The sequence below is a fragment of the Ovis canadensis genome, chromosome 23, assembly GCF_042477335.2.
Source record: "Ovis canadensis isolate MfBH-ARS-UI-01 breed Bighorn chromosome 23, ARS-UI_OviCan_v2, whole genome shotgun sequence".
Taxonomy (NCBI): Eukaryota; Metazoa; Chordata; class Mammalia; order Artiodactyla; family Bovidae; genus Ovis; species Ovis canadensis.
This window is the reverse complement of record NC_091267.1, coordinates 67,030,022-67,158,277: the sequence shown is the minus strand read 5'-3', so window position 1 is coordinate 67,158,277 and position 128,256 is coordinate 67,030,022. Positions and strand designations below refer to the sequence as shown.

At 44.3% G+C, this 128,256-nt stretch overlaps 1 protein-coding gene across 1 annotated transcript; it reads left to right on the top strand.

Moving 5' to 3' along the window:
- Nucleotides 1-14,962: 14,962 nt before the first annotated feature.
- Nucleotides 14,963-118,506, top strand: LOC138929810 (uncharacterized). Its single transcript, XM_070289465.1, is given in 7 exon segments — nt 14,963-15,070; nt 20,413-20,485; nt 112,482-112,615; nt 112,792-113,462; nt 113,550-113,973; nt 113,975-114,418; nt 114,420-118,506. Coding segments are annotated over 7 exon segments (4,206 nt in total). The 3' UTR covers nt 116,772-118,506.
- Nucleotides 118,507-128,256: the final 9,750 nt, after the last annotated feature.

Below are 128,256 nucleotides of genomic sequence, written 5' to 3'. Positions count from 1 at the left end.
GTAACAAGTACTTTTGTTACTTCTATAAAAATAAGGCATTTTCTTCCCTCGGGCATGAGTTAGGTACACACGTGCCCTTCAGATGTTACTGGAAGTCCGTGACTGTTTTTTGAGAACATTTTGTATTTTTGAGTGTCTACTGGCTTACAGAGTTAACAGGTGCAGGTGAGACCCTTTGCCACAGAGAGAGGCAGCATTCTGGGCAGACTCGCTAAATGAACCAGAGTGTACCGCTTTGCTAGTTACTACCCAGCCTCTAAAGTCTTGATATTTTTTTTTCCTGTTGAAACTCAGAAGCATTAACTTATTACTTCTTAAATTCCTTGATATCTAATTGCTCAAACTGGCACAGCATTAAGAAATGAGTTTTAAAAAACAAAACAGGGTAATCTGATGCCAAGAAATGGAACTAAGCAAATTTTAGTATATTTTGAGAAAAAAAGAAGAAACATAATATCTTTCTATAGGAAGGGCTTATGCACTTCTTAACTCTGAGTTCTTTTAAAATTAGATGCAAAATGATGTGATCAAGGATGTGGCCAATTCCCTATAAGTATCACCTGTGTGTGTGTGTGTATATTTTTTTAAATTAGTATTTCCAGCACCCTTCCAGTTCCTGAGGAAAGAAAAGAAAATAGTGAAAGCAATGCGACTGGCTAGGTTTGAGCTGCTGTTTCTGTGGACCTTATGCCAAACTGCATAGACAATACCTTCTTGGAATTCCTGATTCACATTCAATTTTGATCTTTGGGCCTGAGGCCACCAATTTCCTCAGAGTAATTCTGCTGGCAAATAAGCAAAGATGATTGTAGACTCTGAGAAGACAAGAGGCAGCGGCTCCCTGCCCTAGGCCCTTCTGACTGTCCCCAGTTGGGGCGACAGTGGGAAGTTAGCACTGATTCTTTTTGAAAGCTCTCATGACTAGTTAGACTGAATGCCCGAAGGCTTTTCTGAGACTCCTCTAAGTCCACGAGTCTTCATCCGTCATTAAGCTTGGGGTAACGTCACCTTGGCCACATGCGTTCATTTCACAAAGCAGCCCAACCAAGACATACCTGCTTTTATAAGCAACTTTTGTATTCAAAGGAAGACCACAATGTAGCCACATACAAAATTTTGATTTTTGTTATTCTGTGCGTTGCTCAGGTAGAGAACAAGGTTCGAAAGCCATTACATGGTGTCCAGCTGAGAACCATAAGTCCAGGTGTTGGAAGTGTGCCACAGGACATGTCCAAAAGCACATTCATCATCTTATCCCCCCAGCCTTCCCCCATCTTGCATTCCCTAACTCAGGGGATGGCAGATCATCTGATCCCGCTGCCCGCGGCAGACGCCCAGGAGTGATCCCAGAGGCCACTCTTGTCCTTGCCGCCAACATCCCATCAGTCCTGTTAGCATTACTAACCACCTTTCTCACATCTGTTTATCAATGAATAGATAAACATGTCAACCCGCGTGTCTTCCCCATTCCCACAACCGCCGCCTTCACGCAGCCTCCTCTCCTCTCCTCTGCACTCGGCACCTTCTGCTTTTCACCTGTCCCCTTGCCCTCCATCTGTCCTTTCCCTCCTTCATGGAGGCATCAGTAATGGTCCTGGACGCATCTGTGATCTCGCCGTTTCCCTGCTCAAAATTCCTCCCTTGTCTTGTGTGGATGGTTTAGAATCCCACTTAGTGAGCACTTTGAAATGGAGAGCACCTGGGTTTGAACCCTACTTTTGCCATTTGTGTGACTTGTCAGGTTTACCCAATGTCTTTGAGCCTGTTCCTCCTCAGTGAAATAGAAGTAATAATACCTACCTCATAGAGTCGTCGTCAGGACTAAACGAGTTGCTGTTTGTCACGTGTTAGCACAGTTCCTGGTGTGTCGTGACGGGCTCTGCAGGTGTCATTTTGTCACTTCCAAGAGTCCTTTGCTGATAACCCTAACTACCCTCCACTTTATAAATACCCCCAATATGCTTTATTTTCTGCCTTGGCACTCTGTTCATTTCCTTTGTAGAAATCTTCTAAACCTGTATTTTACTTATTTGTTGACTCTTTTTTGGTCTGTCTTAGAATGTAAGCTCTCTGAGAGCCAGGATGTGTCTCCCTTGTTCCCTGTTATAATCCCAGCGCTTAGCCTAGTGCCTGGCACATAGTAAGCACTCCATACGGGTGCATTGAACAGACGGACGAATGATGGAAAGGCTCTTCAGGATCTGATAGCCGCCTGCTTGTCTAGCTCATCCTGCCACTGTCTCCGCCGCACCTTCAGCTCAAGGAAAACCGCATCACCCGCTCCTTCGAAGTGCTGCTTGGGCCTCTGTGTCTTTGCCCCTGTCGTCCCCTCTGCCTACCTGCCTGCACGGCCGGTTCTCGAGCACTGGTCGCGTCGCAGCTCGGTGTCTACCTCCTCTGTGAAGCTGTCCTTCATCCCCTCCAGGCAGATGTGCTTTTCCTCTCTTCCAGATTCCTACTGCACTTTGTAAATACCTCCACGGAAGCACTTTATTGTAAATTTGTTTGCATGTCTGTTTCTACTTTTAGACTGTAAGCACCGTGAAAGCAGAGACTGCATCTTTCCATGCTTGTGTCCCCAGAGCCCAGCTCAGTGCCTGGCACAGAACAGTGTGTCAGTAAATACTTGTTGAATGAATCTGTGAACACCAAGTCTTGCAGTTGGAAAAGTCCTGCAAGACGTCTGTGTTACCTTGGGAAGGAATGCCCCTGCTGGCTTCCGGAGTAGTTTTTTTTTTTTTTTTGTCCTAGAGAGGAGATCAAGAAAGCATTATGTAATCTCTTTGAATACAAGATGACTTGTTTGAATTTCTGAAGTTGAACTATGTAGATCTTCGTAAATTATTGCGAAAGATGTCAAAAAGCTTGTGATCCCTCAAATGCTATAAAGTCCAAAATGAATATTTGCACTATTAGTATTTCCATAGTCAATGCTATGCGAAAATGTACAGCAATAAATTTCGAAGCTTTAAAAATGTTTGTGTAAGTCATCGTCAGTGACTTCACCTACGGAGGAACCTCGGACCTGTGTTTCCTGGACACGAGGCGGGCCTGCGGACTGGGGTTAGGGCCCCAAAGCTTTCAAGCTTATCCAGTGACGCTGCTTGCCGTTGTTACTGAGACGCTGGCTCAGCATTCGGCCGGCGTGTCTAGTGAGCAGAAAGAGCTGGAAGGGTTCTCAGAATCGGGTGGTGGCCAGGCTGGACCTTGCGAGGCCATAGCCTCCGGTCCTCCGCTAGGACTGTCACAACTCCCTTGTCCTGCCCGCCTTCATGGCTGGGACGCATACACGACCCCAGTGTGAAACCTGCCTCAGTGGCTTCTGAGGTGGAGCCATCACATCCGTCAGAACAGGATTAGCTACGGGATTACAAATTGCAGCAATGGCTTATCAAACCTGCCTGTCTGAAAGGTCTGGGGTGCACTTTATTTTTTTTAAGGAGGTTTTTTTGTTCGTTTGTTTTTCTATTTATTTTTTTATTTGGCTGTCTTGGGTCTTCACTGCTGTGTGTGGGCTTTCTCTAGCTGCGGTGAGCAGGGGCTACTCTGCGTTGCGGTGCTCAGCCTTCTCGCTGCAGTGACTCCCCTTGTTGCAGAGCACAGGCTCTGGGGTGCCTGGCCTTCAGGAGTGGTGGCATGTGGGCTTAGCTGCCCCGAGGCTAGTGGAATCCTCCAGGGCCAGGGATCGAACCCGTGTCCCCTGCATTGGCAGGCAGATTCTCCACCGCTGGACATGCCAGGGAAGTCCCTGGGGTGGACTTGAAAATTTCAAGTTGCATACTGATTTTTCTAGAAGGGCCCATGTAAGTGAAAAAGTGTTAGTTGCTGTGTGTCTGAGTCTGCAAATCCCATGGACTGCCAGGTTCCTCTGTCCATGGAATTCTCCAGGCAAGAATACTGGAGTGGGTAGTCATTTCCTTCTCCAGGGGATCTTCCTGCCGCAGAGACTGAACCTGGGTCTCCTACATTGCAGGCAGATTCCCATCTGAGCCATTCCAGAAAATCCATGTAAGTGACTCTGTTAATTATTTGGCTTTGTTTGTATGGCAGGAGGACGCAAGTTTTTGTTCCCTTTCATTTATAGAGCAGTTTATGATTGGAACAGGTTTACCTCCATTAATGTCATGTTTGAATTGCAAACCACGAGTAAACCACGTCATATACACATGCTACTATCCCCAGTTTAGGAGTCAAGGAGTCTTAAGAAGCGGACTGGTTAAACGACCTACTCAAGCTGGTAAGGCGCAGGGAGGGAGCAGCTGAATAAAGAGATCTGCTTTTAGGACGCCACGCAGCCTTTCAACACTCTTCCCCACTCATATCCGAAGGTGCCTTTCTCTTTGTGACAGAGAACAGAACAGTCTGGTTTATCAAGTACAGCATGACTGTGGCCTGAAAACTTACACAGGGCTGAGTGGCTCTTCAGGGGAAGCTTGGTTCTTTTCACACTGAACAGTCAAAGCTTTTCCGTTGAATTCTGCTGAGAAATCTTCGCTGTTGTTATTTATCTCTGTAAGAGGTGGAAAGAGCGCAGCTTCTTGGTCTCACAATGTTGGGAGTTATTTTTATCTGAGGGGACTAGCATTTCCCTTCTGCTGTAGCACTTTCAGTGTTTTGCTTCATGAGCTTGCTGCTGTGAAAAGTCTGGCATCGAGATGCAACTGGACTGCAGGGCCTAGGGAAGGGGCTGCAAAGTGGGGTGCCTGCCTCTAGGGCTTGTGTATAAGCGTTCACTGCGGGTGGGAATGTTACCGAGCCAACGTTCACACCCATGGGCAGTAAAGCCAGTCTGTTGACACTGGGTTGTGGTGAAGCAAAGTGCAGCATTTATTGCAGGCTCCAAGCAAGTTGTCCAGAAGAGCTAGTGTTCAAAACACCCAAACTCGTGGGTTTCAGCAAAGCATTTTCAAAGGCAATGTCCCAGGATGCGTGATCAGCTTGTGCGCAGTTCTCTGGTTGGCGGTGAGCTAACAGGACTGTGTCACAGGGGTTAGTATTATCAGTCCTTAGACTCCGGTAGATCTGGGCTCTATGTGCTCATGACCATTAAGTAGTTAATTTCTTCCACTGGGTGGTGGTTTTAGCATCTGAACAACTCAGGAAATATGCATCAGATAGTATTATCTAGATCCTTCAGAGAGGAGCTGCAGCAGGGGAGGGGGTCTTTTCCAGGAAGGCTCCATAGGGTCCCACACGGCTGTTTCCATCTGATCTTTTTGAGATTTTGATTTTTGAGTAATTAAAGACATATTATCAGAGTAGAGACATGAGTTTGAGCAAGCTCCAGGAGTTGGGTGATGGACAGGGAAGCCTGGTGTGCAGCAGTTCATGTGGTCACAAAGAGTCGGACACGACTGAACGAATGAATATGATCAGAGTAGTACATGTATATAATTTGTAAGTAAACGTCTATAAATTGAGAGCTTATGCTTTTGTTTTTTTAAAGGGCTTGAAACAGGAGGGAAGAGGGCAGGCCACAACCTCTGAAAGAATGACATATAGCCCTTGAGGATACCACATAAACTGGTTAGGACCAACTATGTCCAAGATGACAGAAGATTTGACTTCCAGAGGACTTTGAACCTCATTATATGCTCATTGTAATACATCAGCGTCTAGATGACACACCCACCTGCTCCATGACCGTTCTGAGGCTGGTCATAAAAGGCCAAAAAGTGGACCGTGGCCCAATTCCTGAAAATCCCTGCCCCTCCCCTGGAATAGTTGGAATAGTCCTCCCGCTCATTAGCCTGTGAAATTACGCAGCTCAGAAAAACTAACCAGCCCATGTTCTGGGAACTTGCCTTCTGATATGGCCCACGCACTGTGGATGGAGTGTGTTTCTCCCAAGGCCATGCTCACCTGTTGAGAAAAACCACACTATCTGTAGAACGTGGACCTCTCTAAAAATTCCACTTCTTACCTATCACTTTGTCTCACACTGAATTCTTTCTGCCATGAGACTTAAAGAACCTGAGCTTAAGTCCTGAAATCAGGTGTGTGATCTCATTCAGAAGACAGTGGCTTCGAATCCCAGTCTGGGTTTTGGCTGGGTTCGAGTCCCGGCCCGTGGGTTCGAGTCCCAATCTGAGTTGCAAGGCTTCAGGCTTATGAAAAGGGTTTATTATTAAATTATTCTTATTAAAAGAGGTTTGAGACCAGTACTCCTGGTCTGGGGTTCACATTCCCTGGAGTCAAGGAGCCTGGCAATCTCTTGCCATCAAATACATAAAGCTTTGGGACAATGTACTCCTGGGCTAGTATCCACAGCTTCTGTAAAACAATTCTCAGTAGGGAAATACATTTCACATGCCTGGTATATGGCCTGTATTTCATAGATGGTAACAATCCCTTTCCTCAAAACACACCCTGGGGATTTTTTTGAGATTGGAATCTGCTTTGGTCGGGGAGTTATCTAGAATTTTGCTGACCAGACAGATAACTCTTGAACCTAAAGAGAACCAAGGTGAGGACTTGTGTGTGTCAGCAGGGGAGGTTGGGGGCCAGCTGTCAGAGTGCCTTGTTGCTCACAGCATGACTTATACTCAAGGGCCTTGGATTCAACAATAGCTAGTTGTGTGAAAATAGAAACATTTGGAAACTTAAAGATATGAATAGCAACATGGTAGAAAGTTCTATTTATGATGAGACTGAATGCCTTATTTTAAAGCCTTTCTTTGCTCTGTCTGCCCCCAAAATGTAGAGTCACTTGATAAAATACTGTAAATGAGAAAACCACAAGCTTACAGCTATGACTGTTATTTTTAAAAAATAACACTGTGACTCTTTGGAACAGGCCAGATTTGAGTTGATCAGAAGCTGCTGTAGGCTGGATTAGTCACCTAACCCTAAAAATACTTGACACTGGAGGGAAATTGCAGTATTACTCAGAGAGTCAAAAACATACTCAACTTTCCTGGAACTTTCAATTCATTCAGGAAATAGTCACTATCTTTGTTCTTCTTCTTCTTCTTTTTTTTTTTTGAATGAAATTCCACAGATGTAGAGAACAAACGCATGGGCACTAAGCAGGGACACGAGAGGGGTGGGATGAAGACTGGGATTGGCATATCTACACTACTGATACTATGTATAAAGTAGGCAATGAATGAGAATCTGCCGTGCAGCTCAGGGAACTCGACTCATTGCTCCGTGGTGACCTAAATGGGAAGGAAATCCAGAAAGGCGGGGAACTATCTGTACGTATATCTTCACTTTGCTGTACAGCAGAAACTAACACAACATTGTAAAGCAATTGTACTCCAATAAAGATTAATTTAAAAAAGTGAAATCTGGTAGGCTCCCTCACCATATCCTTAAAGACCAATAGAGAGAAAAGAGGAAATACGAGTGAGGGTTAAAGAATGGAGAATAACTGGGAACACTTGAGGACATTCCTGCCTGGCACAGAGACATCTCAGAGGACATTTGGGGAAGAAATAAATGTAACAAGGAAGAAACGTACACTCTCACAAACACGTCCACTTAGTACTCGTTTATTAATTCAAATGTCTATAGCAGTCTTGGCTCATATCCTCAAATGAAAAGGCAAAAACCTCTTTTTTATTTAACCAAGTGCTGTAGGGCAGACATAGAAGGTTGGCTAATCCAGTAGCCATTCACAGATGTACTGGAACCACCTTTGTGTTTCTAATTAGGCTCTGATACCTGGATCTTCAGCAGCCATTGCTGATAGGTACACACCCAAACTTTATTATTTTTTTCTTTTTCTTTTAATTGGAGGTTAATTACTTTACAATATTGTGGTGGTTTTGCCATACACTCACATGAATCAGCCATGGCACACCCAAACTTTAGACTCAGCTTTGAACACTAATATTCAGCTAATCGCTGGAAGCCCCCGCCAGCTTTCCATCTCATTCTCGTGGTTTCATATGCTGCCAGTCATATGTAGGCTTTTGTGAAGCCCTGTCTGCTTTCCTACAGAGACATCTGTCCGCTCTGTAGGCCTCTGGTTTTTCCAGTTCTGTTCCATTTTGCTGTTTCTGCCAAATCTTATATACCTCTTCAGTTCAGTTCAGTTCAGTCGCTCAGTCGTGTCCGACTCTTTGTGACCTCATGGACCAAAGCACGCCAGGCCTCCCTGTCCATCAGCAACTCCCGGAGTTCACTCAGACTCATGCCCATCGAGTCAGTGATGCCATCCAACTATCTCTTCCTCTGTCGTCCCCTTCTCCTCCCACCTTCAATCTTTCCCAGCATTGGGGGCTTTTCCAGTGAGTCAGCGCTTTGCATCAGGTGGCCAAAGTATTGGAGTTTCAGCTTCAGCATCAGTCCTTCGCATGAACACCCAGGACTGGTCTCCTTTAGGATGGACTGGTTATTCCTCTTAGATGATCTGATGTTCTTGGTCACATTTACTGTGGGCTTCTACTCTTTTGGACCACGTCTGACTCCTCAGATGACCTCTGGCCCTCAGTCTACACACCTTACCTGAGGATACTCCCAACTAAAAGCCTTCATGAGCTGACACTGTGTATTTGTTTCCTGCTCCTGGGGTAACAAATTACTGCAGTTGTAGAAATTTAAAACAGCGTCCCTTTATCATCTCCTGGTTCTGTGGATCAGAAATCCTGGCACAGTGTGACAAGCTGGTTCTCTGCTCAGAGTCTTACAGTTGAAATGGAGGTGCTGGTTGGCCTGAGATTTTGTCTGGAGGCTCTAGGGGAGATTTGCTCCCAGGTGCACTTGGCTGGTCAGCAGAATTCAGGTGCATGGAGTACAGGACTGAGGTCCCTCTTTCCTTGATGACTGTCAGCCAGGGATTATCCTCAACGTCCAGAGGCCATCCACATTCCCCGGCTCGTGGCTTCCTTCATCTTTAAAGATAACAAAAGGGACTTCCCGGGTGGTACAGTGGTTAATAATCCACCTGCCAATGCAGGGGCATGGATTTGATCCCCGGTCCAGGAAGATCCCACATGCCGTGGGACAGATAAACCCACGCACCACAACCGCCGAGCCTGCAAGCCATAGAGGCCGCGCTCCACAACCAGAGACGCCGCCGCAGTGAGCAGCCAGGCACCGCAGTAGAGAGGAGCCCCTGCTCGCCGCAACCAGAGAAAGGCTGTGCGCAGCAACAAAGACCCAGCGCAGCCAAAATTTTATGAATAACTATTCTTTAAAAGCCAACAAAAGCAGGTCAGATTCATTCTCTGCTGTGAATCTCTCTCATTTCCCTTTTTACCTCATGTCTCCAACTCCAGCCAGAGAAAGTTCTCTGCATTCATGATTTGATTAGAGTGAGTCCACCCAGATAATCGAGGATGATTTTTTTTTTTCTATTTTAAGTTCTGTGACTTTAATTGCATCTGCTAAGTCCCGTTTGCCATGGAACCTAATCTACTGATGCTCCTAAGAATGACAGCATGGGCATTTTGGAGGGGTCATTCTGTCACACACTGTTAGCTGCAAGGAACAGAAAAGTCAGTCTTAAGTGGCTTGAATAATAAAATATTATGTTAAAGGTATCTAAGAGACAGTCCTCGTGGAGGTCTGCCCAGGGCCGACCATCAGGGCTCCAGCTCTGCTTCTGTGTGGTCTTCTCACTCTGGTCTCCTCTCCTCGTGTTGGCTTCATCCTCATCCTCACCTTCACCCTCATCTCAGCAGCAGGATTGTTCCAGATGACATGTTTAGACCTGACGGTGGCCAGGGGAAGGAGGTAGATTATTGCTTCCTATGTGTGTGTTCTTTTTTTTTGTTTTAATATTTATTTATTTATTTGGCTACAACAGGTCTTTGTTGTAGCGTGCAGGTTCTTTAGTTGTGGCATACAACTTCTTGGTTGCAGCATGTGGAGTCCAGTCCCCTGACCAGGGATTGAACTCCAGCCTCCTGCATTGAGAGCATGGAGTCTCAGCCACTGGACCACCAGGGAAGTCCCGTATGTCTGTGTTTTAAAAGCCCCCCCAAACACTTTTCTCCATGCCTCACTGGCTAGATTTGGGTATATGCCCTTTCCTAGACCAGTCACTGAGAAAGTGAAAGTCGCTCAGTCGTGTCCGACTCTTTGCGACCTCATGGACTATACAGTCCATGGAATTCTCCAGGCCAGAATACTGGAGTTGGGTAGCCTTTGCCTTCTCCAGGGATCTTCCCAACCCAGGGATCAAACTGAGGTTTCCCACATTGCAGGTGGATTCTTTACTAGCTGAGCCACCAGGGAAGCCCAGTCACTGAGAAAAGGGGTTGGAATTACCCCAAGGGGCTTAGAGTAACCATATGGGACTAATGTGGCTCTTAGGGGTCAACCACAATATCTGCTTCAAATGGCTCTCTATTCTTCTGTGTCATGCTTTCCCCACTTTTATGCTTTCATTTTTACTTTTTTTTTGTAAAAACTAGCTTGTCTTTCTCACAGTCAGTCCAAGTCTTATATTTCCTTTAGCCCAAGAACATCACATTTCTTTTCGGAATGCTTGCCAAACGCTTCCCTCGCTCCAGTGTATCCCTTCTGGGTAACATGACTCTGTCTGACACATTGTACATGACTCCATATGGCTGGTTCCTCCAGTGTTTTTCATCTTAACCAAGTGATGTTTCTCCTGGATGTGACCAGTGAGTTTCACAAACTGAATTTGGGGGTGAGTTTGTCAATTTCATACCTGGCATTAATTGCACAGTTTGAGGGTGCAGTCCACGTAAGTCTACGCGCACTTCTGATACCAACCGCAAGTTCAGGGGCTCCTGAAACCATGCTCAGTTTTGATAATTTGATACAAGCATCCACGTGCTAAGTTGCTTCAGTCGTGTCTGACTCTTTGCTACCCTATGGACCATCGCCTACCGGGCTCCTCTGTCCACGGGATTTCCCTGGCAAGAATGTTGCAGTGGGCTGCCATTTCCTCCTCCAGGGAATCTGTCTGATCCAGGGATTGGACCCAAGTCTCCTGCATTGGCAGGCGGATTCCTTACCGCTGTACCACCCACTTTTATGACACGGGAATACTGCCTTGAACTCCAAATGCAAAATAAGCAGGAGTATCTCTGTTGTTTTTCTCCACAAGTTATAAGGTAATTAAGATGTAATTGCTTTCTTTTTTCTTAATCTGGAGCAAATAAATGGCACAAGAATAAACAAGAAGGCCACAGTCTGAGTAATCTTGCAAACACTTTACCTCCTGGAAAGAAAAAGCAGTAATCTCCATTAAACTTTAGCAACAATGCTTAATTATTGGAGCAATTACCAAGTTATCCATATTTCCTACCTCTAACTTAATATTTTTAGACCTTTTACAAAATCTATCCTTTTATCTACGTCACATTAGTTAGTGCTTTGTTGATGCTAATCTTATGATGCTGGTCATAAAAATCTAGTAAAAGAGATAAACCAACTAAGTGAGGTTATAGGAAAGGAGAACAACTGTTGACACATAGTATTTCTACCACAGAGTCATAATCTCTGGGGGGATCCTGAGGTTCCAAAATATATAGTGTCAAGGGACTTGCCTGGTCCAGTGGCTAAGACTCCATGCTCCCAATGAAGGGGGCATAGGTTTGATTCCTGGTCAGGGAACATGATCACACAGGCAACTAATGATCTTATGCAAGGTAACAAATATCAAAGACCCCTCATGCCGCAATGAAGACCTGGTGCAGCCACATAAATAGATAAATAAATATAGAGAAAGAGAGATGGCGGGGTGGGGCGAGGGAGGGAGGGAGGGAGAGAGCGTCAAAATGTGGAGATATCTGAGCATTTTAGTTTGCTTTTCAAGTAAATGTCTCTCTCTAGACGTGAAAGGGGGTGGGTGGATGGGTGGGTGCGTAGAGAATTCTGAAGTGTTCCTGCTTGCCTGGAAGATTACATTATCGTTTTTTTTAAAATATTTATGTTAAAAATTATATACACCAAAATTCAGTCTTTTTGATGTGCAGGCCTATGAGAATTGGCATAGGACCCAAGTCATAGGCCTGCCACCAGAGCTGACACAGACACGAGCTGCCATCTTCGCCCTTCCGAATTCCTTGTGCTGTCCCTTTGCTCTTAGCCACATCCCTACCCCATACCTCCGTCAACCGCTGATCTGTGCCCCGTCTCCACAATCTTTTGCCTTTCCCAGAACGTCTTATAAATGGAATCATACAGCACGTAAGCTTACGGGACTGGCTTCTTCCACCTAGTACAATGCATTTGAGAATAAATATTGAAAGTCCATTCTTTCATCATTATGGGTGCTTATTTATCCTTGGTTATCCATTCATCTGTTGAAGGAATTTCCTTTTGATACTATGTTTTAGACTTCCCTGGTGGCTCCAACGGTAAAATGTCTGTCTACAATGCAGGAGACCTGGCTGGGGTCGAGCCCTGGGTTGGGAAGATCCCCTGGAGAAGGAAATGGCAATCCACTCTAGTACTATTGCCTGGAAAATCCCATGGACAGAAGGGAGCCTGGTAGGCTACAGTCGCAAAGAGTCGGATACGACTGTGCGACTTCACTTTAGTATCAAAACTTGATCATCTTAACACATCTTATGGTTGAGACAATTCCACAAAAGAGTAGCCTCCTACTCTCTGTAAGGTTCCACATTCAATGTAAGCCAAATACAAACAGGAGATAATTGCTCTGTTTTTAATCATTTTAGGTTTTGTTTCAGAGAGTTGCACTTTGTACGCTCAGGACTGTGCTGGATACAATAACGAAAATATGAAATACTCTCCAAATGCAACACGTGAGTTAGATGTCACCTTTGTTCTCAGGCCTAACCTGACGTAATGTGGGAATTTCACTAGCCACAGAAAGAAGGGAGATGAGCTTTGCAGGGACTGGGCCTCGTCTCAGGTGGTTGTGCTGGCACAGAGGGAAGTAACAGATTAGAAACTTCCAGGAGAAGCATTACTTTGTTTCATGTTACAATCCATTTTTCTTTCCATGAAAAAGGCTTATCAGTTCTTACTGAGCTGGAGAACCCTCAGAAAACAGCTTATGAAACAACACACAATAATGACAGAAGTAGGGACCTCCCTGGCAGTCCAGTGGTTATGACGCCACGCTGCCGATGCCAGGGGCAGGGGTTCGATCCCTAGTGGGAGAACTGGTATCCCACATCCCCCACGGGGAGGCCAGAAGATAAAAACAAATGTATACGTATACTCAGCCTTCCCTGGTGGCTCAGCTGGTAAAGAATCTGCCTGCAATGCGGGAGACCTGGGTTCAATTCCTGGGTTGGGAAGATCCCCTGGAGAAGGGAAAGGCTACCCACTCCAGTATTCTGGCCTGGAGAATTCCATGGACTGTATAATCTATGAGTTCACGAAGAGTGGGACACGACTGAACGGTTTTCATTCACTATTCATATACTCGTTTTAGGCTCATAGTACCCACTGTGAGAGAGACAATAGTGTCCCCATTCTGCAGATGGGGAAATGGAGTCCTAGAGGAGTCAGGAAGGCCACCCAGCTGGGGAGCGTCCCAACCAGAGCTTGGGCCGGGGCAGTCTTGTGCCAGAGTCCATGAGGTCACACCTTCACCCCTCCACTCTGTCTCTGTGGGTCCGGTTAGCCTATTCACAGAAAGAAGCATGAGGCAGCAACCCTATACTAGAGAGGGATGGCTTATGTTAAAGTGGGAGTTTGGCAACATTCTTGTGAAAATCCCTGAACTGAGAGCAATGGCGTGAACTCGGACGAGTGAAAGCTGGGAGATTTCCATGGAGTAGTGGACCTGGGAATGAGGGAAAAAAATGAGAAATTTGGAAAATATGTCTTGAAGTTAAAATATGTTTATACTTTGCTTTACCTTTTTCTGTGTTATTTTTTGTAAATTGTACAATTTTAAATGGGAGTATAGCAGATTAGCAATGTTGTCATAGACTCAGGTGGACAGCAGAGGGACTCAGCCATTCACAGACGCGTATTCTTTCTACCCCAAACTCCCGTCCCATCCAGGCTGCCACGAAACACTGAGCAGAGGTCCTCGTTGGTCATCCATGTTAAATACAGCAGTGTGGACATGTCCATCCCAAACTCCCTAACTTCCCTTCCCCCACGTCTCCCCCTCCAGCAACTGTAAGTTCATTCTCTGAGTCTGTAAATCTGTTTCTGTTTCATAAATAAGTTCATTTGTAGCATTTCTTTTTAGATTCCGCATATAAGGGATGTCTTATGATATTTCTCCTTCCCTGTCTGACTTTATGTATATGTTTTAAAACAGGGAATGGTAAAGAAAATTATAAAGAAAAAAGCCCGTGTCAAAATCTGGAAAAAAAAAGAGAGTCCCGTGTTGAAAGAAGCTGCATTTAGATACTTTAGAAAATGTTGCTTCTTCAGCGTTTTGCATCTTCGCTCAAATAGCCTGCTTTATTTCTTTAATGCTTCACTTTTCCTAGCCTTTGGTTGGAGAGGCAGCGTCATTACCTTCATTTTTTACTGGCTGTCGAGATAGCTCAGGTTCAGTTGGACCAAGCCGAGGTAATGACCCAGGCAGGGTAAATGGGAAGCTTTCTGTACTCTCGGCAATAAGTCTCCTCAATTTAAAACATTTCCTGAATGCTACATTCTTCCTAAAAATGATATACAAAACCTATGCAAGCTAGGTCCTGAATTGTTTTATTCAAGAAAATTGAAGAGCAGCATTGCCCACTTATGTATCAACATCTGAGAACCACCATGATATTGTAGTCTCCAATTATAATAAATTAACTAAAAAAAAACATTTACAATCAAATGTGCTCCAAGAGGCAGATGTTGACAAGTGCTGAGTTTCCAAGAGACCTCTTCTGAGATGCTATGGACCGGACACTTTCTGAATTTTGTCCTGAGTCCTCTCCGGAGCTGGTAGCAATTCTTGCCCAGGCTGGATTGAAGGGAAGCCATTCCATGATGGGGCTGCTCATCCTTCTTTGCTTTTTCTCTTTTCTGTCTCTTTCTCTTCCTTCTCATCGGTCATCACCACAACATGCAAAGTTTCATTTCAGGGCCTGTGTTAAAAGAGACAAAAATGGCCAGCGCTGGCTCACAGAATTGGGCTGTTACTTTCTCAGAAGCAGCATCTGGGGTGACTCCACGTCCTGTCTGCCTGCGGGAGCAGCCCTCCCGTGACCCTCAAGTATGTGTGGCCAGAGTTCAGCTATTCTGCAGGGAGACTCCATTTCTGCTCCCTGGTCAAACGTGATGAGTGTTTTGACAAAGGACAGCTACAGCGTTCCCCCACCAGGAATACCTATATCTACATCAGTCATGTTCACATGCACTTGCCTGCCTATGGAATCTTTTCCTCTTACTACATAATTAAATTCACCTGGACATGAAAGCTCTGAATTAACTGCTGGCTTATCAGGACACAGGGTCTCATAGGTCTCACATGATATGATAGATTAGGAATTCCAAAGGATGTGCTTCAAAACAGGATCTCAGCAGAATTCATAAGAGCAACTGTTTTTCTTTACCGTTTTTCTTTACCTTTTTTCAATATCCACACATCAAAATGTAAAGGAGGACTTCCCTGGTGGTCCATTGGTTAAGAATGCAGGGTGTACCGTTCGATCTCTGGTCAGGGAGCTAAGACCCCATGTGCCTTGGGGCCAAAAAACCCAAACATGAAACAGAAGCAATATTGTAACAAATTCAAGAAAGACTTTAAAAAGTTCTGTGTGTGTGTGCGCTCAGCTGTGTCTGACTCTTTGCAACCCTATGGATTGTGTTTATCCAGTACATGGATACATGCTGCTCTATCCATGGGATTTCCCAGGCAAGAACACTGGAGTGGGTTGCCATGTCCTTCTCCAGGGGATCTTCCCCATCCAGGGACTGAACCTGCATCTTCTGCATTGGTGGGCAGATTCTTTACCACTCTGCGCCACCTGGGAAGCCACATCAAAACAAAATCTTTTAAAAAAAATGTAGGAGAATAAGAGTTCTTCCTCTTTCTTTGCAGCCCCTTCAGCTTGCCAGTTTGGCACGCCCCAGTGCTCTCCCTGTTCCTGTTACCCTGTGTGTCAGTTAGCCAGGGCTGCACTCCACACTGGGCATGGGGAGGGTGGTTAAGCAACAGAATGTTGTTTTCCCCCCAGTCCTGGAGGTTAGATGTCCAAGATCAAGCCGTCAGCAGGTTGATTTCTCCTAAGACTTGCCTCCTTGACTTGTACCTGGCTACTGTCTCCTTGTGTCTTCCCATAATCTTCCCTCTCGACATGGCTGAGTTCCAGTTTCTTCTTATAATGACACCAGCTCACATCGGCTTAGGGTCCGCTCAAATGACCTCATTTTAAGTAATTTACTTCTTGAAAACTCTACCTCCAAATGAGTACATTCTGAGGTTACTAGAGGGTTGCGTCTACACATACAGACCAGTGAATTTTAGGGGAAAGGGACAGAGTCTGTGACTCCCTAAATCCTTGATAACACATCTTAGATTTTGAAATTAAAAAAAATAGGTTAATGTTCACTGTGCCAGTATGTTTTCAATGTAAACCTGGTTCCAGTTTAAGGCAAGGCTTCTTATCTAGAGCCCATGAACTACGTGGGGCTCATAAACAAGCTGAAATTGTAGGCCAGAACTTGTGTCCTATATTATGAGCATACTTCCATCAGACTCTTAATACATTTGTAGAGTGACAAATGTTATGATCTAATGGCTAACATATGGGTGTTGTTGCCAGAATCTTGACCCCCTGTCCTCCAATGCTGAATTTTAAAAAAATACAGAGACAGAGCTTAGAGGAAATAGAAAAATGGCTTTATCTTTGCCTGTCAAAGGGCAGTACACAGCAGGCTAGAACTGTCTCCCAGGGGACTAGGGAGAGGTTTCTTAATATATATTCTTAATATATCCTCAGGAAGGTGTTGTATGTTTTTTTTTTTCTGCAAGTTTACAGCCAAAAGCTGGCATCATGTGGCTCAGCAACCCGGTCCGGTATCCCTGAAGTTATTTGCTGTGAGCTTCTTTCCTTTGAGATGCAGAATCCTACCAGGGCGTGTAGGTGGAGAATGCCAGGTGCAAAGTATAGTCTATATGGAGTCAGAGAGTAAGTGGCTTTGTGAAGGACAAGCCCAGCTGCAAGTGTTGGTTAGTAGTAACAGCTAAAGAATAACCAAGAGTGTACAACACTTGGGAGCCTGTTTGGCTGGTCTGTGCCAAAGGCTGTTTGTTTTTGCTGCTATAATGTCGCCAGCAGAATACCTTTCCTTTAAGTAACAGGCTGGGCATGTTCTGTCTCCACATTCAACATGCACAGAGAGAACACAAAACAGCCCTGATGATGATAAAACACTTCACACTGTGAACTCAGTTAATCGTCGCAGGCACTCTGTGAGAAAGGTAATATTTATAGATGAAGAAATCAAGGCTCACAAAGGCTAAGTAACTTGGGTCATAAACCTAACAATCAGCAGAGCCAAGATTCAAACCCAGGTGATCTGGTTTGAGAGTACTAACTGCTACACTCCACTGACCCTCTGGTCTCATCTTGTGCATTGCGAGTTCCAAGCCATGTTATTTGCACTCATAAAACCAGTCAATTCAGTTCAGTTCAGTCGCTCAGTCGTGTCCGACTCTCTGTGACCCCATGAATCGCAGCACGCCAGGCCTCCCTGTCCATCACCAACTCCCGGAGTTCACTCAGACTCGCGTCCATCGAGTCAGTGATGCCATCCAACCATCTCATCCTTGGTCGTCCCCTTCTCCTCCTGCCCCCAATCCCTCCCAGCATCAAAGTCTTTTCCAATGAGTCAACTCTTCGCATGAGGTGGCCAGAGTATTGGAGTTTCAGCTTTAGCATCATTCCTTCCAAAGAAATCCCAGGGCTGATCTCCTTCAGAATGGACTGGTTGGATCTCCTTGCAGTCCAAGGGACTCTCAAGAGTCTTCTCCAGTGCCACAGTTCAAAAGCATCAGTTCTTAGTCCAACTCTCACATCCACACATGACTATTGGGAAAACCATAGCCTTGACTAGACGGACCTTAGTCGGCAAAGTAATATCTCTGCTTTTGAATATGCTATCTAGGTTGGTCATAATTTTTCTTCCAAGGAGTAAGCGTCTTTTAATTTCATGGCTGCAATCACCATCTGCAGTGATTTTCGAGCCCCCAAAAATAAAGTCTGACACTGTTTCCACTGTTTCCCCATCTATTTCCCGTAAAGTGATGGGACTGGATGCCATGATCTTCATTTTCTGAATGTTGAGCTTTAAGCCAACTTTTTCACTCTCCTCTTTCACTTTCATCAAGAGGATTTTAGTTCCTCTTCACTTTCTGCCATAAGGGTGGCGTCATCTGCGTATCTGAGATTATTGATATTTCTCCCGGCAATCTTGATTCCAGCTTGTGTTTCTTATCTTCACAATCCTCTGGGTAACTTACATTTTTACTCAGAACACACAGTGGGAAGGAGACTGAATATTATAGAAAAGGTGTTGCAGTGTATGCATGCCACTCTGGATAACCTTTAGCATTAATACCATTTAGTCAATAGTTCTTTGTGTGTTTCTGTAATTACGCATTCAAGCAATCCTCGTATCTTTTAAATTAAACTCTTTGGTTGGACTAGGATGTAGACAGTGATAACTGATTCTAAACAGACCAACAGTCAGCGATCGTGTTAATAATACAAATAATAATCTTGAAAATTCTACCAGGCTTTCTACTGTGTCATAATCATTTGGTATTCACCCAACTTTGTGAAGGGAAAGAAAGACATTTGCAATAGAATTCTTACTTTCCCGTAGGCTGTGGAAGAACAATAGTTTTGTCATTAGGCTTCTTTAAATACAATTGGAGGAGGTCAGAGAGAGGGTGTGCCCGCCAGTTAACCAAGACAAGCAGAGGCTCCTCATCCGTCCCCTGTCCCTGAAGGTATATGTTCCACCCACTGTTCTCATACTAACAGCCATTGCAAAAAATAAAAAAATAAGTCTTGAGAGAATAATGTCTTGTTGAGATCACCTGGACTTTGTATGTGACTGAACTGCGTCAAGGGCTCTATAAGAACTTTTAAGATTCTGGTGGGCAGTGCCGAGATAAGCCTCGTAGGTAAATTTCCTTGCTTATTTACGCCTGCCACCTACCAATCTGGAGTCACCTGGCTGTGGCCCCTCCTTGTGCTCTGCATTCAGGGGCTGGTTGTGAATTTCACCAGGGCAACTCCAGAAGGTGCAGATAAATGACATTCTATCACTTCTAGGCGAAAGATGAAATTAAAGGAGTAATTGGATCCTTGGGCTGGGATGGAAATAGGAGTTAGCCAGCCAACACTTGCTTTCCCTCACTGTTGGCAGCTTTATCTTCTACTTTCTTCAAACTTCCAAACCCAGGAAATGCCTTGTTCCCTTGGACAAAAGGCACTTAACTAATAAAACAAAATGGAAAAGGAAAGTAAGTATAAATTACCTCTTCTTGTAACTTGGGAAGACTGATATTCTCCCAGTTTTTTAAAACAATTATAGATATAGCAATGAAGCCTTACAAGTTGGTAGCAGGTGCTTGCTCTGATACTTTTTAAAAACTCAAAATACACATGGGGAAAAGGGATGTATTTGAAGGCACAATTAGTGCTATCAACCTTAGGGCTGATCATGTCAAGTTTCCTTGTAAATGAAAATGGGACTGGCGGAAACTCAGACTGGCGGGAAGGTGGATACATTTCACAAAGGCTCACATACTTATGTACTTCTTTGGCTTGGCTTCTTGACATACTTGCTGAGTGACAATGCGCTGGGGCACTGAATAATTACGGAGCTGTATGACTCTATTGAAGGAAATGCATGAGATCCTCGTGCGCAAAAGATGGTGTGTCATCTGTGGAAACTGTCAGTCCAGTAATTTCAGCTAGTCACCCATCAAATCAGATCACTGCCTGGTCAATTACTACGCTATCGGTAGTAAAGCCTGAAATTCCAAATGGCTAGTGTCAAGGACAGTGATCCAAACAGTTGTAATTTTCAGGAAATGAGCAGTTGGTTTAGCCAGAAAACAGGAATTGTTTAATTACATTCTATGTTACTATTTTTGGTGTCAAATCAAGTGTCTAGAAGAGAAGTCACCCCTTCCCCTTCGTAGGTACTCATTTTAGAAAATGTATTGGAGTATGGTTGCTTTATGACGCTGTATTAGTTTCTACTGTACAATAAAGTGAATCAGCTATGCTATACAGGTATTTCATTTTTCAAAAAAGAGAAAAAAGTCACCCAGGTAATTTGCTGGCTTAAAATTCCTTCTTCCACAATTCGTAGGGATAAAGAGACTTATCTGAGATTGTATTTCTTAGGCCCACCGTTTTTCAATAAATTCAGCCTCTTCCCTGGTGTATGCTCTGGAGAGGCTGGCTTTGCTCGAGATGCTAATGATTACCACCGCTGAGGAAAGGAGTCTCAGGGTAGTGATATTATAGATGAGGCTATTACTGCCCAGCAGAAACTCGATTAGAAACCTCATCCCAACTCTTGCCTTCTCAGACTCAGAAAATCGAGGACCGAGGCAAGGACACCATGCTGCGGCGTCTCCCACTGACAGCCGTGACCTGTCCAGGTTAGTCGGCAAGCCCTTTGGGGAGCATCCTCCACTTCCTATCAGGGGCCCTGAGCACCCAAGTACGCCCTGGTGCAAATAAATCTGCTTGAAAAACCCGGGATGTTCTGGAAGGGGAAGGCCCCTTTAGGTGGGTCTGCGCTGCTTCATGGAGAAGGCAATGGCAACCCACTCCAGTACTCTTGCCTGGAAGATCCCATGGACGGAGGAGCCTGGTAGACTACAGTCCATGTGGTAGGGAAGAGTCTGACACGACTGAGCGACTTCACTTTCACTTTTCACTTTCATGCATTGGAGAAGGCAATGGCAACCCACCCCAGTGTTCTTGCCTGGAGAATCCCAGGGACGGGGAGCCTGGTGGGCTGCCGTCTATGGGGTGGGACACTACTGAAGCGACTTAGCAGCAGCAGCAGTGCTGCTTCAAGGACTAAGAGGCTTTACAGGATGTTTAGAGAGTGATGCAACTACTGTTTCAGAACTGTTTCCAAACTTTCTTATATTTTTCCTTTGCTCCTATTTGCGTTGCTATGTAGATGTCTTGACCCTGGCACAGGATCATTTGAATGTTAGCATATGGTCCCATCCCCTTCTGGAAAGATGGGCGTGGGCCGTCTGCCCGTAGACGGGTTCATTCCTTTCTGCAACCTTCCAATCCACCCCCAGCTCTCCTGTCCCTCAGAGCTGCAGACTTGGGATCTCAGCTCCCTCAATATTCCATGTCCTTGCTTTCCTTCCTTCTCCCCATACGCGTGTTAGTCGCTCAGCGCACCTGCCTCTTTACGACCTCATAGACGGTAGACCACCAGGCTCCTCTGTCCATAGAATTTCTCAGGCAAGAATACTGGAGAAGGTTGCCATTCCCTTCTCCAGGAGATCTTCCCGACTCTGGTATCGAACCTGTGTCTCTTGCATCGGCAGGCATATTCTTTACTGCTGAGCCACCGGGGAAGCCGTTTTGCGTGTTAATAAAAATTCGAAAACTTCAGTTGGCAGAGTGTGTCATTAAGATCCTTAGGAGACTCTGACATGCCCCAGGCCTCCCTCCACCCCGTGGCGATGTCGCAGCTTGCATCACCTCGCAACCCCGCCCGGGGCCCCCTCCCGGGTTCGCAGCTCCCCTCCCTAAGTGGGGAGGGACTGGAGCGGCGGGCAGCCGGCCTGGGGTCTCAGCTGCCATTCGGGGGCAAGAAATCAAGGATACACTTGTAAAATGCAAGCGCTGGTTTCCAATCTGTCTGACGCATACAGCAGCAAGCCGAACTGCTGGTGCTCCGGGTAGGAGAAATACGCTGCAAAGTTTGCTCCTATTAAGGCGGTTTGAATTGATGGCTCTTAGCAGTGAGATGAAGGCAATGGCACCCCACTCCAGTACTCTTGCCTGGAAAATCCCATGGATGGAGGAGCCTGGAAGGCTGCAGTCCATGGGGTCGCTGAGGGTCTGACACGACTGGGCAACTTCACTTTCACTTTTCACTTTCATGCATTGGAGAAGGCAATGGCAACCCACTCCAGTGTTCTTGCCTGGAGAATCCCAGGGATGGGGGAGCCTGGTGGGCTACTGTCTATGGGGTTGCACAGAGTCGGACACGACTGAAGCAACTTAGCAGCAGCAGCAGCATTGAGATCCAGCTCTCTGCTTTACCACTCCTCTCTCCTCCATTTTTGATTTTAAGAAAGTAAAACAACCTTTCCCTCTTATTTTCTTTCTTTCTTTTCCCTGGGGCCAAATGCCCAGCATGTTCTGAAGCAAATGAAAAACCTCTAGGGGTCAGTGCAGCGTAAAAAATGGCCAAGCCTCGCAACTGAGCTGAACCTGGAGGTTTCAGTCACAACTTTATCCCTATTCCATCCTAACGAAGTCCTATTCCTTCCTGCCTAAACTGGCTCCAGAACAGTCCTCCTGATGGCCACTTTCCTTTAATGTAACTTTAAACATCTGCAATCAAAAGCAGCTCTGATTTGAAATTCAGGACTATTTGTGCTGTTTTTTAAAGACATCGTAGCTTTTCAGCTGTTCTGTTTGGACCCAGAAGGTTCTCTGTGCCCACTGTCCTTTGCAAGCTTCATCCCAGGATTGGCAGAAGCCTGCTGTCCTCTCACCTCACTTTGACTCCCCCTTTTGCCTTGTAGTAAAAGAACGCGTGTGTGCGTGTGTGTGTGTGTGTGTGTGTGAGTGTGTGAGAGAGAGAGCCTGTCCTTTTGCATCCTGTGCTGTGCTTAGTCGCTCAGTCGTGTCCAGCTCCTCGCTACTCCTTGGACTCCTCTGTCCATGGATTCTCCAGGCAAGAATACTGGAGTGGGTTGCCATGCCCTCCTCCAGGGGATCTTTCCGACCCAGGGATGGAACCCATGTCTCTTGCATTGCAGGTGGATCCTTCACTGTCTGAGTCACCAGGGAAGCCCACGAATACTGGAGTGGGTAGCCTATCCCTTCTCCAGGGGATCTTCCTGACCCAAGAATCGAACCAGGGTCTCCTGCTTTGCAGGAGGATTGTTTACCAGCTGAGCTACCAGGGAAGCCTTGTTCTTTTGTATACTTTTGTCAATTTTGGGCCGTTGCCTTTCAAAGTTGAAAAGTCCTAATTTCTTTTATCTTTTTATCGGAGGATATTTCAGTCTTCAGGCCTGGTGGGGGCGGTGTGGGGTATGGGGGAGAGAATGGTAGAAATGCACAAGACATCCTGGAATGGCCAGCAGGGATGGAGAGCTGAGATCCCTGGAGACCCTGCAGTGTGCAAAGGATTCTGGGAATTTCTTGAGCCATGGTCCCTGCTTATCGGGGTAGTTACGACTCCTTCCGTTTCCTCCTCAGCCTTCCTCAGTTCTGCCTCCACTGCATCACTGAGAGCTCTCAAGTCACAGGTGTCCGAACTCCAGCATCCCCTTTTCAGCCCTTGATTCTATTAGCACTCTCTTTTCAGCCCTTGATCCTACTAGCTCTCCCCGGGGGACTTGCTTATGTCGAACATTTCTTTCAGAAGGGCTTTCTCATTGGATTTCTGCACTGCTGTGTCTCACAGCCTCCTAAACCTGGGATGGTGGCCACGTGGTATTGGAGCCACCACTCACGGGCTTGTAAATCCACCCCAGCTCTTGTCTGTGGTCCGGGCACCCTCCTGTGGGGCTCGCAGGTGCCACAGCCATTGATCGAAGTTGACAGAACCACTGATACCTCCCATCCAGCCTGCCTGAGTCCTGCCTCTCCAACAGTCTTTGATTCCATTTCGATAGCCATCCTTTCCCTGGGTGACGCCGTCTCTTTCCACAGTTCCCATGAGTACTCATATGCTGAAGACACCCCAGTCTCTATCTCCAGAACACATCTTCCCCCATCACTAACACTGATATTTCTATAACCTATTAAATAGTCCCATCTGGAATGCCTACAAGTACTTCTCACCCAGTGTGTCCCAAGCCAAACACATCATCACACCTCCCCAAATCTGGGCCTACTACCTTCTCCAGCTTTGTTAAAAGCAGTGTAATCCACCTGGCAGCCCAAGCTGGAAGCTTCTCTGTTTCTTTCAATCCTCACCCCCCAACCTCTGCCCTATTCACTTCTGCTATCCTTTCAAAATCCACCCAGTAACACAGATTGTATGTGTGATAAATAACAAATTGGTATTTGGGTAATTATCAAGTGCATAATTACCTCATGGATAATTCTGTGGTGGGAAGGGCTTTAACTTCTCCACAGTCCTCCTTAAACCATCACTCCCATCCTGCCATCCCCTGAACATACACTCTAAGTGTACTTACTGGTATACTTCATATCCAACCTCTCCTTACAGGAAAGCAGCCCTTAGCAACCCCCCCCCCTTGTTTATGAATTTCTGAGTTTTCTACAAGAAAGCCTAAATCTAATCACATCTTTCCCCAATTAATAAACCTTTACTGGTTTCTCTTTGCCCATAAGATAAAGCCCAAAACTCTGAACATGTTTTCCTGGCTCCAGTCCACTTTTTCAGCCCTGTTTCCTCCCCTTTCCCCTTCCATATCCAGCCCTCACGCCTGGCATATTTATTATCCGCTCAGTTAGTTCCTGTTTCCAGGACATTGTTCTGGCAGTGTCTGCTGGTGTAGCTTTTCTTTCTAATCCTCTGTTTGGTTACTCAGCTCAAATGTCACTTCTGTGAAACCTTCTCCAACTCAGCCCAGCAGACCAAAATCAGAATTAGGTATTCTCTGCTCTGTGTCCCCCAGCACACAATACATTTCTCAACAGAACATGCCGTGCAGAATCCTGAGTGGGCGTCTTTCTGCTACCAGAATTCTAAGTTCCTACAGGGAAGGAGATCTGCTTATTTTCTTGAGTCCACAGCACCTTGCATGGTGCCTGGCACAGAGCTGATGCTCATGCATTGTTTTGCGAATGAACGAGGCAGTGTGTGCTCAGGTGCTTCAGTCCTGTCTGACTTTTTGTGACCCTATGGAAAGTAGCCCCTCAGGCCCCTCTGTCCATGGGATTCTCCAGGCAAGAATACTGAAATGGGTTGCCATGCCCTCCTCCAGGGGATCTTCCAGACCCAGGGATGGAACCCGCATCTCTTGTCTCCTGCATTGTCAGATGGGTTCTTTACCACTTAGCACCACCGCGGAAGCCCAAAGGAGGCAGTGGATGTGCTAAAAAAGAGAAACTGCACGTCATCAGTGACAAACTGTTAGGACTTGGTTTCAGACCAATCCCTAGTACAGACATTTAAAATCGAAACATTGTAGGTTTTGCTGGACTCATAGGAGCCCCGCCCATGTGGACTGAGGTGCAGCGTGAACACGGGTCTGCAGGTGAAGCTGGGACATGTACTCTGGTCGCACCGTGAGGGTGTGTGCCTGTGAGTGTGTGTGTGTGGCGATGAGTAGAGTAGGTAATTCCCCACAGAGTGATCTGTTGGGCAGGCCGTCTGTGACAAAATAGGCATTCCTGGCTTGCCCTTTGCCCAATTAGACCCTGATTTTCAAGGGCTGTTTAAGCTGCCACTTAGGGCAAAAGTGTAGCACCTACCTGCAGAGGGGTCAGTGAAAGTGAAAGTGAAGTTGCTCAGTCGTGTCTGACTCTTTGCGACCCCATGGACTGTAGCCTATCAGGCTCCTCTGTCCATGGGATTCTCCAGGCATGAATACTGGAGTGGGTTGCCATTTCCTTCTCTAGGGGGATCTTCTTGACCCAGGGATTGAACCCAGGTCTCCCGCATTATAGGCAGACACTTTACCATCTGAACTGCAGGGGCACATGATAAAATTCTCATGTCTGAGTCACTGACAGTCCTGCTCAGCGAGATTCTTGCGAAGGCAGGTTCGATAAGTAGGATTATCACATTTCATCATCTAGCTGGAGACTTTTTTTGAGCGTGAATGGGGGCAGCACTATAAAGTGAAATATTGAATACTTCACCAGGAATAAAGATGCAAACCACGAGCATCCCCCACATGCCAGGTCACACTCAGAAAGCCTGTCAGATATTTAATGTGGCCTGTAAATGTCATAGTTTCAGAGGAGGATGTAATCATAAGGAGGTTGGGGGTCTTGGATTCTCTGGAGAGGGTCCGTTTGTTTAGGCCTTGAAGCAGGAGGAGGCTTTGCTGAGGGGAGAGGAGGTGGGAGACAATGTTGAAGTGTGGAAGAGGGAGTGAGTGTGAATATGATGGTTCCAGATCCAGGGGTTTGTGTAAGGGAACCAAGAGCAGGTGCATCTGTCTGGATCAGAGGGTCCCCGGGAGGGGGTGATGCGTGGAGTGGAGTGGGGCTGCATAGAAACCGGAGGGGAAGGGGAAAACCGTGTTGGCGGGCTATCAGACTAGAATATCCGGGTTTCTTACTCAAGGTGGTGACAGTTTTGAGTGAAGTGCTTTGCTCAAATCAAATGTATACATTTAAATTAAGGTTAACTTTACAATTTTTTTTTTAGGATGTAGCAGGGCAATGGCACCCCACTCCAGTACTCTTGCCTGGAGAATCCCATGGACAGAGGAGCCTGGTGGGCTGAAGTCCACAGGGTCCCTAAGAGTCGGACATGACCGAGTGACTTCACTTTCACTTTTCACTTTCATGCATTGGAGAAGGCAATGGCAACCCACTCCGGTGTTCTTGCCTGGAGAATCCCGGGATGGGGGAGCCTGGTGGGCTGCTGTCTCTGGGGTCGCAGAGAGTCAGACACGACTGAAGCGACTTAGCCGCAGCAGGGTTAAGCTAGAGGTGAAACGAAGTTGCAACTGTCTAGACTAAGGTCATAAGGGTGTTACATGGCAGAGGAATGGAAAGATAGATGTTTGCAACAAACTTTGTGAGGAGAAAAAAAGATGAAATCTGAAGACTGTCTGCATAGGGGAGGCAAGCAATGGGGAGAATCCAGGAAAGGTCAAAGTTTGGGGAGGAGTGTTTTCTTGTGTTGTTTTTTGATGGTGCTGGGTCTCAGTTGCAGCATGCTGGACCTTTTGATGTTCGCTGTGGCCTGAGGGATCTTTAGTTGCTGCACGTAGGATCTAGTTCCCCAACCCTGAATCGAACCTGGGCCTCCTGCCCTGGGAGCAGGCAGTCTTAGCCACTGAACCATCAGGGAAGTCCCAAAGTCAAGGTTTCGACAATAAGTGACTGGGGGGGGCGGTGGTGGCACCAAGTTAACAGAGAATAAAAAAGGAGATGGAAATGGTTTTGGGGAAAAACAATTAAGCTTGGAGAACTGGGAATATTTTTGCTTTCAGTGTTCATAGTAGCTGCATGCTTACTTTCGAAAACTTGAGTGCAGGAGTTATGGAGGCAAATGTCAGCATTTTGAGATTTTGATGCTTCCCACTCCTGGAATATTCCTGATGGCCTCTTCATTCTAAAGAAACAGATGGGACAGTAGGAGGTAGGAGTGAAGGTGAAGTCTATTTCTGTGGGAGTTTTTCAAATGGTTTGCCTTCTGTGCCTTAAAAAATATTTCACTCATAAAAATAGGTTTGTTTAAAATGTATTGGTCCCTGACTCTGCACCAGGTACTGCAGAGGAAATGGCATTTAAAAGTAGCATGGAAGATTTACAGGTGGAAATGTGGGGGCCGGTATGGCAGGAATGGTGATCGAGTTTACAGAATCAGGTACCAGAGTGGAGAGTTCTATTGAAATGCGCTCACCAGACGTGAATCCCAGGGGTGGGAACAATTAAATACAAGGAAGATGCTGACAGGCTGCTTGTGTATTTGAGATTTAGACAACAGGAGATTCTCTAGGGTTTAGCTTCTGTGAAGCCTGAGTTATTCCATCCTTGACCAAACTAGTTTCTTCCAGCCTTCTGTTTCCTTCATTTTTAAAAAATAGAGGTTTAGTTTATTGTATTTATTTATTTTTAGCTGTGCCGGTCACTATTGCGGTGCACGGGCTCTCTGTTTCTACTCACGGGCTTTCTCTAGTTACAGGGACTTTTCTTGTTGCAGAGTGTGGGCTCTAGGGCATTCAGCTTCAGGAGTCATGGTACATGGGCTCTGGTGCCATAAAGTGTGTGGAATATCGGTTCCCAGACCAGGGATTTGAACTCATGTTCTCTGCATTAAGACTTCCCAGGTGGTTCAGACAGTAAAGCGTCTGCCTGCAATGTGGGAGACCTGGGTTCAATCCCTGGGTTGGGAAAATCTCCTGGAGAAAGACATGGCAACCCACTCCAGTATTCTTGCCTGGAGAATTCCATTCCATGGACAGAGGAGGCTGGTAGGCTACAGTCCATGGGGTCACAAAGAGTCAGACAAGACTGAGTGACTTCACTTGACTTTTCTGCATTGGCAGGCGAATTCTTAACTGCTGGACCACCAGAGAAGTCCCTGTCTTTTTCACTCTTAATCTAGGTTCGCTCATCAGAACTATTGCTGTTTTATCAGCAACAATATTTGTGCTGGCTACCAGTGAGTCGTGACAGGGCTGAATTCCATGACATCATCTAAAGGTTCTCAGTTGTGCACACGACTGATGTCACTTTATCAGGTCACAGCAGTTGGAGCTTAAAAAGATGCTGATGATAATAGTAAATACTACTCTTCTGGCTCTTTCCTAGCCTCCAATTTAAAAATCTCCCACAGCCAGTTATTCCAAGGGGTCTTCTGAGACTCTCACCTTGTTCATGAGTAGAATCCTTTTGGGGCGTCTCTGGTGGCTCAGCTGGTAAAGAATCCACCTGTAATGCAAGAGACCCTGGTTCAATTCCTGGGTCAGGAAGGTCCCCTGGAGAAGGGATAGGCTACTCACTCCAGGATTCTTGGGCTTCCCTGGTGGCTCAGTTGGTAAAGAATCCGCCTGCAATGCAGGAGACCCTGGTTCAATTCCTGGGTCAGGAAGGCCCCCTGGAGAAGGGATAGGCTACTCACTCCAGGATTCTTGGGCTTCCCTGGTGGCTCAGATGGTAAAGAATCCACCCGCAATGCGGGAGACCTGGGTTTGATCCCTGGGTTGGGAAGATCCCCTGGAGGAGGGCATGGTAACCCACTCTAGTATTCTGGCCTAGAGAATTCCATGGACAGAGGAGCCTGGCTATAGTCCAGAGGGTTGCAAAAAGTCAAACACAACAGAACAACTAAACCCAGCACAGCAGCAGAATCCTTTCAGCCCCTGCAGACACCCTCACGTCTCTTCTCTGAACACACACCCAGACGTTTTCTGCCCAGGCTTCGGGTGATGCTCTAGTTTCTAGTGTTGCTGCTGGCAGGGCTGCTCTGGGCACCAACACCTGCTGATGACTCTGGAGTTGTGCTCTGCCAGCCTCAAAGGGGCCTGCAGCATGGCCTTCTGCTAAAGCACGGACGCTACCGAAGCCATTTGCTGCCCAGGCCCCTCGAAGTGACGAGGCCTTGCTGCCTGGACAGGTGAGGCGAGAGGACCTTCCTCTAGCTCCCTGCCACATCCTCTTGGTTCCGAGGCAGTGCTACTTTCCGCTTCCCAAACAATATGGAGAATAGATCCTTCACTTTTTGTAAGCAACATGTTGCTTTCTAAGACCATAACTTAAGCCCGGAGCTCCCTGGTCCATAAGACCATCTGAGTGAAGGATCTCTGCTGAACTCAAAATTCTTCCTCCCGTCGGATGAGGACACCTCCATGTGACCAAGTGTAGGGCCTGCGAGCTTCCCACAGCATTCGCTGTTTCTCACGCAGGATTTTTCCATTTCTCATGTAACTCTATCTCCGCAGAGCTGACTCGATTATTCTGAAAGACGCCCCCAGCTGTGTCTTTGCCATCAACTCAGGATGGAATCACACTCTTCCACTGGCCCCATAAAGATGTCTCTCTTGCTGCAGGTGATTTCTGCTGCGGGATCTGGAAGAGTGGTGTCTGACGTGCTAAACCCACCTTTCCACCAGAGGGCAGGTGTGCCATAGCTATTGAAACTCAGGTGATGTTTTCCAATAAAGAAAGACCAGGTAAATACAAAATGTACCATAAAAATTATGTTCCTGTGTCTTTCTCGGACTACCTGGCAGGCTCAGTGGTAAAGAAGCCTCTTGCAATGCAGGAGACTTGGGTTTAATCCCTGGGTTGGAAAGATCCCCTAGAGAAGGGCTTGGCAACCCACTCCAGTATTCTTGCCTGGAGAATCCCATGGACAGAGGAGCCTGGCGGGCTATAGTCCATAGTATTGGAAAGAGTCAGACAGGACTGAAGCAACTTAGCACACACCCATGCACAGGGCATATTAATACATATAAAACTGATATCTACCCTAAGTGAATGTGGGTAGTTTTATGGTGATTTTACTTGTACTCTCACTGATAGCGGTGTTATGGATCTGGAAATAGTATTTAGGAATAGATAATGATTTGCGTTACCCAGATTTCCTTTGAAGCACAGAATATACATCCCACTGGAGATTTTAAGACAAGAATGTAGAACTAGCTGGTATGGCATGCCATTTTGCAAGAATATCAACTGTCCCATCCATACTTTTGCCTAATATATATTTGAAGCAACAGTTCTGATATACTGATTTATTTCTGCCTCAAGATTTTTGTGTGCAGTTTCTGTGTGGGAGTATTTTGATTTTGAGTGTCCTTTTCGCTAATTTACTTCTATGATCTGGGAAGTTAAATCCTGGGGAACGTTATAGCTGATTTTGTGGCTTTAGGAAATTCTCTAAACCATGCACACATGGAAACCTTATAATGGCAATGTGAAGCACATCTAATTGTGTAATTCTCTTACACAATTGAGGAAACCAAGGTGTAGAAATTATCCTGAGGCCCAGATGAGGGGAGGGTCTTTTCAGCCTTCATTTGGGCCAGGGCTTTGTCTCTTTATGTGTTGGCTGCGCTGGTATCTTCCTTGCTGCGCTCAGGTTCTCTCTGGTCGTGGTGAGCGGGTGCTACTCTTCACCATGGTGCGCGGGCTTCTCTTTGCAGAGTGCCGGCTCTCAGTGCAGAGGCTTCAGTAGCTGTGACACGCGAGCTCAGTAATTGTGGCACATGCGGGATCTTCCCCAACCAGGGATTGAACCCACATGCCCTGCACTGACACACGGATTCTTACCACTGCACCATCAGTGAAGTTCTGGGCCCGGGCTTTTAAAAAACTTGTGCAATAGCATACCTGCAATTTTTTTCAGTAAATATGTGTTTCTAAAAATATAGAGCTCTAGTCTCATCATTCATTTCAAAGCTGATGCTGTGTTTAGAGCCCAAAGGTGTTCTGGGGCTTACGTGTTCCCTTTGCCTTAGTTCAAAGGAAAAACTTTCCATGTACAGCACTATTGTTCCCAGAGACATCTCAGGAGAGGGAGAGAGCCAGAGTGAAAGACACTGCATTAATTTTGCTCAAAAAATGAGCATTGGATGTTTTAGAGAAATGATATTGTGTGAGATCAAAGCTAAAACCTTTGACCAGCTCCACTGTGCCCTGCCTTTTCGTGGCTGCTATGAAAAACCACGAAAACGCTGCTGAAAAATGTGATGGTAGCAGATTCCCTGCTCCAAATAAAGTCATCCCCAGACAAAGAGAGGGTGGGGGTGGGAGTGCAGCAGAGAAAAAACAAACCCCGAGGAACAGGAAATACTGTCGCAGCGAGTTCCTTTCTTCTCTTGATCTTTTTCCTTCACTAATATGGTTTGAAGACCTGGAAGTCATTTTGCCTGGAGGTTCAAGTTACTGATTCAAGTTGCAGGAGGTTCAGGCATGCTGCTGCTGCTGCTGCTAAGTCGCTTCAGTCGTGTCCGAGTCTGTGCGACTCCATAGACGGCAGCCCACCAGGCTCTGCCGTCCCTGGGATTTTCCAGGAGAGCACACTGGAGTGGGTTGCCATTTCCTTCTCCAATGCATGAAAGTGAAAAGTGAAAGTGAAGTCTCTCAGTCGTGTCCGACTCTTAGTGACCCTATGGACTGCAGCCTACCAGGCTCCTCCATCCCTGGGATTTTCTAGGCAAGAGTACTGGAGTGGGGTGCCATTGCCTTCTCCGAGGCATGCTTCTAACCATCTATTTTAGAGACTTCACTTACATCCTAGCTGCTTGACTTGTGGTTCATGGCAGCAGCAGCCTTGGCATCACCAGCAACTTGTTAGAAAGCAGAACCTCTGGGTCTCACCCTAGGCTCCCAAATCAGAATCTGCAAACTTCAGGTGACTCATATTTAAAAGCATAGACAGCAGATTCAAAAGCAGAGACATTACTTTGCCAACAAAGGTCCGTCTAGTCAAAGCTATGGTTTTTCCAGTAGTCATGTGTGGATGTGAGAGTTGGACTATAAAGAAAGCTGAACACCGAAGAATGCTTTTGAACTGTGGTGTTGGAGATGACTCTTGAGAGTCTCTTGGACTCTAAGGAGATCCAGCCAGTCCATCCTAAAGGAAATCAGCCCTGAATATTCATTGGCAGAACTGATGCTGAAGCTGAAATTCCAATACTTTGGCCACCTGATGCAAAGAACTGACTCATTGGAAAAGACCCTGGTGCTGGGAAAGATTGAAGGTGGGAGGAGAAGAGGATGACAGAGGATGAGATGGTTGGATGGCATCACTCAATGGACATAAGTTTGAGTAAACTCTGGGAATTGGTGATGGACAGGGAGGCCTGGTGTGCTGCAGTCCATGCGGTTGCAAAGAGTTGGCATGACTAAACGCCTGAACTGAAGTGAACTGAGGTAACTCATGTGTGCCTTAAATTTTAAGAAGTGATGAGCTAGATGGCCCCTTTTCCTTCCTCTGCCCCTGTTTCTCTGCCTTTCTTTCTCTGCCTTTCTTTCTTCCCTTCTTCTTTCCCTCCCTTCCTCCCCACCTCCCTCTCTTCTTCCCTTCTTCCTTCCTTCTCTCTCTCTCTTTCCAGGGTTGTCTGCACCCCAGTTTTCCCCTTCCTAGTCTGCCTCTGTCCTGAGATACTGGTCTACCTCGTGCAAGTTATTTAAAACTAGAACAGCTGACCTCACCAACTTAAAGACTAAAATGCATCTGGAGATAAAGTCGGCCGTGTGCTACCATTTCCTTCATAGTAATTATTTTTTTCTCATAAACTAGAAGGTGTAGATTGCCTTGCATTAGGTAGACTTGACAAAACTCCAACTTACAAGACATAAAATGAGGAAGTGATTATTCACATTGTAAAACAGTCTCTGCTTTAGGAGGAGATTTACTAAATTATTTCTTTAAATTGCCCGGGGGTACATCTGAAATAGAATTTGACTCAAACATTGATTCACAGTCCAATTTCTTAGATGGCATGTAATACATAAATTAAGGCATGATTGCACAGATAGTAGTTTGGGGACATCTTATTAATACATTCCTGAAAGAGCCCTTGACCACCCTTCTCATTTCTTTTCACCATTCCATTCTAATTTCTTTAAGTCTACAATATGGAATGACTTCTTTTTATTCATCTCCAACCTCATATAAATCTATCACTTCACATCCCTATGAAGTCAAAGACTTCACTGAGATTGAATTAGCAGGGAAGACACCTAAAAGATGACTCCAAGAAAAATGACCTTTTAGCCTGCTGAATAGTAATAGTGATATTATGGTTGGTTTGAGCCTGTAATCCTCTCTGGTAGTAAAATCTTGCACAGAGAAAGTGGATATGTTCCTGCAAAACAATGAGCAACAGCCCAGAACTGTTTATCAGACCCAAAAATGTTATCTATAATTGGGAAACCACATTGGAATAGCCGCTCAGATCACCAGCTTCTCCGTGTACTCATGTCTTTGTTCAGATCTCTATTGCGGTGTTAGTCACTCAGTCCTGTCTGACTCCTTGTGACCCCATGGACTGTAGCCTGCCAGGCTCCTCTGTCCATGGGATTCTCCAGGCAAGAAGACTGGAGTGGGTTGCATTCCCTTCTCCAGGGGATCTTCCTGACCTAGGAATTGAACTTGGGTCTCCTGGGCTGCAGGGAGATTCTTTACCGTCTGAACCACCAGGGAAACCCCTACTATGGTACTTATGCTTCTTTAGTGCATTCTGTGTTTTTGACACTTTTCCTTAAAAGTTTTGAACAATGGGGACTTTATTTTTCTCATCTTTATGCACCTAGTGCCTAGCACATGGTAGTAGTAGGCACAAGCTTATTGGATGAAGGATTTGGGAATCAACTTTACAGTTACTGATACCTTTAGAAAGGAGCCAGGATTGGACATCTGAGAGAGCCTCTACACCTGCGGGTGAAACAACGATAGGTTCTTTCTTTTCAGACAGGCAGGAGTAACATGGTTCCCCTAAAATATCAGATAGCAAACATTAGTATTTGGCTTAGAAATTGTGACTGTATTTGAATATGACTGACTGTGAAGCACTGTAAACACTAAAAGACAAGAAGGAGGAGGACGAGGAAGGGGAAGAAGGAAGCTATGGCTGTTTCATTGAAAAGGTTTGCCTGTTCAGTTACTCCTGGAGACTGTGTTTATCTCAGGGGCTGATCCCCTTTGTGAACTGAGTCATTTCTTAGTTCAGTACACAGAAGTCCACTTGCTGAAAACCTGTTCATATAGGCAGATCAGGTTTTAAAATAAAGAACTTTTTTTCTAGGCCTTGCTCAGAAAGAAGAATCAGAACCTCATCTTTGTCATCTAAGTACCAAACTAAATGCAGAGAGGATTCTTAAACTCCTGCTAAGGCAGCATATGGGCTTCCCTGGTAGCTCGGTTGGTAAAGAACCTGCCTGCAATGCAGGAAACCCCAGTTCAATACCTGGGTCTGGAAGACCCTGGAGAAGGGATAGGCTACCCACTGGACTGTTCTTGGGCTTCCCTGGTGGCTCAGGCAGTAAAGAATCCGCCTGCAATGCGGGAGACCTGGGTTCAGTTTCTGAGTTTGGAAGATCCCTGGAGAAGGGAACCACTACCCATTCCAGTATTCTGGCCTGAAGAATTCCATGGACAGAAGAGCCTGCGGAGCTACAGTCCACGGGATCACAAAGAGTTGGACACAACTGAGAGACTCTCACTATCACTTTCATGGTAACATTTTAGAAGGCATTGACATTCTAGAACATTATTCTTTATGTACTTGGTACCTTCCCCACCAGGTGCTAGAATCCTGACTTCTGTGGGTCCACCATATTCAAGATATTTCCTTTTCATGCCATCTGGAGGTAGTCTTAATTCATAAATATGTGAAGATATATTAATTAATAATTACTGAACTTATACTTTTGGATGAAAGCTATGCAAGTTTTCTAGACTTAAAAAATTATAGAGCAAATCAAAAGTGTATATATATATATGTATATATATACATATAGTAGTGTCTGCATGCTAAGTCACTTCAGTTTTGTCCAATTCTGTGCGACCCTATGGACGATAGCCCTCCAGACTCCTCTCTCCAGGGGATTCTCCAGGCAAGAATACTGGAGTGAGTTGCATGCCCTCTTCCAGGGGATCTTCCTGACCCAGGGATCGAACCCATGTCTCTTGCATCTCTTGCACTGACAGGTAGGTTCTTTACTGCTAGTGGTACCTGGGAAGCCTATATATATAGTAGGGTTGTAGCCTAATTCTTTCTCTAAAGGAAATGATAAGTGAGTGTGAAGAGAAGTGGCCCTGCTCTGGTCTAATCTGGACATCTCTCCCACTATGACATAAACTGTGGTCATCCTCTAATGTATTTTTTTATACTGTACTTTTCCCATATTGGTATATCCAGAGCTTTTGTTTTATCATGACTCTTGCTGGTGAAAAAATACTCTTTCTGTTTTTAAGAAGAGGTCCCAAATTATTTTACTTAGAGTATTTATCTACTATATTCCTAGTGAATATTACTTTCAGAAAACTGTTGGTTACTGATTATTATTATCCCAAGAATGAGATAATAGCTGTCTGTTCCTATAGTTTTCTCACTCTCTGCTCCAGCTGTTCTCAAGGCTTTGGCCATTTGCTCTTGTGTTTTCCATGAGCTTCACTTTAGTGCTTGGAAGAAGAATGTTTCATTACTGTTGACAGAAAAATTAGCTTTCTGATAAGAAGTAGAGCTGAAAGTGAATCTTCTATTGGGTAGAAATAGGGGTTCCCAAGTACTTCCCAGGCAGCATTGAATACCTTCCTCTCCCCAAGGTGGCAGCTAACTAGTGAGGTCAGGAAGCAGCAATTAGAATTGCACATGGAACAACAGACTGGTTCCAAATAGGAAAAGGAGTGCGTCAAGGCTGTATATTGTCACCCTGCTTATTTAACTTCTATGCAGAGTACATCATGAGAAACGCTGGACTGGAAGAAACACAAGCTGGAATCAAGATTGCCAGGAGAAATATCAGTCACCTCAGATATGCAGATGACACCACCCTTATGGCAGAAAGTGAAGAGGAACTAAAAAGCCTCTTGATGAAAGTGAAAGTGGAGAGTGAAAAAGTTGGCCTAAAGCTCAACATTCAGAAAATGAAGATCATGGCATCCAGTCCCATCACTTCACGGGAAATAGATGGGGAAACAGTGGAAACAGTGTCAGAATTTTTTTTGGGGGGGGCTCCAAAATCACTGTAGATGGTGATTGCAGCCATGAAATTAAAAGATGCTTACTCCTTGGAAGGAAGGTTATGACCAACCTAGACAGTATATTCAAAAGCAGAGACATTACTTTGCCGACTAAGGTCCGTCTAGTCAAGGCTATGGTTTTTCCAGTAGTCATGTATGGATGTGAGAGTTGGACTGTGAAGAAGGCTGAGCAGCAAAGAATTGATGCTTTTGAACTGTGGTGTTGGAGAAAACTCCTGAGAGTCCCTCGGGCTGCAAGGAGATCCAACCAGTCCATTCTAAAGGAGATCAGTCCTGGAATTTCGTTGGAAGGAATGATGCTAAAGCTGAAACTCCAGTACTTTGGCCACCTCATGGGAAGAGTTGACTCATTGGAAAAGACTCTGATGCTGGGAGGGATTAGGGGCAGGAGGAGAAGGGGACAACAGAGGATGAGATGGCTGGATGGCATCACTGACTCAATGGACATGAGTCTGAGTGAACTCTGGGAGTTGGTGATGGACAGGGAGGCCTGGCGTGCTGCGATTCATGGGGTCGCAGAGAGTAGGACACGACTGAGCGACTGAACTGAACTGAACTGAATCAGTAAAGAATCCACCTGCAAGGCAGGAGACACAGGATTTGATCCCTGGGTCTGGAAGATCCCCTAGAGGAGGAAATGGCAGCCAACTCCAGTACTCTTGCCTGGGGTTTTTGCCGCCTCTTCATTTTTCACTTTCCTGCATTGGAGAAGGAAATGGCAACCCACTCCAGTGCTCTTGCCTGGAGAATCCCAGAGATGGGGGAGCCTGGTGGGCTGCCATCTATGGGGTCGTACAGAGTCGGACACGACTGAAGCGACTTAGCAGCAGCAGCAGCTATACTGTGGACTGAGGATCCTGGTGGTCTACAGTCCATGGGGTCACAAAGGGTCAGAGACAACTGAGTGACTGAGCAAGCAAACAAGTAATATCCCATAGGGTTTCAAAATGGAGTCGGTGGCAAGAAGAATTAGGAATGACGGAATACAGAAGAAGATAAAATATAATAGGAGTAAATAAATAAGCAGAATAATAAGGTAAAGCTTCTTCATTAGTGATTCTTGGAATTACGTGACCTGCAGTCCTTTTCTTCCCCCTTGGGAAATCTGACACCTGAAGACGTGACAATGGGAATATTCACCTCACTCAGGTCTGGGTTTCTTTCGTCTTTTTTTGATTTTAAGAACCTTTAAGCCACCTTTAACTGAGCATTTCAGAAGTGAAACTAAACATACACTTGATAGATTCCCTGGAATGTCAGTCTCCTTTTCGCTTGGGTGACGTGTGGGTAAAGGATGAGAGCGTGTGCTCTAGGCTAAGACTTGGGAGGGACGGGGCACATCTGAGATGGGTGGCCTGGTCCTCAGCATCTTCTCACTCTGGTCTTTCCAAGCTGCTTGATTCCATGTACTTTAAAATAAGCTTGTGCATCTAGGGAACTTTTTTGGTGGCTGTCGGAGGACGACCCAAATTGTTATGAACTGTAGCTCAGGCAGCTGACCGGTGATAACACAGTCAATCTCTAATCTTTCAGGGGCTGTTTGAATACTCTCAGCACTCTCTTGAAGGAGGTAGGAAGCAGAGATATTGATTTTTGCTCCATCTGGGGGAGGTGAGACTGGACTTGTATTGACAGATACTTTTCCCATGGGAACTTGTCAGCAGGATATATACATCTCTGGATCTGACAGGCCCTTTCTCTAGAGGGTTCTAATTAAGAGCCAACATGGAAATATCCCTCAGACTTTGTGTTTTATACTACAAAGGATTGCCACCACTTCATTGAGAATGTTGGCTGTTACTATTTCCTTTGCTAAAACAGATTTAGAATCTTTGGGATTATCCAGTAATTTAGGGTCATCAATCTCAGTTATCCAAACAGCAGAACCTCTTGCCATTGGGTAAAATATTTGGAAGAGCTGTCTAATCATGCATCCAGGTTCTTTGGCAATCTGCCAGCCAATCTAGAATTACTACATTTGTCTATAATTGTTGGTCTCAATGTTCAAATTGTTTCCAGCTAGGAAGCTGTTTGGAGTACATGATGTATTTCCTGGAAATATTGATAAAAGAAAAATCAAGCTTTAGCATATTGGAAGGTGTATACAGCCAGGTCTGACTTATGAAAAAAGCAGAGAGGAGCACAAAGATCAACTTTAGCACCTTGGGTAGTCTCTTTGGGTGTTTATTTCCCTTTTTTATGTTCCCCATCTGGCCTGGCGATGCCTACCTTTTTTTAAACCTTAACGATAAATTGTCTCCATCTTTCCATTTCAATAAAATATAGGTATTCATCAACAATTGTAATGGCTGCTTATTATCCTGCTGGATACATGTTTTAACCAAAAACAGTGCCCTAACTGGTGGACATTTACATTACTTCTGATTTTCTTTTTCCTTACAATGCTTAGATGGGCATCTTCACATATAAAACATTGTATTGTTATCAATTTTTTTGAAAGGATGATTGTGTGAATCTGTTTCTGTTTCATATGTGAGTTCTTTTGCATAATATTTTAGATTCCACATACAAGTGATATCATACAGTATTTGTCCTTCTCTTTTTGACTTCAATCTGATAATCTCTAGATTCATGTACGTTGCTGCAAATGGCATTATTCCATTCTTTTTTATGGCCAAGTAGTATTCCATTGTGTGTGTGTGTGTGTGTGTGTGTGTGTGGTGTGTATATACATACACCACATCTTCTTTATTCATTCATCTAAAAATAGAAATTTCTTAATCTCTCTTGGTTTTGGAGAATGACATGATATGAGTTTATGATGTGGGACTTGGCACAGCACTTTGGGCATTATGCATCTTTTATTTACTGTTGTGTGAAGAACAATCTAGGTCAGGCAAAACTATGGACAGAGAAAATATTGGACTTTACTTACTATTGTGAGCAAAACCATCATAAGACAAATATGGCTTGAATTGAAAAGAAGCAGGCACCATCCTTAAAACACAGGCTCCTCAGTCAACTCGTGAGTGGCTTTCAAACAAGAGAGTGAAAGTATTCCAGGATGTGCAATAATCCATTAGTGTGTGGAAAAACAACATTAACGTTTATTTTTTAAACTAATTTCCTCTGGTTAAAAATATTTTTTCATATGGTTTAGAATATGTCAATGCAGTGATACATGTATACATGTTATAATAAAAATCCCTGTTAAAAGCTTATGCTAAAATACTTTCTTGATTGTGGTGAAAATAAAAAAAATTGGAGGCCACTGGTCTGATTTTGTTTTAGGCTGTCTCAGTTGGTCATTCTCATGCATTTCCCTAATTTGGGGGCACATCTCCATACTGATTTAATTTCCGTGTAACTTGAAGCCAGTTGCTTGGTCATCCAAGTTCACGTCTTTTTGGTTCGATGGGTCACGGTTGACAGCTGAACTTTCTGGCTCCTATAAATGAATGGTTGTTGGGAGCCCCTGAGTCCTGACTATAGGGGAAGGTAGTTTTGTTTGTGTGAGGTAGAACAAGTTGTAATATTGTTATATAACGGTAATATCTTGTTATAACATTTTATATAATGCACTTTTAGCTAATTATTGGCAACTACACACCTTTTCATTCATCACTGGGTAAGAGTAGCCCGCTTTTTAATGTTTGAATAAAAATTGATGAGCCCTATATTTTCCAAACTCAGAATGTGTATTATGGAGATCATATTCTTTTTTAAAAGTATTTATTTATTTATTTGCCTTGAGTCAGGTCTGAGTTGCAAGATGTGAGATCTTTGTTGCATCCTGCCGGAGCTTTGATTGCAGTGCCTGGACTTGCAGGCTCCAGAGCGTAGGCTTCAATAGTGTGGCTCTCGGGCTTAGCTGCTCTGAGATATTTGGGATCTTAGTTCCCTGATCCAGGATGGAACCCACGTCCCCTGCATTGTAAGGCAGATTCTTAGCCACTGGACCACCAGGAAAGTCCCATTGGAGACCATATCCTTTAATCCAGTAACTACATTCATAGAAATTTATCAGAGATTTTGAAACCCTCCAAAACACTAATAGTGGTTAGCATTCAGTTAGTGGGATATATTTTTATTGTTGTTTGTGTATATCTTCAGAATCTTAAAACTTTTCAACGAAAAGAAATTTTAAGTTAGAAAAACCCAATTAAATAGATGTTTTGAAAAGCTTCATGCAAAGAATAACTGAATAGAAGTCACCATGAATAACACTACGAGCCATTAGGCACACTTATTTTACATGTGAGCTTTGCTACTTCATACCTTTTTGACCTGGGACGAGAGACTTTTCTATGCCTCACTTTTCTGAACTGTATGGTGGGGACATTTACTGACCACGTACTGTATGCCAGAAACCATCTACAGTCATAAAGCAGTGAACAAAAACAGAAACCTTTGCCTTCTTAGATCCTACCCTTGTCTACTTTACCAACTTGTGAAATTTGAGTTAAAACACGTAAAGCAAATAGGATAGTGACGATAGGGGGTGAGATGGTTGGATGGCATCACCGACTCAATGGACATGAGTTTGAGTAAACTCCGGGAGCTAGTGATGGACAGGGAGGCCTGGCGTGCTGCAGTCCATGGGGTTGCAGAGTCGGACAGCAAGCCTGAGCAACTGAACTGAAACTGAACCTGACACAAAGAAAGCATTTAGTAAACATTATAGCTACAAGTATTGTTATGAGCACTGTACTGTTTTGTAATGGGAAATAGAGAGCTTTAGAGCAAATAGCTGAGTTAAAAAAAGAAAGAGGAGTGTTGACAAAAGTTGGGAAGCCAGGACTTGGTATGATGGGAGCTGTGTCAGGGCCTAATGACTGATTCAGATGAAATCATTCTGTCGTACTGATTTACCCGATTGCTCTGAGGGCCCACAAACTAGGTACAGGATGGATCCTGAGAGCTTCTTATTCCTCTGAATATAACATAAACTCAGAGGACTAGGGCATTTCCGTGGAAAAGTTTCCCATCACTCAAGTTAGTACCAAGGGACACTATAGAATCTATTCTGTCCACATTCTCCCTTACCTACATTTTGAATTGCATCTGTTTCATTGTCTTATTACGGCTTATATGTGGAGCACCTCAGGGGGAGAGAAATCTTTCAAGAAAAATGATGGCTGGCAAAGTTGCCCTGGGGGAGAAAACAAGACAAAAAATAAAAGTGGTCTTTGCAAATTCCTGTCAGCATGCATTTTCCTATGTACCAGTTATTGTTTTAGAGAACTGTTTTCAAAACCATGAGCAATATATATATATATATATATATATATATATATATATATATATATTTGCTGTCTCAGATTTCCCTTTGAGCAGCTCCAAGTTCCTTGCATAATTATTTGTAAAAGATTTAAAGAAGAAAATGAGGGACTTCCCTGGCAGTCAGTGATTAAGACTCTGTGCTTCCACAGCAGAGGGTGTGGGTTTGATACCTGGTTGGGGAACTAAGATCTACACGCTACATGGCAAAAATATAAAATGAAAATGTGGTTGTTCAGTTGCTCAGTCGTGTCCAACTCTTTGTGACCCGGTTGACTGCAGCAAGCCAGGCTCCCCTGTCCTTCACTGTCTCCCAGAATTTGCTCAAACTTGTGTCTGTTGAGTTGGTGACACCATCCAACCATCTCATCCTCTGTTGCCCTCTTTTCCTGCCTTCAATCTTTCCCAGCATCAGGGTCTTTTCCAATGAGTTGGCTCTTCGCATCAGGTGGCCAAAGTATTGGAGCTTCAGCTTTAGCATCAGTCCTTCCAGTGAATATTCAAGGTTGATTTCATTTAGAATTGACTAGTTTGATCACCTTGCAGTCCAAAGGACTCTCAAGAGTCTTCTCCAGCACCACAGTTTGAAAGCATCAGTTCTTTGGTGCTCAGTCTTCTTTATGGTCCAACTCTTGCATCTGTACATGACTACTGAAAAAACCATAGCTTTGACTAGATGGACCTTTGCTGGCAAAGTGATGGCTCTGCTTTTTAATATGCTGTCTATGTTTGTCATAGTTTTCTTTCCAAGGAGAAATTGTCTTTTAATTTTGTGGCTGCAGTCACCATCCACAGTGATTTTGAAGCCCAAGGAAATAAAGTCTGTTACTCTTTCCATTGTTTCACCATCTGTTTGCCATGAAATGATGGGACCAGATGCCATGATCTTCATTTTTTGAATGTTGTGTTTTAAGCCAGGTTTTTCACTCTCCTTTTTCACCCTCATCAAGAGTTTCTTTAGTTCCTCTTCACTTTCTGCCATTTAGAGTAGTATCATCTGCATATCTGAAGTTGTTGATATTTCTCCTGGGAATCTTGATTCCGCCTTATGATTCATCCAAAACCCAGCATTTCTAATGGTATACTCTGCATATAAGTTAAATAAGCAGGGTGACAATATGCAGCCTTGATGTATTCCTTTTCCTATTTGGAAACAGTCTGTTGTTCCATGTCCAGCTCTAACTCTTGCTTCCTGACCTGCATAGAGGTTTCTCAAGAGGCAGGTCAGGTGGTCTGGTATTCCCATCCCTTTAAGAATTTTCCAGTTTATTGTGATCCACACAGTCAATGAAGCAGAAGTTGATGTTTTTCTGGAACTCCCTTGCCTTTTCTATGATCCAGTGCATGCTGGCAATTTGATCTCTGGTTCCTCTGCCTTTTCTAAATCCAGCTTGTGTGTCAGGAATTTCTTGTTTCATGTATTGTTGAAGCCTAGCTTGAAGGATTTTGAGCACTACTTTGCTAGCATGTGAGATGAGTGCAATCGTGCAGTAGTTTGAGCATTCTTTGGCATTTCCCTTCTTTAGTATTGGAATGAAAACTGGCCTTTTTCAGTCCTGTAGCCATTGCTGAGTTTTCCAAATTTGCTGGCATATTGAGTGCAGCACTTTCACAGCATCATCTTTTTTGGATTTGAAATAGGTCAGCTGGAATTCCATCACCTCCACTAACTATGTTCATAGTAAAGTTTCCTAAGGCCCACTTGACTTCGCATTCCAGGATGTCTGGCACTAGGTGAGTGATCACACCATCATGGTTATCTGTGTCATTAAGACCTTTCTTCTATAGTTCTTCTATGTATTCTTGCCACCTCTTCTTAATCTCTTCTGCTCCTGTTAGGTCCCTGCCATTTCTGTCCTTTATTTTTATAAAATAAAATTATTTAAAAAGAAGAAAACCAACCCCTCATCCACTTTCCTCTTGTTCTCTACCAACTTCTGCCAGTCTGCAGTTTCACTGAAAATGCTATGCTTTTAGATTTTCATTTCTGACTCAAAGCCTTTGAGAGTCGTGCTGTGTGCTGTGCTCGGCCATATCTGATGCTTTGTGACCCCGTGGACTGTAGCCCGCCAGGCTCTTCTGTCCATGGAATTTTCCAGTGAAGAATCCTGGAGTGGGCTGCCATTTCCTTCTCCAGGGGATCTTCCCGACGCAGGGATCGAACCTGCGTCTCCTGCATCCCCTGCACTGGTAGGCAGGTTCTTTTCCTCTGCACTCCCTGGGAAGCCCTGCCCTTGAGAGGGTTCTGTGCAATTTCACGGCTATTACAAACCTTTAGGATCCTGTTGTTATTATTTATAACAAGCTCTCATTAGTTGGGGGATAAGTTTCCTACTGCTGCTGAAGTCATCTTTTCCTTCTTTTTTGGGGAAAAAATATCTTAGCTCTGTTGACAGGAGAATTAGATCATAAAGCACAAAATGGGAGAGTATGGTTTATTTTGTCAGCAGTACCTACTTAAGAGAAACATTATTTAATAGGAATTTTACAGCACTTCTGGCTGTGTTCTCTCCTGTCATATTTAGTCAGGAAGTTTACAAGGCAAGCATGAAACTCCTTCAGGTTTTGCCTCAGGCTTCATGTCTCTCTGGCACACATCTCAGCAGAGGTCAATGTTACTGTATTTTATGTAGAGTTTTGTTTAAGGCAATGAGCTGAGGGTTATTGAAAAGATTTCTTTAGATAAGTCTTATAGGCAGGAATCTTAAAAGGCAGAAAGGAGGTGTAATTTTTGTTTTTGAACAGGATTATTGGGCAGAATGCCAAGAGCATTGAACAAGGGGTCAGAGTTGCTAGATTCTAAGTATAGCTCGTGTTAGCTGTGTGTCTTTGGGCAAGTTGCTAAACTTCTCTGGGGTTCAGTACAGTCATAAAATGGGGGCATTAGGTTGCATCACTGGTGGTTAGATGTTTCTGGTTACAGCTTGAAGTAAGAAATACATTTTATTTTATAACACAGTGTGTATATACACATATATGAATAGATGTACAAACGTAAATTATAATTTTGTAAAAAAATAATAATCACTCTTGCTGTGTCTGATGCTCTGATATCATCTAATTCATTTCATTCCATTCTATCTCATTTACAGCAAATGCTGGTTGAGACTCACTGAATTCATTTCACTCACAGTTGGCTGCAATCAAGTTTCCTCAACACTGGGCTGGAGAGAGTGATTAAGGTCTAATTTTAGGTAGAAAAACACCAAAGTAGACTAATGAGGGATCGTGGAATTGCTCTTAAGTAAGAAAATACCTCTTTGCAGTGAATGAATAGCTCTTTTCCTTCTGTGAGGCTTGGCAGCACATTTGAAGTCATCAACTAGATTTTGCCAGATGAGAACGTGAATTTCTGCATCTTCTCTTTGATGGGAGGTGTGTTAGCTCCTGGAAGCCTGGATGTTAGTGGCTGCTCACTGGCCACCAGGCCCGCTTTTGTTGAAATCCTGAAACGGGACACATTCATTTGTAGAATCTTCTCCTCTACCTCTGCCTCCTCCTCCAATTCCTGCTTCATTCTAGAAGGTCCAAGAGAGAGACATGGTCCCTGTATATTGCAGGTGAGCGTGGAGCCCCTGGTGGCTCAGACGGTAAGGAGTCTGCCTGCAGTGCGGGAGACCTGGGTTTGATCCTTGTGTTGGGAAGATCCCCTGGAGAAGGAAATGGCAACCCCCCCACCCCAGTGTTCTTCCCTGGAGAATCCCATGGATGGAGTAGCCTAGCAGGCTATAGTCCATGGACTCGCAAAGAGTCAGACACGACTGAGCAACTTCACTTTCACTTTGGGGCAAGCATGTTCTCGGGAAGTCAGTTAGGCTCCATCTTTTTTACATCAAAGGATTTGGTAGGACGCAGGCCAACGTTTACCCAGTTGCTCAGGCATGTCTCATTTTCTCTGTGTAAGCCTTTCTGTCACTGTCTTTACTGTTGGCTAATAATTCTTGGAGCTATTTTAATCCACATCACTGTTTCTCAGGGTTCCAGAAGAGTTCTTGTGTCTGCCATGCAAAAACAAAAGTCTCATGAGTTTGAACCACAGTGATAAAAGAGAACAGGTTTGTTTACTCCTAACGAACATTGTGACTCTCTGATAAGGGGATCTTGGATGCAGTATTTACCATACTTACCTGATCATGAAACCCTTTTACAGTCTCCTCCTTGGGAGAAAAGCAACGACAAACCTAGACAGTGTAATTAAAAAGTAGAGACACTACTTCGCCTACAAAGGTCCATATAGTCAAATCTACGGTTTTTCCAGTAGTCTTGTATGGATGTGAGAGCTGGACAATAAAAAAGGCTGAGTGCTGAAGAGCTGATGCCTTCGAAATGTGATGCTGGAGGAAGAATTTGAGAGTCCCTTGGACTTCGAGGAGATCAAACCCGTCCATCCTACAGGAAATCAACCCTGAATATTCACTGGAAGACTGGATGCTAAAGCTGAAGCTCCAGTACTTTGGCCACCTGATGTGAAGAGTAAAGGACAGGGGAGCCCGGCACGCTGTGGTCCATAGGGGTTGCGAAGAGTTGGACTTGACTTAGCAACTGAGCAACAACAAAGCAAGCAGGTGTTTCACAAATGGCCTTGCATTTATTTGCATTAGTGTCACCTGGGAACTCTTGGCGATTCTTTGGAAACGAAATCACATAAAATGCTACTTTTTTTTCCTACTGGGAGAAAATATCCTAGAAGTTGACAATATTCACCCTCAGAGCTGTATATGGCTCCCTAGATACTGGTGACCTAGAAACTAAAAGAACAAGATCCTTGTCCCTATGCATCCAGTATACGAAGGTGGAATGGCTGATCTTCTAAAGTTATAAACCCACCTTTCATGTTTTCTTTCCCCCAGGATTCTGATCCCCTGGTGGGAGGCTGGAAAAGTGAGTAATGTAAGAAAGGGTGTTAATGACAGAATGGTCTGTTAAGTTCTCTCTTCGAAAGATTTGCCTCCAAGTAGTGTTCTCTATTGTCAATCAAGGAAATGACTCATTTTGAATTTTAGTTCTGGGCTTGAGGAAAAGATCAGGAAGAGTTTGTGTAAGAGGCTGCTAAGTCATCCAGGAAAAAGGCTACCCCTGCCTGGAAATTTCACGGACAATCGGATTTTGGGATTCATAGACAGGAACAGAACTGCGGTAACTAATTAGCTTTACCCTCTTCCTATTACTACTATTTTGATGAACTAAATACAAAATTCTTAAAAAATCAACATATTGAGTACTCTGCTCAGACTGTGTCAGGGAGAGTGACAGAGAGGATTGTGCAGCAATTACAATAATAATTGTTTAGTTGCTGTTTTTCAGTGGCTAAGTCATGCCCGACTCTTTGCAACCTCATGGAATGCAGCACACCAAGCTTCCCTGTCCTTCACCATCTCCTGGAGTTTGCTCGAATTCATGTCAATGCTGCTATCTAACCATCTGATCCTCCTGCCCACTTCTCATTTGCCTTCAGTCTTTCCCAGCACCAGAGTCTTTTTCAACAAGTTGGCTCTTCACAGCTGGTGGCCCAAGTATTGGAGCTTCAGCATCAGTCCTTCCAATGAATAATAGTAGTAATGATGCTTAATTTGCATAGCAAGTTACAAATTGACAGACTGTGTGTATACATTGATTATGCATGTAAATATATATATACATATATTGCTTATATACTTAGCCATATTTAACCCATCTATCATGTACATGTTATTCTTGTAAGTAAATCAAGGCTCTTTAAAAAATTTTTATTTGGACTATAACTGATTTACAAACTTGTGTTAATTTCAGGCGTGCAGCCAAGTGATTCCACTCTGCATCTACATATAGCTAGTCTTTTGTTTGACGATCGTATTTTTGTTTACTGAATGTTCTTTCACGTTCCCTGATATTCCTTTTGTTTGTGGAATCCGCTTTTTGTCTTATGAATTAAATATCCCTTCAGTCTCTGAAATGCCAGGGGTTCTTTTCTGGTTCTAGATTGTTCACGTCAAGGCTCATTTAATATGACTTGCCCATCCAGATGCATCTCAAATGTGGGAGAGTTGGGATAGTGTCATTTGTAGTTAAATGCCTGCTTGATGTTGCTACCTAAGTATGAATTTCTTTTTTTGTCCGCTTAATTTTTGGCAAACATTTTAGCAAAGGATAACATATATAAATAAAGTGTTGACACGAAGAGTTTTCACAAAGTGACCACAGTCATGAAGTCAGCACCGGAACCCACCCACTCCCTCAGCGGACCCCCACACGCCTCATCCCAGGTCCGGACCCTCCCTACCTCGGCCACCAAGAAAAGCCACTGTCCAGTCCTTCGATATCATGTACTGTGTTAAATGCCTGTGTTTTCAGCCATCATGTAGCTGAAATCATAAAGTATGTATTTCCTTGTGTATGTGTGTGTATATATATATACAAACATATATTAAGGAAATATTAGGAGCTTACGAATATTTCTTTAGAGGTACATGTTACCTTGGATGATGTTAATTGGTTCCACGTGACGAGCTGTTTGTTCTCCCTGATGAGTCAAGAAGTCTGCCTTTAGATGAAGATGAATACACTTCTGTCAAAGGGAAGTTATGCTTGATTCAGAGTTCTGTTTGAACAGGTCAATTAATCAGATCGTAGTGGTAAAATATTGCCACTTTCAGGAATCATTGCAGGTGGTATTAAATTACAGAGTCTAGTCTCATAATAAATAAATAGACAGCATTTTTACAGAGTGACTAATAGAGTTTAACTTATTCCTGTGGGCTGATTTAATGTGTTCAATCAGCTGCCGGGAAAGAGTGCCAGAGAAGCGCTGATGGTGAAGGTCAGGAAGGGGCATTTCTATTAAGGGAGGGTAGGGCTTGCTCCTCTAAGATAAAACTGCCAGACCTTTTATACAAACCATGTGGGTTTCATCAACTTGGAGATTCTCTTCATACACTGGACAATTGGCTTTAGCAACTAAATTGTTCGGTTTTTTGATGTATCTAGAGAGTTACTGTTATGGTTTAAGAGGAAGTGACACAGACTGGATCTCAGTGCCTCAGTTTCCACATCTGTTAAATGGGATTGATGATTAGATGCGCCTCCAGATCTTGTTGTGAGGATTCAGTGAGATAGTTAGTTCATGGTTTGGAATAGTCCCTGATGCACAGTCAGCACTCAGTGTTAGCGAGTAGAGATAGGCTGATGTATATGTAGATATATGGCTGCCCACACGGCATCTTTTGAGCAGCACCAAGAAAGAGTTCCACCTACGAAAAGAATTTGTGACAACCCTTATCATCCCTAAGAGATTTACTGTCCGTTTTGTCAAATGTCAGGGCAGCACTTTGGAGGGCAAGGATGTCAGACCAACCTATTGCAACTCAGTGTCTTCTGACACGTCGGCTCCGTCTTCCTACCTTGTAGAGACTGTCTCTTTGCAGTCTAGACACGTGCACTTGAACCTCATCCAGCCGTATCCAACTCTCTGAGGTATCTTGGGCTTCCCTGGTGGCTCAGCTGGTAAAGAATCCACCTGCAATGCGGAAGACAAGGGTTCGATCCCTGGGTTGGGAAGATCCCCCAGAGAAGGGAAAGGCTACCCACTCCAGTATTCTGACCTGGAGAATTCCGTGGACCATATAGTCCATGGGGTTGCAAAGAGTCAGACACGACTGAGCGACTTTCTCTTTCACTTTTGATGAGGTAACTTTAGTAGAATATCCTATGGACACCTCAAGCTGGACGTGTTTGAACCCGACTTCATCATCTTCTCCCCTCCTTCTGGACTAACCAACGCTTCGCTCGTATACTCACCATAAATATGCTCAGTGCCAGTGCTATGTGAGGTGCTGGGAGCACAGTGCTGCACACCGGGGACTTGCTCTCTGGCCTCCTGGAGCTTTCAGTCCTGTGGAGTGTTTGGACAAGTCAGTGCCGTGGCAAGAAAACAGATTCATCTGGATGTGAGCAGGCTGGAGGACTTCCTGAGGAAGCCGAGTTTAAGAACAGACCTGCATGAAGTCAGCTGGGCAGATTAGGGCGAGTCAGCACCAGTGCCCAGGTGAGCACAGAACGGCTCTGGTCTTATTCCCTCTCTCTCATTTCTCACGTGTATTCACAAAAAGCCTTTTGACTCATATACACATGGTGTGATTGTGTTTGTGTGTATGTATGTTGCGGTTATTTTTCAGTCGCTCAGTTGTGTCTGACTCTTTGTGACCCCATGGACTGCATCACTCGAGGCTTCCCTGTCCTTCACCATCTCCTGGACTTTGCTCAAACTCATGTGGTTCCATCCAACCATCTCGTCCTCTGTTGTCCCCTTCTCCTTCTGCCTTCAATGTTTCCCATCAGGGTCTTTTCCAATGAGTCGGCTCTTTGCATCCACAGGTTTCCCAGATGGCTCAGTGGTAAAGACAACCCACTCCAGTACTCTTGCCTGGGAAATCCCATGGAGAGAGGCTCTGATTTTCTGGTGGGCTGCAGTCCATGGGGTGGCAAAGAGACAGACATATTTAGAGTCAGCAACTAACCAATAGTAACAATACAGGCTGCAGTTTCTTAGCATTTGACACATTCAGTATTCACAACCTAACAAGGTAAAACTTGTAACTATTCTCACTCTTTTTTTAAGAGAGGAAACTTTTAAAACAGTTTTATTTTTCTTTCTTTCATTTTGGCTGTGCTGGATCTTCGTTGCCGTGCAGGCTCTTTTATCTGGTTGTGGTGAGTGGGGGCTACCCTCTAGCGGTGGTGGCTTCCCTTGGTGCCCAGCACAGGCTCTCGGAGCACGGGCTTCAGGAGTTGTGGCTCAGCTGTTGCAGTCCTGGGCTCGAGAGCGCAGCTCAATACTCACACGGTGCACGGGCTTAGTTGCTCCTGGGCATGTGGGATCTTCCTGACCCAGGGATCGAACCCGTGTCTCCTGCACTGGCAGGGGCGGTTCTTTACTGCTGAGCCACCAGGGAAGCCCCAGAGCTGTTCTCATTTTATAGGTAAGAAAACCAAGGCACACGAAACAGGTTAACTAACTTTGCAAATGCGACACGTCATGAAAACGGCAGCACTGGGGGTCCCGCCCAGGATGGGCTCTAGAACTTACCACCCTCCGGCACTCTGCTCCCTCTCCCTCTCCAGTCCAGCCTCCCTCCCCCTCCCTAGCATTCTCCTGCAGGGTGCTCGCTTGCCTCCTAATGATGCCATCTGCTGGCATTCTTGCTCTCTCCACACAACCCCCTATACCATCCTTGGGGTAATCTTCCTGAAAGACGACTCTGATCGTACAGCCCTGCTCTGCTGACATTCTGTAGTGTTTTCTCCAAGCCCGAAAAGTCAGGTTCAGAGCTCTCATCTTGCACCTCTGACCCTTCATGGGCAACGGGTCCCCAGTTCCCACCCCAGCATCGATGCTCTCCACATGCATCCCAAGGTTTTCCCGCCAGTACTCTTGCCTGGAGAATCCCATGGACAGAGGAGCCTGATGGGCTACAGTCCACGGGGTCGCAGGGTCGGACACGACTGAGCGACTAATACTATGTGTTCAGTCTACGGAATTAGCCTCTTGCATTAGTGGCTCAGCACAGTCTCTCGTCCCCCTTTTGTTGGACTGGTTCTTACGTGTGCTTCAAAGCTGGTCTCCTTCTTTAGTTCCCCAATCTCTCCCAACTCTGGGCATTATTGCCTGCTCTCCGAGCAAGCGTTCCCCCACCCCAGCCCCGAAAGACTCTCCACATTGAGGCGCTGCCCACATGCTAAAGAACATTCCATTTCTTATCTTTCTGCTCCACTAGATTTTGAACTCTGAGTAGGCAAGGACTGCCCTTATTTATTTTTACATTTCCAGCCCATTGCCTGGCCCACAGTAGTGCTCAGGCAATGACCGATGAACGGATAAATAGAAGGATGTTATACGGAGAGCAGGGCCCTGGGGCTGTGGGACTCAGGGTGGGAAGGGCCGGGCTGATGGAGGAGCAGGGGGTGGGACTTGAAGATCAGGGGGCCCCTTGCCAGTCGTTGGGGGAATATAGCAGACGGCAAGACGCCACGATGAGCCAGTCAAGCGACCAAGTGATGTGGAGAGAAGCTCTCTGAGCTGTGTTGCTGGCATCTCCGTGCTCAACTGATCAGCCATAGTTTTTATTCCTCTTCTGTTCAGTATGTCCCATGGCCTCATCCAAGGGGGCTAAGAGTAAAAAAAAAAAATCAGTCTCACCATCTTTCCTTCCATCTTTCTTTTCTTAACATGATCTTTTAAAGCTTACAGAATGACATTTGTGCTTTGTTGAAAGCAAAACCTTAGCAGATCAGCCAAAGTTTGAAAAGTTCCACTCTGCTGGCGTCTTAGGGCTGCTGCTACAAAACACCATGGATGGGGTGGCTTTATTAAAACAACAGAAGTGAATTTTCTCACAGTACTGGAGTCTGGAGTCTAAAAGTTCAAAATCAAGCTATTGGCAGGATGTCCCTTTGACAAAGATTTCCAACCCTGCAGGGAAACCCACAGGGGAGAATCCTTCCTGGCCTCGTCCTAGTTTCAGACCGTTCTTGTGCTCAGTGGCTCAGTTATGTTTCGCTCGTTGTGATTCCCATGGACTGTAGCCCGCCAGGCTTTTTTGTCCATGGACATTTCCAGACAAGAATACTGGAGTGGGTTGCCATTTCCTCCTGCAGGGGCTCTTCCCGACCCAGGGATCAAACCCGAGTCTCCTGCAGCCCCTGCGTTGGCAGGCGGGTTCTTTACCGCTGTGCCCTCCGGGAAGCTGTAGCTGCTCGTTAATCCTTGGCTTTGCTTGGCTTGCAGCTGCCTCACTCTAATCCGCCCCCATCATCACTTGGCATTCTCTCCGTGTCTCTCTCCTCTAGGCCTCCTCTTTTCTTTCTTTTCTTTTTGGGATGCATCTCCTGGCATGTGGGATCTTAGTACCCGACCAGGAACTGAACCACACCCCTAAACTGGAAGCCTGGAGTCTTCATCACTGGACTGCCAGGGAAGGTCCTCTCCTCTGCTTCAAAGAACAGCAGTAGATTGGATTAAGAGCACACCCTCCACCAGCATAAACTTCTCTTAACTTATATTAAGTTAATTACATGTGGACGAGCCCTATTTCCAAATAAGGGCACATTCTGAGGTTTTGGGGGTTAGGACTCCAACAATTTTGGGGGGCACACAATGATTCAAGTTATAATGATTATATTTCTATCCTTCAGAGATAACCAATGGTAATTTATCATACATTCCCCCACATGTTAGAAAGTACTTATCTATGTCTAGGCATGCTTGCTAAGTCTCTTTGGTCCTGTGACTCTATGGACCATAGTCCACCAGACTTCTTTGTCCATGGAATTCTCCAGGCAAGAATGCTGGAGTGGATTGCCATGCCTTCCTCCAGGGGGTCTTCCTGATCTGGGGATCGAACCCCCCTCTCTTACGTCTCCTGAATTGGCACACAGGTTCTTTACCACTAGCGCCACCTGGAAAGTCCCATTTATATCTATCCAGACACACACCTATATATATTTTCCCTCAATTTAAGAAATGCGCATATACATATATGCAGTTTTTAACCAAAATAAGATTATGCTATTTCATGAACCTGCCTTTTTGTTTTTCCCTTTTTTTTTCAATTAATGATCTAAGGAGATTAACTTTTATTATCTGATTTCTTTCCTTTCACTTTGCAACCCTTGTTTTCAGGCTTATTTCCAGGGGTTTTTAGCCTTTATATCTTAGATGTGATCCTGTAATGCTGTTTTGAATTGCTAAGCATATTTTCTGATTATCAAGGAAAGTTGTCGGGTTCCCTGTGGGGATAAAAAAGAAAAGAGAAACAGATTTAAAGGCCCCATTTCATTATGTAAAATCCACGTAAGCATGTCTCCTGGACATTTCGGCTCTAACTGACATTCTGGAATCCAGGGCCAGGCTGAGCTTCTATTCTCCACCCAGTGGAGGAGGCCGAGGTCAAGTGTGACCCTCATCAGAACCTCTCAAATTAGATTCAGTGAGCTGTGTGCCTAATGAAAAGCTTCATCTAATGGCTCGTTTGTTCAGAGGAACTTTTTCTGAACCTTTCTTTCCTCTACTGAATGCAAAAGTCTGCAAGGAAAAGCCAAAAGAAGGAAGCTTTGCTGTTTAAGCATAATTTAGATACTTGTGCACTAAAATAAAATGAGACGCATTAGACAAGAGAAGGTCTTATCTAATCTTTACTTTCCATCTTTCTCTCTCTCCCTTTTCCTGCTGACCCTGGGGCTTTCAGAAATAGGAATGTGTTTTTTGCCAAAGAAAAACTAGTAAGAATACATAATGTTTGTGATGGTAGTGATGACTGAATAGGAGCTGTGTTGCTGGGCTAATGGAAAATTGATCCCCTAGTGATCAGGTGCATAATCCCTCTGAGACAGAGGCTTGGCTCTGAATGTTTTACAAAGAGATGGTGGCAATCATCCAGGTGAGAGGATTTATGAGACACTGGGAATAAGCTTCCTGCCCACAAATAAGTTTTTCCCACTGACCCACCAAGATGCCTGCAATTATGACATGATGTACTTCTCGGGACGATGTCACTGAAGGGCAAGTTTAAAGCCCAGATGTTAGCTGAGCTCCTTGTACATATAACCACTGTCTTCAGTTCTGCAGTAACTGTGTGAGCCGGGGACCATCAGAATCAGCTAATGCATAACACAGCCCGGGAGGGTTAAGCTTTGTTGGGTGATGGGGACTGAGTGTATGCAGGCGTTTAATTGTGAAATGCTACAGGTGAGTGGGTGTCAGAAGGGAAGCAGAAACTGAAGGGCTCAGGATGGGAGTGAAAGGGAAGATGCGGCTGTAAGAAAGCTGATGTAATGCTACTGATGGCAACGTGCAGCCTCGTCTCATGGAGCCAGGCTCAGTTCAGTTCAGTCGCTCAGTCATGTCCGACTCTTTGTGACCCCTGCAGCACACCAGGCCTCCCTGTCTATCACCAACTCCTGGAGCTTACTCAAACTCGTGTCCATCGAGTCGGTGGTGCCATCCAACCATCTCATCCCCTGCCGTCCCCTTCTCCTCCTGCCCTCAATCTTTCCCAGCAACAGGGTCTTTTCCAATGAGTCAGTTCTTTGCATCAGGTGGTCAAAGTATTGGAGTTTCAGCTTCAGCATCAGCCCTTCCAATGAATATTCAGGACTGATTTCCTTTAGGACTGACTGGTTGGATCTCCTTGCAGTCCAAGGGACTCTCAAGAGTCTTCTCCAACATCACAGTTCAAAAGCATCAATTCTTTGGTGCTCAGCTTTCTTTATAGCCCAACTCTCACATCCATACATGACTCCTGGGAAAACCATAGCTTTGACTAGACAGAATTTGGTTGGTAAAGTAATGGCTCTGCTTTTTAACTTGCTGTCTAGGTTGGTCATAGCTTTTTTTCCAATGAGCAAGCGTCTTTTAATTTCTTGACTGGAGTCACTGTCTGCAGTGATTTTGGAGCCAGACTACTTGGGTACAAATCTGAGCTCTGTCACTTACAAAGTGTGAGACACTGGCCTGGTTACAGACTTAGTGTCTCCATCTGTAAAGTGTGGGTGGGTAATAGCAGAGCTATCTCTCAGGGTTATGTGAGGAGTAAATGAACTACTGAATGTAATATGCTTAGTACAGAGTTTGGAACACAGTAAATGCCCAATAAATACTAGCTACGCTTAATACTGGGTATTAATACGTGGCTTCTCAGGTGGCTCAGTAGTACAGAATCCACCTGCCAATGCAGGAGACATGGGTTCAATCCCTGGGTCAGGAAGATCCCTTGAAGTAGGAAATGGCAACACACTCCAGTATTCTTGCCTGGGAACTTCCATGGGCAGAGGAGCCCGGTGGGCTTTCAGTTCATGGCGTCTCAAAGAGTGGGACACGACTGAGGGACGGAGCACTCTTAACACTAATGTTGGTATATTAGAGGAAATATGTTCAGCACTAACCTAGGAATGCTTAAAGTGGTGACTTTTAGCAACATTATAACTTTTAATTCTCATAACAATTCTTTGCCACTGTCCCCTTTTAGAGAGAGAAGGACATTGGAGCTTACGAAAGTTACAAAAATTGGCCACTTTGAGGTATTAATAGCTAGGAAACCCCAGAATGGATTGGGAATCTGAATCCCTCCAAGGTTCTCTGCATGGGATGTGGACCCTGCACACCCTCTAGGTTGGTGTCTTAGGCTGAGTTCCTGAGATGCAGAGTCCAAGATGGGAATGTGGATAAGAGAGACTGAATTCAGGAGAACCTTTCAGGAAAGAACCCATAAGAGAGGGAGAAGGGGAAACTGGAGGAAGAAGGGCGCCCACTGGGGATGTGGTCTCAGGGGAATTCTTGTCTTGGCGTGGTCCACGGTGGGGAGAGACGGTCAACAAAAAAATCAAGTCATGCATCCGCGTTGTTCCTCCCAAAAGTAAACCGGGCTGGTCTATGTGCCCATTGAATTGGTCAGTCTCTGCCTTTGGCTCCTCCTCCATCTTCCCCCAACCTTCTCAGTTGGGGGGGCTCTGTAGGAAAGATTGAAGGCAAAAGGAGAAGGGAACGACAGAGGATGAGATGGCTGGATGGCATCACGGACTCAATGGGCATGAATTTGAGCAAACTCTGGGAGATAGTGGAGAACCGAGGAGCCTGGTGTGCTGCAGTCCAGGGGTTCACAAAGAGTTGAACATGACTTAGCAACGGAGCAACAACAACAGTCCAGAGAAGGGGGCATCTGTGAGCCATTAGCTTCTAGAACTCCCAGCAGCCAGGATGGGCCCATCAGCCAGCGCAGGTGATCTGGGTGGGGTGTCAGTAAAAAATGCCAGGTCGGGAAGGTCAGATGCATGAGGCGCAGGTAGAGACGGTCTGAGAAGAGTGTTAATTTGAGGCAACCCTTGGAAGCGTACCATCACGTGGAATCAGAAGCTGATTAGGAAAGTTGTATTCATTAAATGAATCCAAGAGTCAAAATGAGGTATAATGAGAGAATAATACGCGAAGGCATTGCTAAATCACCTCATTGTGAAAACGCCGGTGGGGCCAGGTGAGGAGTGGAGGCTGCGATCAAGGATGACCCTGCATCTCCTACAGGTGCTGATCTGCAGACTTCAGGAAACGTGATCAGATCAGGGGCCATAAAGGGAGAGGGTGACCCTGTAAAGTAACTCCCAGCATATCCTGCAGGGCAGGGTGGACTTGCCTAAAAGCAGACCAACCTCTCAACTAACATTCATTAGTCCTCCCTGAGAACAGGTGGAGCCAGCCTCAAAGGGAGGCAATGGGGATAGAGCAAAGCTCCAGCTCTGCGTCTTCGACACGCTCATTTGGCTGAGCCTCGTTACACAGAAATCCTGGAACATGGGTTTCTCACACGGAAAATGAGGGCATCCCCTCCAGCTCTCAAACTCAATTCCATTTTGTTGGCACTCAAGCCAGACAGCACTAAAGCGTGGCTTTCACGCAAATTAGACGCCACATTCTCTACATGCTTCACCCCTGATGAAGGATGGGCTTGCTGCTGCTGCTTTGTGGTTCACTTTGAGAAATCAATGAAAAGCTTTGAAAAATTAGTTTTAAACAGCACTTAGAGAGGACATTTTTGGTAAAGGTGGATGGTCATGGCATGGAAGCATTCTAGATCGGGAAGTGAGAGAGGCCATGAGGCTTACTGGTCCATTGTCTTTGGCTCAGGCCAGACAGCTAAGAATCACACATTCCCTCAACTCTGCAAGACCACTGGGTGGGGCTTTGCTGTTTCATAGCAAAAGGGTGCCCCCAAGTGGTGACTGCTGAGCACCACGGTTCAGGAAGCAGAGCTGCACTGTCTCTCGAGCCGCGTCCGACTCTGTGACCTATGGGCTGTAGCCCGCCAGGCTCCTCTGTCCATGGGATTCTCCAGGCAAGAATAATGGAGTGGGTTGCCATGCCCTCCTCCGGGGGATCTTCCCAACCCAGGAAATGGAGCCCATATCTCTGGCGTTTCTTGCATTGTAGGCAGTTTCTTTATCCACTGAGCCCTCTGGGAAGCCCATTAGCACACTAAGACCCCCTAAACCTTGTTCCCATTAGCTCATGGTATCAGCGAATGCAGAACCAAAACTACCGATCTGTCTCCTGACTACCTTCCTAACACACGTAGCTGCTCTGTTATCAATTGCACACAGGCCTCCTGAAGGCATGGTTTCTCCAGCTTCGCAGAGCCCCTTAAACTGCGGCTACCAGCTGCAGATGCTGTAAGCAAGGGCACCGGTATAAAGATAGACGCTAACTGAATAGTGTCGGGGCAGCACGTCACATACGCCCAGCAAACACAGGATACCAGGAGAAATCATGTCGGAAATCTGGAAGCAGGACTCTAGCAGTATTCATGGAACGTGCGGTGACTGTGTTGATTTTTGGGATCTCTGCTGTTGCGTGCTCATTTACTTTTAAGGGGACGGGATCCCCTTGGTTCTGTGTTCACAGTATACTTTCTTCCCCCGCTCTCTGTCCACCTGACTCCAGCTTAGCCTCAACTATGGTGACTGAAAAGCAGCACCTGGATACGTGGTCTAACCCTGAAGTGGGAAATGGCAACCCACTCCAGTATCGTTGCCTGAAAAATTCCACGGACAGAGGAGCCTGGAGGGCTACGGTCCACGGGGTCACAAAGAGTCAGATGTGCCTGAGTATACGTGTGCACATGAAAAAAAAGTGAAAGAGAAGGTCGCTCAGTTGTGTCCAACTCTGCGACCCCATGGACTATATAGTCCATGGAATTCTCCAGGCCAGAATACTGGAGTGGGTAGCTGTTCGCGTCTCCAGGGGAATCTTCCCAACCCAGGGATGGAAACCAAATCTCCTTCATTGCAGATGGATTCTTTACCAGCTGAGTCACACACGTGCACATACACAGGGTCTAAAGCATGTGCAAATATTTCCCTTGTGTCTACTGAGAGTGACCCATGGAAACTCAAAAAGAGACAGCCAGAGGAAAACCTTGAGCTGACATCTGGTCTCCTTGGATTCAAAGATAGCCCTTGAGTTTACAGTAGTAAACAGTAAGTCTTGTATAGGTTGGTTATTATTGCTGTTTAGTCGCTAAGTCGTGTCTGGCTCTTTTGAGATCCCATGGGCTGTAGCCCTGCCAGATTCCTCTGTCCATGGAATTTTCCAGGCAAGAATATTGCAGTGGGTTGCCATTCCCTTTTCCAGGGGATCTTCTCAATCCAGGGGTCCAACCTGAGTCTCCTGCATTGGCAGGCGGTTTGTTTACCTCTGAGTCGCCTGGGAAGGCCATGTAAGCTGAAGTACTTTCTTAATCTTCTACTGAACCTGAAGTCTTCTTCAGTAATAGACATAGTATCATACTAAAATTTTTTGTGTTTTTCCTGCTATTGCTATATGTTTGGGAACTGTTTGATATTCCCAGAGAGATATGGGTTTCTTGATTGCATTGATTTTTGATGATGAAAAGAATTTTCAGCCCCCAGAGAGTGTTGGCGGTGAGCATATGCCATTCTCTCTCTCAACAGCTCCAAGGACACAGATCTTTTTCTCCCCAGTTAACTCTTGCGAAAAGCTTTTGGGTTCAGGATCCAGGGTTGGGTGAGTTGTTCATTCAATAAAAATGTCCTAAACGGTAGGAAGTAAACCAAAGTCCACTTATATAACAAGTAAAATTTAGATTGGAATTTTAAAGGAAAAAAAAAAAAGACTGAGATTGCTCTATAAACTGGGTTGTTTCACACTACACAGGACACATCCTGTCTATCCCTGAGTAAAAACAGTGTTCCATCCCTCCCCAGGCTCTGTGGGTTCCGCCTTGACACAGCCCCCAAGGTGCTCTGACACCTCCCTGGATGTGACTGTCTATTAAGTCAGTCCTATCTCATTAAGTTCACATTAGTCTCATTAAGCCCTTCAGTTCTTTTTGGTTTAAAGGTTGGCCTGCTACAAAGATCTGTCTACCAAACTATCGTGAACTCCTTGTCAGCTCCTAGGTTTTAGGTATGGGAAAGGACAGACAACTCAGGTTTATCCCTCCAGTGGGCTCTGTTTTATTCACCCCAGACCCTGAGGAGAACCCTGCTTCCAGAACCATCTCCTCTGCAATTGAGGTGTTGGCATTTCTTAGCTCGACCAATAGCAAAACATTTAAAAAGCAGCTGGACTTACTTTGTTGGCAGTCTAAGGAATGGAAGGGCTTCCCAGGTGGCTCAGTGGTAAAGAATCTGCCTGCCAAAGCAGGAGGTGCAGGAAACGTGGGTTCTATCCCTGGGTCAGGAGGATCCCCCAGAGGATGGAATGGCAACTCACTCAAGTATTCTTGCCTGGAAAACTCCAGGAATAGAGGAGTCTGGCGGGCTACAGTCCATGGGGTTGTAAGGAGCTGGACATGACTGAGAAACTGAGCATGCAGGCAATGAATGGGAAGTAGGATTTATAGGAAAGAAAATAAACTAGGAATGGTTTCCTCTATAAGATAATTTTATTTGGAATTTCCTTTTAATCACAACCATGGACATAAACTTGATTCATTGTTAAATTAGCTCGACTTTTACCAAAAAAGCTGCACACTCTCACCCAGTAAAGGGCTCCATTAGAACTCAGAACAAAATTTCTGCTGTTGCTGCTTAATAAAGACAGAAATAGTCGTAAGCGAAATCATAGGTAATTTGTTAATAACTTGTAGGAGACCAATGGCCCATTGCTGTCTCTCGTGAAGCCTAAAAATACTCTCAAAAGGAAAAGTCAAGGCAGGAAACATTATTAGCTACTTAAACAGACTATTGTAAAACATCACTGTCAGAAGCCTGACGGCCTGTATTGGGTTGTAGAGAAAGAAAGAGAAACTAAGACAATTTTATTCTGAAGCAGGACCAAAGTTAATCATGTTTTGACACCTGGACTAATGCCTCACCCTGCAAGAGAGGGAGGTGTGTGGTGATGATGGAAACACTAGCGAATGCTCATTACTCATTTCTGATGGTTTTGAATATGAATTTTGGTGGTTTTATTGACTAGAGCAGAACCGGAAATGGAAGATGAAACCTGGGGACTTCACACCTCATCTACAGTGTTAGACTGCCCCATCGGCACGTGAAAAATCCGGTCATGTAGAGCTTGGCCCTTAGAGAATGCTGGAACTGGAAGGGTTCTAGTTTTTAGAGGAGAATGTTGAGACCCAGATAAGAGTAACTCGTTAGTTGAAATGTCTGATTTAGGAAGCGAACAGAGACGCAATTGTTAAATTTTTTTTCATTCATTGCCTTTGACCATGTTCAGCTGGATCTTCCTTTTCCATCCCTCTCTGATGTCACAAAGTTATCCCAGAGCTTTCCAGTCACTTCCAGTTATTAATAACTCCAGTTCAGTCTAGGCCAATTGAAAACAATCTTGATACAGTTCAGCTAGCTGTCTTTCCCCTGCCCTCCTAGCATGAATAAGGCATGGTTCTGAAGGGCTTGAGAAAGGGAGATTGGGTACAGTTGACTGTTACAAGCTCTCGTCCGCCTCCCCCCACAGTGTGCCCAGCTCCTTAGGGGTTGGAGACGGCAAGAAGGGAACAGGACTTTTTTTAACTGGGCAGGGGGTTGCAGTCCTGTGTTGGGTGTGGGTTTGTGATGTGCTGTCTACAGCAGATGTCCAAGGGCTGGCTTCCTGAGGGCAGGGAGTTCTTTGGGGGATTTAAGGAGATCTTGCGAGATCCTGACAGATCGTGTGGGATCTGTCCATTGCTATGTATGTACAGTCAGCACACCCAGCTTCCAATGTTGGTGTCTACTCCGTAGACTTTTTAAAAAACTTTCTATTTTGTATTGGGGGGATAACTGATTAACAATGTTGTGGTAGTTTCAGGTGAACAGCGAAGGGACTCAGCCATCCATGTACATGCATCCATTCTCCCCCAATTCCGCCTCCCATCCAGGCTGCCACATGACTTTGAGCAGAGTTCCGTGTGCGGCACAGTAGGTCTTTGTTGGGTATCCATTTCACATTAGCACTGTGTACATGACCTTCCCAAAGTCCCTAACTATCCCTCCCCCTTGACCACCATCAGTTCATTTTCTAAGTCTTCTACAGACTTTTTTGATGCGATCTCTTTGCTGATGAGCAAGCTCTTGGGTGGAATATGACCGGAGTTCTTCTGCTGGTTAGCATCTGAGGGTCCATGTTGCCCAAGGGATACGGGTCTTCTTTGTCCCACTAAACCTTGGGAATGCTGACTGCCCCGTAGAGAAAGTGAAAGTTGCTCAGTCCTGTTGGACTCCTTGCGACCCCAAGGACTGTAGTCTGCCAGGCTCCTCTGTCCATGGGACTTCCTAGGCAAGAATTCTGAAGTTGGTTGCCATTCCCTTCTCCAGGGGATCTTCCCAACCCAGGGATTGAATCCAGGTCTCCTGCATTGCAGGCAGATTCTTTACCGTCTGAGCCACCAGGGAAGGCCTGTGGTAGACTTATCTTTATCCCACCATCTGAAACACAGGGTATATCAACCAGTCTCTTGGCTAAGCTGTTGTCCAACCAGGGAAACCAAAGCCAGAACCCCTTTCTTAAAAGTCCTTCTGGCTCCTTCCTGGCTCCAGCACTCCTTACAAGACCTTGTACTTCATGTCTTAGGGTTTATTCCTCCAACTCCCCTAGCCTGTTGGTAGGTAGACTGGAGGAGAGGAACACAAACCTAAGTGATGCGACCCCAGTTTGGAGCTATAAGACACAGTGGGATGGAAAGGAGACTGAAGGATACTATTGTCTAAGGTGACTTACAATTTCTCAACTGTTCGGGAATTTTCTCGATCAAAGCGTGTACGCAATCTTGCTGCTGCGACTGTTTCTGAGGCCGTCTTTGCCTGTACTTCTCAGTGATTTATTACTGTTGGTAATAGATGCGCTGCAGTAATGAACACAACGTAATGGACTGTGTTGGCAAGTGGCATGGCTTGTGATTGTCCCACTTAAGGTTTTTTAAATTCAATGCAGTGCTGCTCTGGTTCCTCGAGAAGCTCTAATCTCGTGTATAAAGATAAATTGTAATATCTTCTTGAATCTGTACATGTAAAACCTTCTCAGCACCTTTTCTCAGGCTCTTTTTAATCATTTGCCAAGAATATAAAACTCAAGGTAGTCCTCAGTTTCCAGGCCAAAAAAGAAGAACTGGTATTTATGGTAGGTTTACCATTGTTTTTTTATACATTCTCATTAAGTGTTTTGCAAATAGGATGATGCATTTACATCCAGCAGTAGTGTTCAGTGGTTTGGTCTATTGAACAAATATTACTAAAGAATAGCTGTGAAATGCCTTTTTTCTAAATATAGAGCTTATGATTGGACTTCATACAAAATTTCACTGTTTCTCAAACTTTATTTTAAATCTGCCTCTTCAGTTCAGTTCAGTTCAGTCGCTCAGTCGTGTCCAACTCTTTGTGACCCCATGAACCGCAGCACGCCAGGCCTCCCTGTCCATCACCAACTCCCGGAGTTCACTCAAACTCAGTCCATCGAGTCAGTGATGCCATCCAGCCATCTCATCCTCTGTCATCCCCTTCTTCTTCTGCCCTCAATCTTTTCCAGCATCAGGATCTTTTCAAATGAGTCAGCTCTTTGCAACAGGTGGCCAAAGTACTGGAGTTTCAGCTTCAACATCAGCCCTTCCAATGAACACCCAGGACTGATCTCCTTTAGGATGGACTGGTTGGATCTCCTTGCTGTCCAAGGGACTTTCAAGAGTCTTCTCCAACACCACAGTTCAAAGTCATCAATTCTTCAACGCTCAGCTTTCTTTATAGTCCAACTCTCACATCCATACATGACCACTAGAAAAACCATAGTCTTGACTAGACGGACCTTTGTTGGCAAAGTAATGTCTCTGCTTTTGAATATGCTATCTAGGCTGGTCATAACTTTCCTTCCAAGCAGTAGTTCAGTTCAGTGCAGTCGCTCAGTTGTGTTTGACTCTTTGTGACCCCATGAATCGCAGCCTCTTACCTTTCTTTTAAATGAAAATGAAAGTCACTCAGTCATATTTGACTCTTTGCAAACCCATGGATTGTACAGTCCATGAAATTCTCCAGGCCAGAATAATGGAGTGAGTAGCCTTTCCCTTCTCCAGGGGATCTTCTCAACCCAGGGATCAAACCCAGATCTCCTGCATTGCAGGCGATTCTTTACCAGCTGAGCCACAAGGGAAGCCCAAAACAAATTTTTAAATTCTTTTAAATAATTTTCCTCTAAATTCCAAATTGGTAAAAAAAAAAAAAAGTGCATTGGAATCAGATATGCCAGTGTTTAAATTAGCCTCTGCTGCTGCTGCTAAGTCGCTTCCGTCGTGTCCAACTCTGTGCAACCCCATAGATGGCAGCCCACCAGGCTCCCCTCTCCCTGGGATTCTCCAAGCAAGAACACTGGAGTGGGTTGCCATTTCCTTCTCCAAAGCAGGAAAGTGAAAAGTGAAAGTGAAGTCGCTCAGTCGTGTCTGACTCTTCCCTACCACATGGACTGTAGCCTACCAGGCTCCTCCGTCCATGGGATTTTCCAGGCTAGAGTGCCAGTGTTTAAATTGGCCTCTGCTACTAACTGCTATATTATTAACCTTACTAAGGCTCAGTTTCCTTATCTGTTAAATGGGGGGTAGTAGTTGTTCCCTCATAGAATAGCCCTGAGAATTATTAGAGAGACTATGAGAGGTGCTTAGACTAGTGCCGTGCACACCACAGATGATCAGAGCTTCTGTTACAGTCGTCACTCAGGCCTTGTGGCCTCAATTCTTCGCCCTGCTTTTACCTGTGGCCTGTGCCACGTGACCTTGCAGTTCCCTTCACCACAGGGCATGTTCATGCCACTTTAAAAGCAGAAAGTGAAGAGGAACTAAAGAGCTTCTTGATGAGCTTGGAAGAAGAGAGTGAAAAAGCTGGCTTGAAACTTAGCATTCAAAAAACTAAGATCATGGCATCCGATCCCATCACTTCATGGTAAATACAAGGGGAAAAAGTGGAAGCAGTGACAGATTTTATTTTCTTGGGCTCCCAAATCACTGTGGATGGTGCCTGCAGCCATGAAATTAAAAGATGCTTGCTCCTTGGAAGGAAAGCTGTGACAAACATAGACAGCATATTAAAAAGCAGAGACATCACTTAGCCAGGAAAGTTCATGTAGTCAAAGCTATGGTTTTTCCAGTGGTCATGTGTGGATATGACAGTTGTACCATAAAGAAGGCTGAGGGCTGAAGAATTGATGCCTTCACACTGTGGTGTTGGAGAAAAGACTCTCGAAAATCCCTTGGACTGCAAGGAGCTCAAACCAGTCAGTCCTAAAGGAAATCAACCTTGAGTATTCATTAGAACGACTGATTCTGAGACTGAAGCTCCAATACTGTGGCCATCTGGTGAGAAGAGTTGACTCATTGGAAAATACCTTGATGCAGGGAAGGATTGAAGGCAGGAGGAGAAGGGGACGACAGAGGATGAGACGGTTGATCAGACGGTTGACATCACTGACTCAATGGACATGAGTTTGAGCAGACTAAGGGAGATAGTGGAGGACAGAGGCACCTGGCAGTCTATGGGATCGTGGAAGTTTGGGCACGACTTAGCTACTGAACACATGTTCAAAGAGGCTTGAAAAGGTCCATAGTGTGTTTTTGTTGCCTGTCTTAATTCTCTGCCCGCCCTCTGCCCTGACTCCCACGAGCAATACTGGAGGATGCTCTGCGAGGAAGGCCCCGGTTGTCCCAGTCATTCCAGCAGACGCCTGCCTGGGATAGCTGACCTGCAGCTGACTGTCATGCAATGGTATTAGCCTGGCTGGGACCAGTCTGAAATAAATCACTTAGCCAGTTCACTTAACAGCTATGTAAATGCCGAATGTCGAGCCCTCGCTGGTGGTCCAGTGGTTAAGAATCTGCCTTGCAATGCAGGGCACAAGAGGTTCAATCCCTGGTTGGGGAAATAAGGTCCCACATGTGGTGGAGCAACTAGAGTCCATGGGCCACAACCCAAGATCCCTCATGACGCAATGACGTGTGCTGCAAGTCACCCCCGAGGCAGCCAAACAAATAAATATTTTCTATATGTATATGTATGTGTTAAAAATGCTGCAGTAGATTTCTTAGGCTCCCTGACCACTTGGCTACCTCTGACCATCTCCTGCCGTCAGCTTCCTGGCTCTTGGATACACAATGTTCCTAGCTCTGTCTCATGCTTCGTCTGTGCCATGCGTGTGGGTTCAGGTCATTGTCCCCAGGTTGATACAATTCCATGACTTCTACCTTCTGCAGGTATTTTAATTTCTGTTGCCACCAGCTTTCTCATTTAGATTTTTGCCTGGAAAATTCTTGACTATTATTTCTGGGTTTCTGTTCTTCATTTGAACTTTTTCAGTTGTTATCTCAGGTGTCCTGGCTCCTGCCTGAATGTTGTCGGTTGAGAATCTCTGGCGCCTTTAACATTGCCACTCTCGAGGTTCCCAACTGGCCCGAGCTTTACTTAGAAAATAACTACCTTGGGCATTGAGATCCAGAATTTATCAATTTGACATACATGTGCTGAATGACTAATATATGCCAGGTACTGTTATGGATGTTAGGGATTTAAGAGTGTTAATAATGAAATATTACCTTCTAGGTGCAAGAAAGTAGAATAGATGATGTGATATAAAGCTGTTTAAGTGAACTGGGATTGGCGATAAGGGGTGCAATGGACTGAATGTTTGTGTCTCATCCAAAATTTGTATATTGAAATTCTCACCCCTAATGTGATGATATTTGGAGGTGGGGCCTTTGGGAGGTGATTAGGTCATGAGGGTGGGTCTCTTGTGAATGGAATTAGTGCCCTTATGAAAGGGGCTCCAGTGAGTTCTCTCAACCTCTTTCTGCCAAGTGGGGATGCAAAGAGAAAACAGGGGTCTGTAACCCCGAAGAGGGTCATCACTAGAGCTCAACCATGGTGGCACCCAGACCTCAGACTTTAGCATCCAGAACCGTGAGAAATAAGTTACTGTTTTTAATAAACTGTTCAGTCTATTGTAGATTTTTCTTTATAGCAACCTAGACTAAGACAGAGGGTAACGTTTCTTTGCAGAGAGACTAGCACAGTCATGGACGCAGAGCAGATTCTGGGAGAAGCCAGATGCTCATCATGGCAGAGGTCTAAGGTACCGGGCATTAAGTGTTTATGCATAGCAAGAACCAGATTTGGAGAAGAAAATGGAAATCACGTTAGAGCAGGTAAGGAGTTTATAGGTTGTAGAGAAAGGGAGTCCTTAAAAGGTTTAAGTAAGGGACCAAGAGGATCATTAGAATGCTGTGAATCTGGGACTTCCCTCATGGTCTAGTGGCTAAAACTCTATGCTCTCAATGCAGGGGGCCCAAGTTTGGTCCCTGGCTAGGAAACTAGATCTCATATGCCACAAACACGAGTTGGCATGCTGCAGCTAAAGATCCTGCATAGGGCAATGAAGACGCAGAGCAGCCAACTAAATAAAGGTATAGAAAAAAGAATGCTGTGGATTTTATGCCAGCATGGAGGTGGGCAGACTCCTGGAAGGGAGATGAAAGGCATGACTAAGTCAGGGGCACTATAATGAGTCTGAGTAAAGTTAGGACAAGGGAATAAAGGAGAGGTACTGGATGAGAGAGCTATTGTGAAGCCAGAACCAACAGAAATTAGCCTTTTCTGACATGGTGATGGAGAGGAAGAAAGAAAATGTGTATGACTCCCAAGTTTCTTTATGGGCAACTGGTTAGAAAAATTTGTTGAAACCCAGGACACAAAGAGGAGAATGTTTGGGAACAGAGAAGCTTTAGCATGTATCAAGTGCCATGAAAATAGTAAATGTTATTAATACTAGACTAATAGCTATGCTGCTGCTGCTGCTAAGTCGCTTCAGTTGTGTCCGATTGTGCGACCCCACAGACGGTAGCTCACCAGGCTCACCTGTCCCTGAGAGTCTCCAGGCAAGAACACTGGAGTGGATTGCCATTTCCTTCTCCAATGCATGAAAGTGGAAAGTGAAAGTGAAGTCGTTCAGTCATGTCCAACTCTTCGTGACCCCATGGACTGCAGCCTACCAGGCTCCTCCGTCCATGGGACTTTCCAGGCAAGAGTACTGGAGTGGGGTACCATTGCCTTCTCTGAGACTAATAGCTATAGCAGCAATGAAAAAGGGAATATTCCCAACTGAGATGCTATGCCAATGTATCACAATTATATATGCACATATTCAGCCTCCCAGGTGGCGTTAGTGGTAAAGAACCTGCCTGTGGGAGACAGATGTGGGTTCCATCCCTTGGGGGGATGGGTGGGTTTGGGAAGATCCCCTGGAGTAGAGTATGGCAATCCACTCCAGGATTCTTGCCTGGAGAATCCCATGGACAGAGGAACCTCACAGGCTACAGTCCATAGGATTGCAAAGAGTCAGACATGACTGAAGCAACTTAGCATGCACGGGTGTATATATTATTCCTTAGTATGTGCCATGATGTGAAATTTACTGAAATGTAATCTGCAGACATTGAGGGCACCAGAAAAAGGGGCAGGATCTAAAAGGTGGATGGAAGCATTGTAGAAATCAGTGGCATCTCTGACTCAGTGTGTTAACATCTCTATTTATGCAGTGACTCCCAGACAGGGAGTCTGTGTGGTTGCTTGGTGCATAAAGATGTATGGTTGGGTAAGGCTGTAAACATTTTTTTTTTTTTGGTGAAAAGTTACTACATTACAAGTCATAATAAACCTGTATTTTGGCAGGCAGAATGAACAAATTTGTCTACATGATTAGGAGAAAACTAGCAAATCATCAAGATATACAGGATTTGGCAGTGTGTGCATTTTGGGGTTGTTTTCAGAAACATATTTATTTCTCCTCACAGGGAGAGAAAAATCTAAATGATCACAGTGCCAAAAATAAGTGAAGATTAGGCGCTTTTTCTGCCTTCCGTGAAAATGAGTTCTCCATCTGTATGCCACATGTTTCTTGTTCTGCCACAAAACTACACTGTTAATAAGGGGAAAATGTGTGTGAGAGAAATATCTTCCAAATTATGATTCACAGTTGGAAAGGATAAGCATTTAAATGTTAATGACAATAATACCATTAGTGTTCTGCCTCAGAATAAATCGAGGTACGACGATTAAAAGATTAAAAGAAATTAAGTTAGCATCAGGTTTCTGCTTAAAACTCACACCTCCTATGAAATGTCAAGGTGACACGCTAGCCTTACGCTGTTGCTTAAAGTGGCTTTCAACAAAATCTGATCAAGAATAGGACGGTCTAGCTTGGAGTGAACTAAAGATTGAAATTTCTTTTCATAATGATTTCATGAGTTATTTCACTTTTTAGAAAGAAAGTTTGAACTGATGTAAAGGTTGCAAAGAACTCTGGGATATTCTCAGGAAGGTTCTGAGCTGTTGCCGTTTTATCGCATTTGCTTTATCATCCTAGTGCTCTTTCTATAGATGCATGTACATAGTATCACCATGCTTTTCCTTGAGCAACGGAGAGCATGCGGTGTGTCACCGCTAGTACTTGGGTAGATTTCCTACAAAGACTGTCCTGTATGACCACAGTGTTGTTGGTCTAGTTGCTCCATTATGTCTCTTTGCAACCCCATGGACTGTAGCCCGCCAGGCTCCTCTGTCCATGGGATTTTCCAGGCAAGAATCCTGGAGTGGGTTGCCATTTCCTTCTCCAGGAGGTCTTCCTGAGCTGGGGATTCAACTCAAGTCGCCTGCTTTGGCAGGCAGATTCTTTACCATCTGAGCCACTTAGGAAGCCCGGGAACTCTGGGGTGGAGGTGGGGGTGGGGCCCAGAAGTTTATATTTTAATAAGCCCTCAAAGTGATTTTGACAATGCATACTGAAGTTTAAAAACTAGTACAGTCCAGTGGTTGGGAGTTGGCCCTTTCACTGCCGGGTCCAGGTTTGATCCCTGGTGGGGGAATTCCCCAAGTTGCATGGTGTGGTTAAAAACAAACTACTCTATGGGCTACGGGCCGATGCCAACACTGTGAGGTTTGGGTTTCAGGGGCGAGTCCTGGAGAGTGGGACTCCACGCTCCAGTTTGGGGGTTAATTTCCCAGGGGTTAATTTGGGCAGAGGGCAGTTGTCTTGGCGTTAATCTCGATTAGCACCTCCTAAATGTTCCCTAGTAGCTCGGTCAGTAAATAATCTGCCTGCAGTGCAGGAATCCTAGGTTCGATTCCCTGTGTCGGGAAGATCCTCTGGAGAAGGAAATGGCAACTCACTCCAGTACTCTTGCCTGGAGAATACCATGGACAGAGGAGCCTGGTAGGCTGCAGTCCTTGGGGTCGCTAAGAGTCAGACACGACTGAGCAACTTCACCTTCACTTTTCACTTTCATGCACTGGAGAAGGAAATGGCAACCCAGTCCAGTGCTCTTGCCTGGAGAATCCCACGGACGGAGGAGCCTGGTAGGCTGCCGTCTATGGGGTCGCACAGAGTCAGACACGACTGACGTGACTTAGCAGCAGCAGCCGCACCTCCAATTCTAATCCAACACTAGAAGGTTTGTTCTAGACTGCTCTTTTCCATATTTATAGCTCTCTTCTTTTGTTAATTTAATTGACAGTGTTTGTTAATTTGCATTAATTGAATGCTCACTTGATTATCAACTGACGAATATCAATGAGCTGCTCTATCTTTAGTTGGGTAGAGTTATTTCCTCAAGGCCCAGCCTCTTTTACAGCCATTCATTTCTCTTTTTCCTTATCTCCACTATTTTTATTATCTGTTTACTGTTTTCATTAAAATTGAGATGTGCATAACTCACTCAATTAAGTCTATGATGTCGCCCCTGTACACAGAGATTTGCTGTTGCAGCGGTTGATTCTTACAACTTGCTCTCTTTTTTCTGGGCTCATTTCTCTTGCATGGACAGAATTTTGTGTGGAATTGCTACTTTCATGCATTCATTCAATGAACATTGTTAAGTATTACTGTGACCTCCATTTTTAAAACGTTGAATCTGAGGTGCTTTCATGATGCTCAAATGTAGATGTCTATTTGACAGTTGGACATACAGTATGGGACTCAGAGGAGTTTTTGAGGGGTGGAAAAATAAAGTCATAGACCATCTGCTTGTATGTAGGTGGTAACGAAAATCACGCAGTTGAACGAGGTCAAGAGAAATGCTTGAGGATTTCTGTGGTCAGGAGGGGAGTGCGGAACTGTAAGGAAGACATGTACGGGTGGTCAGAGGGTTAGGAGGAAAGTTAGAGAAGTGTGTGTCCCTTTAAAGAGCAGGATTTCAGTTAAGGAGGAAGTTCAGTGATGCTCGGAAGCCAAGGAAGTAAGAAGGTGTGGTTACACAGCTTGTGTAAGAGCTGTTTCTGAGAAGTAGAGAGACGAGAAGCCAGGTCGGGGGAGGCTGAGGAGTGAGGAGGACACGAGGAAACAGACGGCAAACGTGAACAACTCTTCTGAGAGTTGGCTTTGAAGGGGACTAAGAAGATAAGACCTAGGGGTGGGGGGCGGAGGGGAATGATTCGTCCAAGTAAAATCTCCTTGAGTCGGGGGAGAATGGAAAGTGCTTAAAAGCCACTGGGGGAAGAATCTTTTGGGGAGAAGGAAGTCAAATATATAAAGAAGAAAATAGAAGATTCTGTGGAGTTCCTGAGAAGGTGGGAAAGGGTGGCATTTCTTTCCCATCCTTTGATAGAGGTGGGATTGTAATTACTCTGGAACAGGGATGTGCTGTGCTTAGTTGCTCAGTCCTGTCTGACTCTTTGCGACCCCGTGGACTGTAGCCTGCCAGGCTCCTGTGTCCATAGGGATTCTCCAGGCAAGAATACTGGAGTGGGTTGCCATGCCCTCCTCCAGGGGATCTTCCCAACCCAGGGATCGAACCCCGGTCTCCGTCATTGCAGGTGGATTCTTTACCATTTGAGCCACCAGAAGAGGGATGGTGGCTGGTAAAAATGATGAAAAGAGGGCATATGTGGCTGGTTTGTATATTCGCTATTGGGAGGATGATTGAGTCCTTGCTCAGTGGCCTATCATTTCTCTAAAGTAGGAGGAGGTCAGATGGAAGTAAGAGGAGAGCTTGAGGAGAGAGTCTAGAGATTTGAGGTGAGCGAAGGTATGAAAAAGTAGGCATAGGAAGTGCAGCCTCACAGGATGCCTGGGAAGAGCTGAGTGATTATGAGGTGATTCTCCTTGTGGATCTTTTTCAGTAGCATTCAGGTGCCTGGGTCTAGCTGTGGGACAAGAGATACTCGTGGCTGTCCAGGGTTAGAGTTGTGCCAGATAACGTGATGAAAGGACAGAGGACCAGCGCACTTAGGGTCATGTCAAGGGCATTATCAAAGTGGTGCGTAGGGTAATCTAAGTGAGGAGCAAAGGGATGAGAAAACATAGAGGGTTTATGGACTGGAGGAAAGCAGAGGGGTCAGTGGTCTGGAGGCTGAAGTAGAAGAGGTGGGGTCAGGGAGTGGTGTATCTGAGTTAGTGATTTGGAGGTGGAGTTGTTAGGAGTCTGACCTTGCAAATGAATGGCTGGAAACCAGTGATGGGGGAGGTCTCTGGGGACTAAGAGACTGGGTGAAAAATAAGCCATGGGACCTTCCTGTGTACAGTGAAATCACCCAGGATGGTGGCTGGGCATGAGCTAAGTACTTCAGCAAGGTACTGAAGTCTTCCATGGGCTTCCCAGGTGGCTCGGTGGGTATAGAATCCGCCTACAATGCAGGAGACGCAGGAGACATGTTCAGGAAGGAGATGTGTTCAGGAAGGGGATGTGTTCGGGAAGAACCCTGGAGGAGGGCATGGCAACCCACTCCAGTATTCTTTCTTGGAGAATCCCATGGACAGAGGAGCATAATGGACTACAGTCCATGGGGTCGCAAAGAGTCCAGCACAGTTGAGGTGACTGAGTATGCATGCGTGGTCTTCAATGAACGAGGAAGAGTGGCCTTAGTTCTCCATTTTAAGATACGCACACTTTATTCCACATTTGAAAGTTGTTCAGGATAGACACACCTTTTAGTTGTGAAAGGACTTATTTACTGTGGTCATTTTTGTTGCCCTCTCCCTCTTCCTCCCAAGCATTTATTTAAAGGACCCATGAACCCTGTAACTTCACTACATTGAGGAAGCGTGAGTATAAATATATAATGTATCATAAATGGAATAGTTAAATCATTTTAAGCTCTTAGTCCTTCATCTGGTGAATAGTAGGTGCTTGATTTGTGTGTGTGTGTGTGTGTGTGTGTGTGTGTGTGTGTGTGCTCAGTCGTGTCTGACTCATTATGTTCCCCTGACTGAAGCCCACCAGGCTTCTCCATCCATGGAATTTTCCAGGCAAGAATACTGGGATGGGTTGCCATTTCCTACTCCAGCTATTTTTATTTTTTTTTATATTAGAAACTTCAGGGCTGCCCATAACAAATGAACACTAATAGACGTTACTATTGTGGCTTAGTGGCTTAATAACTAGCTTCATTTGCATGTTAAGTTTCTACAGACACCTGTTTTAGGATATAATCAACATCAATAGGGAAAAAAACCACATAAGAATCCCTGAATTAGTTGCTTCAGAGTCTAATTTTGCTTTGATTTTGTATTTTTGGTTAATTGCCAGGCTAGAGAGTTAGTTACCATGTAATTGCAGTACTTTAAAGTTAATTAATAAAGAAACTTAAAAAAATTCCTCCCTTTGTAAAATTATCTATGGAATACAATGGCTGAGAATTCAACCTTAGGTGTCAGGAAGTTCAGATTTACAGTCTGTGCCTTCTCCTGGCCCAAGCTTCCTGTGAATTTATGCTTTACTTTGGCAATCATTCACAATTACCTGCAGAGGATATATAGTGTCTCTCTATGTACAAAGCACAGATTTTTCTAAAACCACCTCTAGAAGGGACAGAATATCCAGGTGCTGCTGGGGTTATTGTCTAATGCTGACTTTCTTAACTCATATGCACTGTGCTTTTCGCCAATAACTTTACATTAATATAAAGTTTGGTGCAGGATGAGTTTAGGTCATTTTTATTAGTTGCAGAACATGAATAGTGCTATAAATATTGCTGCGCTTAGAGGACAATAACTTAGGCAGATTCAGTCTCCTCCATAAACAAATCTTACCTGCAGACTGTCTTGGCTACAACTTTAGTCCCTATGTGTTTCTATATTTTTCTTCATAAATAAGAGAAGCTTGCTTAGGCTTGTATATGGTGCTAACCTCTAATATAAGGAGCCAAACCATTACACATGTGGAGGTTTGCTGAACTCTGTATTTGAGTACCAGATTTTTTGACACTTCAGATATCCTGGCTTTCAAATTTGGAATGAAGGGTGTGGTCAAAGACGATGTCAGAGCTTCAGTGGTCAGCCTCTTGGAACTGTGAGGTCCAGTTGCAGGTCTAGCCAGCACTAGGAAAGCTTCTGATGCAAGCAAATACGTCTTCATCATTCCACCAGGCTCTGAGTTCTAAGCTGATTTCTAGTCTTCATGGCTCCATTGATGCCCCTCTCTGCAGGATTCCATAGGCTCCTTGCTCACCCCATCAAAACCATCAACAACGAATTCAAATTCTGAAAACAAGTATGGAGATTCCTTAAAAAAACAGAAATAGAGTCAACATATGCTTCAGCAATCCTGCTGGGTATATATCAGAAAAACCCAAAACCTGTAGTTAAAAAAGATACATGTACAGTCCATAGTGTTGCACAGAATTGAGCACTACTGAAGTGACTGGGAGGGATTGGGGGCAGGAGGAGAAAGGGATGACAGAGGATGAGATGGCTGGATGGCACCACCGGCTCGATGAACATGAGTTTGGGTAAAATCTGGGAGTTGGTGATGGACAGGGAGGCCTGGTGTGCTGCGATTCATGGGGTCACAAAGAGTCGGACATGACTGAGCGACAGACCTGAACTGAACTGAAGCAACTTAGCATAACACAATGTTCGTAGAAACACTATTTACAAAAACCAAGACTTAGAAGCAACCTCAGGGTCCATCAGTAGATGGATGGACAAAGAAGATGTAGTATACATATATATGTATTAGAATATTAGAATATTCAGTTCAGTTCAGTTCTGTCGCTCAGTCGTGTCTGACTCTTTGTGACCTCATGAATCGCAGCACGCCAGGCCTCCCTGTCCATCACCAACTCCCGGAGTTCACTCAGACTCACGTCCATCGAGTCAGTGATGCCATCCAGCCATCTCATCCTAGGTCGTCCCCTTCCCCTCCTGCCCCAAATCCCTCCCAGCATCAGAGTCTTTTCCAATGAGTCAACTCTCCTCATGAGGTGGCCAAAGTACTGGAGTTTCAGCTTTAGCATCATTCCTTCCAAAGAAATCCCAGGGCTGATCTCCTTTAGAATGGACTGGTTGGATCTCCTTGCAGTCCAAGGGACTCTTAAGAGTCTTCTCCAACACCACAGTTCAAACACATCAATTCTTGGGCACTCAGCTTTCTTCACAGTCCAACTCTCACATCCATACATGACCACTGGAAAAACCATACTCAGTCATAAAAAGAATGGAATAATGCCATTTGCAGCAATAAGATGACCCTAGAAATTACCATACTGAGTGAAGCCAGAGAAAGATAAATATCGTATGATATTACTTACATGTGGAATCTAAAAAAATACAAATGAACGTATTTATCAAATAGAAATAGACTCACTGTCATAGAAAACAAACTTAGGGTTACCAAAGGGGAAGGGAAGAGATAAATTAGGAGTTTGGGATTAACAGATACACACTATTATATAAAAACAGATAAACAAGGACTACTCTATAGCACAGATAACTATGTTCAATATCTTGTAATAACCTATATGGAAAAGAATCTGAAAAAGAACATATAAATATGTGTGTATATATATATATATATATATATGAATCACTTTGATCTACACTTGGGGCTAACACAGTATTGTAGGCCAACTGTACTTCAATAAAAAAAGTAAAACATAATGCAAGTCCTTAAAAAAAAAAGAATGAATCTATATTTCCATCCCACTATAGCTTGTTTCTCAAAATTCAGTCTATGACAGTCTACATTAGAGTTATTTGGGAAGTTTGTTAAAAATATAGATTCCCAGCCTACTCCATCAAGATATCTAGAGATAAAGCTTAGAAATCTCCAGGTTATCAATTTTTTAAAGTATAAATATTAGGCATGATAAAATTTGAAACCACTAATTCAAAAAGGCTCAGACAGTAAAGAATCTGCCTGCAGTGCAGGAGACCTGGGTTCGATCCCTGGGTTGGGAAGATCCCCTGGAGAAGGTAATGGCAATCTATTCCAGTATTTTTGCCTGGAGAATCCCATGGACAGAAGAGCCTGGTGGGCTACAGTCCCAGAATCGAAAACGACTGAGTGACTGACTAACACTTATTTACTAATTCAAAAATTGCTTTTAAATAGCAATTTCTTAAAATGAAGAATACATCCACAGCTCTGCAACTTTAGGCTTGTTTGCAACTATTTTTTTCTAGTACCCTAGAACTCAGTCCATGGCAGATGGCATAAACATTCCTGGATAAAGAATTCTGGAATAAAAGAATTATTTTTAGGATGTGAAAAAGTCAATCAAAATTTAAAACTTTGGCTATTATAAGTGATAGAAAAATGAACTGATTGGCCACTTCCTTAAAAGTCTGATATCATATACAAAGGGATCTTTTCAGTTAAGTGTTTGAGAATAGCATAACTTTATTTCTTTAAGAGAGGAGGAAGAGGAGAAAACAGATTTCAGTAGGATGCATTCAATCTGGATGTTAATATAAAACTCTGTATCATTTTGAAAACCAAAATGCATTCTTAAAGCAAATGTAAGGATAAGTTAAGCATTTAAAAATCATTTACTTGAACTATTCAGAGAGTCATGTCAACAATAATTTTTAAGAAACTTGTATTATTCCGACAACTCCCTCAATGAACCCAAATCACTTAATGACTTATGGGAGATTGATGTAGACTTAGAGACACAAGAACCTGGAAAATGTTTTCCAAGGAATTTATAGGATTTCTGTATCCTTCCTTGAAGTTCCCGGTTAAATTTAGCAAGAATATTTCTACACACAAAAAAGGGGCATCCAATGATGTTAGTAGAGGTGATTAAATTCAGTTAAGTGATTACTTTGGATGGCAGGGGAAGGGATATGTTCCTTAATATACCGAATAAGGGCATCCCAGGTGACACTGTGGGTAAAGAATCCCCCTGTAATGCAGGAGACACAGGTTCGATCTGCAGGTTGTGTTCCCAGGCTGAGAAGATCCCCTGGAGAAGGGCATGGCAGCCCACTCCTGAATTCTTGCCTGGACCATCCCATGGACAGAGGAGCCTGGTGGGCTGTGGTCCACAGGGTCGCATAGAAACGGACACAAGTGAGGTGACCGCGCATGCACACGTGCACACCGAGTAGGCAATTTGATCTATGACAGTGCTTTAATAGGGTGTTTTGGCCTCATGGAGCCTAGGCTGCACGTAGGTCACTTTTCATTTGAGAAGAATGTTTTCTGGACACCACTCATGGCTCTTCTCTGTGCTGTTAAACGGCTGCCCAGAGGTTCAACATGCTGAGGCATCCCTGATGAGACATTTACGTTGGCAAGGTGAGAAATGCCACCTGGCAGAGGCCCAGGTTTTATCCAAATGAGAATTCTGCCTCAGGCAACAGAAACAAAGAACTGATTTAGGATAGCAGGTTGGCATGGGAAAATTGTTTTACCTGCTGCTTATCCAAGATTGTTGCTTTTGAATCAAATAATTAGCCTGAAATTAACTAAAAGTAAAGTATCGGGCTCTGGTGTTCCATGTCTATGTCAACAATAATAAAAGGAAAATAAGAAATTTAATTTTCTGTGGCATTTTAAAACCTAGACTTAATTTTTTAGAACTGTTTTAGGGTCACTGCAAAATTGAGAGGAAAGCCTAGGTATTTTCCATATATTTCTTGCTCCCATATTCATAGCCTCCCCGATTATCAACATCCCCCTCCAGAGTGGTACATTTGTTACGACTGATGAATCTGCACTGATATATCATTGTCAGCCAGAGTCCTAGTTCACATTAGAGTTCACTCATGGTGATGTACAGTCTGTGGGTTTGGACAAACTTATAATGACATGTACTCACCAATTTAGTTTTACTACCTACAGAATTCTGTGTGCTCCACCTGTTCACCCCTCCATCCCCTACAACCTTTGCTAACCTTAATCTTTGTCCTGTCTCCATGATTTTGCTTGTTACAGAATGCCAGTCGTGTAGTTGGAGCCGTACAGCGTGTAACTTTTTCAAGATTGGCTAGTTTTGCTTAATAATATGCGTTTAAGATTCCTCCCTGTCTTGTCATAACTGGATAGCTCATTTCTTTTAAACAAGTTGCATTTTTACAAAAGAAAATCAGAAGCAAAAGTGAATCATCTGGATGGCTGCTTTCTTTTTTGCCTCCGCTCTCGTCCTTAGGTCTTCCCACTGTTACTATTACTTGAGAGCAAATTTGTTTTTCCCTTAATGTCTTTGTTCTTTCCTTCATCCATCTTTCTTCCAGATTCATTTTAGGCTGGATGTGCTCTTGGCAACTTTCCAGGTTCTGAGGAGGTATTTAGAGAAAACTAAGACTGAGATTTTTTTAAGATGACTAAGGCACAATCCTCATTTTTATATACTCTACCCTTGGTGAAATGGAACAAATGGAAATAATATTGAAAGCTATTATTTATCAAGAACTTACTATATACTAGATCTTTATTTAACTAGACACTTAATGCACATTACCTTATGTCACACTTGGAACAACTTCAGAGACTTGGGATTGTTGTTTTTGTTTCATAATATGACAGCTCGGGTTAGTAAGATCTGACTGACCTGGTCTGACTGGTCCTACTTCTTACATCAAAACTGGACAGAGAAAAGGCACAGGAAAATGTCATAATGCTTGCTGAATGGTATAAATCTGAGTTATAATCTGTCACCATAAGCTTTTCAAGGAATAGGATTTTATAAAAAATTTTTGCTGGGTAATACAATTTTTTTACATTGTATCATGTTTTCCTCTTGACTAAACATTTAACTCATACTGACTTCAATCAAACATTTGTGAATTAGATTAGATATTACCATTTTACAGATGATGAGCTAAATAACCTGCCACAGTCAAATAGTTGGTGCATAGCTGGGGAACTGGAATTCATCTTTCTGTGAATATGTTTGAAATGAGCAAGGCATGAAATCTTTATAAAGGTGAAATTTTAAGCAGTCAGTGTAGCTAGCCATTTCCTAGGTCCTGTATCCTAATGGAAAGTTGATACTTTCTGTGCTTCAGGGCTCAGCCTACGGGATGTCATCTGCCTCTTCAAAGGTTGACATGTGGTTTGATCAAACAAAAATGTTTGTGGAGGGTCTTGGGCTTCGGAAGGGAAGGAGAAGTACAAGCGGATTGTGAAAAGAGGGAAGGAGATTAGAAAGATGAGTTAAAAGACAGTTTTGCCTTGGGCTGGCTGTATTGCCATCTGTCACAGTGCTGCCTGCAGAAGCATCCTTTCAGCTTTGAAGGGACTAAGGAATAATGATTCTGAAAAGTAGAACATATGAATCAATTTCATAACTTCACTCTTTACTTATTTTTAATCATCTTCATTTACGTGTCTAAAACTAATTATACATGAAGGAAAAGAATTGGTGCGTTTGAATAATAACTAACTTGGGGGGGTGCTGAGTACATTAATTTCATGGTAAGCCATTTGCCTTCGATAATTAGTTTGATGAGACTGATGTTCTTAACAAATCATATAAAATAAATGGGGTTGAAAGACACATTATTCCAAATTAAAAATCAGATGTAATATGCTAGTGTAAAACAGTGGTAATTATGTGTTAGATTTTGGAAATGAAGAAAGGAAGGCTAATTTAAAAAACGTTTTGTGTAGAGACTCCAATTTAAAGAATGATGATACTTTAAGGGTTGCTAAAATATAACATAGGTCTTGTTTTAAGAAATAAAAGCTAGAGAGTAGTTTATTAAACCCAGCTTTCATGTTAAAGCTCTCAGAGTCTATATGTGTGTGCGATCAATAGAGACTTCATACAGGGAAAGGCATTACTTCTGCCTAAGCAATGTGTAGACTGTATCCTTTAGTAATATTTTCATATTCCCCCTCTATTTTAAATGATGTTGCATTTTACTTGCACAGTAAGGGGGTATGGAAACTTTGGTATCAGAACCTCATAGAAACTGACAGACTTTTATCAGTAAGTATAATTATGTCTTTCTTGATGAACTGATTTTTTTTAAGATTATGAATTGTCCCTCTTTACCTCTGTTAATGCTCATTGCCTACTTGGTGTGATCTTAATGGAGCCACAGAAGGTTTTATGTTTAGTGTTTGCATGATGTGTTTTTCCATTACTTACTTTCAACCTGTCCATATCCTTACATTTGTGTATTGTGAAAACAGAATATAATTATGCTACTTTTCAGTTCAGTTCAGTTCAGTTGCTCAGTCATGTCCGACTCTTTGCAACCCCATAAACCACAGAACTCCAGGCCTCCCTGTCCATCACCAACTCCTGGAATTCACTCAGATTCACGTCCCTCGGGTCAGTGATGCCATCCAGCCATCTCATCCTCTGTCGTCCCCTTCTTCTCCTGCCCTCAATCTTTTCCAGCATCAGGGTCTTTTCCAATGAGTCAATTCTTTCCATGAGGTTGCCAAAGTATTGGAGTTTCAGCTTCAACATCAGCCCTTCCAATGAACGCCCAGGACTGATCTCCTTTAGGATGGAATGGTTGAATCTCCTTGCAGTCCAAGGGACTCTCAAGAGGCTCCTCCAACACCACAATTCAAAAGCATCAATTCTTCGGCGCTCAGCTTTCTTCAGAGTCCAACTCTCACATCCATACATAACCGCTGGGAAAACCGTAGCCTTGACTAAACAGACCTTTGTTGGCAAAATAATGTCTCTGCTTTTGAATATGCTCTCTAGGTTGGTCATAACTTTCCTTCCAAGGAGTAAGCATCTTTTAATTTCATGGCTGCAATCACCATCTGTAGTGATTCTGGAGCCCAGAAAAATAAAAGTCTGACACTGTTTCCACTGTTTCCCCATCTATTTGCCATGAAGTGATGGGACCAGATGCCATGCTACTTTTTAATAAGTCCAGTCTCATCTTATTTGCCTTTTAATTGGTATGTTTAGTGCATTTATAATTAATATAATTGTTGACATATTTGAATTTATATTACTTGTTTTCTATATAGCCCATTTACTCTTTATTTCTTCTTTTGTCCTATTTCAGTATTTTTTTAGTCTTTTATCCTAATCTCTCAGTTGGCTTTTTTGCTATACCCATTTGGGTATAGGAGTTATAATATAACTTATCATGGTTTACCTTGACTGATTATTAGACTACTTAAATAAGAAATTTATGATAAGATAATAAATTTATACCCTCCAGAACTTTGTGATATTGTTTATATATATTTTACATGTTCATATATTATAAACCTCACCTTATAAAGTCATTGGTTTTGCTTTAAAATGTTCTTTGTTCTTTAAGAAAGATATATTAAGAATATAAAATTAAATATATTTAAGAAACTATATTTAGCCAAAATTATTGTAATTTTAGTTCTCCTGATTTATTCCATTCTATATATTGACATTTCCATATGGTAGTATTTTACTTTGACCTCTTGAAGTCAAATAATACCATATGAAAAATACCTTTATTTAACCTTCAATTTTGAAGGATATTTTTGTTGGATATAGGGTTCTTGGTTGATTGTATTTTTTCTTTCAACTCATTAAAAATATTGTACCATTGCCTCTGACTTCAATTATTACTGATGAGAAATTGTTCATAATTTATATTAATATTTCTTTCTGTGTGTGGCATGTTTCTTTTTTTCTTTCACTTCTTTGAGGATTTTTTTTCTTTATTTTTGATTTCCAATAGTTTGACTATTGTATACCTAGCCTAGTGTGAGTTTTTTTTTTGTATATTTACCATGTTTTGAGTTACTTAGTTTATTGCATATATCAGTTGATATTTTAATAACAATTAAAAAAATTTATATCCACTTTTCTTCAAATATTTATTTTCTGTCTCTCCTCTCTGTAACTCCAATTATACATGTATTAGTCTACTCAATCTTGTCCTACAGACCAATGGAAGCTATGGTCATTATTTTTAAATTTTTCCCCTCCCTGTTTTAGCTTTGATAACTTCTATTGTGCTTTTACCAAGTTCATCAACTCTTTCTCTTGTAGCATGCAATGTTCTCAATTCCATCCAATAAATTATTTTATTTAAAATACTATTGGTTTAGTTTTAGGACTTCATTAAACGCTTATTTAGTATTTCCTCTTTTATCCTCAAAGATCCGAGGTGTGGACATGGGAAAGTGTGGTAGAAAGACGTGAAGATAGAAATCATTAGAGTGCAGAAGTTCAAGAAACTGAGATCCCAGGAAGTTATCCATTACACCTCTGAAGTTTTCCGAGATGGTGGAGGACTTAAGGTAGAAAGCCAGCCGATAGTGAAAGGGCTGGGCATCATTCAGCAGTCCATCAATCTGGGCAGAGCTGGGATTGACTGTAGATCTTGGAGGCAAAGCAGATCTCTAATGGTATATATAGCAAATAATGAGAGGGTTTCTCATAAAGCTGATAGGTAATGGCCTTGAACTGGAAACAGGCAACTAGGAGAATCCTGACTGTACCGTGTAGGCATGGGAGAAACAACAGACTCCACTTGAGAAATCTTCAAGGGAGATGGAAACTGGGGGAAATGTCAGGATTTAATTAAAGCAAAGGGCATGTTGTGTGTCTTTCAAAGAGACTGAGGGCATAGATGAATCTGTTGGTGATGGAACAGGAGTTTAAAAGGACACAGTGAGAACAGAAGAGGGGAGGATGGGAGTGGGAGGCTTGAGCCGCAGGTCAGTGGGAAAGGGGGCTGTGGGAGATGGGTCACTAACTGGAACTTCACTGGGCACTGGCCAGCGACAGGGAAAAAAGCATTAAAGAGTCTAACATCTCACAGAGCTTCACCATAGTTGTCTGGTTACCAAAATGGCTCTGGCATTCCAGGGCTGGGAGGCTCTATGTATCACCTGCAGTTGACTCCACGTGGTGCTGAGAGGGCAGAAGAGGAGGCAGGCCCACATGCTTCGTTCTCAGCAACAGTGGGAGGAATAAGTCAGAGCTTGTATTCTTGTAAATATTCTTGTAAATGAAGAATATTTTTACCGACAGAACCTGTCTGAGAATGGTTTCTGAAAGAGGAAGGAGCAGATATTCAGCTTATTGTCTTACAGGCTAAAGGAGACCTAGGTGCCACATAAGGGGGAAGAAAATGCAGGAGGACTAGAGAGGTGAAACCGTATTTTGGAGTCAGAGCGTTCCTCTCTCAGCTTGCCTCCCCATCCTGACCCCTCCCACCACTGAATGGCCTGGGCTACCTTCATCCCTCTCTGCTGCTGCCAAGCCGCTTCAGTCGTGTTCGACTCTGTGCGACCCCAGAGACGGCAGCCCACCAGGCTCCCCCATGCCTGGGATTCTCCAGGCAAGAACACTGGAGTGAGTTGTCATTGCCTTCTCCTCCCTCTCTGCTACAGTCCCCTAATTTTGGGCAGTTGGATAGACTGTTCTGTGTTGGAACTGTGACAGATGCTAATCACAGGTTCTAGATTCGGGAGTTAGAGGTTTCAATTCCTGCTGTCACTGATGACTTATATTAATATCATTGATGAATTCTTGTTATTGATGACTTGATAGCTCAGTTCAGTTCAGTTCAGTTCAGTCGCTCAGTCATGTCCGACTCTTTGCGACCCCATGAATCGCAGCACACCAGGCCTCCCTGTCCATCACCATCTCACAGAGTTCACTCAGACTCACGTCCATCGAGTCAGTGATGCCATCCAGCCATCTCATCCTGGGTCGTCCCCTTCTCCTCCTGCCCCCAATCTCTCCCAGCATCAGAGACTTTTCCAATGAGTCAACTCTTTGCATGAGGTGGCCAAAGTACTGGAGCTTCAGCTTCAGCATCTTTCCTTCCAAAGAAAGCCCAGGGCTGATCTCCTTCAGAATGGACTTGTTGGATCTCCTTGCAGTCCAAGGGACTCTCAAGAGTCTTCTCCAACACCACAGTTCAAACACATCAATTCTTTGGCACTCTGCCTTCTTCACAGTCCAACTCTCACATCCACACGTGACCGCAGGAAAAACCATAGCCTTGACTAGACAGACCTTAGTCAGCAAAGTAATGTCTCTGGTTTTGAATATACTATCTAGGTTGGTCATAATTTTTCTTCCAAGGAGTAAGCGTCTTTTAATTTCATGGCTGCAATCACCATCTGCAGTGATTTTGGAGCCCCCAAAAAGAAAGTCTGACACTGTTTCCACTGTTTCCCCATCTATTTCCTGTGAAGTGATGGGACTAGATGCCATGATCTTCATTTTCTGAATGTTGAGCTTTAAGCCAACTTTTTCACTCTCCTCTTTCACTTTCATCAAGAGGCTTTCTAGTTCCTCTTCACTTTCTGCCATAAGGGTGGTGTCATCTGCATATCTGAGGTGATTGATATTTCTCCCGGCAATCTTGATTCCAGCTTGTGTTTCTTCCAGTCCAGCATTTCTCATGATGTACTCTGCATAGAAGTTAGATAAGCAGGGTGACAATGTACAGCCTTGACGTACTCCTTTCCCTATTTGGAACCAGTCTGTTGTTCTATGTCCAGTTCTAACTGTTGCTTCCTGACCTGCATACAGATTTCTCAAGAGGCAGGTTAGGTGGCCTGGTATTCCCATGTCTTTCAGAATTTTCCACAGTTTATTGTGATCCACACAGTCACAGGCTTTGGCATAGTCAAGAAAGCAGAAATAGATGTTTTCCTGGAACTCTCTTGCTTTTTCCATGATCCAGTGGATGTTGGCAATTTGATCTCTGGTTCCTCTGCCTTTTCTAAAACCAAATTATTTACTTGAAAATAGACTTAAAGCTTTCTTTAATAAACATTTTCCTTGGTAAAGGCAAAGCTTTATGGGACTACTTCATAGAGTCATTGAAATTTAGAATCAGTACGAAACTTAGAGACTATTCAGGTCTTACCCTCAACAATTTAGTTTACTTTTAATTTCTAAGTATTGTCCCTTTAATTAAACTAGAGCTGACTATTGCTGGAAACCGTCTAGACCTGGCTTATCCTGTATTCAGGTAGAAGGAGAACTTTCTCTTCTACATCTCCTTTAGGCCTCCTGGGCTCTGCTCACTTCTGAAAATTACAAGTGTACTTGGTTATTTGAAGGAGTGGTCCACACAGGGTAAGTCAGATAGGCGTCAAACAAAATCTTAGAATGCAGACAAGTGTCCTGTTGGCTGGATGTCCACTGGAAGGATAATGTGAAGAACAAGGGTGAGGACTGGGGATGGAGAGCTGGAGATGGATGGGACTTGTTCCACTGGGGCCCTGTGGATACTGACTGTGAACCAGCTTTCCAGTCTCCTCTTATTGGGTGCCACCTGCCTCTTCCACCTGCTTTCAGTCTGGCAATTGTGTGAGGATTGGTGGTGATAGGGAGTTGGGAGTGACTGGGGAGATTTATTCATATTTTTTGGAGGGCTTCCCTGGTGGGTCAAATGGTAAAGAATCTGCCTGCAATGCAGGAGACCTGGGTTTGATCCCTGAGTCAGGAAGATCCCCTGGAGAAGGAAATGGCAACCCACTCCAGTCTTCTTGCCTGGGGAATTCCATGGACAGAGGAGCCTGGCAAGCTATATAGTCCATGGGGTCACAAAGAGTCAGACACATGACTATGTGACTAACATTCACTTTCTTTTTTTTTTTTTTCACTTTATTTATTTATTTGGAGGCTAATTACTTTACAATATTGTATTGGTTTTGCCATACATTGACATGAATCTGCCATAGGTGTACATGTGTTCCCCATCCTGAACCCTCCTCCCACCCTCCTCCCCATCCCATCCCTCTGGGTCATCCCAGTGTACCAGCCTGAGCATCCTGTATCATGCATCAACCTGGACTGGTGATTCATTTCACATATGATAATATACATGTTTCAATGCCATTCTCCCAAACCATCCTACTCTTGTCCTCTCCCACAGAGTCCAAAAGACTGTTCTATACATCTGTGTCTCTTTTGCTGTCTCGCATACAGGGTTATCGCTACCATCTTTCTCAATTCCAGATGTATGCGTTAGTATACTTCACTTTCATTCACATTTTCTACTAAATGTTTCCCTCCTGCCCTGAATTTTTGTTGTTGTTGTTTTTGTTGTTCTCTTAAGCCATAGACATTTGAAGCTCAAAACCTAATGAGACTCCTTTTCCCTCTACATTTTCTGCTTTTGAATTACTTCCCAGAGGCAGTGAGCACAGAATAGCTTAGTTGTTTAAATGAGGAACTAAGGCAAGAAGCAAGGGAGACAATGGTAAGAATCACATTGGCTAACACTGACTACAAAGCCAGCAAACCAGTCAAGAATGTTCTAAAAGCATAAAAAATAAGCTAAAAAATACGTGCGTGCATGCATGCTAAGTCACTTCAGTTGTGTCTGACTGTTTATGGCCCCATGGACTGTAGCCCACCAAGCTCCTCTGTCCATGGGATTCTCCAGGTGAGAATACTGAAGTGGGTTGCCATGCCCTTCTCCAGGGGATCTTTCTGTTGTGACCCTATATTGTATCTTAAAAAACCTAGAAGTTCTCTGCCTCTTTATAAATAATATTCAGCAGATATGTTGGTGTTCTACTGACCTTAAATAGTATCTGAAATACAAACTATACAAAATAGAAATAAACACACAGTTGGCTGAATGGTGAAAAAAAAAAAAAACACCAGAAAACAACCAGTAAGTAATAGTTTTTTTTTTTTTTAATGTAATTCACTCTTCCTTTTTTCCTTCACACTGCTTTAGAGACAGATTTGTAGGTAAATTTTATAGCCATTGGCAGAAATTTATAGCTTAGTAGTTCCTACTTATAAATTTCCTAACTCATATTTCTGGAGTAAACTTAATGGGCTAAAAGCCTTTTAAAATGGTTTCCAGCTGTGTGTGTGTCTATGTGTGTGCACAGACTTTTGGTGTCTGTATAATGATCCCTCAGTCACGAAATCCATGAATAAAAATGAGAATGTAAAGACATTTATTAGGATATAATTGGAGCAGGAAACACTGCAGTGTGCTACATGCATAGTTAGATTCTGTTATTCGCTATGTTTGCAGGATTTAAAACAGTGCTTGGTTCTAAAACCCCTGAACAAAGGCTTCCTGAGGAGGCATATTCCATGGTGTGATAGGAGCGCCCTGTGAAACCCAGTATAACTAATATATGTGTTAATTCTCTGCTCTGGTATAAGCATTCTCATTAGAGTCTAGGTTTTTTAGCATAATTTCAAAGTCATATACCCAGTTTGATGTGAACAACTAGTGAAAAGTAGGAAATTTGGTAAGGTTGGGCCATATATCTTTGGGAAGTCAATTCATTGCTTGGGTCTCAACCTCTTTAGCTTGAAACAAGAGGGTTGGAATAATAATCGCTAAAGCCTCTCCACCTATAAGTCAACAACTGATCTCATTTTTCATAAACATTATCGAAAGGATGAAAGGGAAGGATGGTGTTCTGAAACAGCGTGTGTTTCACTTGGGCTCGGAGGCAGGGCCCCACCTAAATCACTCTGGACGGATCCTTTATCTAAACTCTTCTAAGAGATCACCAGGGACCATGCTTGATAATCCTCTCTGCCACCTATCTGTCTCAAGAATTTTAGTGTCTATAGCGACACTGTACCCAGAATGTTGTAATTTCTCAGTTAACTACTGGCTGATAATGCTAGTCATAGTCTGCCTGTTGGACCTCAGGCTGCGGTCAAACTCCACTTTGTCAGGGTTTGTTATCCACAGACTCAGAAAGTAAAGATGGTTACTTACAACAGGGGGCCCGTATTCATGAAAAGGAAGGGAATGATTTCCACCCCACCTCTGTCCCTGATTCTTGGAGAGGTTTTGCTTGTGTCTTTACATTTCAAAAAATAGCCGGATCAAATAAGGCAATACTTACCATTTGGGAGAATATATAAAACCCTGCCCTTCTTATTCTAAAAATTGTCGTTAATACCTTTGTTATTTAATGAGATAAGGAACATGAGAGCTTTTGTATCCTGTTATGTTCTGTACAGGTATTATGATTACTACTTTATGTCCAGCGGTGTTGATAAATTTGGGCTGGTTTCCTCTGTTCTCTTTCTTACCCACCTACCCTTTTGATGAATAAGCCGACTGTAGTTAGAGGTAGAGTTTTACACCCTAGGCACATGGAAATCTAATCAGTTCCATCACTTCAAATTTAAACTGAGTATTTAGGACAATAAAAGGAATATATATATTGTTGTGTCTTCAGGGACTTTGCAGTCTTTGGGGCTTGCAGCCCATTCATGAAGACAATGGCAAACGAGCAGGATCCAGAAAGATGCCTGCTTCCTTGAGTCCCCAGGTCAAGTTCAAAATGTTCCTCATGCTCCCGTGGCCTGTAATACTCTTTTCTAGGATCACACTTCTAACTCGAATTACAATTATTTGTTTATTGTCTGTTTCCCCCATTGTGTTGTAAATTCCTAGAGAGTGAGGGCCATGTCTGTTCGTCAGTTCCTAATACAATGTCTATTGCACAGAAGTTGCTCTCTTCATACGCCTTTTCTGAATTAATAAATGAATATATTGGAAGGTAGAGTAAGAGTATCTAAAATAGGACTGTGTTCTCCTTAGAAGCTGTACAAGATGATTCAAAGACCATGGGAGGGAATTACTAGCCTATTTATTTATGTATTTATTTCTTAACATTTTCCACTTTGTGTGTTTTGCGATGTTCATTCTGTATTTATAATAGTTCAGCAGGTGGCTCAGTGGTAAAGAATCGCTTGCCTATGCAAGAGCCTCAAGAGATGTGAGTTTGATCCCTGGGTCAGGAAGATCCTCTGGAGAAGAAAATGGCAACCCACTCCAGTGTTCTTGCCTGGTAAATTTCACAGACAGAGGTGCCTGGAGGGGTGCCGTCCACAGGGTTGCAAAGAGTTGGACACGACTGAGCACACACACATAGCGGGTTAAAGCTGGCTTCAAGTTTTCTGATAATCCTTAGAGGAATCTATATGACTTTCTCTTGAATCTGTGCTGTTTCTGTGACTGCTTTGACTAACAGAATATGACAAAAGGGATACTGTATTCATTTCTGTGTCCAGTCCTTAAGAGACTGGCAGCTTCTACTTCATCTTACAGAGAACTTCTCATAAGTCCTGAGTCACCATGTAAGAAGTGGGAATTCCCTTCTGGGGAGACTATGTGGAAAGGCGCTGAGATCTCATGAAGAAAGAGAGAGCCCCATTTGAGCTCTAACTTTCCTGCTGTCCCCTCTAAGACACTAGGCTTATGAGCAAAGCGGTCTTGGATCCTCCAAACCAGCCTGGCTGAGCCATTAGTTAAAGACCACTGAGAGACCCTAGTCAAAGAAGCAGGAGAATCACCCACTGAGCTCTGTCTTAACACTGGACTAACAAAGTCGTGAGTCATAATAATATGGTGGTTGTTTAAAAGCACTACGTTTTAGAGTAGTTTGGAATAACAATGGATAACCATCACTATACAGGAGGTGTGCCTTTTTTTAATCAAAGGGGATGCATAATCAAGAGTGTTTGGTGATCAGAGTTAAATGACAAGAGATTAATGTCCTCAACGTGTTGGAGAATGACTCAGCAGTTCTTAAATTTCTCTCTATTTGACTTCTCTGTAAGCAGGTTGAGAAATGGGAAGAGCACAGGCTTTGAATTTAGCCAGATACAGGTTTCAGTTTAGGATCTATTGCCTCTAGGCTGTATGACTTGACTAAGTTACGTAATCTTCCTAAACCTCAATTTCCTCCTGTAAAATAGGACAAATCTCTCAAACAATTTCATTGAAGAATTATAGTGAAGCCTAGTAAGTGGTCAATAAATTTTATCTCCTACTCTCAATTACTTTCATTTCTTTTTGGTATCTTATTGACAAACTGAGGCTTTAAAGCAAAGGGTTTAAATTTAGCAAGCAGCAGCAGCAGCAGCAGCAGGCTATAACTAGCATAGAAGCATGGGTTATTACTATATTCTTATCTCATAAATATTTTTGGTTTAGTGCTTGAACATACTTGAAACATAGCCAGGAATATTTTTTCAATCAAGACATCTGTTTCAAGTGGGAATGAGGTGGCTGAGAGTTAATTAGTTTCAAGTGGCATCACATTTCAGGCCAAGTTAAACCACTTGCCAGGGATGGGTTATAATTTTAGCCAGATGAATAGTAAACTATGATTTTTTAAAAATCATATTTTGAGTGTCAGATCAATTTTTAATCAAATAACATATATCTTGTATCACTAAGTGATCAGGCATCTCTGGATGCTCAATATATTTGCGGATGATGAGGATGAATTTCTCTAAGTGTTTACCCCTGTCAAATCACAGTGATTTAAGATTGCCTATTTTTTCTTTTTTCAGGCTAGCTTATGAAGCTGAGATCAATCTGTTGAACACTGAACTGTCATACGAGGAAGATGATATCTTGTCCCTAAGTCCATCTATACAGGCTTATTATTACTTTTATTATTGTGGTGAGAAACACACAGCGTAAAATTTACCGTCTCATCCATCTTCACATGTGCAGGACAGTAGTGCTAATTACATGCCCTTTGTTGTGCCACAAACCTCTGGAATGAAGTTTTTCATCCTGCAGATTTGAGACTCTATATCCATTGGTCAACCCCTCCTTCCTCTCTCCCCCTAACCCCTGGCAACCATTGTTCTATTTTCTGTTTCTCAATAACCTTGTTATTTTTATATCCTGCTCCTGCTACTGCTAAGTCGCGTCAGTCGTGTCTGACTCTGTGCGACCCGGTAGACGGAAGCCCACCAGGCTCCCCCGTCCCTGGGATTCTCCAGGCAAGAACACTGGAGTGGGTTGCCATTTCCTTCCCCAATGCATGAAAGTGAAAAATGAAAGTGAAGTCGCTCAGTCGTGTCCAACTCTTAGTGACCCCATGGCTTGTAGCCCACCAGGCTCCTCTGTCCATGGGATTTCCCAGGCAAGAGTACTGGAGTGGGCTGCCATTGCCTTCTCCATTTTTTTAATACCCTAGTCTTTACCATTTTTTTGCTTCCTCGTGTCCACAATCAAACCTCTATTCATCTAGTTCTTTCCACTCACAGTCTATGCAATTTATCTTCACCTCCTATGCTGGCTTCATCACGCACATCAAGTAACTTTGTATAGTTCCATGTTTTGAAAAGCCTCATCATTTTGCTTTCCAGAACAGTATTTTTTCACTCTTATCTGCAGCCCCACTCTTAGTGGTAACCTGTCCCAGAGGTTTCCCAATATTTTCCCACCTTGCTTTTGAAAACTGCGGATGAGGGACCCTGGACTACCAGCCACCTTCAGGTATAGTCTGAGGCCATTTCTTGCAGCCACACATTGACAGATAGGTTGGTTGGTCTCCTTAGTGGTTAGAAGTGGTTAAGCCTAGTGGAAGGTCAAGCATGTGGAATCCTGCCTGAGTGTATGCTTGATGGAGAGTAATATGGTCTCAGCAGTGCTTCAGGGTTTTCAATCACTTAAAATAGATGCTGGGTTTGATACGGTAGTCAATCTTTATCAGGCATATTCAGAAAACCTTGAATCATTCAATTCAGCAAACCTCTGCTTATGATCATTCAATTCAACAAACCGCTGCTCATGTGGCACTCATGATAGCAATTTGAGTGATGAGCGAGCTTTAGAATGGCTTTGTTCCTACTGAGAACATTTCCTTTGAATGTTCCAAGGTTGGTGAACTTGGCCCCAAACATGCAGGGGTTGTCAGGTACTTGTGGTGGTGAAGCTGATAATTTATGTCGCATTTTTATTTTATAGGGTTTATACCTCTTCCATGATTCCTCATAAACTCTTTATGAAGTACAGAATATTGTACAGGAAGCTGTTTTTAGAAAAGATTTTTTTTTTTAGAGAAAGGGCTGGTAAAGAGTTAATATTTCTAGATAGTAGATACAGACTTTTTTCTCCTGGGTTTTTATTAAGCCTCCTGAGTCATCGGACCTTGTAAGTCAGCACTGTCTATAGTCTGAATATAGATTAATGTCCCCATTAATCAATTACACAAGAAAACCATTGGCATTTATCTGCTATCTAGTGTGACGATTTTTCAAACCAAGTTGCATAAGAAACACCTGGAGAAGAACTAGGAAAATGTAAATTCTCAGGCATCATTCCCTCAGGTCCTTATTCACTGATCTTTTGGGCCCAAAAATCTGCTTTTTAAGCATTTGAATTTTTTAAACTGTGATGTGTAACAAAATTGACCATTTTAATCATTTCTAAGTGTACAGCTCAATGAAGTACATTCATATTATAGTGTAGCCATTACCACTATCCATCTCTAGATGGATCTATGTTTAAAAAATACCCTTGGTGATCTTGAAGCAGGGAATTCCCACCACATTTTGTGAAGCACTGATATAGTGTGGACTTAGAGCTGGACTAGGCATCATGGGAAAAACAGAATGGGTGAAAGATGATCCTGAGAGTCAAGTGGTTTACGCTTTGACAGAGAACAAGAGAATACTATGGCAGAGGAATAGTTAGAGAATAATCCCAGACAGAAGAAAATTTAAGTGATATATATATATAATTATACATATCATAACACATATACACATGCCCATTAAATTGATAGGTAGGTGCTAAAATGAATGAGACCTGAAGATACATGTGATTAAAGCTTCTGTGCTCAGTTGTGTCCGACTCCTTGCAACCTCTGGATAATAGCTCACCAGGCTTCTCTGTCCGTGGAATTTTCCAGGCAAGAAGACTGGAGTGGATTGCCATTTCCTACTCTAGGGGATCTTCTCGCCCCAGGGATTGAACCTGTGTCTCTTGCGTCTCCTGCATTGGCAGGCATATTCTTTACCACTACACCCCCTAGGAAGCATGTATATGATTGAAAAGTAATAAATACTATGGCAGAATGGGTCTTGAGTTTGACTCAAGCAATGTTGTCTATACAGCCTTGCTGGGCATAAAGGCAACAATGTTAGGATTCTAGGCAAAGAAAGTCATGTGATCTGGTACAGATTATAAATCCATTTCTCCAAGATTGATGACAGCAATGTGAATTTAATTCAAATAGGTTGTCAGACCTCTGTAACAAAGGGGATGAATATCTGATGGCTAAACAGAATAGGGGCTTCCCTGGTGGCTCAGATGGTAAAGAGTCCTTCTGCAGTGTGGGAGACCTGGGTTCTATTCCTAGAATAGATTCCAGAAGATCCCCTGGAGAAGGAAATGGCAACCCACCCCAGTATTCTTGTGTGGAGAATCCACATGGACAGAGGAGCTTGGCAGGCTACAGTCCATGGGGTCGCAAAGAGTCGGACACGGCTGAGTGACTAAGCACAGCACAAACAGAATAGAAGCAAAGGAAATGTTGGATTCTATTTATCCTTGCCCAAGAGGGGCCCTTGACAGGGCTATATCCTCCCAGGATGGTTTTTGCCTCCTTGCATTTACCAAGCTTCTTAAAATGTTAATAGTTTCTGGGAATACTGACAAGAAACAAAACACAAAACAAAACACATAATTTGCGACAAAATGATTCTCAGAGTGTGAGCTAGAGTGTAAATCTTCATTGCCTGAGACAATGCTGAATTTAATTCCAGGGATTAAGGACATGAGAATCGGTGTGCATCCATCCAGTGTGGTAAGCCTGAATTCTGGACCCCTCAGAAAAACATTTCAGAGCATCCTTTCCCTCCCTTATTAACCATCTATGTCTAGCAGCACATACGTATGGCCATTAATGGACTGCGAGTCCTGCCTTCTGCTAGATGCTATGCTGCTGCTGCTGCTGCCAAGTCTCTCCAGTCGTGTCCGACTCTGTGCGACCCCAGAGACGGCAGCCCACTAGGCTCCCCCGTCCCTGGGATTCTCCAGGCAAGAACACTGGAGTGGGTTGCCATTTCCTTCAATGCATGGAAGTGAAAAGTGAAAGTGAAGTCGCTCAGTAGTGTCTGACTCCTAGCAACCCCATGGACTGCAGCCTACCAGGCTCCTCCGTCCATGGGATTTTCCAGGCGAGAGTACTGGCGTGGGGTGCCATTGCCTTCTCCGAGATGCTATGAGGAACACCTAAGAAAAGCACAGCATATGATCCTGACCCTCAGAAACCTTCTGGGAAAGGAAAGAAGACAAAGGAGAAGTCAGAGCTGAATTTTTGGAGGTTAGTGATAAGAACCTATAGTAATTCAGAGACTCAGCACAGCAGGCAAGGCAAAGCAAGGTGGACAGACATATACATACTCAGCGGCAAGCTAATGAGCAGATTTGTATGAATGCAAGGGAAGAGGATGGGCTTCCCAGGTGGCTCAGTGGTAAAGAATCTGCCTGCCCATGCAGGAGACCCGAGTTCCATCCCTGGGCCCGGAAGATCCCCTGGAGAAGGAAATGGCAACCCACTCCAGTATGTTTGCCTGTGAAATCCCTTGGACAGAGGAGCTGGGCAGGCTACCGTCCGTGGGGTCGCAAAGAATCGGACACAACTGACCTAACAACAATGAATGGAAGAAGGTATGTCAGGTCGTTGGATACATTCAGATAATGGAGGTTTCAGAAAGATTTGGTCTTGTGACGATAAGAAGGCGCTAGAGCAGACCCTTGAGTGGTTGATATAGCTCTTGGGAAGGGAGAGAAACTGGCTGACTCATCCCCACCAGAATGTGTCTCTCTTCTGGGGACTCTCCTCAAAATGCACATTCCCTCCTGCCATTCTCAGTCATTAGCATCGGCTGAAATTACTTACTCTCAACCATTCAGTGAGTTCCGAGGGGACTCGTGTAGAGCTGTCCTCCAGCTCTGAATCAGGAGGCCTGGCTCTCGTGCCTGAGCTTTCGGGCTGTGGTTTTGCATGATTTCTTTCAAAAGTGGTCTCATCTGAACCGCAGCCGGCCCTTCTCATGGCTCCTCTACCCTCTGGATCCCTGTTATATCCACCAAAGCTTTGAGAATTTTGCCGCAAACCACCCAAATGAGAGCTGGCATACATACAGGCCTATCACAGGGTAGGTGCTCAACAAGTCCTCGTTTTAGAACTTTCCTGTGTTCCTTAGAATCTTTGCTTTGTTCTTCCTTTCCTTGGGTGGCTATTACAGGTCTGTTACAAGTTGTGGACTTACTTAGTGGCCACTGGTACATGTCACGGAGAGGCTGCATTCATTCTGGGGAAGTCAGTGCCCATTTTGACAGGAGACAGCCCAGTGATATGGAGTGTGTAAGAAACGTAAGGCAGTGTGAGCACTGATAAACAGGCTGAGGGGATGCAGGGATGTGTCTGGCTGGGGCCTCCAGGTGGCTTATTGTACTTGTTTAGTCAGATTTGGTGTTGAATCCACTTTCAACATTCGTGAGCTGCTGAACTTGGTCATATACTCAGGTTCTTGTGCCTCAGTTTCCCCATCCATAAAATGAGGGGGGGATACTAATACCTAACTCCAGGGGGTTTGTTACAAGAGCTAACCAGATAATGATTAAAAATGACAAATTAATATTTGATGCTGGAAATTATATGGTGGGGTTTCTGTGGTACTATGATAGGACTATGGCTAAGAATTTGGGAATTTCCTGGTCCTGCCCAGCAGCTAATTCTTTCTCTCAATGAGTTCCTAAGGGAGACAATTACAGCAAAGGACAGCAAAGTCCCATGAGGGCAAAGATGGTCTATGACTTCTTGTATGGATATTTGGTACACACAGGGAGTGGATGAGACATTTTCTCACAGCGGATTCCCAAATCTCCGACAGGACGTTTCTCTTAAAGCTGGGTCACAACGTGTGATTTGGATTCAAGGCCCTTGTTGGCTTTCAGTGTTGTCCCTTCCCCAGTCTCATCACTATATTTCCCCAACCTAAATCAGGAAGAGGAAATGAGAAGGCCAAGAGGGCTGACCTGCAAGAAGGTTCTGGTTCAGCATAACAGCCCCCGAACATGGAGGGAAGATGAAACAGGGGAGAGTGGGTGGCATATGTGGGGACGGACTTTTCCTGCAGAGTGGGTCCCCCCATCTTAAACATGGACCAATTCGTTTGCATCACGGGCTCTTGTGAGGAAGGTGGAACCTTCCTCTGTAGGAATCACTTCTGTTTTCTTCAGGACCCTGTGGGGTCAGATCACCTTTGAAAGCTGCTTGTAAGGTATTGTGGTGGGCTCTGAGTGCGATGGGGCCTTTGTCAGATTTATTATCTAATCAGACTTCCTTGGATGACAGATTGCTGGTTTTGACATGGTTAGTGATACAGGACTGTTACAATGAGCTCATTTGTGAGCAAATCAAGGCTTAATAAGCCTTCTCCTGCTCTTGCTTATAAACTATAAAGAAGTATTCCTTTTTAATTACCAGTGGCTGTGTGGAAAGCTCTCCTTCAAGGTTCATTAAAATTTTTTTTTTTTTGAAGAAAGGATAATGTTACAGGAGAAGGGTAATATTCTGATTTTTTTTTTTTTTTGTCACACAGCACAGCATGCAAGATCTTATAAGTTCCCTGGCCAGGGAATCAAACCCACGCCCCCTACAGTAGAATCAAGGAACCTTAACCATTGGGCTGGCAGGGAAGCCCCAGTATTCTGTTTTTAAAGGAAATTTTCACTGTAATAGTTGAGCAAGATTCAACCAAAGGTGAACTGACCTCTGGGGTTGTGGGTTCTGTTGATTGACAGCTGCATGACTTGGCGGGGAAATCTGTGTTCTCTTTGGATGTTGGTTTACTCATCGGTAAAGTGGATGGTTTCCTAAAGGAAATCAGTCATGAATGTTCATTGGAAGGACTGATGTTGAAGCTGAAACTCTAATACTTTGGCCACCTGATGTGAAGAACTGACTCATTGGAAAAGACCCTGATGCTGGGAAAGATTGAAGGCAGGAGGAGAAGGGGATGACAGAGGATGAGATGGTTGGATGGCATCACCGACTCGATTGACATGAGTTTGAGCAAACTCTGGGAGTTGGTGGTGGACAGGGAAGCCTGGCGTGCTGCAGTCTATGGAGTCACAAAGAGTCGGACACGACTGAGCCACTGAATGAACTGAACTGAAAGTGGATGGTGCCTGGTCCTGCCTATTGTTTCTGTTAGAACATATTGACTATGAACCAAATGTTTGGTGTCTGCCTCAAATTCATGTGTTGAAGCCCCAAGCCCAGATGCAATATTTGGAGGTGGGATCTTTGGGAGGGAATTAGATTTTTATGAAGTCATGAAACTGGTGTTCCATGGTGGGATTGTGTGCGTGCCAAGTCTTAGTGACCAGTTCTTTGCGATCCTATGCACTGTAGCCTGCCAGGCTCGTCTGTCCATGGGGTTCTCCAGGCAGGAATGCTGGAGTGAGCTACCATTTCCTGCTGCAGGGGATCTTCCCCGCCCAGGGATCCAACCCACATCTCCTACATCTGCTGCACTGGCAGGCGGGTTCTTTAACACAAGCACCACCTGGTGTCCTTTATAAGAAGAGGAAGCGGCCAGGGCTCTCTCTGCTGCCCCCCTCCCGCCCACCCCAGGGGAGGATGCAGCAGGAAGGCAGCCAGCCATCTGCAGACCTGAAAGAAGGATTCATCAGATTCCAGTACGATGGCACCCTGATCTCAGACTTCGCAGCCTCCAAAGCAAGAAGGAATACAGCTGACCCTTGAACAACTTGGGAGTTAAAGGCACTGATCACCCGCACAGTCAAAAATCTACGTATAACTTTTGACTTCCCCAAACTTAACCATTAACAGCCTACTGTTGACCAGAAGCCTTAAAAATAACAGTCAGTGAACATGTTTTGCGTTATATGTATCCCTACATATATTTTATGCTTTCATGATACAGTTTTTTAATTTTATATTTCTCAACTTCGTGGCTTAGCAAGTTTTTCAAGTTGTCACAAACCTCTAAAAGTTTTTCCAAGATATTTATTGGTAAAAATCCACACAAATGTGGTCTCATACAGTTTAAACCTGTGTTGTCTGAGGCTAAACTGTAAATGCTGGTTGTTTAAGCTACCCAGTCCATGGGATATTGTTATAGTAGCTCGAATGAAGACAGTATTTGATAAAGGAATCAGAGAAGGCGCAATAGTTACAGCTTACTTTGTTAGAAAAACTTGGAAAGTTTAATGTGCTGGTCTTTCTCCTGTTCCAGGATGCCTGTAGTCTAACCTGGTTCTGACAGTTTTCAGCAGGGTGATTCTGGACAAGGCATTAAGATTCTTTCTCTGCAAGGGTCCATGAATTTACAAAAACAGTTTAAGCCCACTGCTTTATATTTTCTAGGTCTCAAAAACCACACATGTATGCATGTTATTTTAAAGAATCTTATCTTGGGCTTCCCTGGTGGCTCAGTGGTAAAGAATCCTCCTGCCAACGCAGGAGACTTGGGTTCAATCCCTGGTCGGGGAAGATCCCACAGGCTACAGGACATCAAAGCCCCAGTGCCACAACTACTGAGCCTGTGCTGTAGAGCCTGCTCTCTGCAACAAGAGAAACCGCTGCAATGAGGAGCCCGTGCACCACAACTAGAAAATAGCCCCTGCTTTCTGCAGCTAGGGAAAGCCTGCATGCAGAAAAGAAGATCCACTGCAGCCATAAGTAAGTTAATAGAATAAACCTTTAACAAAGAACCTTATCTTTCAAGTTGCAAAGGTAATATATGCTCACCATGTGAAGCTCAAAAATTACAAAAGCATGGAAAATAAGGCTTTCTCCATATTTTTAATCTAATTGCTTGATGTATTACCCATGTTTCTCTATGCTTATACAAGTCTCTTTCTGTGTGAATGCATGAGTGTGTGTAATTTTTACTTTAGTCTGATCAGGCTGTGCTGTGCTGTGCTTAGTCACTCAGTCGTGTCTGACGCTTTGGGAGCCCATGGACTGTAGCCCGCCAGGCTCATCTCTCCATGGGATTCACCAGGTAAGAATACTGGAGTGGGTTGCCATGCACTTCTCCAGGGGATCTTCCCAACCCAGGGATAGGACCCAGGTCTCCTGCATTACAGGTGGACTCTTTCTCATCTGAGCCACCAGGGAAGCCCATGAATGCTGGAGTGGGTAGCCTATCCCCTCTCCAGGAGATCTTCCCAACCCAGCAATCAAACTGGGGTCTCCGGCATTGCTGGAAGATTCTTTACCAGCTGAGCTACCAGGGAAGCCCCTGATCAGGCTACATTGTTTGCCTATTGCAACCATTAAAAAAAAAATTTTAGCGGCATTCCGAAGTTCCTTTATATATCACTATATACCTATTCTGCTTTATTTATCCCTTTTCGTATCTGCATGAGGCTGTTAGAGGAAGCCACTGAGAGGATGTAAGCACGACCACCTGTTGACCCCGCAATAGGAGGCTCCTTGCCCCTCCCTCCTCCGTGAAATACACGCTCTGCCCAAGGTTTCCATCTTGGGAGCCACTTTCAAGCTCACAGCCTGGAGAGAGCAGTGTGTTAAGACTCTGAACTGCATTCGTGCCTGCACCCCACCGAGGCCTTTGGGGAAACTTGAGATTCTGGCGGGAGGCTATGAAATCTACTTGACTGGCAGCCACCTAAAACAAGCCTTGTAAGTAAATTCCCTTTCTTATCAAACCTGCCCCCCCACCTATCTGTGGTGATCCATCTCTTTCTTTGGTTTCTTTCTACCCTCCGTGTCCTGAGGACCAGTTTCAGAGTTTATCCAGGAAGCTTTTGTGGTTGCAGACCAACATTCATGCATCAGCTTAGATCATTTCACTAGTCACTTGTAAATGAGGATGTTATTTACTTATTTTACATTTCTTACAATTATGGAATATGCGTGTGATAATAACCATGAACGTTGCAGAAAGATATAAAATATAAATCAAAACCTTTTTTCTGACCTATTACCGTTTTTTAAATGAAATTCCCTGTAAGTGGCCGCTCTGCATAGGTTTCGGTTTTGTTCTTTTGCTGGTTACCACTGTAACTCTAATTTGTGTATTTCTGTGTACTGATTTATCAGCTTTGGACAGTATCTGTTGACTGGTTACTATAAACATAAACAAGTCTGAAATTCAGTGGCATGGGGACAATGACAGTTTCTGAGATTATGGATTTGAATGTATCCAGATTTAATATTTGCTTATATTATAAAATTATTGATGTATTCCTTTAGAAATGATATTTTTGTTGTTTAGTCGCTCAGTCCTGTCTATCTCTTTGTGACCCCATGGACTGTAGCCCACCAGGCTCCTCTGTCCATGGGATTTCCCAGTCAAGACTACTGGAGTGGGGTGCCATTCCCTTCTCCAGGGGATCTTTCTGACCCAAGGATTAGGGCTGGGTCTCCTGCATGGGCAGGCAGGTCTTTATCATGGAGGCACCAGGGAAGCCCTTAGAAATGATACTTTTCTTATATTTTAAAGACTTTTAACCCTGGCAGGATAGAAGGGAGGGGGTAATTTCAGTCTGCCTTTTTTTTTTTTTTGAAATGAAACATTGCCTGAGGGGAATTTGTGTAGCTTGTTTTATGCCTGTTTACAGTGATCCAGCCTAGTCTTGGAATTATCGGAGTGCTTTCTGAAGAGATGGGTCCACGTTTGTAACAAGAGCATTGGAGAACACCCTAGATATGGAATCCAGTGGCAGGTGGGAAACTCAAGACAAATTCAGATGGATTCCAAATTTCTAAAGGTTCATTCTGAGCAAGAGAGGCAGGCTGTGGGCTCAGGTGTACTGGCGTCAGTGTGAGCTAGTTAATCAGTAGCAGAGACAGCTGAAGCCAGTTTGGTTCTAGGGTGGGGGTGTCTTCTGACCTTGATGGTTGGAAGGGTTTATAGTGCAGGCACTGATAGAAGTCAAATTGGGAGTTTCCAGCAGGATTTTCTATTAAAGAAAACTGCTTGGGTTAGGTAACTAAAATGTTTCCTGCATTAAAAAAATGTGCTTATGCTGAGTTTGGAATGGATAAAAAGTTAAAGTGGGCTGGTATTCTGAACTCAGTATTATTAGAGAATATATTTAAAGACAACTGAAAGTATAAAGGCAGTGGATGGAGGAGATGGAGAGGAACAGGTGGCGATCCTGTTTCAGAGGTGTAATTGATGAACATCACCCTTAGGATCGTTCCTCCAGCTTACTGGTGTTACTTGTTGCATCTGTGTGCACATGTGAACTGCGCTGTTGTGGCTGTAAATGAAAACACCTGGGAGCAGCTTGTACGATGCTAGAAAGTCAGGTCTTGTTCATCTGCTGGCTAACTCAGCGCAGGTGTGCAGATGGTGCAGCCTCTGGAGGTGGAAGGTACCAGAGACCCGGGCAGAAGGAAGTTACACATGGGCTCTGCCTTCTTGGTTCTCAGGCATGTGAAGACTCTCTACAGCTTTAAGGGACACTTGCATAGGATTTGGTGGTGGTGGTTTAGTCGCTAAGTCGTGTCTGACTCTTACGACCCCATGGACTGTAGCCCGCCAGGCTCCTCTGTCCATGGAATTCTCCAGGCAAGAACACTGGAGTGGGTAGCCATTTCCTTCTCAGGGGATCTTCCCAACAGAAATTGGACCTGAGTCTCCTGCATTGCAGGCAAATTCTGAACTACAAGGGAAGCCTAGGATTTGATGGGATCAGTCCTAATGGTCCTTGGGCTCAGGACTCAGATATGGTGAAGCCTTGAAGGTGGCTGAACTTTTTGAGTAGTTCTGTTTGGATAATATATCAGCCATCAGAACAGACTGGCAGCCTGTCTTTAGAATGAGGCACTCAGGTTAGTCCTTGAGGTCAGAAGGAGTATTAAATGTAAAGTTGAAAAGGGAGATGGTGGTAGTCCTGGGGGTTAGCAGAGTGTAGACCAGTGGTTCTCCAAGTGTGGTTACCAAACCAGCAGCATCAGGATCACCTGGGACTTGTTAGAAATGCACAATTTCAGGCGTACTCCACACCTACCAAATCAGAGATTCTGGGAGCAGGCCTGGCAACCTGGGTTTTAACACACTCTTCCAGTAATTCTGATCACTGAAGTTGGTGAACCACGGCTGTGGGTTAACTATCCACCTGTTAACTGGAGAGGGCTTCCTTGATAGCTCAGTTGGTAAAGAATCCACCTGCAATGCAGGAGACCCTACTTTGATTCCTGGGTTGGGAAGGTCCGCTGGGGAAGGGATAGGCTACCCACTCTAGTATTCTTGGGCTTCCCTTGTGGCTCAGCTGGTAAAGAATCTGCCCGCAATGCGGGAGACCTGGGTTTGATCCCTGGGTGGGAAGATCCCCTGGAGAAGGGAAAGGCTACCCACTCCAGATTTATGGCCTGGAGAATTCCATGGATTGTATAGTCCATGGGGTCACAAAGAGTCTGACACGACTGAGTGGCTTTCACTGTTAATTGGAGATTACTCCAGCGGTGTTGATAACAAATCTGAGTCAAAAATCCTAGGTAAAAATGGTCCTGATGAACCTATTGGCAGGGCAAGAGTGGAGATGCAGATGCGGAGGATGAACTTGTGGACACAGTGGGGGAGGAGAGGAGGGGATGAACTGAGAGAGTGGCATTGACATGTACACACTACCATGTGGAAAACAGCCAGCTAGTGGGAACCAGCTGCATACACAGGCAGCTCAGCTCGGTGCTCTGGATGACCTAGAGGTGGGATTGGGGGTTGTGGGGGGAGGCTCGAGGGGGAGGGCTTATACGCATGCTTACAGCTGCACTGTTGTCGTACAGCAGAAACGAACACAGCATCATAAAGCAATTATCCTCCAGTTTAAAAGTTCTAGCTAAATCAATTCTAAATTTCTTCTAAACGTCTGCTATTGAAAACTTTATATTTTCCTCTGTTACATAAAAAATACTGAGACATTTCTATACACTTGGCAATATGCTTAGTATTTTAGCTACATTATTTTCTTGACTTTTCCCATCCTCGCTATTAATGAAGTGCCATTTTTATTTCCATTTTACAGATGACGAGACAGAGGATTTAGAATCTCATTAAAGGTTTTGGAGCTGATAAGTGGCAGAGCTGAAATTTGAGTTCAGGGAGTTTCACAAAATGAGCTTGGCTTTCTTAACTGCTAAGCTATACTCTGCATATTCTTAATTTCCCATTACACTCTCCCCCGTGAAGGACTGTGGACCATGCATGATTGGTAATGTATATTGATTACTATTTTCCTGCTGTGGGTATGATGTAAAACTGGTATTTTGCCTGTTATTGCTAACTTACTGAATCTCTTTAGAGTCAACAATTTCTATGTACTTGTATGCAGTTGAACTCACAATTTAATGCTAAGTGCACTTCGGAATACTATGTTTTAATCTTGCACTTGCTAAATTTATGCTTTTCTATTACACCTGTAAATCTTTCCTTGTCATAATGAGTGATTTACAATTTTCCTCTCAAGGATTTCCTTGAGTTGTGTTGGTGCCTCCTATTTCATTTGAGGACAAGGGTAAAAATAATAAGACCAGGTGATTTTGAATCAGCTCCAGTGTTGTTTCAGGGCAAGCATGTGATTATTCTTGGTTTTGCTTGTAGTAAGTTTTCTGTAATTGGAAATGTGAGATGATGCTATTTTGAATTCCAAGTGTGGAAATAGTGCTATAGCATAAAAATCCTCTCTTTGGTGTGAGTGAGTGAGTGGGTGTAGGTCAAAGAGACTTGGAACATAAATTTTAATTCAGAAGTGGTGCCAGAGAGACAAGTTAATTATCTAAATCAGCCCGGTGAGAGTTGGAGCTCAGAAAATGCTTTCAAGGAAAAATGTTTTGTACTTTACTAGAACAATCCTGAGGTGATAGGTTCAGCAGTATACTGGCCACCAAGGTTTAGTAATACTTCTGGAGCTGTGGTTGATTTGCCTGAAAATCCTGAATATCACATCTTGTTGATTCTAAGACAAGTCACTTTTTCACATTTTAATATTTATGAAATCAGAATGCACTCTGTGGTTGGTGACTATATGGTAAGATGATAACATGGGGGTTTTAGCTGAGACTGGAATATAAATTATATTTGCAAAGAAGATGGTAACAAAAGGAATCAAAACTTTTTATTTTAAAATTTTAATTGTGGCAAAATATATATAATATGAAATCTACCATCCTAATCTTTCTAAGTGTACAGTTGGTATTAAATACTTCCATGTGGTTGTGCAACATCGCCACCATCCATCTCCAGAACTTTTTCATCTTCCCAAGTTGAAGCTCTGTACCCTTTAAACAATACATCCTCCTCCTTCCCTCTGCTCAGTCCCTGGAAACCATCCTTCTATTTCTACGAATTCGTCTTTTCTAAGTACCTCATGTAAGTAGAATCATACAGTACTGTCTTTTTGTGACTGGCTTATTTTATTTTGTGTAATGTTCTTAAGGTTCCTCTATGTTGTGGCATGTGTCAGAATTTCCTTCCTTGTCTAGGTTAGTTAATACTTCCTTGGCTGTATATACCACATTTTAAAATCCATGTATCTATTGACAGACACTTGGGTTGTATCCACCTTTTGGTTATTGTGAATCAGGCTGCTATGAACATGGATGTATAAATATGTGTTTGGGAAATTGTGTTTGATTCTTTGGGGTTTACTGGAAGTGGAATTCCTGGATCACATGGCAGTTCTGTTTTTAATTATTCAAGGAAGCATCCTACTCTCTTCCATAATAACTTCATTTTGTACTTCCGAATAACAGTGCACATGGATTTTAACTTTTCCACATCTTCGCCAGCACTTGTTATTTTCTGTTTTCTTTTTGTTTTTGTAGTAGACATCCTAATGGGTGTAAAGTGGGGGAACTATGACTCCTAATGACCTGACTCAGAGGGTATAATAAAAGGGTAGGGATTGAATATCAGACATGGCTTTCTGGAGTGTGTTGGTGGTGATGAGAGCTCCTGATTTGATCCTATAAGGAGAATAAGTCTATCTGAAACCTTTGGAGAGGTATAAGCTGTGCTTAGTCTGTTTTCTGAAGTATAAGGGGACCCTTAGGGGCTCTAAGTAGATCATCTAGAGACCTAACACGTATTTGCCAGCTGCCCTTGCATAGTGGTAATATCCGCTCCTGACAGTATTTCAGGGTGGAACTTTCCTGGTCTGTTCTTTCCTCACTAACTCTGGAGGAGTCGAAAACTACCATTAGCAAAGTTGTAGAGGGAGGTGGGGTCCAAGGAGTGATGGCTGCGCAGACAAAGGAGGGCCTAGAGGAGCCATCCCACATTGAAGGTCAGGAAGGGTGGTGGTGAGGAGATACCCCTCATCCAAGTAAGGAGCAGTGGCTGCGCCTTGCTGGAGCAGCCATGAAGAGATACCCCACGTCCAAGGTAAGAGAAACCCAAGTAAGATGGTAGGTGTTGCAAGAGGGCATCAGAGGGCAGACACACTGAAACCATACTCACAGAAAACTAGTCAATCTAATCACACTAGGACCACAGCCTTGTCTAACTCAATGAAACCAAGACATACCCACAGGGCAACCCAAGACGGGCGGGTCATGGTGGAGAGGTCGGACAGAATGTGGTCCACTGGAGAAAGGAATGGCAAACCGCTTCAGTATTCTTGCCTTGAGAACCCCATGAACAGTATGAAAAGGCAAAATGATAGGATACTGAAAGAGGAACTCCCCAGGTCAGTAGGTGCCCAATATGCTACTGGAGATCAGTGGAGAAATAACTCCAGAAAGAATGAAGGGATGGAGCCAAAGCAAAAACACTACCCAGCTGTGGATGCGACTGGTGATAGAAGCAAGATCTGATGCTGTAAAGAGCAATATTGCATAGGACCCTGGAATGTCAGGTCCATGAATCAAGGCAAATTGGAAGTGGTCAAACAAGAGATGGCAAGGGTGAATGTCGACATTCAAGGAATCAGCGAACTAAAATGGACTGGAATGGGTGAATTTAACTCAGATGACCATTATATCTACTACTGCGGGCAGGAATCCCTCAGAAGAAATGGAGTAGCCATCATGGTCAACAAAAGAGTCTGAAATGCAGTACTTGGATGCAATCTCAAAAACGACAGAATGATCTCTGTTCGTCTCCAAGGCAAACCATTCAATATCACAGTAATCCAAGTCTATGCCCCAACCAGTAATGCGGAAGAAGCTGAAGTTGAATGGTTCTATGAAGACCTACAAGACCTTTTAGAACTAACACCCAAAAAAGATGTCCTTTTCATCATAGGGGACTGGAATGCAAAAGTAGGAAGTCAAGAAACACCTGGAGTAAAAGGCAAATTTGGCCTTGGAATGCAGAATGAAGCAGGGCAAAGACTAATAGAGTTTTGCCAAGAAAATGCACTGGTCATAGCAAACATCCTCTTCCAACAACACAAGAGAAGACTCTACACATGGACATCACCCAGATGGTCAACACTGAAATCAGATTGATTATATTCTTTGCAGCCAAAGATGGAGAAACTCTATACAGTCAACAAAAACAAGACTGGGAGCTGACTGTGGCTCAGATCATGAACTCCTTATTACCAAATTCAGACTTAAACTGAAGAAAGTAGGGAAAACCGTAGACCATTTAGGCATGCCCTGAATCAAATCCCTTATGATTATACAGTGGAAGTGAGAAATAGATTTAAGGGCCTAGATCTGATAGATGAGTGCCTGATGAACTATGGAATGAGGTTCGTGACATTGTACAGGAGACAGGGATCAAGACCATCCCCATGGAAAAGAAATGCAAAAAAGCAAAATGGCTGTCTGGGGAGGCCTTACTAATAGCTAAGAAAAGAAGAGAAGTGAAAAGCCAAGGAGAGAAGGAAAGATATAAGCATCTGAATGCAGAGTTCCAAAGAATAGCAAGAAGAGAGAAGAAAGCCTTCTTCAGCACTCAGTGCAAAGAAATAGAGGAAAATAACAGAATGGGAAAGACTAGAGATCTCTTCAAGAAATTAGAGATACCAAGGGAACATTTCATGCAAAGAAGGGCTCTATAAAGGACAGAAATGGTCTGGACTTAACAGAAGCAGAAGATATTAAGAGGTGGCAAGAATACACAGAACTGTACAAAAAAGATCTTCACGACCCAGATAATCATGATGGTGTGATCACTCATCTAGAGCCAGACATCTTGGAATGTGAAGTCAAGTGGGCCTTAGAAAGCATCACTACGAACAAAGCTAGTGGAGGTAATGCAATTCCAGTGGAGCTGTTTCAAATCCTGAAAGGTCATGCTGTGAAAGTGCTGCCCTCAATATGCCAGCAAATTTGAAAAACTCAGCAGTGGCCACAGGACTGGAAAAGGTCAGTTTTCATTCCAATCTCAAAGAAAGGCAATGCCAAAAATGCTCAAACTACTGCACAATTGCACTTATCTTACATGCTAGTAAAGTAATGCTCAAAATTCTCCAAGCCAGACTTCAGCAATATGTGAACTGTGAACTCCCTGATGTTCAAGCTGGTTTTAGAAAGGCAGAGGAACCAGAGATCAAATTGCCAACATCCGCTGGATAATGGAAAAAGCAAGAGAGTTCCAGAAAAACATCTATTTCTGCTTTATTGACTATGCCAAAGCCTTTGACTGTGTGGATCACAATAAACTGTGGAAAATTCTGAGAGGGATGGGAATACCAGACCACCTGACCTGCCTCTTGAGAAATCTGTATGCAGGTCAGGAAGCAACGGTTAGAACTGGACATGGAACAACAGACTGGTTCCAAATAGGAAAAGGAGTACGTCAAGGCTGTATATTGTCACCCTACTTATTTAACTTACATGCAGAGTACATCATGAGAAACGCTGGACTGGAAGAAGCACAAGCTGGAATCAAGATTGCTGGGAGAAATATCAATCACCTCAGATATGCAGATGACACCACCCTTATGGCAGAAAGTGAAGAGGAACTCAAAAGCCTCTTGATGAAAGTCAAAGTGGAGAGTGAACAAGTTGGATTAAAGCTCAACATTCAGAAAATGAAGATCATGGCATCCGGTCCCATCACTTCATGGGAAATAGATGGGGAAACAGTGCAATCAGTGTCAGACTTTATTTTTTGGGCTCCAAAATCACTGCAGATGGTGACTGCAGCCATGAAATTAAAAGACGCTTACTCCTTGGAAGAAAAGTTATGACCAACCTAGACAGTATATTCAAAAGCAGAGACATTACTTTGCCGACTAAGGTCCGTCTAGTCAAGGCTATGGTTTTTCTAGTGGTCATGTATGGATGTGAGAGTTGGACTGTGAAGAAGGCTGAGCGCTGAAGAATTGATGCTTTTGAACTGTGGTGTTGGAGAAGACTCTTGAGAGTCCCTTGGACTGCAAGGAGATCCAACCAGTCCATTCTGAAGGAGATCAACCCTGGGATTTCTTTGGAAGGAATGATGCTTAAGCTGAAGCTCCAGTACTTTGGCCACCTCATGCGAAGAGTTGACTCATTGGAAAAGACTTTGATGCTGGGAGGGATTGGGGGCAGGAGGAGAAGGGGACGACTGAGGATGAGATGCCTGATGGCATCACTGACTCAATGGATGTGCGTCTGAGTGAACTCTAGGAGTTGGTGATGGACAGGGAGGCCTGGTGTGCTATGATTCATGGGGTCGCAAAGAGTCGGACACGACTGAGCAATTGAACTGAACTGAACAGAGGGAGGTGGAAGATTAGGCTGGAAATGACAAGAAGCAGGTGACAGCATTGCCTTGCTTGCTTGCTTCTCGTTGGCGACAAAGGATTTAAGATGCTTTGACTTTATATCAAGACTGAGTTTGATCATGATATGGGACTGAAGACTTGAATTACCAAGTTGAAACTGCGTTTTCTCAAGTCAAGTGTTTGGACTTTTAAAAAAAATTTATTTTTAATTGGAGGATAATTGCTTTACAGTGGTGTTTTGGTTTCTGCCATCCAGCAACGTGAATCAGCCTTACATATCCACATGTCCCCTCCCCCTACCCCACCCCACCCCTCTAGGCTGTCACAGAGCACTGGGTTGAGCTCTCTGTTATACAGCAACTTCCCACTAGCTATCTATTTTACATACATAATGTATATGTTTCAGTTTCTCAATTTAATGACCCAGAGAAACCAGAGAATTCATAGGGCCAACTTCCATTTTTGTCCAGGGCAGTACTGTCCTATGGTGCACATTTTTAGGGACAAAGATTAAGTTGCTTGATGATTCAGGGATTGGGCTTGTTCAGTGAAGTGGTTGAACGCAGATGTCATGTGGTAGTGAATTTCCCAACTGAACCTCTGTCTGATTGTAATTGAAATGATGGTGAATTGTCATTGGAAAATGAGAGGGTAGGAGAAGACTTTATCTGAGCCTTGTGAGGACGTTTTAAGAGAGACATTTCCAAAGTTCAGCTGTGGTGAATTTCGGTGTGTGAACACGTGGTGTGTTTAGCCTTGTGATGGAGTGAACCCCTTTGAAGGGAGGCATCTGAGTAGAGGAAATGGGACAGTCGTCATGGCTGAAGAAGCGATTGGAGAGGGTTCCTTCCCCTGGTCCCTCCACAACTGGGATTCTTTGGTTCTAAGATGTTTAGTTCTGAGTTTGACCTTGGGGATGCCACTGTTTCTTGGCCACGTGCTGGCAACTTCTCTGTCTCTTCCTTAGTCTCAAAAGTGTTACTGCTGCTGCTAAGTCACTTCAGTCGTGTCCAACTCTGTGCGACCCCATAGACGGCAGCCCACCAGGCTCTGCCGTCCCTGGGATTCTCTAGGCAAGAACACTGGAGTGGGTTGCCCTTTCCTTCTCCAATGCGTGAAAGTGAAGTTGCTCAATTGTGTCCGACTCTTCGCGACCCCATGGACTGCAGCCTACCAGGCTCCTCTGTCCATGGGATTTTCCAGGCAAGAGTACTGCAGTGGGTTGCCATTGCCTTCTCCACAAAAGTGTTACTAGCTTGGAGTTTCTTTAGCATTGAGGCCTTAAGTTTAAGAAAATGCTTTGCCATTTATTAAAAACTCAGCAAATATCGCATTATGTATGTTTGCCATGTTAAAATAGCCAATGACAAAAAGTGTCTTTGGGTTTTGAAAATACTTTTGTTTCTGTTGTAATACAAGAACACTCCCAAATTGTTTTTGAATGAAATGTTCAAATTAGTTACTCATCCTCTGCTGGGTAGTAGTCCATTGTGTCACAGTGGGAGAGAAGTTTATTTTAGGAAAACAGAGTTTGGCTACTTAGTTTTTACTTGGGGGGAGGTAATTTCTCCAAAACTCCAGTTGTCCTTACCCCTACTAAAACTGCATTCATCCTGGCTCCATATTCTACTGCAGTTTTAATTGGATTTTGTCAGTTACTGGGAATAAATCAAATTGGCCTCAACAGTAAGAACATTTATTTTCTTTTAATAACAAAAAATCCAAAGCTAGGGTGGGCTTCAGAGGTTGTACTGCAGAGCCAGTTCTGCTTTTCTGCCCCTTTCCTGGGTTGGCTGCCACCTCAGATTAGTGATAAGAAGGCAGCAGAGTTTCAGCAGGACATTTTGTGATGACAGGTGCTAGAGAAAGAAGAGATTTTTGTTTCTTCCTTAGATTTTTCTCTGAAGCATCTGCTTCTTTCCTCCACTTTACCTGATTTCTTCAGACATCTCATTGACTGGAATTAGGAATCCTAAACCAACAGCAGGTCAAAGGGCCAGCTGTTTTTTTTTTTTTTAACTGTTCAACTCTGCCATTGCAGTGTGAAATCAGCTGTAAACAATACATAAACGAGTGTGACTGTTCCAAAAAAAAGTTATTTACAAAAGTAGGAAGCAGGCAGAGTCTGACCTGTGGTGTGTAATTTGCCCTGGCTATAGGCTTCCCAAAGATTGATCTTCTGATTGAAGTTTTAGTTTAAAAGTGGTTTTGAGGAGGACCACATGGGTTTCAAATGAGATTCAAGGATTTGTATTTTTTTTCCCCTCAAATCAGAAGTTCAAGTCATGGCCTTCACTTTGTTTACGTGATATGAAAACTACTTGTTCCCCAGTCAGTTGATCATAGCTAGTATATTAAATATGTTAAGCAGATTCATGGTTTATCTCATTGAACTGATCTGTCAAGCAGTCAAAGTAGCCTGCTCTTGCCAAGGTGTAACCTTGGCATAATTTAGACAGATAACCCCCCATGAGCCAATCTACCTGTAAGTTAGTCTACCTGCAATTTGCATTTCTCACTGAGCCTACTATGACAATATCCAATTAAATCACACTCTGAATGAGGGCACAGCTTGCCCTAGAAATAATTTAACCAAATAATTAGAAACTTTCTGAAATTGTTGCAAAAATTGGTAATAACAAGAAGTCATTTGCAAATTGCCTAAGCATTCGTATTCTAGTAGACACAGGTCATCTATTTTTGGCTGGGAAGTCACACGGTGGGTACGTGGCCTAAAGATGCAAGGAAGGGAACAGTGATTTGTACTTAGGGAAACTGCATTTTTGAACCCCCAGTATCTATGAGTCTGTTAAAGACAAATACTGTATGTTTTCACTTAGAGGTGGAATCTAAAAAGCAAAGTGAATAAATGAAACAAAACAGAAACAGGGTCTTACCTGGCCATCCAGTGGTTAAGACTCGAGCTTCCGATGTAGAGGGCGCAGGCCCAATCCCTGGTCAGAGAACTTGAGGAACTAAGATTCCCACATGCCCTGTGGCCACAACACCAGAACATGAAACAGAAGCAATGTTGTAACAGATTCAATAAAGACTTTGAGAAGAATGATCCACATTTTAAAAAAAAATAACTAAAATGAGAAAAAAAAAAGACTCAGATACAGTGAACGAACTAATGGTTGCAAGGGGGAAGGGGAGGATGGAATAGGTAGAGGGGATTAAAAGACAGACTTTCAGTTATAAATAAGTCATGGTGAGTTAATGCACAGCCCAGGGAAAATAATTGGTGATATTGTAGTATCTTTATATTGTTCATGATGTATAAAGACATTGAATCGCTGTGTTGTACACTCGAAACTAATAGAATATTGTAAGTAATTTGAACTTAATCCTTTTAGAAGTAAGGGCAAGATCTCTTTTCCATTTCTTGGAGCAGTCCCTGAGGTTGTGCATAATCGTTTTGATCGAGCAGTTTCGACTTGTCAGATGTAAACACACAGTGACGCTACCTCTCCCATATCAGATTGTGTCAGTCAGGCTTCTCTTTCCTGCTGCAAAGCTGACATCCTTAATGACAGTTTGGGTTCAGTCTCTAATATTTCAGTTTCTTTTGGACATGAACATAGTCTCATTCCTGTTCTTAAATTTTCTCCTGTTCTTTTTAAAACCTCAATCACCTACTCATTTCAGGGCTTCCCCACTTTCTCTCATTTGCCTCCGAACCCAGAAAATTCTGGAAACTGGGATTATATAGTCTGCCCTCTCAGGAGCCCCTTCTCCCTTGCTGTTCCTTCTGGTGCCTGAGTGTAGAGTGCTGGATCCTCTCGCATAACTGCTGGTGGAGAACTGGCCGTCTTCAATGTGGTGTTTGTGTTAGGGACCAAACGACGGTCTCTAGGACCTGAGTCATGTTTACCAGAAAGAGACGGGATATGCGCTCATCCTGCCTGGCCAATCATGTAACGCCAGCTACTCCTGTAACTGAGACAAAGAACTGCCTGTATATAAGCTGCCATACTCCTTTGTTCAGAGCTCTTGTCAGATTCACTTGGGTGGGATGAGACTTGGGCCCCAGCGCGCTAGGAATAAACAAACTCCCTTCTTGCATTTGCAATACTGTGGTGGACTTGCTCTCTCAGTCGGTTTGGAGATACGGGCTCGGAGCATAACATCTGGGGGCTCGTCCAGGATCTCCTTCCCGCCGGGGAGGACAACTCTCCTGGTAGAAGGGAGTAACCTCGTTAGGAGATAAGAGCTCTGAGCACCGGTGCTAACGTTGCAGAAGCCCAGATTAAGTCCAGGGCCCAGTATCGTACTGGGGAGGCATCTGGCTGTAAAGTGCAGAGGCAAGTCCAGCGTAAGGCCAGGGCCCGGTTTCGTGCTGGGGAGGCGGCTGGCTCTGTGAACATCCTGCAGGTAAGACTGAGTGCATTGTTGGTGGCCACCTTGCGTTTGTTATCTGTTTGTCTATTTGTGGTGTCTGCGTTGCTCTTTGTGTGCTCTGTTGGCTCCCAGTGTACTTTTCTGTGATCATGGGACAAACAACTTCTACTCCTTTATCTCTTATGATTAACCACTTCTCTGATTTCAAGTCTAGAGCTCAGAATCTTTCGTTACTGGTAAAGAAGAGCAAACTGGTGACTTTCTGTTCCGCTGAGTGGCCCACCTTTGATGTCGGATGGCCACAAGAGGGAACCTTTAATCCCCAAATTATCCAGGCAGTTAAAGAGAGAGTGCTTACTCCTAGTCCTGCTGGGCACCCAGATCAGACTCCCTACATTCTGGTCTGGCAGGATCTAGTGAGAAACCCGCCAGAATGGCTTAAACCCTTTGTTCTCGCTCCTCCTAAACCTCCCCGTCCCTCTTCCCCAACTCCAACCTCACCAAGCCCACAGGTGCTAGTCATGAAGTCTTCCGAAGAAAAAGAAGGAAAAAAGGACGAGAATCAAACAAAGCCGGTCTTCCAGGAATCTTCTCTGTATCCTAATCTGATAGATCTGGAGACCGAATTGTTCCCACCCCCATATGCGGATCCACATCTGCCCTTGCTTCCACAGGTTCCACAGGTTTCATCAGGAGAAGCCAGGAGGAGAACAGAGCCTTCAGCTCATCTCAGAGAAGGGGGCCCTGCCCAGGGAACTCGGGAAAGAACAAGAGAAATGGCCAGCATAGCGGAAGAAGACCCAGAAGTCCCCTCCTCTGCCATTCACGCATTTCCGGTCCGGGCGGGACCAGCCAGAGAGGGTGGAGAGCGGACATATCAGTATTGGCCCTTCTCCACTAGTGATTTGTACAATTGGAAAACCCAGACTCCCTCTTTCTCTGAAAAACCGCAGGGTCTTATTGATCTTTTAGAGTCTATCCTTTTTACTCACAATCCCACTTGGGATGATTGTCAGCAACTGTTACAGGTGCTTTTCATGACAGAGGAGCGCGAGTGGATCCTGTCAGAAGCTCGGAAGAATGTGCCAGGGGTGGATGGGAGGCCCACAATACAGCCTAACCTCATTGAGGAGGGATTCCCCTTGGTGCAACCCAACTGGGACTTCGAATGCACTGAAGGTAGGGAGCGTCTCCGAGTGTACCGTCAGACTCTTATGGCCAGCCTTAGAGCGGCCACCAGGAAGCCAACTAATTTGGCCAAAATAAATTCAGTGAGGCAGGAACCAAATGAGAGCCCAGTAGCCTTCCTTGAAAGGATAATGGAAGCTTTTAGACAGTATACCCCTATGGACCCACAGGCAGATGAGTCACGAGCGGCAGTTATTTTAGCATTTTGTAAACCAAGCGGCCCCCGATATTAGAAAAAAGTTACAGATAGAGAGGTTAAATGAACAATCCTTGCAAGATCTAGCGAGGGCAGCTGAGAGAGTTTTTAATCATAGAGAGACCCCAGAAGAGAGAGAGGACTGCATTAGAAGAAAAGAAAGAGAATTTAGAGCTGAAGAAAACCGTAAAAATCAAAAAGAGCTGGCCCAGATATTTTTTGCTGGGGTTGAAAACAAAAACAGGTTCCAGAAAGGGAAAAAATTGGACTCAAAAACTGAAGAAAAAATGACAAGGCGTAAGCTTGAGAAAAACCAATGTGCGTTTTGTAAAGAGTTTGGACATTGGAAAGATAAATGCCCCAAGAAAAATCTAAAAGAGGGGCCCAAGAACCCCAATAATGAGACTCCCTCTCCAGATAGTCATATCCTCTACACGGGTGAGGATAGCGACTAGGGGGGGTCAGGGCTCGAAGCCCCTCCCCGAGTCCTGGGTAACTATAAATGTGGAGGGGAAACCGGTTGGCTTCATGGTGGATACGGGAGCCCAATACTCAGTCTTAAACCAAAAAGATGGACCCATGTCTAAGAAAAGTAGCTGGGTGCAGGGAGCAACTGGGACTAAACAATATGGATGGACTACAAAACGGCATGTGAACTTGGGGGCCCACCAGGTGACCCATTATTTTCTGGTGATACCTGAGTGTCCAGCTCGCTTGTTGGGAAGGGATTTACTGTCTAAAGTAAATGCCCAAATTCATTTTGACCACAGACAAGTGTTGGTTTTAGATGGGACCGGGCATCCTCTTCAGGTCTTGTCTCTGGCATTAAAAGATGAATACAGACTCTACTTGCCAGAGGCCCCAGCGACAATAAGCCCCGAAGTACAACCATGGGTTCAAAGATACCCTCAGGCCTGGGCTGAAACTGCAGGAATGGGACTAGCCAAACAGAGGCCCCCTATCATTGTGGAACTGAAAGCCAGAGCTTCCCCAGTGAGGGTACGACAGTATCCCATGAGTCAAGAGGCTTGACAAGGAATTACTCCTCATATACAATACCTCATAGACGCTGGGGTCCTGAAAAGGTGCCGGTCCCCATGGAACACTCCCCTGTTGCCTATGAAAAAGCCTGGGGGAACTGATTTTAGACTGGTTCAAGATCTACGAGAAGTCAACAAATGGGTGAATGATATTCATCCTATGGTTCCTAACCCTTATACATTGCTAAGCAACTTGCCTCCAAACTACATTTGGTACACTGTTTTAGATTTAAAAGATGCCTTTTTCAGTTTGCCTCTTGCCCCCGCAAGCCAAGAGATCTTTGCCTTCGAATGGCAGGAAGACGGTGGTCAGACCCCTGTGCAGCTGACATGGACTCGCTTACCACAGGGTTTCAAAAACTCGCCCACATTATTTAATCAGGCCCTGGACGAAGACCTCCGTGAGTATCGGGTTGAACTCCCTACCATTGTTTTATTACAATATGTTGATGACCTTATGCTGGCAGCGGCTACAGAGAAAGAGTGCCAAGAGGCAACAGGTGACCTTCTCCAAACCTTGGGGACTTTAGGTTACAGGGCTAGTGCCAAAAAGGCCCAGATTGCCAAGCAAGAGGTTACATACCTCGGTTATAAGATAAAACAGGGCCAGAGGTGGCTAACACAGGCTGTGAAAGAAACCATCCTCCAGATCCCTGAGCCGGCTAACCCTAGACAAGTGAGAGAATTTCTGGGAACTGTGGGATATTGCCGGTTATGGATCTTGGGGTTTGCAGAAAAGGCCAGGCCCCTATATGAAGGGACCAAAGAAAACAAGGACTGGAAATGGACTGAGCCAATGAAAGAGGCCTTCCAAGAGCTCAGGTGAGCCTTGCTAGAAGCTCCTGCCCTTGCCCTCCCTGATCCATCTAAGCCTTTCCAATTATTTGTAGATGAAAAGCGGGGGATAGGAAAAGGGGTACTAACACAGAGATGGGGACCATGGAAGCGACCTGTAGCTTACCTTTCCAAGAGACTGGACCCAGTGGCAGCCGGATGGCCACCTTGCCTCCGTATCATTGCGGCCACCGCGCTCTTAGTCCACGATGCTGATAAACTGACTTATGGACAGAGACTCTTGGTCTACACTCCTCATGCCATAGAGAGAGTTTTAAAGCAACCCCCAGGTAAATGGATTTCTAATGCCCGCTTGACGCACTACCAGGCCTTGCTACTTGACACCCCACGGATTCATTTCCTAATGCCCTGCACTCTAAATCCGGCCACTCTTTTGCCCAGTCTGGAGGAAAATAGCCCCCTCCATGATTGTGATGAGATACTGGCCGGGGTAACAGCAATGCGAAAGGACTTAACCGATACTCCACTGGATAACAGTGAGCTAAAATGGTTCACAGATGGCAGCAGTTATGTAAAAGATGGACAGAGATGGGCGGGAGCCGCAGTAGTAGATGACTCTGGACAGACGATATGGGCAGAGGCCCTTCCCCCGGATACCTCAGCACAAAAGGCAGAGTTAATTGCCCTGATTCAAGCATCAGAGAGAGCCAAAGGAAAAAGAATAACTATTTTCACTGACAGTCGCTATGCTTTTGGCACGGTACACATTCAGGGCCCGATATATCGGGAACGGGGGTTTTTGACAGCTAAAGAAAAAGAAATTAAAAACTTGCCTGAAATCCGTAGACTTTTAGAGGCTGTACAGATGCCTCGGGCTGTGTCAATAGTACATGTACCTGGACATCAGAAGGGTGACAGCCCCACGGCAGGAGGGAATCGTGCCACAGACCTGGCAGCTCAAAGTAGCTGATGAAGATTTCATCACCCCTGTGTTGGTGATCGGACTTCCACCTCCAGGTATGGGAACTCTGCCCCCAACCCCTGAGTATTCATCCACAGACCTTGCTTGGATCCAAAAACACACCAACCTTCAAAAAGATAAAGATGGATGGTACCGAGACTCAGACGGCTACTTGATACTCCCTGCTCAGTTGGGACGGCAACTATGTGAGCATTTACACTTGTCTACTCATCTGGGAGAAAAGAAGACTCTGATGCTCTTTCAAACTGCGCGCCTGCGATTTCCCCGGCACCAGACAACTGTAAAGAACATAGTGCATGCTTGTAAGGCATGTCAACAGATGAGGCCAGGAAAAGGACAACATGCAGGACTGAGGTATCGGGGAGAAGGACCAGGGCAACACTGGGAAATAGATTTCACCGAGGTAAGGCCAGGCAAGTATGGTTACCGGTACTTGTTAGTGTTGGTGGATACCTTCTCAGGGTGGGTGGAGGCTTTTCCTACAAAGGGAGAAACTGCGATGATAGTGGCAAAAAAGATTTTAGAAGAAATAGTTCCCAGGTTTGGCCTGCCAGTGACCATCGGCTCTGATAATGGACCTGCTTTTGTGAGTCAAATAGTTCAGAGCCTTGCCCTAGCCCTGGGGACTAAATGGAAGTTGCATTGTAAATATAGTCCACAGAGCTCAGGGCAAGTAGAAAGAATGAATCGGACTCTAAAAGAAACTTTAACTAAATTGGCTATAGAGACTGGCGGGGACTGGGTGACCCTCCTTCCCTTCGCCCTCTTCCTTGTGCGTAATACTCCTTATCAACTTAATCTGACCCCATTTGAAATTCTGTATGGGAGACCTCCCCCTGTATGTCCAATATTTGAAGGGAAGAAACTACCACCTCCCACGTTGGGGCAATTCCATGAGGCCTTGATGGCCTTAAGCAAGGTGCACTCTCGTGTCTGGAAACTGCTCCGGGAAATACATGTGGGTCAAAATAAGGGAGCTATTCCCTCACATGACATTGGCCCAGGTATGGGTCAAAAGGCACCAAACCAAGGCACTAGAACCCAAATGGAAGGGTCCTTATGTTGTTCTTCTTACCACCCCAACTGCCCTAAAGGTCGACGGTATCGGGCCTTGGGTGCATTGCAACCACGTATGCCCAGCTGCTTCAGCAGAGCAGGAAGACGCTAAAAAAGAATGGGAAGCATCTCTGCACCTGTCCAACCCCCTGAGGCTAAAGCTTCGAAGGCGCCAACATGACCAGGACAACTCGGCTGGGCCGTCTTGTGGATGACCCAGTTACTCTGCTCCGGAGTTGCCAGCGTGAACCCGCATCAACCCGTCAAAATCACCTGGAAGCTGCAAAATGGACTAACACGAGAGGTGCTAAACTCCACTACCGCAATACATCCACCAAACACATGGTGGCCAGACTTGTACTTTGACCTTAAGCCGATGGTAAATGTGCCTTGGGCTAGGGGTTATCTCCGAGAACAAGGGTTCTGGGCATGCCCAGGCACACCCAGACATGACTGGAAGACCTGTGGGGAGGCACAAGACTCTTATTGTAAAACTTGGGATTGTGTTACTTCTAATGATGGATCTCAGCGCTGGGAAGTAGGAAATCAAGATTTACTTAATTTTTCATTCACCAAGCCCCTCCCTAGGGTCCTTGGAGATCCAACTTTTAGCTGTGAAAGTTGCAATTATGCACAAGTCAGAATAAGGTTCAATCCAGAAAAAAGCAAAAAAGAGGGGACCTGGATCTCTGGCCTATCTTGGGGGCTATAGACGAGGGAATCAGGAGGGTTTGGGGTTGATGGGAAAGGGATTATAGTAGTGAGCCAGGTCTTAGAGCCAATTCTTGTACACAGTATCAGGCCCAACAAAGTAGAAAAGCTGGCTGTAACCCCCCGCCTAACGACTTCCATGCCAACATCTTTGGCAATGAGCCCCGAAGCAGAAGCGCTCGCTGAAATAGATCCCCTATGGAAGCTGATTAGGGCAGCTTATGCCACCCTGAATCAGACTCATCCTGAGGCAACTAAATCTTGTTGGTTATGTTGCAACTTAATTCCCCCTTATTACGAAGCAGTAGGCCTCAACGCCTCTTATGACTTGGCCAACAGCACCGATCCTCCTCAATGTCATTGGGGGGACCGAAAGGTAGGTCTGATGATGAAAGAGGTATGGGGAAAGGGCTTATGCATGGGCACAGTGTTACCAGCAAAGTCTCCACTTTGTGTGCATGTCGTCGAGCCTGATGATTTGCCTGTAGCTAAATGGTTAATACCTCAAATGGGGGGATGGTGGGTCTGTTCACACACGGGGCTAACTCCATGCCTGCATAGCTCAATCTTTGACCCCAAAGAAGAATTCTGTGTTGTGGTGGCTGTCGTGCCAAAGATTCTGTACCGACCAGAGAAAGCAATATATGATTATTGGGCCCAAAAATTAACTTAAATCCTCCAAAAGGAACTTATAAAGTTAAGAGGGAACCTCTTACCGCCATAACCATAGCAACTATGTTCGGTCTTGGAATAGCCGGGGCTGGAACCGGAATAACAGCTCTGTCCCTGCAAAGCCAAGGATTTAACTCCCTGAGAGCAGCCATAGATGAAGACATTACCCGTATAGAGCAATCTATTAGTCATTTAGAATCGTCTCTAACTTCTCTATCTGAAGTAGTTCTGCAAAACAGGAGGGGATTAGATCTACTCTTTCTGCAACAAGGGGGACTCTGTGCTGCCCTAGGAGAAGAGTGCTGTTTCTATGCGGATCATACAGGAATAGTTAGAAAATCTATGGCCAAAGTGAGAGAAGGACTAGCCCAACGTAAACGAGAACGTGAGGCTCAACAGGGATGGTTTGAATCTTGGTTTCAACATTCCCCTTGGCTGACTACCTTAATCTCCACCTTGCTAGGACCCCTGCTAGTACTTTTACTAATGCTTACCTTCGGCCCATGTATTATCAATAGACTTGTAGCCTTTGTAAAGGAATGCATAAATACAGTACAGCTGTTTGTACTTCGACAACAATATCAAACTGTGTCTCAGGACCGAGAGGAAGATTCCTCTATATGATCTAAGGACAGGGGGGAATGTTAGGGACCAAACGAAGGTCTCTAGGACCTGAGTCATGTTTACCAGAAAGAGACAGGATATGCACTCATCCTGCCTGGCCAATCATGTAACGCCAGCTACTCCTGTAACTGAGACAAAGAACTGCCTGTATATAAGCCGCCATACTCCTTTGTTCGGGGCTCTTGTCGGATTCCCTTGTGTGGGATGAGACTTGGGCCCTAGCGCGCTAGGAATAAACAAACTCCCTTCTGCATTTGCAATACTATGGTGGACTTGCTCTCTCGGTCGGTTCGGAGATACGGGCTCGGAGCATAACAGTTTAAAGTTGCTGCTCTGTTCTGTGAACAGTTTCATATTGAAGGCGGCAAGGTCATGTCCTCTACCCGTTGGGTGGCCCCATCTCAGCTCTCTGCCCAGCTCTCAAACCCCTCAGAGGGTGAGTATCACAAGCTGGTTCTTTCACGGCTCATCCTTTGCGTCTGAAAACTCTTCAAGGCAACCTCCCCCTGGTAAAGCCCTGTACTGTGAGAGATCTCCTGAACCTTAACCTCTTCCTTCCCAGCTCCCAGTCCCCACAGTAGACACCCACCTTGCAGCCTGTTGCTGCCAGCTTCCTCTTGCCCAGCAGGGCAGGCCTGCTTCGTGAACGTGTGACCAGGGCAGTTGTACTGGGCGTGTGCTCAGAATAGCCCCGCCATTGGAGAGTAATGCCCAAGAGGGTGCCATTTTGAAATGCTTAATCATTTTATCTTTGTGTTTTGGAAATGAAGTCAGGCTAGTGGAGCGTGAGTCAGGGGCTTAGCACCTTGGCCCCTGCAGCTTCCGTTCGGCTTTGCTGACGGGAACCTTGACACCAGCTGCAGAGATTAAAATGAAGCAATTTTGGTCTGAAGAGAAGGAAACGAGCCAGTGGAAGCCCACTGGGGAAATGTGTTCACTGCTTCCAAAGGAAAAGTGGACAGGGATGTGTGTTGATATATGTTCCTGTGTTTGGAAGCCTTCCTCAGGGGACACATGGAGAAGTGTAGGCTTTGAGGACACTGACCCTTCTGTCTTCAGCCGGGTTGATGAGGACTGAAGGAAGTCCGCAAGGTGAGGCTGTTTCCCAGGACAGGTTGTGATGATGGATTGACAGTAGGTTGTGTATCACAGGGCTTCCCTGGTGGCTCAGAGGGTAAAGAATCTGCCTGCCACGTAGGACACCTGGGCTTCATCCCTGGGTCAGGGAGACCCCCTGGAGAAGGAAAAGGCAGCCCACTCCAGTATTCTTGCCTGGAGGATCCCATGGACAGAGGAACCAGGTGGGCTACAGTCCATGGGGTCGCAGAGGGTCAGACAGGACTGAGCGACTGACATTTTCACTTCACTTTTTGTGTGTGTACTTACTAAGTCCACCTCCTCCACAGTACAGTCAGGGTGTTTCGTTGGTGTACGTGGCAAATAAAATCATGACCCTGGGCTTTTCTTGGTGCCTGAAGGGTTCACTGATGTATGATGTAAACCTCTCAACTTCCATAATTCCACCCCAGGCTCAAGGGATGATAATAATAGTAGTAACTAAAATTCACCCAGTGCTGAATACCCTGCACTGTCCTGAATACCTTCAATAGTAATTCGCTTAATTCCCACAGAAACCTTAGAGGATCAGTATTGCTATTATCCCCATGTTACAGATGAGGGGGCTGTAGCAGAGAGAAGATAAGTAACGATGAATAAGTGGCCAGAGCCGGGATTTGGGAGTAGGCTGTCCTGCTTCCTTGGTGGCTCAGCTGGTAAAGAATCTGCCTGCAATGCAGGAGACCCTGGTTTCATTCCTGGGCCAGGCAGATCCCCTGGAGAACGGGTAGCTATCCTCTCCAGTATTCTTGGGCTTCCCTGATGGCTCAGCTGGTAAAGAATCCCTCTGCAATGTGGGAGACGTGGGTTTGGTCCCTGGGTTGGGAAGATCCCCTGGAGAAAGGAAATGCTACCCACTCCAGTATTCTGGCCTGGAGAACTCCATGGACTGTTTAGCCCATGGGGTCGCAAGGAGTCGGACATGACTGAGCGACTTCCACTTTCACTGTCTTTCTTCAGTAATAGGCTAGGACTGCTCTTGTGCTCATAGGGGCCGCTCTGTACTTGACAGTGTGTTTTAGGATTAGTCCTCAGTTAGGACTGTGCGCTGCTTCTCTCCTTTTGCTAATCCATCCTCTATCCTGTGCCAGCTTGGAGAGGCTTGCCTTCTCTGGATTGCATCCTGAGCTTCCTGGGTTTCGGTTTCCATTCTGATTTGGCCATCGGAAGGCACCAGGCGAGGAGAGGCCGGCCTTTATTGGCTGTGGCCCCCTTTTCTCTGCACCCTTGCGGGGTGGCCCCAGCTCTTCAGGTCTGGTGACACTACCGTCTCCTCCTTTATTCAGGCAGAGGAGGCTCAAAGCTTCCAGCGTATGCAGTCCCTGTGCCTCACCATCACAGGGAGGTTCTTTGTGCCCTGCCTGCACCTTTGTAAAAGACCCTTCATTAAAATTTAACACTTTGAATTTGTCTCTTCCTGCAGGAATTCTAACACACATAGGCTTCGTCTGAGAGTTCATCTGTTGTCCCCTGCTTGAGTCTCCAGGATTCAAAAACACTTGATATTTTTCGAATAATTTTGCAAAAAATATAAAAAAAGCAAAATTCAGGGTAAGGCCAGGCAGGCCTATTATCTTGTCATCTTGGAATAGATAATAAGAATAATCCTATACTTGTTAAGAAGTCATCTTTTCCAAGTGCTTTCAGATACATTTGTCAGTAACAACCGTTACAAGTGCCGGGTTCCATGTACCCTATGAAGAACTTCATCTGAATTATTTAATTCTCAGAACAACCGTAGGAGGTCGGCTTCCTGGTTATTCTTCTCATGTTGCAGAGGAAGAAACAGCAACCGAGGGTGATGTGGCGCCTGGTGGAGGCTGGGCAGTGAGTAAGTTGCGTGCGTGGCATTTCCCTCCAGGCAGTCGATGCTGAGGTCCGTACTTTAAGCAACTTTCTTAAACTTCCTGCATCTCATTTTGCTCTTGGAGCACCTTGGAAAGTGGGCCAGACTGGTGTTATTTTTCTCCCTTTCATTGCAGGCGAGTACACTGAAGGGACAGTGGGCTGAAGTGACCTCTCAGCTTACAGAGATACTTATGCACATAGACTTTTTATACAGTACATAACCATGTATAAATGGCAGGATGGGTGGTTACTGGGAGCCTTGCTGTTGAAATCAAGTAGCTTTGAGGCAGCTTTGCTTGGTGCAGAGAGCCTTAGACTTGGGTTAAGAGACGGGGCTTGAAATCCAGACTGAGACTTCATACTTGCTTGACCACGAGGAATTCTTCCTTGGAGGCTTTGTGTCTTCATTCATAAAATGGGAGGAATCAATTCCTCCTTCAGAGTGTGTGAGGATGATATAAAATAATTATATAAAAGTGTTTATCACAGTAGTTTAATACATGTTTTAAAAAATATCCACATATGTCATCAAAGGGTTGATCTGTGAATTGATGGGTAGGCAAGGAGGCAGAAGACGTTTGGATCCTGATAGCCTAGCTGGTCCCTTGTGAGTGTAGTAACTCCAGGGAAATTTGCAGTGGATGGGCAGGGCTTCATCCAGCCCTGAGGACAGACTGAACACTGGCTGTGTGTTACTCAGGAATTCAGATTTCATGTCACTGAATGGTTTTATTTTTGTGATGGGCTTTTTTTTTTTTTACATTAAATCTCTTCTGATACATATATTATCAGAAACTGTCCATAAGTAAAGTATGAATTATTAAAATTTTCTTTTTAATATTTTCAAGCCAGAGACAGTAATTATCACATTCTTCTGAGTGCACAGTTGTTACAAAGTCATTGTCTGTGAAACATACTTCATAAGAAGTCTCAACCTTTCTCTCTGTCAGATACTCTTGGCTTTAATGTTCTGTTAACTATGTATATATTTTCTAGGTTTAATACTGTAAATGCTAAGTTTTATGATTCTGGTCATCTTATTTTGATTAAAAAATTAGAATGTGGTGGGCTTTATAATAAAAACTAAAATTCTAACGGGCATGTGGTCAGGAAAACCTTGAGATGATGCTTTCTTTGGCAGTATGTTCGGTGTGTTCCTGTGACGGGCTTCCCTGGTGGCTCAGAGGGTAAAGCATTTGTCTGCAATGTAGGAGACCTGGGTTCGATCCCTGGGTCAGGAAGATCCCTTGGAGAAGGAAATGGCAACCCCGTCCAGTACTCTTGCCTAGAAAATCCCATGGACAGAGAAGCCTGGTAGACTATATAATTCATGGGGTCACGAAGAGTCAGACACAACTGAGCGACTTCACTTTTGGTGCGTTCCTGTGAGGACCATGGTTTTTACAAACAGAATACCCGTGTCTGTTACACTGATGCCTTGATCTAAGTGGTTTCAGGGTCTGTTCTCAAATGAATTTGGAGTGTGAGGCCTTTCTTAATCATCCCTACAAGAAGTAATTTTTCACCCCTCTGAACTATTTCAGAACTTACCATTCATTCTGTTTGTCTGAATGTATTAATACTATGTCCAGTTTGGATGTTTGTACTTTTTCCCTCTCCACTTTGAGGGCTTATATATATATTTTTACAAAGCACTGTATTCTTTTTTTATAAAAAGTTAATTTAATTGGAGGCTAATTACTTTGCAACACTGTAGTGGTTTTTGCCTATTGACACGAATCAGCCATGAGTGTACCTGTGTTCCCCATCCCATCCCTCTGAGTTGTCCCAGTGTGCCGGCTTTGAGCACTCTGTCTCATGCATCGAACCTGTACTGGTGATCTGTTTCACATATGGTAATATACATGTTTCAATGCTATTCTCTCAGATCATCCCACCCTCACCTTCTCCCACAGAGCCCAAAAGTCTGTTCTTTACATCTGTCTCTTTTGCTGTCTCACATATAGGGTCATCATTACCATCTTTCTAAATTCCATATATATGCATTAACATACTGTATTGGAAAGCACTGTATCCTTGACATATTGTGTATGAATGTGCTGTGAAGTGAATTTCTTTCTGATTTGTCTTATGCCAGGTGGTGGGGTCGGGGAGGTAGGCGTCTGCTGTTCCTTCAAAACGTTGAACATCACCTGCGTGTCAGGACTCAGCTGGCTATAGGGGTATAGCGATGTCCTCGGGCTCTGGTACCTGACAAAGGTGCAGATAGCCACAATAGGTGCAGATGACCACAGTAGGTACCGATAACCACATCAAGTCCTGTAAGAGGGGAGCAAGGTACGGTGAGTTCTTGGCAGTTATGTTGAAAATGAATCAGTTCACATAGCGTGTTAGTAAATGACCCACATAGGTTATTTTCCTTGATAAGAGCCAGAGTAAATTACTACACGAAAGCCTCCCACAGACAGAATGCTTGGTGAAGGGATTGTTTTGGTTTCTGGGATTTTTCAGTCAGCTGAGAGTTGTGAAAATGCAACGTGGACCTCGTCATCCCTGAAAATACACCAAAGGTCCACTAGGTGGCGCCATGTCTCTAGGAAAACAAAGTTTCAAGTCAAACGACTCAAATTTGAATTCTTGGCATTCTTGCAATCATGACATTTCCCTTGCTTTTTAGGAAAGCTGAATACTGAATGAAAAATTGAGTTTTTAAGGGTTCAGTTAAAAATGAGAGATCACCAGACGTGATCTCAGAACTCATGAACTGAAATTCCAAGGAAGGTTTTAACTTTTTTTTTTTTTTTTTAAACAATATAATATTAGAAAAGTGAGAAAAACCCAAAACACAGGAGGGTCAGTAACTAAGCAAATAGTTTTGCCATATGGACTTGCAAACATCAGAGGAGGCAGTGTGGCTTGAAGTTGTGTTTGCTTGTCATCTTTGGTTAAATTTTCTAAATTGAAAGTACAAGTTTACTGTAAATACATATATATATATAGAGAGAGACAATGCTTTTTCTATACATAAAAGTGAGTCTCTTTACTCCTACCCCAGGTGTAGCCCGCCCAGTTCTTTTGCTGTACATTCACAAGCGTATTTCTCTTTATAGTGAGAGAATGAATATACAAATGGAGAATGGCCAGACTACACATAAAAACAGAGCTCTGACCTGCAGTCTGCAGCAACCAGCCAGGAAGCCAACCTGCTTCTCCTCTAAGTCACCCATGTAGGAAGTCAGACCGTTATCTCTAGCCTCCTGTCCAGAAAGCAAAACAGTCACGTCTACACAGTCAGCCCAGACCTGATTAATTACTGACAGAGCCCTTAGTTTCTGTCCCAGGTTACTATTTAGGGCTCCCCAGAGAAAGCCAAATGTGCACCCCTAAACAGTGCCATGGGATTGCCTCCTTCTCAGCTGGTCTGCCGGCAGCTGCCCCGCGCCCAGGGTCTGCAGTCAGAGTACACCTGTGCCTCTCCCCGCTTTTCTCCTGGAAAGCGTTCCTGCTCCTCTGCCTGCCTCCAAGTCTCTGCCAAACACTGGGGATGGCGGGTGACTCTCTGCAATGGCAGGATCTGAAAGCAAAGAGCCTCATCATGTTCTCAATTGTCTGGGCTTCATTTATTTTCACCAGAGGGAGATTCATTCATTTAACGTCACATATTTGAGGGCCTGCTGTTCAAAAAGCTGGGGACACAGATATAGTTTCTCCCCATGTGATGCTTACATTTTAGTGGAGGAGAAAAAAGTAAATGTGTTCATAAAAGACTGTTAGGGAGTGCTTCGTGTTCTGAGGAAAAATAGAGCAGGGTCAAAGGATGGAGAGTGACAGAGGTACCCTCTAAGTCCCATGGATGGGAAAATGCTCTCTGGGGAGCTGACACTTCAGCAGAGTCCTGGATAAACAATGGGACTGGGCACGTGGCTACACGGAGAGAGTGGCAGGTGCAAAGGTCCTGCCCTGGGAGCGTGCTTGTTTTGCAGAGTGAAAAGCAAGGAGGCTAGAGGGGCTTAAGGCCGAGTTTTCAAACTGTCCTGACTGTGACTCACAGTAAGATATACATTTTACTTATGACCCAATATACAACATACACTGTTAGGGATTAAATCATGTCCCACCCACCCCCTAACGTATGTTGAAGTCTTAACCCCCAGTAACCTCAGAACATGACCTTATTTGGGAGAAGCATCAATGGTCATCGCAGATGTAATCCGTTAAGATGAGGCCATGCGGGAGTAGGGCAGGCCCCGAATCGTGGTGTGTATGTGTGAGCTCGATTGTGTCAGACTCTTGGCGACCCCATGGACTGTAGCCCGCCAGGCTCCTCTGTCCGTGAGATTCTCTGGGCACGAATACTGGAGTGGGTTGCCATTTCCTCCTCCAGGGGATCTTCCTGACCCAGGGTGGAACCTGCATCTGTCACGTGTCCTGCATTGGCCGGTGGGTTCTCTACCGCCAGTGCCACCTGGGAAGCCCCTCAGAGGCTCTAGGACGAGTTAGTGTTGCCTCATCTCTTCCTACCCCTCCGAGGGTGTTGACTCCCAGGGCGGAACAGGCCAGGTCTTCCTAGACTCTCTTGTGGGTTTGAGGCCTCTCTACCCCAGGGCCTTTGTGTATACTATGGACTCTGCAGTGTATGTTTTTTTACCCAAAGGTCAAGCACTCCTGTAAGAATACTGTGGCATGAGAGGTTGCACGCAGAGCTAAGACCAGGCTTCCCTTTGAGCCACACAGGCTGCATTCTGCACCACGGGGATCTTCACTAGGAAGATGGTGCCCACCGCTGCTCTCTTCAGTCCTGTTCTCCCCTATCAAGTCATTCCATCTTCATTTTCAAAATGCGCATTCTTCCCTTCTAGCCAGCAACACAACTCTCCTCTTTATATGGAAGTTGATTCTGAGACTCCATTACTTTCAGTTTCCAAGAAATTGTGGCTTTCTCGGTGAGTGGCTCTCCTTCACTGGGTCTCAAAGCCTCTTCAGTCCTGTAAGCAATGGGGAATCCACTTTCTAATTACTTAGTTTAGTCTTTCTACCAGTAGAAGACTCTTGAGAGTCCCTTGGACTGCAAGGAGATCCAACCAGTCCATCCTAAAGGAAATCAGTCCTGAATATTCATCGGAAGGACTGATGCTGAAACTGAAACTCCAATACTTTGGCCACCTGATGTGAAGAACAGACTCATTGGAAAAAACCCTGATGCTGGGAAAGATTGAAGGCAGGAGGAGAAGGGGATGACAGGGGATGAGATGGTGGGATGGCACCACCGACTTGATGGATATGAGTTTGAGTAATTCCAAAGTTGGTGATGGACGGGGAAGCCTGGCGTGCTGCAGTCCATGGGGTCACAAAGAGTCGGACATGACTGAGAGACTGAACTTTTTACCAGTAGGGCTGTGAGGCTCTGGTCCTCTAGTCATGAAAAAGAGAAAAACAGACCTGACCTGGGGGAACTGGCCATGGTGTCCTGTGTAACACAGACAAT